At 54.3% G+C, this 140,661-nt stretch overlaps 3 protein-coding genes and 3 long non-coding RNA genes across 6 annotated transcripts; 2 read left to right on the forward strand and 4 right to left on the reverse strand.

Annotated features, from left to right (window-relative positions):
• Nucleotides 1–43,666: 43,666 nt before the first annotated feature.
• Nucleotides 43,667–47,944, reverse strand: LOC135406463 (uncharacterized). Its single transcript, XR_010426267.1, has 3 exons — nt 47,168–47,944; nt 46,801–46,913; nt 43,667–46,434 (listed from the first exon to the last, which is right to left on the reverse strand). It is a non-coding gene; the product is annotated as an uncharacterized LOC135406463 (long non-coding RNA).
• Nucleotides 47,945–48,674: 730 nt separating this feature from the next.
• On the reverse strand, nt 48,675–58,378 carry LOC135404886 (serine/threonine-protein kinase pim-1-like; the record flags this gene model as incomplete). Its single annotated transcript, XM_064639614.1, has 5 exons — nt 58,344–58,378; nt 50,278–50,848; nt 50,059–50,109; nt 49,487–49,853; nt 48,675–48,847 (listed from the first exon to the last, which is right to left on the reverse strand). Coding segments are annotated over exons 1-5 (1,197 nt in total), but the record flags the coding sequence as incomplete, so codon positions are not given.
• A 7,143-nt stretch (nt 58,379–65,521) lies between these two features.
• Nucleotides 65,522–72,095, reverse strand: LOC135406472 (uncharacterized). Its single transcript, XR_010426274.1, has 2 exons — nt 71,369–72,095; nt 65,522–70,864 (listed from the first exon to the last, which is right to left on the reverse strand). It is a non-coding gene; the product is annotated as an uncharacterized LOC135406472 (long non-coding RNA).
• A 53-nt stretch (nt 72,096–72,148) lies between these two features.
• Nucleotides 72,149–113,941, reverse strand: LOC135404888 (uncharacterized). Its single transcript, XM_064639615.1, has 7 exons — nt 113,364–113,941; nt 85,082–85,160; nt 75,325–76,026; nt 75,190–75,240; nt 74,618–74,984; nt 73,380–73,978; nt 72,149–73,186 (listed from the first exon to the last, which is right to left on the reverse strand). The coding sequence occupies exons 1-7, from the start codon at nt 113,939–113,941 to the stop codon at nt 73,031–73,033; spliced, it is 2,532 nt and encodes an 843-aa protein (XP_064495685.1). The 3' UTR covers nt 72,149–73,030.
• An 850-nt stretch (nt 113,942–114,791) lies between these two features.
• LOC135404889 (serine/threonine-protein kinase pim-3-like) lies at nt 114,792–116,158 on the forward strand. Its single transcript, XM_064639616.1, has 3 exons — nt 114,792–115,207; nt 115,799–115,975; nt 116,124–116,158. The coding sequence occupies exons 1-3, from the start codon at nt 114,910–114,912 to the stop codon at nt 116,156–116,158; spliced, it is 510 nt and encodes a 169-aa protein (XP_064495686.1). The 5' UTR covers nt 114,792–114,909.
• A 114-nt stretch (nt 116,159–116,272) lies between these two features.
• LOC135406440 (uncharacterized) lies at nt 116,273–119,881 on the forward strand. The gene is made up of 4 exons (XR_010426250.1): nt 116,273–116,397; nt 116,587–117,478; nt 118,301–118,413; nt 118,925–119,881. It is a non-coding gene; the product is annotated as an uncharacterized LOC135406440 (long non-coding RNA).
• Nucleotides 119,882–140,661: the final 20,780 nt, after the last annotated feature.

Genomic DNA, 140,661 nt, shown 5'->3' on the forward strand with positions numbered 1-140,661 from the left:
AATTGTTCCATGATCAACCTATGAATGTTGTCACAGATTCTCACTATGCAGCAGGGTTGGTCTCACGTCTCGAAGCCTCCTTCCTTCGAGATGTCACTAATCCTCACTTATTTACAGAAATTCGTACCATATGGTTTCTTATCAACCACAGAAAATTTGATTTTTACATAATGCACACTCGGTCACACACAGAACTTCCAGGACCCATAGCAGAGGGCAATCAAAAAGCTGATGCAACTGCTATGGCAACTACAGTTCCCAAAATTCTGGAACAGGCTAAAGTCTCACACCAGTTCTTCCACCAAAATGCACGTTCATTAAAGAGACAATTCCAAATTACAATAAACCAGACCAGAGACATAATTATGTCATGCTCTGACTGCCAGCGAATTACCCCCATGCCAGCTAAGGAAGGGGTTAATCCCAGGGGCATAACAGCCAATGAAATCTGGCAGACAGACCTTACACATATAGCTGAATTCGGTAAACTAAAATATGTCCATGTTACAGTAGACATGTATTCCAGATACATTAATGCAACAGCACACACGGGAGAAAAAGCCAAAGACGTTATCAGACACTGGCTCAGTTGTTTCGCAATCCTAGGAATTCCAAAAACCATAAAAACCGACAATGGCCCTGCTTATTGTTCTGAAAAAATCAAAACATTTCTCACAGATTGGGGAATACTCCATTCCATAGGTATACCGCATTCACCCACAGGACAAGCGATTGTAGAAAGAGCTCACCGTACACTAAAAGAAATGCTTCAAAGACAAAAAAGAGGGGAGTCGGTACATAGCCCCCAGGAACGCTTACGGAAAGCGTCATATGTTCTAAATTTCTTAAACTGTGATGATACAGACCATAGCAAGTATGAACGCCAAGATAAAACTCAAATACTTTCATCTTCCAAACCACCAGTTATGATCAAAGATCTAATATCTGGGCAATGGTCAGGACCAGTAGATCTCATAACATGGGGAAGGGGATATGCCTGTGTATCCAAGGGTACCAAATTACAATGGGTCCCTTCTAGATGTGTCAGGCCTTATATTAGCCCTCCACCACAACAGGAGCAACCACCAGAAGAAATAAGTGAAGGATTTGGATTAGAAGAAACACGACCAACAATAGTAAACACATCACACAGTGGGGAGAAAAAAAAAAAAAAAAAAAAGGGGAAAAGAGATATGGGTCTGTTCCCTATGTGTGTAAATCTACATTAACATTTCCTTAAAACAGGGATAATCACAAAGAAGCAGTAAATGATACAACAGAACCAAAAGAAACATATAAACAGTAACCAAGGCAGAACCAAAAGAAACACATAAACAGTAACCAATACAGAACCAAAACTCCATGAGTCAAACACAATAAAGGGTTTAAGAGTGCATTGTAAGGAGAGAATGAAACGGTGGCCACCGGAGTATGAATGAGAAAGTTGAGTGGAAGCATGTATGTGTGTGTGAAAGCAAGTACACTTTATAGCAAGACATCTTAAACACTACTTCAGACAACACCACCTCAGACACATCTACAACCCAACACATTTCCCTTTTAAATAAAGATGATGCCATTACACAAAGTCACCCTCAGATAAAAGGTTATCCACACCTACAAACCCTGGGTAATTTGAGATTGCTTGAATATTGCACGAACCAATAAAGTTGTCAACAGTTCAATAAAGGCCTTGTGACGATAGGCCCTGTTTTTTATAATTAGTTGAAATAAGATTGGTTCTAATAAGAATGTTAAAAACATAGTGTTTCTCAACTTGTTAATAAAAAGAGGAGGGAGATGTGGCAGGAAGAATGTAGCAATGAACCATGGGAGTTGTGGTCTCCCGGGTTCTCAGACAATATTTGATTGTCATTGGTTAGAGGGTCACGTGACATGTTCAGGCGTGGTATTTAAACCTGGGCAGTTTGAATAAACGGTAATTCTGCTCTGGCACTTGTTCGTGTCAGAGTGGGGTTCGTGCCTTGAACAGCACCTCAGGGAAGCCCCAGCATTACTGCTGTCTCTATGACACAATGGGAGGCCCGACATTCCATCCCTGGAGACGCTCCAAGAGGAGCATCCAGACCTGTGTCCAGTCAACAGAAGCGACCGGCCACCGAGCGTGACGGACCATGGCCCTGTCAGCTCTGTGGCGCCGCTCTGTGAGCTGGAGATCAGCCCTGACCCGGCTCGTGCAGCTCTTCCGCTCCCCCCAAAGCTCCGGCACCAAAGGTGAGGACAGAGCCTGACCCCGAAAGCCCCGCAGTGCACGGTGGGGACATTCACAGCCCTTCCTCCTCTGCACCTCGCCCTCCTCCTCCTCCTCCTCAGTCCTCCAAGCGCCTGACGGCCCCAGCTCGGGATGTGACTTCCAGGCTTTGCTCTTTCTCACAGGCTCAGCCAACCTGCCTCCACCAGCCCCACTGGCAAGCAGCCCTGGCGTTGCTGTAACATCCAACACTGCCCGGGGGGGGCCCCAGGGCAGAGGGAAGCCCCTGGCTGGGGCAGACCAACGTGCCCCCCAGGGTCAACTGCAGCCCTACCACCATCAGGGGAGAGCAGTGGCCCCGGTCCCAGCAGCGCGGCACAGCCAGCGCAGCCCTGCCAGTTCAGCCAACCCCTCCGGGACACCCCTGGGCAGTGGCAGCCCCCCAGACGGGAGCACCCCCATGGATGTGGACGTCACCCCGGCACTTAACATCAGCCTGGCCAGTGACGTCTCCATGGAGGAGGACGCCCCCCGCGGCTGCGACCTCTCACTGGCCACCGACGTCCCCATGGAGGAGGACACCGCCCGCGGCTGCGACCTCTCGCTGGTCAGCGACGTCCCCATGGAGGAGGACGCCCCCCGAGGCTGCGACCTCTCGCTGGCCAGCGATGTCGCCATGGAGGAGGACACCTCCCCGCCCAGGCACACCACCGCCAGCCACTCAGCTGCACCCCAGCTCCAAGCCACCAGGGAGCCTGGGGTGACTCCAACCAGCCGCGCTCTGCTGAGTGGGAAGGTCCTGCCGCAGGGGACTCAGGGGCACTTGGCTTCCTCCCCGGGGGCTGCAGGGACCAGCCAGGATGGTGGCAGCAGCGTCCCCGCGCCCACGAACAGTGGAGACGCCAAGCTGGAAAGGCGGGGGGCGAAGAGGAAGGGGGGCTCTGAGCCAGGGCCTGCCATGAAGATCAAGGCTCCCGCAGCCGGGGCTGGGGCAGGAAGATTGGCTTAGGCCTGTTAAAGGGATAGGTCGTTTGGGGACCTATCCCTGTTTGAGGGATAGGTCGTTTGGGGACCTATCCCAGGTTGAGGCATAGATCGTTTGGGGATCTATGCCAGTTGGAGGGATAGATCGTTTGGGGATCTATCCCAGCGGGAGGGAGGGAGGGTGTTTATGTGGGGAAGATGTAGATAGAGATGTAGGGAAGATGTAGAGATAGATGTAGACGTAGATGTCGGTGGACAGAAATTGTGTGAACAATTTCAGTTGCATTTCTGAGACCTTCCCCTTGGCATGGCTGGGTGCAGAGAGTAAAAAATACTGCGCCACTTCTATGGCTGCAGGCCTTGTGCCAAGGTGAAGGAGGAGTTGTTCTGGCAGGAAAACAAGTCTTATGGACACCTGCTGATATCCAATTAGTACTGTACACCACAGTATGTTTGCCTTATGTATCCAATGTAACCTGGGGAAGAACCACATGTCTGTGTGTCGCAGGCAGCATATGAGCTGTCAGTCCTCTAATAAAGCGGACATTTTTGCCAATCCTGTTGATTTGTGTGCATTTCTGTCTGACCCCCTCCGCCGTTCCGTAGATATAGTTAACAGTTTTCTTCTGGTTACGGAAGAAAAGATTTTATTCCAACACCTGCCTGTGTCTGCCTGGAATGGGGAGGGAGTGCAGGGTGGCCCCAGCAAATGGCAGCAAGCAGATCCAGCAAGGCCCAAAGGGCACCAAGGGCACCCAAAGGGCACCCCGGGCCTGAGTCACTGCCAGAGGTGCAGGCTCTCACGCAGGGTCACTCCCCTGTCCCCTTCGCCTGGGGAAGCAGCCCTTTGGCGTGGCAGCCAGGACACATGGGTCCCGTGCAGGACTCGCGCAGACGGCCCCACGCCCAAAGCAGCCCTGAGCAGAGCCTGGGCACCATCCTGCCGCTCTGGGGCTTTGGAAGGCTGCTCCCAGTGAGCCCACCGTGTCCCCAGTCACCCCAGCGCAGCCTCAGACAGGGCTCCTCCGGGCTGCCCTGGGGCTGCATTGGACAGGGCCCATAAGGGAGAGGGAAGAATGCGCTGGCAACCACATGCGGGGCCTCACAGGAGCCCAGGGAGACGACATCCGTAGATCTCGGGGAGGTGACACTCGGAAGGTCTCGACCTCTGTCTTGGGGGGGATGGCGAGCCACTCAGGAGTTGATGGGTCAGGATCAAAGGGCGGGCAGGCTGGGAATGGGCACACTGCTGTGGGGGTTTGCTCCAGGCCTCCTGAGCAGGAGCAAGATGGGGAGGAGACCTCTACAGGCAGCTTGAAGCAGCCTCCAGGTCACAGTCCCTGCTTCTCGTGGAGACTTCAACTGCCCTGGTGCTTTCCCCGGAGGGTGGTCAGGCACTGGAACGGGCTGCCCAGGGCAGTGGTCACGGCCCCAAGGCTGCCAGAGCTCAAGGAGCGTTTGGACAACGCTCTCAGGCACACGGTGGGATGGCTGTGCTGTCCTGCACAGGGCCAGGAGTTGGACTGGGCGACCCTTGTGGGTCCCTTCCAAGGCAGGATGTTATGTGATTCGAGCTCTTTGGTTAAGCCTTCCTCTGGCCAGGAAGAGCTGGCAAAGCTGTTGGGGGTGGGGCAGAAGAAGGGAAGTGTGGCAGGAAGAATGTAGCAATGAACCATGGGAGTTGTGGTCTCCCGGGTTCTCAGACAATATTTGATTGTCTTTGGTTAGAGGGTCACGTGACATGTTCAGGCGTGGTATTTAAACCTGGGCAGTTTGAATAAATGGTATTTCTGCTCTGGCACTTGTTCGTGTCAGAGTGGGGTTCGTGCCTTGAACAGCACCTCAAATGGAGCCCGAACAGGGTCTTCAGCAGGTTACCGGCAACCAGGAGCAGAAGCTCTGGGGAACCTGTCCGGGGGTGTCCATATCGCCAAAACCAAAAGGAAGAAAAGAAAGAATTCAGCGCGCTGGGTTACCTCTGCAAAAAGGAACAAAAAAGGAAGAAAAAAGGACCAGAAGAAAGGACAACAGAGCTTCCGCACAGAGGTAACCAAAAATTGGCGAATATGGGAGGGTGGTTTACCCGTCAGGAGGGAATTACTCCAAAAATCAAACAAACAGCAGAAGCTGTCTCTCAACTTTTACAAGAACAACCATAGAAGAAAGTAAGTTATGGGACTTGTTATATTGGATTTCGTTGCCTGAACCTGCATTCCCTCTGACTGGACCTTGTCAAGTGTCATCTTGGAGGAAAATAGGGAACAAAATTATTGAAAAAGCCAGTGAGGGAAAAACAGACGCCCTCAAGAATTTGCCTACATGGAAAGACATTATGATAGCCTTGAATAAGCACTACAGAAAGGCAAATGCACCCGGGAGAGTGGACTTCCCCCCCCTTCACTCCTTTCCCCTCAACCCCCCCCCCTTCAACCCCAGCCCCCCCGCCGACCGAGTGGGGCAGGGGGGGAATGCACGTTGGTCGGGGGGGATGGGGGGGAGGGGGAGCCCTTGGGGGGAACAGTGCAGTGGCAGCGTGTGGTGTGAAGGAGCATGGCTTGGGGGCTGGCAGCATGAGCATGGCAGCCGGGGGGGATGCTGGCTTTATGCCAGCGCCCATGGCTGCAGCTGAGACCATGCCATACAGAGCAGCAAGCAGTGCTGCTGGAGCCGAGGACCATTACAGAGCAGCGCCGACCCCTGGACCGTTACGGGGCGACCGCTACACGGTGGTTGCACAGTCAATGTGCAGAAGGAGAGTGGCACCGGAGGCACCGCCATGTTGCCCCTGCCGTGTGCCGGAAGTGAAGCCGCCACCCCCAGGTTCAGGCATTTCGCCGGGAAGGGGGGAGGATGACTGTGACGGACAAATAGACAGCGAGTCTATAGAGGACACAGAAGAGAATCTGCTAGCTCCCTTTAGCCAGGGCGCTCCACTAACACCCTTTGGCTGCGCAGCGGCCATGAGACCGCTGCAGAACAACCACGCAGCAACATGGATGCAGCAAGCTTACTCCGGCCGTGAGGCGGAAGTGAAAGTGCCTCTTCCGTCACCACCAGTTCAACCAACTCACAACAAATGCACAACAGTTAAAGCATCACTGTGGCTCTCCTACCCAGAAACCAACCCACAGCCCTCACCAGCCTCAGAACAGCTTCTATGCCGAAGATGGCCTGATGGAGGAGGAAGAAGAGATATTGACTCCCTAGAAAGCTTAGCTGAGCTGTGGCAAACTGAACTCAGTGAGACAAGAGAACCAGAAAAAGGACAAGCAGTTTTGAATCCTGCAAAAGAGGAAGAACAGCAAACATGGCTACGGCTACTACTTCAGCTCGAGGAAGAAGATGTAGACTGGGAAAGCACACAGAACATCTGCCTACCCAAGCCCAGACCATCAGCAAAGTCAAAGCTACCAACGTTGAAGTGGACAGCACGTGTACTGACGGCGTTGCTGGCAATGACAGTGGTTGGTTTTGTACTGCGAGAATTTCAGCTGGGACAACACCATCCACCTCCTGACAGAACCAACAACCTAGAGGTAGCATTGCAAAACACAGCAGACATACAGCTATCAACTACCATGTTTAATTTTCTAAGTCACAGAAGGGCAACTTTACTAATTGACAGATGATCTGCTATTATAAAAAGTTCTTTTGTGTTACAGAGGGTAAGAATAATAATAAGAGGGGCCCCAAATCAAGTATTTACTTCTCACTATTTTAAAATGCTGTTAGACAAGATGCCATACACAACATGGAAAGCCAAACTTAAACAAGTAGCAAACAAACAACCAGTTACAATTTCAACTGCAGAAACACATAACTCTTTATACACAGTCACTGCAAGAGCCTTGAGAAAGCAAAACAAACAAAACCTTCATACAACACAAGCCCAAAGATGCTCCACAAAGTTGCAACATACAGCAATACACACCTCTAGATCTACTCAAAACACAAACATGCATAAATTGACCTATACCCAAATTGAACAATTAGAATGGGAGGCAAAGACAGGAATATCAAACATCCTGATAGCAGCAAAACACGGGACTGAACTACAATCCACCTTGACTGCCTTAACTGACGCCATCCAAAAAGCAGGTCTGCAGCTTGCCCCAGAAAAAATTCAACGCACCCAACCTTGGACCTACCTCGGATGGATGATCACTCAACAGGAAATCATGCCACAACCAGTGACTTTCAAAGTAACGGACACTATGACCCTGAATGATTTGCAAGGGCTTTTAGGAGCCATTAACTGGCTGAGGCCTGTCTTGGGCATCACAACAGAGGAATTGCACCCCCTCTTCGAGCTACTTAAAGGCGACCCAACTCTCACATCTATTCGATCCCTAACCCCAGAAGCAAAACAAGCTCTGGAAGTATGCTCCCAAGCTGTCGAAAACAGGCAAAGCAGACGACAACCCCCTGACCTGCACATTCGCCTCGCCATCATATCCAGCAAGTTCCAACCTTTTGCTGTCCTTTTCCAATGGGATCAGGCAGAATCTGACCCTTTGAGAATTCTAGAATGGTTATTTCTTCCCCACTCTCCACCTAAGACTGTTTGGACCGTTAATGACATGCTTGCTAAGCTCATTATGAAAGGTAGAGGACATCTGCAGGAGATGGATGGAAGGGATCCTGAGACGATCTACATTCCAGCCACAAAAGACAACTTAGACTGGCTTCTTGCAGAGGACGCTGGGTTTCAGACTGCATTAGCGGACTTCCACGGTAATATTTCCATTCACTTCCCGAAACATAAACTCTGGGCGGAAATAGGAAATCTACCCCTGATGGCCACGCGTCGCTGCAAACTACGACCAGTAAATGGAGTCACAGTCTTCACTGATGCATCTGGACGATCGAAAAAAGCCATCGTGACATGGAAGAACCCTGCCACAGGACAATGGGACAATAAGGTACAAACCTTGGACCAAGGTTCTGTACAGGTTTTAGAACTAGCAGCTATCCGCATGGCATTTGAATTGTTCCATGATCAACCTATGAATGTTGTCACAGATTCTCACTATGCAGCAGGGTTGGTCTCACGTCTCGAAGCCTCCTTCCTTCGAGATGTCACTAATCCTCACTTATTTACAGAAATTCGTACCATATGGTTTCTTATCAACCACAGAAAATTTGATTTTTACATAATGCACACTCGGTCACACACAGAACTTCCAGGACCCATAGCAGAGGGCAATCAAAAAGCTGATGCAACTGCTATGGCAACTACAGTTCCCAAAATTCTGGAACAGGCTAAAGTCTCACACCAGTTCTTCCACCAAAATGCACGTTCATTAAAGAGACAATTCCAAATTACAATAAACCAGACCAGAGACATAATTATGTCATGCTCTGACTGCCAGCGAATTACCCCCATGCCAGCTAAGGAAGGGGTTAATCCCAGGGGCATAACAGCCAATGAAATCTGGCAGACAGACCTTACACATATAGCTGAATTCGGTAAACTAAAATATGTCCATGTTACAGTAGACATGTATTCCAGATACATTAATGCAACAGCACACACGGGAGAAAAAGCCAAAGACGTTATCAGACACTGGCTCAGTTGTTTCGCAATCCTAGGAATTCCAAAAACCATAAAAACCGACAATGGCCCTGCTCATTGTTCTGAAAAAATCAAAACATTTCTCACAGATTGGGGAATACTCCATTCCATAGGTATACCGCATTCACCCACAGGACAAGCGATTGTAGAAAGAGCTCACCGTACACTAAAAGAAATGCTTCAAAGACAAAAAAGAGGGGAGTCGGTACATAGCCCCCAGGAACGCTTACGGAAAGCGTCATATGTTCTAAATTTCTTAAACTGTGATGATACAGACCATAGCAAGTATGAACGCCAAGATAAAACTCAAATACTTTCATCTTCCAAACCACCAGTTATGATCAAAGATCTAATATCTGGGCAATGGTCAGGACCAGTAGATCTCATAACATGGGGAAGGGGATATGCCTGTGTATCCAAGGGTACCAAATTACAATGGGTCCCTTCTAGATGTGTCAGGCCTTATATTAGCCCTCCACCACAACAGGAGCAACCACCAGAAGAAATAAGTGAAGGATTTGGATTAGAAGAAACACGACCAACAATAGTAAACACATCACACAGTGGGGAGAAAAAAAAAAAAAAAAAAAAGGGGAAAAGAGATATGGGTCTGTTCCCTATGTGTGTAAATCTACATTAACATTTCCTTAAAACAGGGATAATCACAAAGAAGCAGTAAATGATACAACAGAACCAAAAGAAACATATAAACAGTAACCAAGGCAGAACCAAAAGAAACACATAAACAGTAACCAATACAGAACCAAAACTCCATGAGTCAAACACAATAAAGGGTTTAAGAGTGCATTGTAAGGAGAGAATGAAACGGTGGCCACCGGAGTATGAATGAGAAAGTTGAGTGGAAGCATGTATGTGTGTGTGAAAGCAAGTACACTTTATAGCAAGACATCTTAAACACTACTTCAGACAACACCACCTCAGACACATCTACAACCCAACACATTTCCCTTTTAAATAAAGATGATGCCATTACACAAAGTCACCCTCAGATAAAAGGTTATCCACACCTACAAACCCTGGGTAATTTGAGATTGCTTGAATATTGCACGAACCAATAAAGTTGTCAACAGTTCAATAAAGGCCTTGTGACGATAGGCCCTGTTTTTTATAATTAGTTGAAATAAGATTGGTTCTAATAAGAATGTTAAAAACATAGTGTTTCTCAACTTGTTAATAAAAAGAGGAGGGAGATGTGGCAGGAAGAATGTAGCAATGAACCATGGGAGTTGTGGTCTCCCGGGTTCTCAGACAATATTTGATTGTCATTGGTTAGAGGGTCACGTGACATGTTCAGGCGTGGTATTTAAACCTGGGCAGTTTGAATAAACGGTAATTCTGCTCTGGCACTTGTTCGTGTCAGAGTGGGGTTCGTGCCTTGAACAGCACCTCAGGGAAGCCCCAGCATTACTGCTGTCTCTATGACACAATGGGAGGCCCGACATTCCATCCCTGGAGACGCTCAAGAGGAGCATCCAGACCTGTGTCCAGTCAACAGAAGCGACCGGCCACCGAGCGTGACGGACCATGGCCCTGTCAGCTCTGTGGCGCCGCTCTGTGAGCTGGAGATCAGCCCTGACCCGGCTCGTGCAGCTCTTCCGCTCCCCCCAAAGCTCCGGCACCAAAGGTGAGGACAGAGCCTGACCCCGAAAGCCCCGCAGTGCACGGTGGGGACATTCACAGCCCTTCCTCCCCTGCACCTTGCCCTCCTCCTCCTCCTCCTCAGTCCTCTCAGCGCCTGATGGCCCCAGCTCGGGATGTGACTTCCAGGCTTTGCTCTTTCTCACAGGCTCAGCCAACCTGCCTCCACCAGCCCCACTGGCAAGCAGCCCTGGCGTTGCTGTTCCATCCAACACTGCCCGGGGGGGGCCCCAGGGCAGTGGGAAGCCCCTGGCTGGGGCAGACCAACGTGCCCCCCAGGGTCAACTGCAGCCCTACCACCATCAGGGGAGAGCAGTGGCCCCGGTCCCAGCAGCGCGGCACAGCCAGCGCAGCCCTGCCAGTTCAGCCAACCCCTCCGGGACACCCCTGGGCAGTGGCAACCCCCCAGACGGGAGCACCCCCATGGATGTGGACGTCACCCCGGCACTTAACATCAGCCTGGCCAGTGACGTCTCCATGGAGGAGGACGCCCCCCGCGGCTGCGACCTCTCACTGGCCACCGACGTCCCCATGGAGGAGGACACCGCCCGCGGCTGTGACCTCTCGCTGGCCAGCGATGTCGCCATGGAGGAGGACACCTCCCCGCCCAGGCACACCACCGCCAGCCACTCAGCCGCACCCCAGCTCCAAGCCACCAGGGAGCCTGGGGTGACTCCAACCAGCCGCGCTCTGCTGAGTGGGAAGGTCCTGCCGCAGGGGACTCAGGGGCACTTGGCTTCCTCCCCGGGGGCTGCAGGGACCAGCCAGGATGGTGGCAGCAGCGTCCCCGCGCCCACGAACAGTGGAGACGCCAAGCTGGAAAGGCGGGGGGCGAAGAGGAAGGGGGGCTCTGAGCCAGGGCCTGCCATGAAGATCAAGGCTCCCGCAGCCGGGGCTGGGGCAGGAAGATTGGCTTAGGCCTGTTAAAGGGATAGGTCGTTTGGGGACCTATCCCTGTTTGAGGGATAGGTCGTTTGGGGACCTATCCCAGGTTGAGGCATAGATCGTTTGGGGATCTATGCCAGTTGGAGGGATAGATCGTTTGGGGATCTATCCCAGCGGGAGGGAGGGAGGGTGTTTATGTGGGGAAGATGTAGATAGAGATGTAGGGAAGATGTAGAGATAGATGTAGACGTAGATGTCGGTGGACAGAAATTGTGTGAACAATTTCAGTTGCATTTCTGAGACCTTCCCCTTGGCATGGCTGGGTGCAGAGAGTAAAAAAATACTGCGCCACTTCTATGGCTGCAGGCCTTGTGCCAAGGTGAAGGAGGAGTTGTTCTGGCAGGAAAACAAGTCTTATGGACACCTGCTGATATCCAATTAGTACTGTACACCACAGTATGTTTGCCTTATGTATCCAATGTAACCTGGGGAAGAACCACATGTCTGTGTGTCGCAGGCAGCATATGAGCTGTCTGTCCTCTAATAAAGCGGACATTTTTGCCAATCCTGTTGATTTGTGTGCATTTCTGTCTGACCCCCTCCGCCGTTCCGTAGATATAGTTAACAGTTTTCTTCTGGTTACGGAAGAAAAGATTTTATTCCAACACCTGCCTGTGTCTGCCTGGAATGGGGAGGGAGTGCAGGGTGGCCCCAGCAAATGGCAGCAAGCAGATCCAGCAAGGCCCAAAGGGCACCAAGGGCACCCAAAGGGCACCCCGGGCCTGAGTCACTGCCAGAGGTGCAGGCTCTCACGCAGGGTCACTCCCCTGTCCCCTTCGCCTGGGGAAGCAGCCCTTTGGCGTGGCAGCCAGGACACATGGGTCCCGTGCAGGACTCGCGCAGACGGCCCCACGCCCAAAGCAGCCCTGAGCAGAGCCTGGGCACCATCCTGCCGCTCTGGGGCTTTGGAAGGCTGCTCCCAGTGAGCCCACCGTGTCCCCAGTCACCCCAGCGCAGCCTCAGACAGGGCTCCTCCGGGCTGCCCTGGGGCTGCATTGGACAGGGCCCATAAGGGAGAGGGAAGAATGCGCTGGCAACCACATGCGGGGCCTCACAGGAGCCCAGGGAGACGACATCCGTAGATCTCGGGGAGGTGACACTCGGAAGGTCTCGACCTCTGTCTTGGGGGGGATGGCGAGCCACTCAGGAGTTGATGGGTCAGGATCAAAGGGCGGGCAGGCTGGGAATGGGCACACTGCTGTGGGGGTTTGCTCCAGGCCTCCTGAGCAGGAGCAAGATGGGGAGGAGACCTCTACAGGCAGCTTGAAGCAGCCTCCAGGTCACAGTCCCTGCTTCTCGTGGAGACTTCAACTGCCCTGGTGCTTTCCCCGGAGGGTGGTCAGGCACTGGAACGGGCTGCCCAGGGCAGTGGTCACGGCCCCAAGGCTGCCAGAGCTCAAGGAGCGTTTGGACAACGCTCTCAGGCACACGGTGGGATGGCTGTGCTGTCCTGCACAGGGCCAGGAGTTGGACTGGGCGACCCTTGTGGGTCCCTTCCAAGGCAGGATGTTATGTGATTCGAGCTCTTTGGTTAAGCCTTCCTCTGGCCAGGAAGAGCTGGCAAAGCTGTTGGGGGTGGGGCAGAAGAAGGGAAGTGTGGCAGGAAGAATGTAGCAATGAACCATGGGAGTTGTGGTCTCCCGGGTTCTCAGACAATATTTGATTGTCTTTGGTTAGAGGGTCACGTGACATGTTCAGGCGTGGTATTTAAACCTGGGCAGTTTGAATAAATGGTATTTCTGCTCTGGCACTTGTTCGTGTCAGAGTGGGGTTCGTGCCTTGAACAGCACCTCAAATGGAGCCCGAACAGGGTCTTCAGCAGGTTACCGGCAACCAGGAGCAGAAGCTCTGGGGAACCTGTCCGGGGGTGTCCATATCGCCAAAACCAAAAGGAAGAAAAGAAAGAATTCAGCGCGCTGGGTTACCTCTGCAAAAAGGAACAAAAAAGGAAGAAAAAAGGACCAGAAGAAAGGACAACAGAGCTTCCGCACAGAGGTAACCAAAAATTGGCGAATATGGGAGGGTGGTTTACCCGTCAGGAGGGAATTACTCCAAAAATCAAACAAACAGCAGAAGCTGTCTCTCAACTTTTACAAGAACAACCATAGAAGAAAGTAAGTTATGGGACTTGTTATATTGGATTTCGTTGCCTGAACCTGCATTCCCTCTGACTGGACCTTGTCAAGTGTCATCTTGGAGGAAAATAGGGAACAAAATTATTGAAAAAGCCAGTGAGGGAAAAACAGACGCCCTCAAGAATTTGCCTACATGGAAAGACATTATGATAGCCTTGAATAAGCACTACAGAAAGGCAAATGCACCCGGGAGAGTGGACTTCCCCCCCCTTCACTCCTTTCCCCTCAACCCCCCCCCCTTCAACCCCAGCCCCCCCACCGACCGAGTGGGGCAGGGGGGGAATGCACGTTGGTCAGGGGGGATGGGGGGGAGGGGGAGCCCTTGGGGGGAACAGTGCAGTGGCAGCGTGTGGTGTGAAGGAGCATGGCTTGGGGGCTGGCAGCATGAGCATGGCAACCGGGGGGGATGCTGGCTTTATGCCAGCGCCCATGGCTGCAGCTGAGACCATGCCATACAGAGCAGCAAGCAGTGCTGCTGGAGCCGAGGACCATTACAGAGCAGCGCCGACCCCTGGACCGTTACGGGGCGACCGTGACACGGTGGTTGCACAGTCAATGTGCAGAAGGAGAGTGGCACCGGAGGCACCGCCATGTTGCCCCTGCCGTGTGCCGGAAGTGAAGCCGCCACCCCCAGGTTCAGGCATTTCGCCGGGAAGGGGGGAGGATGACTGTGACGGACAAATAGACAGCGAGTCTATAGAGGACACAGAAGAGAATCTGCTAGCTCCCTTTAGCCAGGGCGCTCCACTAACACCCTTTGGCTGCGCAGCGGCCATGAGACCGCTGCAGAACAACCACGCAGCAACATGGATGCAGCAAGCTTACTCCGGCCGTGAGGCGGAAGTGAAAGTGCCTCTTCCGTCACCACCAGTTCAACCAACTCACAACAAATGCACAACAGTTAAAGCATCACTGTGGCTCTCCTACCCAGAAACCAACCCACAGCCCTCACCAGCCTCAGAACAGCTTCTATGCCGAAGATGGCCTGATGGAGGAGGAAGAAGAGATATTGACTCCCTAGAAAGCTTAGCTGAGCTGTGGCAAACTGAACTCAGTGAGACAAGAGAACCAGAAAAAGGACAAGCAGTTTTGAATCCTGCAAAAGAGGAAGAACAGCAAACATGGCTACGGCTACTACTTCAGCTCGAGGAAGAAGATGTAGACTGGGAAAGCACACAGAACATCTGCCTACCCAAGCCCAGACCATCAGCAAAGTCAAAGCTACCAACGTTGAAGTGGACAGCACGTGTACTGACGGCGTTGCTGGCAATGACAGTGGTTGGTTTTGTACTGCGAGAATTTCAGCTGGGACAACACCATCCACCTCCTGACAGAACCAACAACCTAGAGGTAGCATTGCAAAACACAGCAGACATACAGCTATCAACTACCATGTTTAATTTTCTAAGTCACAGAAGGGCAACTTTACTAATTGACAGATGATCTGCTATTATAAAAAGTTCTTTTGTGTTACAGAGGGTAAGAATAATAATAAGAGGGGCCCCAAATCAAGTATTTACTTCTCACTATTTTAAAATGCTGTTAGACAAGATGCCATACACAACATGGAAAGCCAAACTTAAACAAGTAGCAAACAAACAACCAGTTACAATTTCAACTGCAGAAACACATAACTCTTTATACACAGTCACTGCAAGAGCCTTGAGAAAGCAAAACAAACAAAACCTTCATACAACACAAGCCCAAAGATGCTCCACAAAGTTGCAACATACAGCAATACACACCTCTAGATCTACTCAAAACACAAACATGCATAAATTGACCTATACCCAAATTGAACAATTAGAATGGGAGGCAAAGACAGGAATATCAAACATCCTGATAGCAGCAAAACACGGGACTGAACTACAATCCACCTTGACTGCCTTAACTGACGCCATCCAAAAAGCAGGTCTGCAGCTTGCCCCAGAAAAAATTCAACGCACCCAACCTTGGACCTACCTCGGATGGAGGATCACTCAACAGGAAATCATGCCACAACCAGTGACTTTCAAAGTAACGGACACTATGACCCTGAATGATTTGCAAGGGCTTTTAGGAGCCATTAACTGGCTGAGGCCTGTCTTGGGCATCACAACAGAGGAATTGCACCCCCTCTTCGAGCTACTTAAAGGCGACCCAACTCTCACATCTATTCGATCCCTAACCCCAGAAGCAAAACAAGCTCTGGAAGTATGCTCCCAAGCTGTCGAAAACAGGCAAAGCAGACGACAACCCCCTGACCTGCACATTCGCCTCGCCATCATATCCAGCAAGTTCCAACCTTTTGCTGTCCTTTTCCAATGGGATCAGGCAGAATCTGACCCTTTGAGAATTCTAGAATGGTTATTTCTTCCCCACTCTCCACCTAAGACTGTTTGGACCGTTAATGACATGCTTGCTAAGCTCATTATGAAAGGTAGAGGACATCTGCAGGAGATGGATGGAAGGGATCCTGAGACGATCTACATTCCAGCCACAAAAGACAACTTAGACTGGCTTCTTGCAGAGGACGCTGGGTTTCAGACTGCATTAGCGGACTTCCACGGTAATATTTCCATTCACTTCCCGAAACATAAACTCTGGGCGGAAATAGGAAATCTACCCCTGATGGCCACGCGTCGCTGCAAACTACGACCAGTAAATGGAGTCACAGTCTTCACTGATGCATCTGGACGATCGAAAAAAGCCATCGTGACATGGAAGAACCCTGCCACAGGACAATGGGACAATAAGGTACAAACCTTGGACCAAGGTTCTGTACAGGTTTTAGAACTAGCAGCTATCCGCATGGCATTTGAATTGTTCCATGATCAACCTATGAATGTTGTCACAGATTCTCACTATGCAGCAGGGTTGGTCTCACGTCTCGAAGCCTCCTTCCTTCGAGATGTCACTAATCCTCACTTATTTACAGAAATTCGTACCATATGGTTTCTTATCAACCACAGAAAATTTGATTTTTACATAATGCACACTCGGTCACACACAGAACTTCCAGGACCCATAGCAGAGGGCAATCAAAAAGCTGATGCAACTGCTATGGCAACTACAGTTCCCAAAATTCTGGAACAGGCTAAAGTCTCACACCAGTTCTTCCACCAAAATGCACGTTCATTAAAGAGACAATTCCAAATTACAATAAACCAGACCAGAGATATAATTATGTCATGCTCTGACTGCCAGCGAATTACCCCCATGCCAGCTAAGGAAGGGGTTAATCCCAGGGGCATAACAGCCAATGAAATCTGGCAGACAGACCTTACACATATAGCTGAATTCGGTAAACTAAAATATGTCCATGTTACAGTAGACATGTATTCCAGATACATTAATGCAACAGCACACACGGGAGAAAAAGCCAAAGACGTTATCAGACACTGGCTCAGTTGTTTCGCAATCCTAGGAATTCCAAAAACCATAAAAACCGACAATGGCCCTGCTCATTGTTCTGAAAAAATCAAAACATTTCTCACAGATTGGGGAATACTCCATTCCATAGGTATACCGCATTCACCCACAGGACAAGCGATTGTAGAAAGAGCTCACCGTACACTAAAAGAAATGCTTCAAAGACAAAAAAGAGGGGAGTCGGTATATAGCCCCCAGGAACGCTTACGGAAAGCGTCATATGTTCTAAATTTCTTAAACTGTGATGATACAGACCATAGCAAGTATGAACGCCAAGATAAAACTCAAATACTTTCATCTTCCAAACCACCAGTTATGATCAAAGATCTAATATCTGGGCAATGGTCAGGACCAGTAGATCTCATAACATGGGGAAGGGGATATGCCTGTGTATCCAAGGGTACCAAATTACAATGGGTCCCTTCTAGATGTGTCAGGCCTTATATTAGCCCTCCACCACAACAGGAGCAACCACCAGAAGAAATAAGTGAAGGATTTGGATTAGAAGAAACACGACCAACAATAGTAAACACATCACACAGTGGGGAGAAAAAAAAAAAAAAAAAAAAAAGGGGAAAAGAGATATGGGTCTGTTCCCTATGTGTGTAAATCTACATTAACATTTCCTTAAAACAGGGATAATCACAAAGAAGCAGTAAATGATACAACAGAACCAAAAGAAACATATAAACAGTAACCAAGGCAGAACCAAAAGAAACACATAAACAGTAACCAATACAGAACCAAAACTCCATGAGTCAAACACAATAAAGGGTTTAAGAGTGCATTGTAAGGAGAGAATGAAACGGTGGCCACCGGAGTATGAATGAGAAAGTTGAGTGGAAGCATGTATATGTGTGTGAAAGCAAGTACACTTTATAGCAAGACATCTTAAACACTACTTCAGACAACACCACCTCAGACACAACATCTACAACCCAACACATTTCCCTTTTAAATAAAGATGATGCCATTACACAAAGTCACCCTCAGATAAAAGGTTATCCACACCTACAAACCCTGGGTAATTTGAGATTGCTTGAATATTGCACGAACCAATAAAGTTGTCAACAGTTCAATAAAGGCCTTGTGACGATAGGCCCTGTTTTTTATAATTAGTTGAAATAAGATTGGTTCTAATAAGAATGTTAAAAACATAGTGTTTCTCAACTTGTTAATAAAAAGAGGAGGGAGATGTGGCAGGAAGAATGTAGCAATGAACCATGGGAGTTGTGGTCTCCCGGGTTCTCAGACAATATTTGATTGTCATTGGTTAGAGGGTCACGTGACATGTTCAGGCGTGGTATTTAAACCTGGGCAGTTTGAATAAACGGTAATTCTGCTCTGGCACTTGTTCGTGTCAGAGTGGGGTTCGTGCCTTGAACAGCACCTCAGGGAAGCCCCAGCATTACTGCTGTCTCTATGACACAATGGGAGGCCCGACATTCCATCCCTGGAGACGCTCCAAGAGGAGCATCCAGACCTGTGTCCAGTCAACAGAAGCGACCGGCCACCGAGCGTGACGGACCATGGCCCTGTCAGCTCTGTGGCGCCGCTCTGTGAGCTGGAGATCAGCCCTGACCCGGCTCGTGCAGCTCTTCCGCTCCCCCCAAAGCTCCGGCACCAAAGGTGAGGACAGAGCCTGACCCCGAAAGCCCCGCAGTGCACGGTGGGGACATTCACAGCCCTTCCTCCTCTGCACCTCGCCCTCCTCCTCCTCCTCCTCAGTCCTCTCAGCGCCTGATGGCCCCAGCTCGGGATGTGACTTCCAGGCTTTGCTCTTTCTCACAGGCTCAGCCAACCTGCCTCCACCAGCCCCACTGGCAAGCAGCCCTGGCGTTGCTGTAACATCCAACACTGCCCGGGGGGGGCCCCAGGGCAGTGGGAAGCCCCTGGCTGGGGCAGACCAACGTGCCCCCCAGGGTCAACTGCAGCCCTACCACCATCAGGGGAGAGCAGTGGCCCCGGTCCCAGCAGCGCGGCACAGCCAGCGCAGCCCTGCCAGTTCAACCAACCCCTCCGGGACACCCCTGGGCAGTGGCAACCCCCCAGACGGGAGCACCCCCATGGATGTGGACGTCACCCCGGCACTTAACATCAGCCTGGCCAGTGACGTCTCCATGGAGGAGGACGCCCCCCGCGGCTGCGACCTCTCACTGGCCACCGACGTCCCCATGGAGGAGGACACCGCCCGCGGCTGTGACCTCTCGCTGGCCAGCGACGTCCCCATGGAGGAGGACGCCCCCCGCAGCTGCGACCTCTCGCTGGCCAGCGATGTCGCCATGGAGGAGGACACCTCCCCGCCCAGGCACACCACCGCCAGCCCCTCAGCCGCACCCCAGCTCCAAGCCACCAGGGAGCCTGGGGTGACTCCAACCAGCCGCGCTCTGCTGAGTGGGAAGGTCCTGCCGCAGGGGACTCAGGGGCACTTGGCTTCCTCCCCGGGGGCTGCAGGGACCAGCCAGGATGGTGGCAGCAGCGTCCCCGCGCCCACGAACAGTGGAGACGCCAAGCTGGAAAGGCGGGGGGCGAAGAGGAAGGGGGGCTCTGAGCCAGGGCCTGCCATCAAGATCAAGGCTCCCGCAGCCGGGGCTGGGGCAGGAAGATTGGCTTAGGCCTGTTAAAGGGATAGGTCGTTTGGGGACCTATCCCTGTTTGAGGGATAGGTCGTTTGGGGACCTATCCCAGGTTGAGGCATAGATCGTTTGGGGATCTATGCCAGTTGGAGGGATAGATCGTTTGGGGATCTATCCCAGCGGGAGGGAGGGAGGGTGTTTATGTGGGGAAGATGTAGATAGAGATGTAGGGAAGATGTAGAGATAGATGTAGACGTAGATGTCGGTGGACAGAAATTGTGTGAACAATTTCAGTTGCATTTCTGAGACCTTCCCCTTGGCATGGCTGGGTGCAGAGAGTAAAAAAATACTGCGCCACTTCTATGGCTGCAGGCCTTGTGCCAAGGTAAAGGAGGAGTTGTTCTGGCAGGAAAACAAGGCTTATGGACACCTGCTGATATCCAATTAGTACTGTACACCACAGTATGTTTGCCTTATGTATCCAATGTAACCTGGGGAAGAACCACATGTCTGTGTGTCGCAGGCAGCATATGAGCTGTCAGTCCTCTAATAAAGCGGACATTTTTGCCAATCCTGTTGATTTGTGTGCATTTCTGTCTGACCCCCTCCGCCGTTCCGTAGATATAGTTAACAGTTTTCTTCTGGTTACGGAAGAAAAGATTTTATTCCAACACCTGCCTGTGTCTGCCTGGAATGGGGAGGGAGTGCAGGGTGGCCCCAGCAAATGGCAGCAAGCAGATCCAGCAAGGCCCAAAGGGCACCAAGGGCACCCAAAGGGCACCCCGGGCCTGAGTCACTGCCAGAGGTGCAGGCTCTCACGCAGGGTCACTCCCCTGTCCCCTTCGCCTGGGGAAGCAGCCCTTTGGCGTGGCAGCCAGGACACATGGGTCCCGTGCAGGACTCGCGCAGACGGCCCCACGCCCAAAGCAGCCCTGAGCAGAGCCTGGGCACCATCCTGCCGCTCTGGGGCTTTGGAAGGCTGCTCCCAGTGAGCCCACCGTGTCCCCAGTCACCCCAGCGCAGCCTCAGACAGGGCTCCTCCGGGCTGCCCTGGGGCTGCATTGGACAGGGCCCATAAGGGAGAGGGAAGAATGCGCTGGCAACCACATGCGGGGCCTCACAGGAGCCCAGGGAGACGACATCCGTAGATCTCGGGGAGGTGACACTCGGAAGGTCTCGACCTCTGTCTTGGGGGGGATGGCGAGCCACTCAGGAGTTGATGGGTCAGGATCAAAGGGCGGGCAGGCTGGGAATGGGCACACTGCTGTGGGGGTTTGCTCCAGGCCTCCTGAGCAGGAGCAAGATGGGGAGGAGACCTCTACAGGCAGCTTGAAGCAGCCTCCAGGTCACAGTCCCTGCTTCTCGTGGAGACTTCAACTGCCCTGGTGTTTTCCCCGGAGGGTGGTCGGGCACTGGAACGAGCTGCCCAGGGCAGTGGTCACGGCCCCAAGGCTGCCAGAGCTCAAGGAGCGTTTGGACAACGCTCTCAGGCACACGGTGGGATGGCTGTGCTGTCCTGCACAGGGCCAGGAGTTGGACTGGGCGACCCTTGTGGGTCCCTTCCAAGGCAGGATGTTATGTGATTCGAGCTCTTTGGTTAAGCCTTCCTCTGGCCAGGAAGAGCTGGCAAAGCTGTTGGGGGTGGGGCAGAAGAAGGGAAGTGTGGCAGGAAGAATGTAGCAATGAACCATGGGAGTTGTGGTCTCCCGGGTTCTCAGACAATATTTGATTGTCTTTGGTTAGAGGGTCACGTGACATGTTCAGGCGTGGTATTTAAACCTGGGCAGTTTGAATAAATGGTATTTCTGCTCTGGCACTTGTTCGTGTCAGAGTGGGGTTCGTGCCTTGAACAGCACCTCAAATGGAGCCCGAACAGGGTCTTCAGCAGGTTACCGGCAACCAGGAGCAGAAGCTCTGGGGAACCTGTCCGGGGGTGTCCATATCGCCAAAACCAAAAGGAAGAAAAGAAAGAATTCAGCGCGCTGGGTTACCTCTGCAAAAAGGAACAAAAAAGGAAGAAAAAAGGACCAGAAGAAAGGACAACAGAGCTTCCGCACAGAGGTAACCAAAAATTGGCGAATATGGGAGGGTGGTTTACCCATCAGGAGGGAATTACTCCAAAAATCAAACAAACAGCAGAAGCTGTCTCTCAACTTTTACAAGAACAACCATAGAAGAAAGTAAGTTATGGGACTTGTTATATTGGATTTCGTTGCCTGAACCTGCATTCCCTCTGACTGGACCTTGTCAAGTGTCATCTTGGAGGAAAATAGGGAACAAAATTATTGAAAAAGCCAGTGAGGGAAAAACAGACGCCCTCAAGAATTTGCCTACATGGAAAGACATTATGATAGCCTTGAATAAGCACTACAGAAAGGCAAATGCACCCGGGAGAGTGGACTTCCCCCCCCTTCACTCCTTTCCCCTCAACCCCCCCCCCTTCAACCCCAGCCCCCCCACCGACCGAGTGGGGCAGGGGGGGAATGCACGTTGGTCAGGGGGGATGGGGGGGAGGGGGAGCCCTTGGGGGGAACAGTGCAGTGGCAGCGTGTGGTGTGAAGGAGCATGGCTTGGGGGCTGGCAGCATGAGCATGGCAGCCGGGGGGGATGCTGGCTTTATGCCAGCGCCCATGGCTGCAGCTGAGACCATGCCATACAGAGCAGCAAGCAGTGCTGCTGGAGCCGAGGACCATTACAGAGCAGCGCCGACCCCTGGACCGTTACGGGGCGACCGCTACACGGTGGTTGCACAGTCAATGTGCAGAAGGAGAGTGGCACCGGAGGCACCGCCATGTTGCCCCTGCCGTGTGCCGGAAGTGAAGCCGCCACCCCCAGGTTCAGGCATTTCGCCGGGAAGGGGGGAGGATGACTGTGACGGACAAATAGACAGCGAGTCTATAGAGGACACAGAAGAGAATCTGCTAGCTCCCTTTAGCCAGGGCGCTCCACTAACACCCTTTGGCTGCGCAGCGGCCATGAGACCGCTGCAGAACAACCACGCAGCAACATGGACGCAGCAAGCTTACTCCGGCCGTGAGGCGGAAGTGAAAGTGCCTCTTCCGTCACCACCAGTTCAACCAACTCACAACAAATGCACAACAGTTAAAGCATCACTGTGGCTCTCCTACCCAGAAACCAACCCACAGCCCTCACCAGCCTCAGAACAGCTTCTATGCCGAAGATGGCCTGATGGAGGAGGAAGAAGAGATATTGACTCCCTAGAAAGCTTAGCTGAGCTGTGGCAAACTGAACTCAGTGAGACAAGAGAACCAGAAAAAGGACAAGCAGTTTTGAATCCTGCAAAAGAGGAAGAACAGCAAACATGGCTACGGCTACTACTTCAGCTCGAGGAAGAAGATGTAGACTGGGAAAGCACACAGAACATCTGCCTACCCAAGCCCAGACCATCAGCAAAGTCAAAGCTACCAACGTTGAAGTGGACAGCACGTGTACTGACGGCGTTGCTGGCAATGACAGTGGTTGGTTTTGTACTGCGAGAATTTCAGCTGGGACAACACCATCCACCTCCTGACAGAACCAACAACCTAGAGGTAGCATTGCAAAACACAGCAGACATACAGCTATCAACTACCATGTTTAATTTTCTAAGTCACAGAAGGGCAACTTTACTAATTGACAGATGATCTGCTATTATAAAAAGTTCTTTTGTGTTACAGAGGGTAAGAATAATAATAAGAGGGGCCCCAAATCAAGTATTTACTTCTCACTATTTTAAAATGCTGTTAGACAAGATGCCATACACAACATGGAAAGCCAAACTTAAACAAGTAGCAAACAAACAACCAGTTACAATTTCAACTGCAGAAACACATAACTCTTTATACACAGTCACTGCAAGAGCCTTGAGAAAGCAAAACAAACAAAACCTTCATACAACACAAGCCCAAAGATGCTCCACAAAGTTGCAACATACAGCAATACACACCTCTAGATCTACTCAAAACACAAACATGCATAAATTGACCTATACCCAAATTGAACAATTAGAATGGGAGGCAAAGACAGGAATATCAAACATCCTGATAGCAGCAAAACACGGGACTGAACTACAATCCACCTTGACTGCCTTAACTGACGCCATCCAAAAAGCAGGTCTGCAGCTTGCCCCAGAAAAAATTCAACGCACCCAACCTTGGACCTACCTCGGATGGAGGATCACTCAACAGGAAATCATGCCACAACCAGTGACTTTCAAAGTAACGGACACTATGACCCTGAATGATTTGCAAGGGCTTTTAGGAGCCATTAACTGGCTGAGGCCTGTCTTGGGCATCACAACAGAGGAATTGCACCCCCTCTTCGAGCTACTTAAAGGCGACCCAACTCTCACATCTATTCGATCCCTAACCCCAGAAGCAAAACAAGCTCTGGAAGTATGCTCCCAAGCTGTCGAAAACAGGCAAAGCAGACGACAACCCCCTGACCTGCACATTCGCCTCGCCATCATATCCAGCAAGTTCCAACCTTTTGCTGTCCTTTTCCAATGGGATCAGGCAGAATCTGACCCTTTGAGAATTCTAGAATGGTTATTTCTTCCCCACTCTCCACCTAAGACTGTTTGGACCGTTAATGACATGCTTGCTAAGCTCATTATGAAAGGTAGAGGACATCTGCAGGAGATGGATGGAAGGGATCCTGAGACGATCTACATTCCAGCCACAAAAGACAACTTAGACTGGCTTCTTGCAGAGGACGCTGGGTTTCAGACTGCATTAGCGGACTTCCACGGTAATATTTCCATTCACTTCCCGAAACATAAACTCTGGGCGGAAATAGGAAATCTACCCCTGATGGCCACGCGTCGCTGCAAACTACGACCAGTAAATGGAGTCACAGTCTTCACTGATGCATCTGGACGATCGAAAAAAGCCATCGTGACATGGAAGAACCCTGCCACAGGACAATGGGACAATAAGGTACAAACCTTGGACCAAGGTTCTGTACAGGTTTTAGAACTAGCAGCTATCCGCATGGCATTTGAATTGTTCCATGATCAACCTATGAATGTTGTCACAGATTCTCACTATGCAGCAGGGTTGGTCTCACGTCTCGAAGCCTCCTTCCTTCGAGATGTCACTAATCCTCACTTATTTACAGAAATTCGTACCATATGGTTTCTTATCAACCACAGAAAATTTGATTTTTACATAATGCACACTCGGTCACACACAGAACTTCCAGGACCCATAGCAGAGGGCAATCAAAAAGCTGATGCAACTGCTATGGCAACTACAGTTCCCAAAATTCTGGAACAGGCTAAAGTCTCACACCAGTTCTTCCACCAAAATGCACGTTCATTAAAGAGACAATTCCAAATTACAATAAACCAGACCAGAGATATAATTATGTCATGCTCTGACTGCCAGCGAATTACCCCCATGCCAGCTAAGGAAGGGGTTAATCCCAGGGGCATAACAGCCAATGAAATCTGGCAGACAGACCTTACACATATAGCTGAATTCGGTAAACTAAAATATGTCCATGTTACAGTAGACATGTATTCCAGATACATTAATGCAACAGCACACACGGGAGAAAAAGCCAAAGACGTTATCAGACACTGGCTCAGTTGTTTCGCAATCCTAGGAATTCCAAAAACCATAAAAACCGACAATGGCCCTGCTCATTGTTCTGAAAAAATCAAAACATTTCTCACAGATTGGGGAATACTCCATTCCATAGGTATACCGCATTCACCCACAGGACAAGCGATTGTAGAAAGAGCTCACCGTACACTAAAAGAAATGCTTCAAAGACAAAAAAGAGGGGAGTCGGTATATAGCCCCCAGGAACGCTTACGGAAAGCGTCATATGTTCTAAATTTCTTAAACTGTGATGATACAGACCATAGCAAGTATGAACGCCAAGATAAAACTCAAATACTTTCATCTTCCAAACCACCAGTTATGATCAAAGATCTAATATCTGGGCAATGGTCAGGACCAGTAGATCTCATAACATGGGGAAGGGGATATGCCTGTGTATCCAAGGGTACCAAATTACAATGGGTCCCTTCTAGATGTGTCAGGCCTTATATTAGCCCTCCACCACAACAGGAGCAACCACCAGAAGAAATAAGTGAAGGATTTGGATTAGAAGAAACACGACCAACAATAGTAAACACATCACACAGTGGGGAGAAAAAAAAAAAAAAAAAAAAAGGGGGAAAAGAGATATGGGTCTGTTCCCTATGTGTGTAAATCTACATTAACATTTCCTTAAAACAGGGATAATCACAAAGAAGCAGTAAATGATACAACAGAACCAAAAGAAACATATAAACAGTAACCAAGGCAGAACCAAAAGAAACACATAAACAGTAACCAATACAGAACCAAAACTCCATGAGTCAAACACAATAAAGGGTTTAAGAGTGCATTGTAAGGAGAGAATGAAACGGTGGCCACCGGAGTATGAATGAGAAAGTTGAGTGGAAGCATGTATATGTGTGTGAAAGCAAGTACACTTTATAGCAAGACATCTTAAACACTACTTCAGACAACACCACCTCAGACACAACATCTACAACCCAACACATTTCCCTTTTAAATAAAGATGATGCCATTACACAAAGTCACCCTCAGATAAAAGGTTATCCACACCTACAAACCCTGGGTAATTTGAGATTGCTTGAATATTGCACGAACCAATAAAGTTGTCAACAGTTCAATAAAGGCCTTGTGACGATAGGCCCTGTTTTTTATAATTAGTTGAAATAAGATTGGTTCTAATAAGAATGTTAAAAACATAGTGTTTCTCAACTTGTTAATAAAAAGAGGAGGGAGATGTGGCAGGAAGAATGTAGCAATGAACCATGGGAGTTGTGGTCTCCCGGGTTCTCAGACAATATTTGATTGTCATTGGTTAGAGGGTCACGTGACATGTTCAGGCGTGGTATTTAAACCTGGGCAGTTTGAATAAACGGTAATTCTGCTCTGGCACTTGTTCGTGTCAGAGTGGGGTTCGTGCCTTGAACAGCACCTCAGGGAAGCCCCAGCATTACTGCTGTCTCTATGACACAATGGGAGGCCCGACATTCCATCCCTGGAGACGCTCCAAGAGGAGCATCCAGACCTGTGTCCAGTCAACAGAAGCGACCGGCCACCGAGCGTGACGGACCATGGCCCTGTCAGCTCTGTGGCGCCGCTCTGTGAGCTGGAGATCAGCCCTGACCCGGCTCGTGCAGCTCTTCCGCTCCCCCCAAAGCTCCGGCACCAAAGGTGAGGACAGAGCCTGACCCCGAAAGCCCCGCAGTGCACGGTGGGGACATTCACAGCCCTTCCTCCTCTGCACCTCGCCCTCCTCCTCCTCCTCCTCAGTCCTCTCAGCGCCTGATGGCCCCAGCTCGGGATGTGACTTCCAGGCTTTGCTCTTTCTCACAGGCTCAGCCAACCTGCCTCCACCAGCCCCACTGGCAAGCAGCCCTGGCGTTGCTGTAACATCCAACACTGCCCGGGGGGGGCCCCAGGGCAGTGGGAAGCCCCTGGCTGGGGCAGACCAACGTGCCCCCCAGGGTCAACTGCAGCCCTACCACCATCAGGGGAGAGCAGTGGCCCCGGTCCCAGCAGCGCGGCACAGCCAGCGCAGCCCTGCCAGTTCAACCAACCCCTCCGGGACACCCCTGGGCAGTGGCAACCCCCCAGACGGGAGCACCCCCATGGATGTGGACGTCACCCCGGCACTTAACATCAGCCTGGCCAGTGACGTCTCCATGGAGGAGGACGCCCCCCGCGGCTGCGACCTCTCACTGGCCACCGACGTCCCCATGGAGGAGGACACCGCCCGCGGCTGTGACCTCTCGCTGGCCAGCGACGTCTCCATGGAGGAGGACGCCCCCCGAGGCTGCGACCTCTCGCTGGCCAGCGATGTCGCCATGGAGGAGGACACCTCCCCGCCCAGGCACACCACCGCCAGCCACTCAGCCGCACCCCAGCTCCAAGCCACCAGGGAGCCTGGGGTGACTCCAACCAGCCGCGCTCTGCTGAGTGGGAAGGTCCTGCCGCAGGGGACTCAGGGGCACTTGGCTTCCTCCCCGGGGGCTGCAGGGACCAGCCAGGATGGTGGCAGCAGCGTCCCCGCGCCCACGAACAGTGGAGACGCCAAGCTGGAAAGGCGGGGGGCGAAGAGGAAGGGGGGCTCTGAGCCAGGGCCTGCCATCAAGATCAAGGCTCCCGCAGCCGGGGCTGGGGCAGGAAGATTGGCTTAGGCCTGTTAAAGGGATAGGTCGTTTGGGGACCTATCCCTGTTTGAGGGATAGGTCGTTTGGGGACCTATCCCAGGTTGAGGCATAGATCGTTTGGGGATCTATGCCAGTTGGAGGGATAGATCGTTTGGGGATCTATCCCAGCGGGAGGGAGGGAGGGTGTTTATGTGGGGAAGATGTAGATAGAGATGTAGGGAAGATGTAGAGATAGATGTAGACGTAGATGTCGGTGGACAGAAATTGTGTGAACAATTTCAGTTGCATTTCTGAGACCTTCCCCTTGGCATGGCTGGGTGCAGAGAGTAAAAAATACTGCGCCACTTCTATGGCGCAGGCCTTGTGCCAAGGTGAAGGAGGAGTTGTTCTGGCAGGAAAACAAGGCTTATGGACACCTGCTGATATCCAATTAGTACTGTACACCACAGTATGTTTGCCTTATGTATCCAATGTAACCTGGGGAAGAACCACATGTCTGTGTGTCGCAGGCAGCATATGAGCTGTCTGTCCTCTAATAAAGCGGACGTTTTTGCCAATCCTGTTGATTTGTGTGCATTTCTGTCTGACCCCCTCCGCCGTTCCGTAGATATAGTTAACAGTTTTCTTCTGGTTACGGAAGAAAAGATTTTATTCCAACACCTGCCTGTGTCTGCCTGCAATGGGGAGGGAGTGCAGGGTGGCCCCAGCAAATGGCAGCAAGCAGATCCAGCAAGGCCCAAAGGGCACCAAGGGCACCCAAAGGGCACCCCGGGCCTGAGTCACTGCCAGAGGTGCAGGCTCTCACGCAGGGTCACTCCCCTGTCCCCTTCGCCTGGGGAAGCAGCCCTTTGGCGTGGCAGCCAGGACACATGGGTCCCGTGCAGGACTCGCGCAGACGGCCCCACGGCCAAAGCAGCCCTGAGCAGAGCCTGGGCACCATCCTGCCGCTCTGGGGCTTTGGAAGGCTGCTCCCAGTGAGCCCACCGTGTCCCCGGTCACCCCAGCGCAGCCCCAGACAGGGCTCCTCCGGGCTGCCCTGGGGCTGCATTGGACAGGGCCCATAAGGGAGAGGGAAGAATGCGCTGGCAACCACATGCGGGGCCTCACAGGAGCCCAGGGAGACGACATCCGTAGATCTCGGGGAGGTGACACTCGGAAGGTCTCGACCTCTGTCTTGGGGGGGATGGCGAGCCACTCAGGAGTTGATGGGTCAGGATCAAAGGGTGGGCAGGCTGGGAATGGGCACACTGCTGTGGGGGTTTGCTCCAGGCCTCCTGAGCAGGAGCAAGATGGGGAGGAGACCTCTACAGGCAGCTTGAAGCAGCCTCCAGGTCACAGTCCCTGCTTCTCGTGGAGACTTCAACTGCCCTGGCGGCAGCTGGAGAAGCCACACAGCCAAGCACCAAGAGTCCAGCAGGTTCCCGGAAAGCGGTGACGACAACTTCCTGGCCCAGGGGGCTGGAGCCTCTGACAAGCCAAAGGAACGCTGTGCTGCTCCACCTCTTCCTAACACACAGCAAAGACCTTGCTGGAGATGGGAAGGTGCGGGACAGCCGGGGCTGTAGAGACCATGGGATTGTGGTCGTCTGAAATTCCAGCCAGTGGGAAACACAGAAATAGCCAGGAGATCGAGGAGCCGACGAAAAAAAATAAACTTTTATTGCAATAAAAGGGAGACTTCACTGGACAAACCGCAGTGAGGTGGCTCAGCTCAGTGCAGGTCGCAGCCCCCTTTTAGCCCCTTTGAGTGGCGGTCTGAAAAATAAAAGCTAGACACAATCCCAGTATGGGGAACTGGAATAGTTTATTGAACACGAGAACACTATTGTAAAGGCATCTGGGGCTGTATGTTAATGAAGGGGACAACCTATGTTAATTGGGGAGTTACACAAATTTTTACTGCAATTTCCAAACAGTTAATTTTTCTTCTAGTAGGATTACATGGGGGACAGAGGGATTACAGGGGTTTAGACATGGTTTGATACAATCATCTGAAACGTCCTTTCTGATTTCTGCTGGAGCCAAGCTTGATCCATGAGGTAGAACTTTAACAGGTCTTCTGAGAAGGGTCCAGCTCCTTCAGATCACGAGGTTTTTGTCAGCCCTTGTTTTCCTTTGCTGAAAGCTGGGTTTGGGTTCCCACACCTTTGCCCCTTTTTTTTTTATTTTTCTAAAAAAATAAATGCCATCCCGGGACACGGCTTTGATGGCCACCTGCAAGCCAAGGGGAAGGGCGGGTTGAGCTCGCCGCCCGTCCCGCCCTCCTCCTCCTCCTCCTTCTCCTCCTCCTGCTGCACTCACCGGGGCTCCGTCCGCCAGGCAGGTCCCCGCGTAGACGCGGCCGAAGCCGCCGCTGCCCAGCAGCGAATGCAGCCGGTAGCGCTCGTGCAGCGGCTCCTTGGCCTTCGGTGCGGGCGAGACGTGGCCGTCAGCGTTGGGGCCGGGGCCCGGCACGGCCCCCGAGCGCCCCTCAAGCGGCCCGGGCCGGGCTTCCCCAGCCGCAGCGGGCAGCGGCGGCTCGCTGCCGGCGGCCGGGCTGGCGAGCGGCGGAGCTCTGGCCGGGGAAGCCGCCGAGGAGGCGGCAGCGGCCGCGGCGCCCGCGGCCCCCGCCGGCCCCGGCAGGCGCCGGGCTCGAGCCAGGCGGAGCCAAGGGGCGGCGAGGCCGAGCCCGTCCCACAGCCAGCCCCACAGGAGCGCCCAGCAGCGCCACAACCGGCGCGCCGGGAGCCGGGCGAGGGCGAGACCGCGCCGGGCCGCCCAGGGCCGGGGACGGGGCGGCCCCGCCCGGCACAGGGGAACGGCCGGGGCCATGGCCCGGGCCGGCAAGGGGAGGGGGGACCGGGAACGGGACAGGGACAGCGGGAGTGGGACACCGGGAACGGGACAGGGACAGCGGGAGTGGGACACTGGCACAGGGACACTGGCAATGGGACACCGGCACAGGGACACCGGCACAGGGACACTGGGACAGCGGGACACCGGGAGAGGGAGAGGAGGACGAAGAGCTCGAGCAAGGAGAGCCCGAACAAGAGTCAGAGCGAGAGCGCGTCGCTACAGTCGCTGCTGCTGCCGAAGCGCAGGGGCCGTTGGTCCGTTGGTCCGTTTGTCCGTTCCCCGTTGGCCCCCGCGAGCCCCGGGGGCAGCCCCGGCCGCTCCGCTCCCAACCAGCCCCGGCCGCAGTCACGGAGCTCCCCTTCCTCCCGCCCCCACGCCAAGACCACGGCCTTTTGGAGCTGCTTCACTTTAGTTCAACTTCTTGGCTGCCAAGTTTGCAACTTCCCGCCGCTGCTCGGACCCCATCCCGCCCGCTCGGCCCGCGCTGCTGTCGCTTCCTCCCAGGCCAGCCGGGCTCGGCACTTGCCCCTCAACTTTGGCAAGGGCTTTGCTCAGTGAGGAGCCCCGGCACGTCCGGCCAGCGCCAGGCAGAGCCAGCCCCGGGGGAGGGCAGAGCAGGAGCATCGGCAGGGGAAATGCAGCCCTTTGGGGTCAGCGCTGCTCCCCGACCACACCAGGGCTCTTCCTGTTTTCCTGCCTGGTTTGAGGGAAAATCGGCGGCTGCAGAGAGGATTAAGCAGAAGAGAATTAGAAGACTCTTCTTGCTGCCCTTTGGATGCCAGTCCCTCCTAAGAAATGCAGGCTTAATTTGGAATGGACACGATGGAGCAGCTTTTTCAGCACCCAATATTTAACAGCTGCCTTTCAGGGGACAATGGGAAAAGGGGGGAGAACGGGAGAAAAGGGGGGCTGGGACCTCCAAAGTGAGCGAGGAGGGGGCTGAGACTGTGAAACTGAGCAGGGCAGGGGGAAGAAACACCCCCAAACCGAGCTGGGGGGGAGCTGGGGACGGTGGGGATGATGGGAAAGGGGTGGGAGAGGGGAGAAAAGGGGTTTTGGACAGTGGGCAGGGGGACAGAGGGCAGGGAGTTCCCACATGGGTCTCCCCTGCCCCCCATCACTTGAGCCCTGGAGCGGTTCCCTGGGGCTCTGGGAGGGGGCAGATCCACCCTGGGAATGTCCACTGCTTCTGTAACCCTTTGTGTGCTTGCTCTGGTGACAATTGTGCACAGGTGCCCAAGCCCCCTGTCCGTCCCTGGGGGGCTGATGGGGGGACTCCCCCACTCAGTAACTGGTGCTGCAGCAGCTGTGGGGCAGAGGGGGGTGGGAAAGGGGGGTCCGGGGTGGCCCCCTGATCTCCCAACCTGCTGTGGGGGCTGAGGGCTGCTGGGGGGGCACCCCCTGCCCTGTGTCCCTGCACACCCAGGGCTGTTCCAGGTCCTGGGAAAAGCCGAGTGAACGGCCCCGACCGGGAGAGGTTCCTGCCCGGGTACATCTCCAACTGGGAGCAGCTCAGGCACTTCAGCAGAGATTTGGGCACCTGGGGGGACACCCCGTGTGGGGAGACCCAGGCCAGGCACTGGAACAGCCAAGGGGAGTTCCTGGAGAACAGACAGGATCAGGGGACATGAACTGCTGGCACAACTACGACAATGTGGCCCTGTTTGCCCGGCCTGGGAACCCCCATTTTTGGGGTAATCTCCCCCACATCCCACCAGAAACTCCAAATCCTCCCAAATATTCCCCTGGATCTCCAAATGACCCCAAATGCCAGTAAAATGGTGGGGCTTTAGATGTCTTTGTTGAATGTCTTTGTTTTAAATTCAACAAATCAGCTCTTCCCACTGAATTTCCCAGGTCAGTTTGTGACCCCATGGATGTTTCTCCCACTGTGTTCACCCAGGTGCCTGTGGGGAACCAGGAGGATGTGGAGACCACCAGCCAGGTGTCTTCCCAATGTGGGAAGACATCACTCCTCCAGTGGGTGATGGAGTTGGAGCAGCAGACAAAGCTCTTCCCACAGTCAAGGCACCTTTAGGGCTTCCCTTACTGGTGGGTCCGTTGGTGTGAGGTCAAGGCAGAGCTCTGGCTGAAGCTCTTCCCACACTCCCCACACTTGTAGGGCCTGTTCCCGCTGTGGATGTGCCAGTGGGTGACGAGGTGGGAGTTCTGGATGAAGCCCTTCCCACAGTGGGTGCAGAGGAAGGGCCTCTCCCCTGTGTGTGTCCGCTCATGCAGGAGGAGATTCCCGCTGGTCTGAAACCTCTTCTTGCATTCCAAGCACTTGTAGGGCCGTTCTCCAGTGTGGGTGCGCTGGTGGCAGATCAGGTTGGAGCTGCAGATGAAGCTCTTCCCACATTCCCCACACATGTAGGGCCGTTCCCCGCTGTGGGTGCGCTGGTGGCAGATCAGGTGGGAGCTCTGGCTGAAGCTCTTCCAACAGTCCAAGCACTTGAAGGGCTTTTTCCTGGTGTGAGGCTGCTCATGGACATCCAGGTCAGGGCTCTGGCTCAAGCTCTCGTTGCCTTCCTGGCACAGGGTGGGTCTTTCCTCCTCAGAGCACCCTGGGCTGCCTTTGGAGACCCTCCTCCTGGGGTACCTTCGTGGCTTTCCCTCCCCGCTGCCTTCCTGCGCCGTGGAGCCCTTCAAAACGGCCTCTCCCACCAGGCTCTGCCGGGGGGATTTGTCCTCCGGGCTCTCCGTCCTCAGCTCGGGGCCTGGGGCAGGAGGGAAGAAGGACAGGGAGGGGATTTGCCTCCGGCCCACAGGGAAGGCCAAGGACATCCCCCCAACTCCGGCCCCGGCAGGACGGTGGCGGCAGCGGGGTTGTCCTGCAGCCGGGGGCGATGCTCAGCTGGGAGATACAGGACAAGACAGGGCAAAGGGGTACTGACTTCCTCCTCACCTGCCTGGGGGTCCTGGGGCATCTTCCTCTTCCTCGCAGCCTCCTCCTCTATTCGGCCAAGCTTTGGGAAGGAGAAATCCTGCTGTGTGGGGAAAAACAAAGGATGAGTGCTTTGGCTGGGGGTTCCTCCTGCCCAAGGCCATCTCTAGATGTTACTGGGCGGCTTCTGGCCAAGAAAACCTCCAAACCACCAAGATTCAGCCCAAAACAACCCTCTCAGCAGTGGAGTTCCCCCTCGCTGGTCCATCCACTTTGGGGTTCTGGGGTCCCTCCTGGGTGGGCTGCTGGAGGTCTCACATGCATTGGGGAACCCCCTCTCCAGGGTTCCCACCCTCTCTGGGCTGCCGGAGATCCCGGGAATCCCAGGGGTCCTTCCTTTATGGGCTCCTCACTTTGCCATTCTGGGGATCCCCCTTCTCTGGGCTGCTGGGGGTCCCGGGGGTCCCGGGGGCTCCCCTCTCCGGGGTCCCTTTTAGGGTGGTCGGGGGGTTTCGGGGTCCCAGGGTCCCTTCTCCCCTGACTCTCGCCTTCGAGGTGCTGGCGATCCCAAGGTGTCCAGCCCTCTCTCCAGGCTGCCGGGGGTCCCGGCTCCCCCCACAGCCCTCGCTGCTCCCCCCTCCTCTCCAGACTGCCGGGAGCTCCCCCTCTCCGGGCCCCAGTTTCAGATTCCAACCCCCGCCTGTCCCAGGGGTCCCCAAAGCCGGTGGGTTTGTCCCGTGTCCCCCCCACTCCCCGCCGGTATCCGGCGATCGCCACGTGGCTCCGGGGACCCAACATCCCCCTGCTCATCGTCGGGGCTGTGCCGGGAACCCACCCCGGGACCCCAAAAAACACCTCCCGGGGATCCCCAATATCCCCCCAAGGGGCATTTGCGGCTCAGCTTTGGGGTCCTGCAAGATCCAAACATCCCCCCGCCCCCCCAAAAAAAAATGCCAGAGTGCCTCAAGATATTTGGGGCGAGCTCCCCCTCCCCGGTCACCTGCGGGATGCGGGGGGCGATGCTCCCGGGACGCGGGGGCTGCGGATACAGCGGGCCGTGCATCCACGTGCGTTCTTTCTCCTCCTCCTCCTTCCCCTCCTCCCCCTCTCCCTCCTCCTCTCCCTCCTTCTCTTTCTCCTCCCCTCCTATTCCCACTCCTCCCATTCCCGTGGGAGCTGGGGCAGGTCGGGATGGGGCAGCGCTGGGCTCTTGGCCGCTCCCGCCCGCACTCGGCCCCCGCCGCAGCCGCCACGGCCGGGACGGCGCGGGGGGGCCCGGCCTGGGCACCCCCCACCTCCCCTTTGCCCAAATTCCCGTCCCGGGGGGCGCTGGGGCCGAGGGGGGACCCTGGGGGGGTCCGGGGGGAGCGCTGGGCGCTGCGGGTCTGGCTGGCAACTGATGAGTCATCAGCGCTGCGCGCTCGGATTGGCTGAGCACTGCTTTGGGGGTGGGGCTGCAGGAAAGGGGGTTCTTTGCAGGGAAGACATTTGGAGCTGGAAGGACTCCAAAGCTGAGCCGCAAATGCCCCTGGGGGGGATCGTGGGGGGTCCGCGGGAGGTGATTTGGTTTTGGGGGTGTCCCGGTGGCGGTTCCCGGCAGAGCCCCGGCGGTGGGCGGGGGGATGCGGGGTCCCCCCCGCGGTGGGGGTTGGTCTTGTTGGAAATGATCCAACTTGCCCAAAATTTTCGTCAGTGGCAGCAGCTGACCGGGTTTCTTTTCACGGGCTCTTGTCGCTTTGATCTTTAAAGCACCCAAACTTGGAGTTTCTCTGCACTGGCTCTGATGAGCTTCCATAAACAAAGCCCGAGGGAGCTGAAGATTGGACATCTGGGATCTTAAATTCCTGGTCCTTCAAGGACCTGTTGGAGGAACCAGAAGGTCCAAAGGGGATTAACAAAGACATTGCAGCCTGAGAGTTGGAGACTCTGTGTCTGAGGAGGAGTGCTAAGAGGACCAAAGAACGTGGACCAAATTAGCCAGTTAAGGATAGACTACTAATTAGAGTCTTAATTAATGAAGAGAATTCATTAGTTCATTAATTGGGGTAAATTAGAAGCAATGAACATGAATTTGTTTGTTTGTTCAAATGTAGAAATGTGTGAAAAGTCTGGAAAGGGACAGGTGGGGCTGGAATGATTGGCTCCCTGTCTCTGGGAGCCAGAACAAAGCAGTGCCTGGCTCACCAACACTTCCCAGGGGCGTTGGAGGGTTTCATTTCTTCCCAACGCTTTTCAGGGACAATTCTTGGTGAGCCAGGTGGGACAATGCTGTCGACCCTCCAGGGATTCCGGGACCCTGAGGACTCCAGCGAGCAGTGAAAATATTCTTCTGGGAGATCTCAGTCCCTGGATCTGGTGAGTTCAAAGCAAGATCCCTGGAATTTTATTAAGGCATTGCTGAGCATAGAAAAGGTATACCTAAGCATCCTAGAAATGGAGCTCTAGAACAGAATAGAATAGAATTGGGTTGTGAAAGTGATGCTAGAACTGTAAAAGGAGGAGTGTGATATTTGGCTTATGAGAAGAAATCCCTACTGACTGAGTGAAAGGGGTGGGTTCCAGGCCCCAGGTGTGGTTCAGGGGGTGGGTTCCAGGCCCCAGGTGTGGTTCAGGGGGTGGGTTCCAGGCCCCAGGTGTGGGTCAGGGGGTGGGTTCCAGGCCCCAGGTGTGGGTCAGGGGGTGGGTTCCAGGCCCCAGGTGTGGGTCAGGGGGTGGGTTCCAGGCCCCAGGTGTGGTTCAGGGGGTGGGTTCCAGGCCCCAGGTGTGGGTCAGGGGGTGGGTTCCAGGCCCCAGGTGTGCTTTGCCCACAGATCAGTCACACACAGAGCTCTTGCCCATAGAGCTGCTTTGGGGAGGGCTTTGCTCAGGGAACTGTGTTTGTCAAAGCCAATGGTCAGTGCTGGAGAAAGTGAAGTGTTTGGGGAGTGTGTGTTACTGGGAGTGTGTGTTATAGTATTAGAATCCTGTCTGACTCGGGGATGCCCATAATAGATATAAAAAAGAAAAAATTCACTTGTTGTAGAGTGTTAAATGCAGTAGTTTGTTCTTGGGTGCATTTTAAAGCATTTGGTGCACATTAAATATTTGAAGGAAGGTAAATTGCCACAGCAGCTGTTAAGCTGGGATTGTGTGTTCAGAGCATTCTTTAGTGTCAGCTTTAGTGTTTGCAGGGGTTGGATTTGTGTTAATTGTGCCGATATCCAATTAGTGATTAGTGAATTAGAGATTCAGTTTGTGGATTATAATACGTTTTTTCAGTTGCTGTTGTTTTGTCAGAGAAAAGAGAAGTGAACTGAAATCTCTAGATTTGTTCTTTGAACTGAGCAATAGTCAGGGTTTGGGAAGGTGTGGTTTGATGCCAGGGAGCAGCAGCAGCTGGGGAGGTTCCTCCAACTGCAGGGGAAGGAGGCAGAAATGGTCCCAGTGAGAGAGGAGCAGAGGAAAGGATTTGGGTTTGGAAAGCTTTGGAGGGTTTAGTGTGAGAGCAGGGATTTGGAATGTGCGTGGGGAAGGGACAAACAGGAGCTGCCACAGCCTGGACTCCCCCCAGGGCTCCCGGCCAGGCAGGAAGGCTCCTGCCCTTGGAAGGTGTGTGGGGGCCCAGAGGTGTCATCCCCAGCTGAACCTCTGCTCCATGGACACTGGGGAGGGAGAACATGGATTTCTTGGGAGATCCTGGAGTGGCATGTTGGGTTTGAAAGAGGAGGAAAGGACAATTTAGTCAGAAACGATTCCTGTTGTTGGTGGCACAGGGCAAAAGGAAAATGGGCCTTTCTTTCAACCATTAAAATTTGGAATTGGTAAATGGGTGTTGGCCCTTCAAATTCTTTCTGTGCCTGACTGTGCTGTACCATTCCTAGGCAAGGGATGGATTTAGTGAGTTAAATGACATTTGAAAAAGGGAAAATCCAAGTTAGTGGGTGCAGCTGCTCTGTCATTCCTGGGTTTTGGTGTCACTGTGTCACTCAGGGATCCTGAGGAGGGTGAAGCCCTTCTGTGCAGGACATGGAGATGGTCCCTGGCTTGTCCAAATGCATTAAATGCTGCTGCTGAAGGAGCCCCCCCAGTGATTTTATCTGCATTGACCCCCTGGAGCCCACGGGCACCTGCTCCTGCCTGGACAGAAACCAGGAGTTTCCTTGGACTGGTGTCCCCCAGGAAGGACGTTTTCCCCCCTGTTTCTGAGGCTTTTAATAGTCTTTGATCAATAAATATTTCTCCATGTGATTTCTCCTTGTGGTGTCTTCTTGAAGCCTGAAGCAAGCAGAGGAGGGGATGCCAAAGATCCGCCCTCCCCTCTCTATTGTCACTCTGCACCCCCCAGGCCCTTCCTCTGCAGTGTCCTGTCTCCCTGGACATCCCCCCTGGAACTTGTGCCCTTCCCTGCTGGCACGGGTGGGCACACCCCCCATCCAGTCATGTTCCCAAGCACTGCCAGGGCCACCTGGGTGACCAGCAGGACATGAGTGGGGGTGGCTTGTGAGGGAGTCCCCAAACTCTCCCTGTCCCCAGAGAGCAGAGCCACGGGGACCAGGGCAGGTCCCCCAGCAGGTCCCACTGCAAATGGCCTGGTTTGTGCTCCAGGGAGGAACAGGCAAGGACCCAGCTTGGGAGAAGATGCTCCAGGAAAGGACCAACAGGGTCCAAGACACAGGATTTGGGGCAGGAACACACCTTAGTGCCCCCTCACATACATGTGGTGTGAGTGCAGAAACACCCACCTGCCCGGGGGCCCCAGCAGTGGGTCAGCACCAGGCTGCAAACAGGGCAGGGCAAAACTTGGCCCTGCAGACCCCACAACTGAGGCCAAAGAGAGACCAGCCAGGCCACCACCCCCAGCCCAGCCTATTGCACCTCCGGCCACAAGAGTGGGGACCAAAGCTGTGCTTCTCCTTCCTCCTCTGCACCCAGGAGCCACAGCCCGGGGCACGATCCTGCCCCCAGCAGCACAGACTGCCAGGTCCCTGAGCCCCTGGGGCAGGAGCTCCTCGGGGTGCAGCCCCTGGGCCCTGCAGCACCACAACCTCCTGTAGGGCTGCCCCTGCCTGGGCTCCAACTGCCCAGCACGAGGGAAACCAGGAGCCAGAGAGCAGAGCTGGGGGCCTGCAGAACATCAGCATTCCCTGCCCTGCACAGCCAGGACAGTTTTCCAGAGCTCACTTAAAACAGCCCCTCCAGAACTTTCAGGGTGTTCCACAGGGCCCAGTCAGTCCCAGGATGATCCCAGTCAGTCCCAGGATGACCCCAGTCAGCCCTGGTCTCTCCCAGTATATCCCAGTTGCCCCCAGCTGCCCCCCCACCCTGAGCTGCCGTCGGACGCCGCCCCCCAAGATGCTGACGGGGGTCGGGGGCTCCGTGCTGGGGTTCCTCTGCCTGGGCCTGCATGGAATGAAGGGGCCAAGGTGACACTGCAGGGCCTCCTGGAACCAAAGAACCCTGAGACATTTGGGAACCTCCTGCAATCAAGGGACAATTGGGAGCCTGCAGGGCCTCCTGGAAAAAAGGGACCCTGAGACACTGTGGAAACTCCTGGAATCCAGGGGCCTTTGTGACATGGGGGCCTCATGGAACCAAAGGAACCTGGAAACATTTGGGAAGTTGTGGAATCAAGGGACCATTGTGACACTGCAGGGCCTGATGGAATTACAGGCACACTGGGACACTGTGGCAGGACATTCCCCCCTGGAATGGGACCAAGACAATGCCCTATTTGCAAATGTATCAGTGCTGAGCTGAGAGGGGCCCAGGCCAGGCCAGGAGATGTTGGAACCAGTCTGGGTTCAACCCTGAATTAACATCCTGATGGTGAGGCAACCCCTGGAGTCCAAGGGCTGTCAGTCCATCACTTTATACTATAAAGTTCCAGTCCCCTTTCCCAGGGGCAGGTTCTTCCAACATAACCCCTCTTGGGGTGTATGGTTGGAGATTCCCCCCTTGGCTGGGGAACCCCCCTCAAGGTCAGTCCTCGAGGGTGAGCAAAAGAGATCTCCCCAGGAGCCTTGGTCTGGGGGAGTTACATCACATGTCTACTTAATAATCATTTATTTTTTGCCAGTTTTAGTATAATTCCTTCAATTATATTGTACTTATCCTGTACTACTGGTAGTTTTAGTGTTTATATTGTGTAGTAAATAATTCTGATTAAAATTTTTTGTCTGTTCATCTGTGATAATGATGAGTTCATTTTATATCAATATATCTGATTTTCCATCATTAAAACCTGCAGGACAAAAGTGGTTCAATCACAGCTCTGTAATTCCTTAAATTCCAACCCTTGGCATAATCCAGGACTGAGATTGGATCCAGCCGCCCCCAGGCTCCTCTCTGAGCAGGAGTTTAGAAAGCCAGGGAGTCCTTTCTGCACCTCGGGACTCAAGGGCAGGACTTCTTTAATGAACTTTGTCTAAGCCTTCCACTCCCCCCGGCAACAGGGGATGACAGGGAAAAGGGAGGGGAAAGGGGAGAAAAGGTGGGAAAAGGGGGTGGGACCCCTTCAGCTGAGCGGTTGAGGGGGTGGGACCCCCAGAGCAGAGCACGGGGAAGCTGTGGTTTGATGGGATGATCAGAAAGGGGTGGGAGAGAAGGGAAAAGGGGTGGGATCCCCAAAACTGAGTGTGAGGGGGGTTGCGACCCCCAGCCTAAGTGGGAGGGGTTGGGAGCCCCTGGCTGAGCACGGAGGGGGTCTGGAAACTGGGGGGACGTTGGGAAAGAGGAGGGAGAGTGGGGAAGAGGGAGGTGGGACAGAAGGTCGAGGGGTCCCTTTGTGTCTCCCATCACATGAGGCTTGGAGGGATTCCCTGGAGCTCAGGGGGGTTGGATCCACACTGGGGGTGTCCCTGTCCATCCCTGGGGGTCTGATGGGACACGTCACAAGACCCTGCCCTTAAAATGTGGGGCTTTTCTCGTATAAAGTGCTGGACTGTCAGTCAGGTGTGTCCAGGCTGTGCCAACCCAGCAGCCTTGGAGAAGTTCTCAGGGGTGAATTAGGAATGTTGTCCCATGGAATTAGGGGACCGTTGTGACACTGCAGGGCCCCAGGGAACTCTTTTGCCTGCGACGAGGGTCAGCACAAGAGACACCGACACCAACTTTGGAGAACAAGTGTGTAATTTTCCTGCAGTGCAGAGCAGCAAAGAATGACAAAAGGCTGAGCTCAGTAACGCACCTCATCGTTCCTACCAAGAGTGCCTGGAGTGAGTAGAAAAGCTCCCTGCCCAGTTGCCCTCATCTGTTCCCCTCAGCCAGGCCCGCCCGGCAGCGGGGGAGCCCCGGTCGCAGCCAAGGGTTGGAGAACCCCTCCCGGGCCCGGGAAATCCCACCCAGGCCGTCCACTCATAGGGGAGGGCTCCACCTCTGCTGGGAGGGGGTCCAGCTTTTCTGGCCTTGCAGAAACAAGCTCACAGAGCTACGAGTGTGCAAAACCATCTGGCTCCCTTCTCCTCCTGGGTTCCACCCACAGCCTGGCCAGGGCTTAAGGGGAAAACCCAGGCAGTCAACCTGCCCCATCTGCTGCCAAACAAGGCCACACATCCACTGCCAGGGCCTTGACCACTCTCTAAACACAGGAAGATAAAGATCACATTTTGCTCACAATCAGACATAAGATTTGATTAAGGAACACATACAAATATCATTCACTAATGAGCTGAGACTCACAGATCTCACTAATAAGCACATTTATTTTGTTCAGGGGCAGGTACATGGGGAGTCTTTCCACACTACATCTTTGACCAACAAACATACACAGTTTTAGCTAAGGAGCAAATACAGGGATAAACAGACTGTTAGGTTGGAAGGTTCATCTAGAGCTCAGCTTTGGCTCAGGGCCTGTTGTTCAGCCTCAGCACTTCAGTGACAGCCACACAGGGCTTTACATGACACACACAGTTTCCAGATTCATTAGATATTCTCCCTTACTTAAGACATAGATGTTACTTTGCTTTACACAATCACCCCCCCTATTGCAAGTCCTTAGTTGGTCCTTTGGGGTCTCCTTCAGGGCTCTCTGGTGGGTTTTTTGGCATCTGGTGCCCCCCAAAGTTGAGGTGTCCACTTCTTGACCTCGGTTCTGAGCAGACACAGTGTCATTACCTTTCACCACAAAGACTGGAACGTTTGGGTTTGATCTTCTCTGGGCCCACAGAGCTCAGCTTCCATCCTGTTTGCTTAGTTACATCCCTGATCCAATTCTCCAGGACCTCTCCAAGATTACAGTTCTCCTTCCTTGGCCATAGAGAAATGTTGGGAGCAGTCTTCTATATCCCACATCAAATCCCCCTTTTTTCAGACTAAGCTCCTGAAGGGATGGAGTGTCTTAGGAGCTTTATTTCATTTTACAGCTCAAGGCATTAGAACAGCTACAGCACTGAATCCTGATGCAAGCTGAAATACAAATGCCCTTCCAGCTTTGGGGCAACCCTTCACAGGTGTTATTTCCACACACCAATCCCACCCCGTTCCTTTGGGGACCGGCCAAGGATCAGTCATTTCCCCAGCAGGAAGGGTTTGAGGACATTGGGGTGATTTCCCACAAACGGGCCACTCTCATTAACACAATCCACTTGTCCTGTTCCTTTAGTGGGGGTTACAGCTTTGGACACAGGCAGGATTGTCAGAGGTGGTGGGGGGTACTTGCACACTGACTGCTGGTCTACTTTTTGGGGAACACAAGTGCTCACCCAGTGACCAGGAATCATTTCTGCCAGAACAGGGAAGGCAGAAATGGTGAATGGCTTCCTTGTCTTTTCAGGTAAAGGAGTGCACACCCAGCAATCCCTTGGAGGCAACACTTGGGTCACGTTTGAGACTGAAAGGAGATGTAAATTTTGCTCCCAAGTCAAGACCCAATTAACTATTGTCAGGAGAGCCAAAGCAGACTTAAGCATTTGGTTTCTTCTCAGACAACCTCTCAATTACCCAAGGGGCTCTGGCCTTTGGAATTCTGCAATAATGCATCCCTGATTTGACTTGCTGTACCACTTCTACAATCAAGTGAGCTCCTCTGTCTGATGACATTCCCAAATGTACCTCGAATCCAGGGATTCTTGGATTCAACAGTATTCCACTCACTTCCCCAGCCCAGTTGGTGTGACAAGGAACAGCCTCTGGCCACCCAGAGAAGGTATCCCCCAAGACCAGGAGATCTTTACACCCCCATTTTCTGGGCAATTCAGTCACATCCATCTGCCAACATTCACCTGCAGCATTTCTACATTTTCCATCACCTGTTCCCACTCCAGTGGCAGGGTTTGGATTATTTCTCTTCCACACACCACACTGCTGACTCACTGCTTGTACAGCTGGGGTCAGTTTTGGACCAAGAACCCACTTGGACAAATGTTACAGTGCAGAAACAAATACAAACACAAAACAAGGATCAGTGGAGAAAACAAAGCCAGAGACCAAATGGGGGAACACCAAATAACCCACCCAAAGAGCTGGAAGATCCACATGTCTTAGAGGGACAGGATTCCCCTAAAGAATGCCTTATTATCCAATGGGATCTTCCCCCATCCCAGACCAGTCCAGGGATCTGTGGTCTTCTCCAGGAAAGTCCTGGGGCCGGCGTGAAGATCCAGAGATCCCTCGGATCCACGGGAGATCAGGCAGAGGGTCCCATCTGGGGCCAGAAATGGTGCCCAAAAGCAGCAGAAAGCAAGTCCTTAACCCCAGCTGGGAGGTGTTAAGAAGCAGGCATTCTTTAGGGCAGCGTGCTGGACGCCTGCAGGAGAGTTCTTCTAATCCAGCCTGCTCAGGGACACAGGCAGGGCTTGGGATTACACCCACTGATTCCAGAGGCATTGGATATTCCCCCTTACTGAACACATGTCCATTACTGTGCTTTACACAGTCACACCCCTATTGCAAGTCCCTACTTGGTCATTTGGGGTCTTCTCTGGGGGTCTCTGGTGGGTTTTTTGGCATCTGGTGCCCCCCAAAGCTCAGGTGTCTGCTTCTTGACCTCGGTTCTCAGCATCACTGCTTTTCCCCACAGAGACCGTCATGTTTGGTTTGATCTTCTCTGGGTCCCCAGAGCTCAGCTCACATCCTGTTTGCTTGAGTTCCAGCCCTGATCCAATTCTCCAGGACTTCTCTAAGATTCTGTTGTTCCTTATTTGGCCAGAGCAGAATCTTGGGAGCAATGTTCTACTTCTCCCAAACCAAGGCTCCCCCTGCACCAGCCACTGCCAAACAAGGCCAGACATCGACTGCCATGGCCTCCACCACTCTCCAGATACAGAAAGATCAGATTTTGCTCACAATCAGACATCTTTTGTTAAGGAACAGATACAAACAGGATTCACTGATGAGCCCAGACTAACAGATCTTCCTAAGAAGCACACCTGTTTGGTTCAGGAGCAGATACACAGGTGGAGTCCCATCCCACCACATTTGTACCAACAAATAGACCCAGTTTTAGCTCAGGAGCAGATACGTGGAGACACAGCCCATTAGGTTGGAAGGTTCATCTAGAGCTCAGCTTTGGCTCAGGGGCTGTTGTTCAGCCTCAGCACTTCAGTGACAGCCACACAGGGCTTTACATTACACACACAGTTTCCAGATTCCTTACAGAGTCTTGCTTACTTAATACAGACACTTGTGGGCAACACTTGGATCACCTTTGGCACTAAAAAGACATGTAAATTTTCCTCCCACGTCAACAGTGTTTGAACTGTTGTCAGAAGAGCAAAACAAGAGTGAAGCATTTTGTTTCTGCAGTCAAGTGGGAACCTCTGTCTGATGACATTCCCAAAGGCATCCCAAATACAGGGAGGATTGCACTGAACAGGATTGCAGTCTCTTTCCCAACCTGCTTAGTGCAACAAGGAACAGCCTCTGGCCACCCAGAGAAGGTATCCCCCAAGACCAGGAGATCTTTACACCCCCCTTGTCTGGGCAATTCAGTCACATCCATCTGCCAACATTCACCTGCAGCATTTCTGCATTTTCCATCACCTGTTCCCACTCCAGTGGCAGGGTTTGGATTATTTCTCTTCCACACACCACACTGCTGACTCACTGCTTGTACAACTGGGGTCAGTTTTGGACCAAGAACCCACTTGTGCAAATGTTTCAATAATTTGCTTCACTCCAAGGAATCCCCTCATGTTCCCCATCCACCAGGTCACAGGAGATTGGCTCAGGGACTATTATTTGCCCACTTGGGGGAACTGCCCAGCCTCCTGGAGCAAAGTTTGCTCTAAGGTTTCAAGGAGTTGACAATCCTTAGCACTAGACTCATTTTCTTCTACTGGGAGAAGGATCTCTGTCAGGATCTCTGACCTGGTGGTGGGGAGTTCTGTGCATCCAGAGAATTGTTTTCCATGCCGGACAAAGCTGCCCCCACTGGGAAACAATTCCCAACCAGGACTTTCCAAGGGGTTGTCTCCTAAGTCAGCTCTGCCCCAATACACTTCTCCTCTAGTCTGGAAGCAATCCCGCTCTGGGCTTCCTTTGCTGGGGCTGGGGCAGTTGACAGGTTGCTTCTTTCCTTCCTGGCCCAGCCTCCCTTGTCCTTGGAGAATTCCAAAGCCCACGGAGGCTCCTGGGCTCTGGACTACTTGCACTTTGTGTTTGGGATACCCCATATCCACTCAGCCCAAGGAAATTCCACAGGGCCACAGTCTGACCCCAACGTTGCTGCTCAGCATCAGTGGCATCAAAAGATCATCCCCACACTGCAATAAGGCTCCAAGAGGGTGGGTTTGGACTTCTCCATTCCTCCAGTCCCTTTGCCAATTGAGTTCCAAATATTGGGGCCTATTTTTAAACCCCTGCAAGAGGACCACCAAAGTCAGATGGGTTTTCCTCCCCGGCTTTGCATTTTCCCATTGGAAAGCAAAAAGCTCTTGACTTTCCCAACTCAAAGGGAGACACAAAAAGGCAGTTTTCAAACCTAATGCTGTGAAACATATTAAACCCTCATTTAGGGGAGTTAGCAAAGTGTAAGGATTCACTATGACTGCTTGTATATCTTCTACTCTGTTCTTTACAGCTCTAAGGTCTTGGACTAACTGGCATAGCCTTCCATTTGCCTGCTTGACTGGCAAAACTGGAGCATTCCATTTAGATTCACCTTCTTTTCACAAGCAAAATTTCATCAATTGTTCTACAAAGGGTGAGAATCCCTTACAACTTTCTATTTGCAAAGGACATTGCTTTGGCCTCACCAACCCCACTCCAGGTTTCTCTGGAATTCTCACGGGTTCTGCTCTCTTGGATCATGGAGGCACCTCTCCAGCCCATCCTGTTGGAACCACTGCATCCCCAAGTGATGGTGGCAGATGGATTACTTCTGCTTTGAGAGACTCTCATGCAAAACTAGAAACTTCCACAGAATTAGGCTCTGCAATAATAACCTATATTGGACCATTTTTCAATTGGATTGTGGCATTTCATTTTGCCAAGAGATCTCTCCCAAGCAGAGGCTTTGGGGAATTGGGGAAATACAAAAACTGGGGAGCCAACCACTGTTTTCCCAATTTCAAAGCCACAGCATTAAAAATGGCCCAGTTTCCCAATTCCCTGGCACACCAGACAATTGTTCTAGAATTGTCCCTTGAGTTTCATTTCCCTGGATTTAACACAGAGGAACAAGTTCCCACAGCCACAAACAATTGTGCTTAGCTTGGCTGGAACCAGATGTTCTGATGGGGAAGAATCCTCTGGTGCCCCCTCAGTCGTCTTCAGTGATGCCACGAGAGGGTTCGGAGGGTTCTGAAGTTTCAGTTGCGGACAATCCCATTTCCAGTGTCCATCTTTCTTACAGGATGCACAGGGACTGATCCCAAGTCTCCTGGGGGGATGTTTGAAGCAGGCTGCCCACGCTCTTATCCTCTTCCTCTCCCTGGGGCACCATTTCCTCAGGGATTTCTTCCAGAACTGCAACTCCAACCTCCAACAATGTCCCCAAATTAGACTGATCTTGTCCCTCAGCTGGATTTTCCTTTCCGGGCTCACACCAAGGGCTCTGAGGGCGCTGCATTCACACCACAATCTTTCTGCCCTTTCACACGTTCTGCAAAGGGAAAAACACAGCACCAGACATAACCTCCTTCCACTTCTGTTCCCCTTCTCAAACAGCATCAACTGCAACAATGGATTCTAATTCAGTGTTCCAGAACAGCCACCCATTGATTCCAACACTCCATTAAATTCTCCCTGGGAGAATTTACAAGTACAGAACAATAGTGATTGATAAAACAAAGCCAAAGACCAAATTCCAGAATTCCAAAGAACCCACCCAAAGGGCTGGAAGATCCACAGGTCTCAGATGAGCAGGATTCCCAAAATACCAAAGAACCCCCAGTGCACTGAAAGATCCATACGTTTGACATGGGCAGGATTCCCCAAAAGAATGCCTTGTTATCCACTGGGATCTTACCTGTGTCCCAGACTGGGCTGGGGATCTGTGCTCTTCTGCAGCAAAGTCCTGGTGCTGGCGTGAAGATCCAGAGATCCCTCGGATCCGCGGGAGATCAGGCAGAGGTGTCCTGTCTGGGGGCCAAAAATGATACCCAAAAGCTGCTGAGATACAGCTCGAGCAAGCTGAAAACTAAACTGTCATTTGGGGTCATCCCAGATCGATTGGATTTCAGCAATTACTCAACACAGGTGCCACCTCCTCCAGCCAAGCCCAGGAGATCAACCTCCTCAGCAGCTGCAAGAGCGGGATGTTCATGTGCCTGCTGCCATCTCCCCAAAGCCATTATCCCACTCCTGCTGACAAGATGGGCAAGAGGAGCATCTACCTCACAAGATCTGCTGCCGCAAGAAGAGCGTGTCCCAAAGGATGTCCTCAGCCTTCTCAGAGGGGACGTCAGATCCTCTCCAGGGATGGTCCCAGCCCTTCCCAACCCGGACTGGGCACCAGCTCCAACTCTTCCCTGGAAAACAAACAACAAATTCATGAACAGAGATTACAAACCAAAAGTGGAAACAAGAAAAAAAGGTAAAATGTTAACCTTCTGTCAGGGTTCTGAGGAAGGCCCAAGCCCTGCAGGCCAAAGGAAAACCCCCCCTCCTCCAGCTGAGGAAAACCCAGGCCTTCTCCCTGCCCTGCTGCACTGGCCCAAAGAAAGGCTCCTAAGCCAAGGCAGCCCAAGCCTTTCCTGGCCTGCAGCCCAAAGCAGCTGGTGTTCTGCAGCCCCGCCTTTGCTCCCCCCACGGGGGTTTGTTTTTGGCAGGCTGGCTGCCCCTGCCCCAGCCCCGCCCAGCAAAGGGGCAGTGGCAGAGGCTGGGGGCAGAGCCGGGCTCCCCTTTCACAGCCAGCCCAGAGCACCCGCCCGCCCTCCTGCCAAGAAGCAGCTTGGCAGCCGGCTGAAGAATTCCTCAGGTTCCCCATCAGCAAAGGGGGAACCTTCGGTGCCCAGCCAGGCTGAGCAATGCCCGTGTCCGGGAGCACCCCCTGGGTGTGGACTCATCTGCAAACGGCGTGTGGAGCACGGCTTGGAGGAAGGGGCCAGAATCAAAGTCCATCCTCTTCAGCTCGCCGGCGTCCAGGTCAGCTGAGAGCTTGTCATCCCTGACATCGTCCTTGATGTCTCCAGCAGCAGGCCCACCCGGCACAGCTTCTGCAGAGGCCCCTTCTCCTTCCCTGGGGGCCAGACCAGGCTGTCAGCGTTCTGCCGAGGGCCCAGCTGTCTGTGAAGCGGGACGAGCAAAACCAGGTTGGATGGTGGCCACCAGCACTTGGGAGACCGGGTCTGCAGCCCAGCTCCAGCACAAAGAGGGGCGTGTTCCCGTGGGATGACCCCCCCCCAGTGCTACAGGCTGACAAAAAAGTCTGGTTTCCTTTGGTTCTTATTGCCAAGAGATGTGTGGAGGTGTTACCTGCCAGGCCCCTGGATCAAAGGGAGCACGTGGATCTCTCCCGTCTTCTAGGGCCGGGGAATGTCCTGCACCCAAGGATGGCACAACAGGTCTTCCAGTGCTGGCCTGTCCGAGGGGCGGATGGACAAACACCACCTGATAAGGTGCTGGCAGCCTGGGGGGAAAATGGCCAGTCAGTTGGAGAAGGATCCTGTCCCCTCTGTCCCACTGTCCACGTGCCCAGGCTGTGCTGGCTGTGCTCAGAGCTGTGCCCAAACTTCTCCATCGATTCTCCCTTTTGGAGGAGAGCAGGATGGCAGGACACAGGCCACCTCCTCCAGCCACCCATGGGACACAAACAGCTTCAAGAGCGGCGTCCTCGTGAGCCCGCTGCCCTCTCCCAACACCGTTATTCCCCCCGTGCCACAAAGATTGGTATCTACCTGGAGAGACCCGTGCTGGGAACGGGAGCTGGGCCCAGATGGTGTTGGGGCCTTTGCGGAAAGGGTGCTTCCCGCAGACCATCTGGTAGAGCAGGATGCCCAGGGACCAGATGGTCGCCTCCTCGCCGTGGTAGCGCTTGAGGTAGATCCACTCTGGCGGGCTGTATGACAGTGTTCCTACGGAATACAGACGCAGTTCAGCAGGTGGATGCTGCCTGCTCCCAGAGCCTCACCCCAGCAGCCCTGGCAATGTGGGGCCTGCCCCAGTGGCACACGCTGTGACCCACTGCCTTCTCGCCGGCCCCTGACTCTTGGTTACAAACTCTGGGTTGGAGAAGAAGCCGCTGGTGTCCAAGAGGGCAGCGGAAGCCCTGGCAAGGCCCAACCATTTCATGCAAGGGAAAAACCCACCCAGTGGTGGGGAAAAGCCGTGCCTTCTCCCCGCCCCACTGCACTGCCCCCAACAATTCATCATAAGCCAAGGCAAACAAGGCGAGCAGAGCAGCCCAAGCCCTTCCTCGCCTGCACACCAAGCCAGCTGGTGCACAGTTCTGACCCCTTTCTCTGCTACCCTCACGGGGGTTTTGGTCAGGCTGGCTCCCCCCTGCCCCAGACCCAGCCCGGGACAGGGTGGGTGGCACAGGCTGTCGCCAAGGCCGGGGCCTGTCTCACAGTAACCCCCAGCCCCATCCAAAAGCAACTTGGCTGAAGAACTAATCCTGTTCCCCCTCGGCCAAAGGGGCAATCTCCACTGCCACACCCGGGCATGGCCATGCGATGCCCGGCACCAGGAGCATCCCCCGGCTGTGGGCTCACCTGCAAACTGGGTGTAGACCGTGTCCTTAAGGAAGGTGCCACATCCAAAGTCCAGGAGCTTGGCCTCGCCGCTGGCCAGGTGGAGGAGGATGTTCTGGGGCTTGATGTCCCGGTGCAGGACGCCGCAGCTGGTGCAGTGCCGCACGGCCTGCAGCACCTGGCGGAACAGCCCCCACGCCATCTCCTCCGGCAGGAACCCCCACGCCCTCAGTAAGCGAGAGAGGTCCTGAGACGGCTCCGGATGCTCCATCACCAACAGGAACCCGTTGGGGAGCTCGAACCACTCCAGGAGCTGGATGACCCCAGGGAAGCCATTGGACACCTTGTCCAGCAGCACGATCTCCAGGGGGGCCCGGGTGCCGTCAGGCTGCGGGGGGACCACGGGGTCGTCAGTGGGGCTGATGCCGTGCCTGCCTGCCTGCTCCCCCTCGGCCAGCCCTGGATGCTCCCCGTCCCCCACCGAGCCCACGCCCACTCTCCCTCCAGGTGTCCCGGCGGCTTCCACCCTGCCGGGCCTCGGCTCGTCCCCGCCCGTCCCGCCCCGCTTTCTGCCGCTGGCCCCGCTCGCTCACCAGCTCGCCCCAGCGCCGGATGCCATCCCGGGACACGGCTTTGATGGCCACCTGCAAGCCGAGGGGAAGGGCGGGTTGAGCTCGCCGCCCGTCCCGCCCTCCTCCTCCTCCTCCTCCTCCTCCTCCTCCTCCTCCTCCTCCTCCTCCTCCTCCTCCTCCTCCTCCTCCTCCTCCTCCTCCTCCTTCTCCTCCTCCTCCTCCTCCTCCTGCTGCACTCACCGGGGCTCCGTCCGCCAGGCAGGTCCCCGCGTAGACGCGGCCGAAGCCGCCGCTGCCCAGCAGCGAATGCAGCCGGTAGCGCTCGTGCAGCGGCTCCTTGGCCTTCGGTGCGGGCGAGACGTGGCCGTCAGCGCTGGGGCCGGGGCCCGGCACGGCCCCCGAGCGCCCCTCAAGCGGCCCGGGCCGGGCTTCCCCAGCCGCAGCGGGCAGCGGCGGCTCGCTGCCGGCGGCCGGGCTGGCGAGCGGCGGAGCTCTGGCCGGGGAAGCCGCCGAGGAGGCGGCAGCGGCCGCGGCGCCCGCGGCCCCCGCCGGCCCCGGCAGGCGCCGGGCTCGAGCCAGGCGGAGCCAAGGGGCGGCGAGGCCGAGCCCGTCCCACAGCCAGCCCCACAGGAGCGCCCAGCAGCGCCACAACCGGCGCGCCGGGAGCCGGGCGAGGGCGAGACCGCGCCGGGCCGCCCAGGGCCGGGGACGGGGCGGCCCCGCCCGGCACAGGGGAACGGCCGGGGCCATGGCCCGGGCCGGCAAGGGGAGGGGACACCGGGAACGGGACAGGGACAGCGGGAGTGGGACACTGGCACAGGGACACCGGCAATGGGACACCGGCACAGGGACACTGGGACAGCGGGACACCGGGAGAGGGAGAGGAGGACGAAGAGCTCGAGCAAGGAGAGCCCGAACAAGAGTCAGAGCGAGAGCGCGTCGCTACAGTCGCTGCTGCTGCCGCTGCTGCTGCCGAAGCGCAGGGGCCGTTGGTCCGTTGGTCCGTTTGTCCGTTCCCCGTTGGCCCCCGCGAGCCCCGGGGGCAGCCCCGGCCGCTCCGCTCCCAACCAGCCCCGGCCGCAGTCACGGAGCTCCCCTTCCTCCCGCCCCCACGCCAAGACCACGGCCTTTTGGAGCTGCTTCACTTTAGTTCAACTTCTTGGCTGCCAAGTTTGCAACTTCCCGCCGCTGCTCGGACCCCATCCCGCCCGCTCGGCCCGCGCTGCTGTCGCTTCCTCCCAGGCCAGCCGGGCTCGGCACTTGCCCCTCAACTTTGGCAAGGGCTTTGCTCAGTGAGGAGCCCCGGCACGTCCGGCCAGCGCCAGGCAGAGCCAGCCCCGGGGGAGGGCAGAGCAGGAGCATCGGCAGGGGAAATGCAGCCCTTTGGGGTCAGCGCTGCTCCCCGACCACACCAGGGCTCTTCCTGTTTTCCTGCCTGGTTTGAGGGAAAATCGGCGGCTGCAGAGAGGATTAAGCAGAAGAGAATTAGAAGACTCTTCTTGCTGCCCTTTGGATGCCAGTCCCTCCTAAGAAATGCAGGCTTAATTTGGAATGGACACGATGGAGCAGCTTTTTCAGCACCCAATATTTAACAGCTGCCTTTCAGGGGACAATGGGAAAAGGGGGGAGAACGGGAGAAAAGGGGGGCTGGGACCTCCAAAGTGAGCGAGGAGGGGGCTGAGACTGTGAAACCGAGCAGGGCATAGGGGAAGAAACACCCCCAAACCGAGTTGGGGGGGAGCTGGGGACGGTGGGGATGATGGGAAAGGGGTGGGAGAGGGGAGAAAAGGGGTGTTGGACAGTGGGCAGGGGGACAGAGGGCAGGGGGTTCCCACATGGGTCTCCCCTGCCCCCCATCACTTGAGCCCTGGAGCGGTTCCCTGGGGCTCTGGGAGGGGGTAGATCCGCCCTGGGAATGTCCACTGCTTCTGTAAAACTTTGTGTGCTTGCTCTGGTGACGATTGCCCACAGGTGCCCAACCCCCCTGTCCGTCCCTGGGGGGCTGATGGGGGGACTCCCCCACCCAGGAACTGGTGCTGCAGCAGCTGTGGGGCAGAGGGGGGTGGGAAAGGGGGGTCCGGGGTGGCCCCCTGAGCTCCCAACCTGCTGGGGGGGCACCCCCTGACCTGTGTCCCTGCACACCCAGGGCTGTTCCAGGTCCTGGGAAAAGCTGAGTGAACGGCCCCGACCGGGAGAGGTTCCTGCCCGGGTACATCTCCAACTGGGAGCAGCTCAGGCACTTCAGCAGAGATTTGGGCACCTGGGGGGGACACCCCGTGTGGGGAGACCCAGGCCAGGCACTGGAACAGCCAAGGGGAGTTCCTGGAGAACAGACAGGATCAGGGGACATGAACTGCTGGCACAACTACGACAATGTGGCCCTGTTTGCCCGGCCTGGGAACCCCCATTTTTGGGGTAATCTCCCCAAATCCTCCCAAATATTCCCCTGAATCCCCAAATGCCTTCAAGTCCCAGTAAAATGGTGGGGCTTTAGATGTCTTTGTTGAATGTCTTTGTTTTAAATTCAACAAATCAGCTCTTCCCACTGAATTTCCCAGGTCAGTTTGTGACCCCATGGATGTTTCTCCCACTGTGTTCACCCAGGTGCCTGTGGGGAACCAGGAGGATGTGGAGACCACCAGCCAGGTGTCTTCCCAATGTGGGAAGACATCACTTCTCCAGTGGGTGATGGAGTTGGAGCAGCAGACAAAGCTCTTCCCACAGTGGAGGCACCTTTAGGGCTTCCCTTACTGGTGGGTCTGTTGGTGTGAGGTCAAGGCAGAGCTCTGGCTGAAGCTCTTCCCAAACTCCCCACACTTGTAGGGCCTCTCCCCGCTGTGGATGTGCCGGTGGCTGACGAGGTGGGAGTTCTGGTTGAAGCCCTTCCCACAGTGGGTGCAGAGGAAGAGCCTCTCCCCTGTGTGTGTCCTTTCATGCAGGAGGAGATTCCCGCTGGTCTGAAACCTCTTCTTGCATTCCAAGCTCTTGTAGGGCCGTTCTCCAGTGTGGGTGCGCTGGTGGCAGATCAGGTTGGAGCTGCAGATGAAGCTCTTCCCACATTCCCCACACATGTAGGGCCATTCCCCGGTGTGGGTGCGCTGGTGGCAGATCAGGTGGGAGCTCTGGCTGAAGCTCTTCCAACAGTCCAAGCACTTGAAGGGCTTTTTCCTGGTGTGAGGCTGCTCATGGACATCCAGGTCAGGGCTCTGGCTCAAGCTCTCGTTGCCTTCCTGGCGCAGGGTGGGTCTTTCCTCCTCAGAGCACCCTGGGCTGGCTTTGGAGACCCTCCTCCTGGGGTACCTTCGTGGCTTTCCCTCCCCGCTGCCTTCCTGCGCCGTGGAGCCCTTCAAAACGGCCTCTCCCACCAGGCTCTGCCGGGGGGATTTGTCCTCCGGGCTCTCCGTCCTCAGCTCGGGGCCTGGGGCAGGAGGGAAGAAGGACAGGGAGGGGATTTGCCTCCGGCCCACAGGGAAGGCCAAGGACATCCCCCCAACTCCGGCCCCGGCAGGACGGCGGCAGCAGCGGGGTTGTCCTGCAGCCGGGGGCGATGCTCAGCTGGGAGATACAGGACAAGACAGGGGCAAAGGGGCACTGACTTCCTCCTCACCTGCCTGGGGGTCCTGGGGCATCTTCCTCTTCCTCGCAGCCTCCTCCTCTATTCGGCCAAGGTTTGGGAAGGAGAAATCCTGCTGTGTGGGGAAAAACAAAGGATGAGTGCTTTGGCTGGGGGTTCCTCCTGCCCAAGGCCATCTCTAGATGTTACTGGGCGGCTTCTGGCCAAGAAAACCTCCAAACCACCAAGATTCAGCCCTAAACAACCCTCTCAGCAGTGGAGTTCCCCCTCGCTGGTCCATCCACTTTGGGGTTCTGGGGTCCCTCCTGGGTGGGCTGCTGGAGGTCTCACATGTATTGGGGAACCCCCTCTCCAGGGTTCCCGCCCTCTCTGGGCTGCCGGAGATCCCGGGAATCCCAGGGGTCCTTCCTTTATGGGCTCCTCACTTTGCCATTCTGGGGATCCCCCTTCTCTGGGCTGCTGGGGGTCCCGGGGGTCCCGGGGGCTCCCCTCTCCGGGGTCCCTTTTAGGGTGGTCGGGGGGTTTCGGGGTCCCAGGGTCCCTTCTCCCCTGACTCTCGCCTTCGGGGTGCTGGCGATCCCAAGGTGTCCAGCCCTCTCTCCAGGCTGCCGGGGGTCCCGGCTCCCCCCACAGCCCTCGCTGCTCCCCCCTCCTCTCCAGACTGCCGGGAGTTCCCCCTCTCCGGGCCCCCGTTTCAGATTCCAACCCCCGCCTGTCCCAGGGGTCCCCAAAGCCGGTGGGTTTGTCCCGTGTCCCCCCCACTCCCCGCCGGTATCCGGCGACCGCCACGTGGCTCCGGGGACCCAACATCCCCCTGCTCATCGTCGGGGCTGTGCCGGGAACCCACCCCGGGACCCCCAAAAAACACCTCCCGGGGATCCCCAATATCCCCCCAAGGGGCATTTGCGGCTCAGCTTTGGGGTCCTGCAAGACCCAAACATCCCCCTCAAGATATTTGGGGCGAGCTCCCCCTCCCCGGTCACCTGCGGGATGCGGGGGGCGATGCTCCCGGGACGCGGGGGCTGCGGATACAGCGGGCCGTGCATCCACGTGCGTTCTTTCTCCTCCTCCTCCTTCCCCTCCTTCCCGTCCCCCTCCTCCTCTCCCTCCTTCTCTTTCTCCTCCCCTCCTATTCCCACTCCTCCCATTCCCGTGGGAGCTGGGGCAGGTCGGGATGGGGCAGCGCTGGGCTCTTGGCCGCTCCCGCCCGCACTCGGCCCCCGCCGCAGCCGCCACGGCCGGGACGGCGCGGGGGGGCCCGGCCTGGGCACCCCCCACCTCCCCTTTGCCCAAATTCCCGTCCCGGGGGCGCTGGGGCCGAGGGGGGACCCTGGGGGGGTCCGGGGGGAGCGCTGGGCGCTGCGGGTCTGGCTGGCAACTGATGAGTCATCAGCGCTGCGCGCTCGGATTGGCTGAGCTCTGCTTTGGGGGTGGGGCTGCAGGAAAGGGGGTTCTTTGCAGGGAAGACATTTGGAGCTGGAAGGACTCCAAAGCTGAGCCGCAAATGCCCCTGGGGGGGATGGTGGGGGGTCCGCGGGAGGTGATTTGGTTTTGGGGGTGTCCCGGTGGCGGTTCCCGGCAGAGCCCCGGCGGTGGGCGGGGGGATGCGGGGTCCCCCCCGCGGTGGGGGTTGGTCTTGTTGGAAATGATCCAACTTGCCCAAAATTTTCGTCAGTGGCAGCAGCTGACCGGGTTTCTTTTCACGGGCTCTTGTCGCTTTGATCTTTAAAGCACCCAAACTTGGAGTTTCTCTGCACTGGCTCTGATGAGCTTCCATAAACAAAGCCCGAGGGAGCTGAAGATTGGACATCTGGGATCTTAAATTCATGGTCCTTCAAGGACCTGTTGGAGGAACCAGAAGGTCCAGAGGGGATTAACAAAGACATTTCAGCCTAAGAGTTGGAGACTCTGTGTCTGACGAGGAGTGCTAAGAGGACCAAAGAAGGTGGACCAAATTAGCCAGTTAAGGATAGACTACTAATTAGAGTCTTAATTAATGAAGAGAATTCATTAGTTCATTAATTGGGGTAAATTAGAAGCAATGAACATGAATTTGTTTGTTTGTTCAAATGTAGAAATGTGTGAAAAGTCTGGAAAGGGACAGGTGGGGCTGGAATGATTGGCTCCCTGTCTCTGGGAGCCAGAACAAAGCAGTGCCTGGCTCACCAACACTTCCCAGGGGCGTTGGAGGGTTTCATTTCTTCCCAACGATTTTCAGGGACAATTCTTGGTGAGCCAGGTGGGACAATGCTGTCGACCCTCCAGGGATTCCGGGACCCTGAGGACTCCAGCGAGCAGTGAAAATATTCTTCTGGGAGATCTCAGTCCCTGGATCTGGTGAGTTCAAAGCAAGATCCCTGGAATTTTATTAAGGCATTGCTGAGCATAGAAAAGGTATACCTAAGCATCCTAGAAATGGAGCTCTAGAACAGAATAGAATAGAATTGGGTTGGGAAAGTGATGCTAGAACTGTAAAAGGAGGAGTGTGATATTTGGCTTATGAGAAGAAATCCCTACTGACTGAGTGAAAGGGGTGGGTTCCAGGCCCCAGGTGTGGTTCAGGGGGTGGGTTCCAGGCCCCAGGTGTGGGTCAGGGGGTGGGTTCCAGGCCCCAGGTGTGGGTCAGGGGGTGGGTTCCAGGCCCCAGGTGTGGGTCAGGGGGTGGGTTCCAGGCCCCAGGTGTGGTTCAGGGGGTGGGTTCCAGGCCCCAGGTGTGGGTCAGGGGGTGGGTTCCAGGCCCCAGGTGTGGTTCAGGGAGTGGGTTCCAGGCCCCCGTGTGCTTTGCCCACAGATCAGTCACACACAGAGCTCTTGCCCATAGAGCTGCTTTGGGGAGGGCTTTGCTCAGGGAACTGTGTTTGTCAAACCCAATGGTCAGTGCTGGAGAAAGTGAAGTGTTTGGGGAGTGTGTGTTACTGGGAGTGTGTGTTATAGTATTAGAATCCTGTCTGACTCGGGGATGCCCATAATAGATATAAAAAAGAAAAAATTCACTTGCTGTAAGTGTTAAATGCAGTAGTTTGTTCTTGGGTGCATTTTAAAGCATTTGGTGCACATTAAATATTTGAAGGAAGGTAAATTGCCACAGCAGCTGTTAAGCTGGGATTGTGTGTTCAGAGCATTCTTTAGTGTCAGCTTTAGTGTTTGCAGGGGTTGGATTTGTGTTAATTGTGCAGATCTTCAATTAGTGATTAGTGAATTAGAGATTCAGTTTGTGGATTATAATACGGTTTTTCAGTTGCTGTTGTTTTGTCAGAGAAAAGAGAAGTGAACTGAAATCTCTAGATTTGTTCTTTGAACTGAGCAATAGTCAGGGTTTGGGAAGGTGTGGTTTGATGCCAGGGAGCAGCAGCAGCTGGTGAGGTTCCTCCAGCTGCAGGGGAAGGAGGCAGAAATGGTCCCAGTGAGAGAGGAGCAGAGGAAAGGATTTGGGTTTGGAAAGCTTTGGAGGGTTTAGTGTGAGAGCAGGGATTTGGAATGTGCGTGGGGAAGGGACAAACAGGAGCTGCCACAGCCTGGACTCCCCCCAGGGCTCCCGGCCAGGCAGGAAGGCTCCTGCCCTTGGAAGGTGTGTGGGGGCCCGGAGGTGTCATCCCCAGCTGAACCTCTGCTCCATGGACACTGGGGAGGGAGAACATGGATTTCTTGGGAGATCCTGGAGTGGCGTGTTGGGTTTGAAAGAGGAGGAAAGGACAATTTAGTCAGAAACGATTCCTGTTGTTGGTGGCATAGGGCAAAAGGAAAATGGGCCTTTCTTTCAACCATTAAAATTTGGAATTGGTAAATGGGTGTTGGCCCTTCAGTTTCTTTATGTGCCTGACTGTGCTGTACCATTCCTAGGCAAGAGATGGATTTAGTGAGTTAAATGACATTTGAAAAAGGGAAAATCCAAGTTAGTGGGTGCAGCTGCTCTGTCATTCCTGGGTTTTGGTGTCATTGTGTCACTCAGGGGTCCTGAGGAGGGTGAAGCCCTTCTGTGCAGGACATGGAGATGGTCCCTGGCTTGTCCAAATGCATTAAATGCTGCTGCTGAAGGAGCCCCCCCAGTGATTTTATCTGCATTAAACCCCTGGAGCCCACAGGCACCTACTCCTGCCTGGACAGTAACCAGGAGCTTCCTTGGACTGGTGTCCCCCAGGAAGGACGTTTTCCCCCCTGTTTCTGAGGCTTTGAATAGTCTTTGATCAATAAATATTTCTCCATGTGATTTCTCCTTGTGGTGTCTTCTTGAAGCCTGAAGCAAGCAGAGGAGGGGATGCCAAAGATCCGCCCTCCCCTCTCTATTGTCACTCTGCACCCCCCAGGCCCTTCCTCTGCAGTGTCCTGTCTCCCTGGACATCCCCCCTGGAACTTGTGCCCTTCCCTGCTGCCACGGGTGGGCACACCCCCCATCCCAGTCATGTTCCCAAGCACTGCCAGGGCCACCTGGGTGACCAGCAGGACATGAGTGGGGGTGGCTTGTGAGGGAGTCCCCAAAGGCTCCCTGTCCCCAGAGAGCAGAGCCACGGGGACCAGGGCAGGTCCCCCAGCAGGTCCCACTGCAAATGGCCCAGTTTGTGCTCCAGGGAGGAGGTTTTATCACAAGCAGGGGTTTCCAGGGCTGCCTCGTGCGCAGACACCTGGGGGCCATTTTGTTTGGAAAGCTGAGGAGCCATTTTGTGGTCAGGGACTGGTGGGCTGCTTGTGGTTCTGCTTAAAGTTCCTGATTGCTGCTGCTTACAGTCCTGCCTACCTGCTGCTCCACACAGCTCTGTTGGGGTTGCCCATTGCTGCTCATTGTTGCCTACTGCTCCTGACAGTTCTGCTTCCTCACTGCTGCAGTGCCAAGGTGAGCCAGGAAGAACGTGAGGTGGTGGGAGCAGCCTGGGCTCACTGCCAAGGGACCGTGCGGCCGGGGCAGGGAAACAACCTGACAGGGGGATGGGGACAACCAAGGGACTGCAGCAGAAAGCAAAGATGGCCTGTGAAGGAAGAAAAGAGCGAGGCCTGGCATGGGAGGAGCGAGGGAGTGGTTCTGCAAATCGAAGGGTCTTAAAAGGGCTCGTCCCTCCCATCCTGGGGGTGCTGGAACCTGGTCACGAGTTGGGTGCACCCAACGCTGTTAATAAAGTTCTTTGTTTCACTTATTTGGCCATCTCCGAAATTTTAATGAGAGCTATTTCTCCCAGGGCAGGAGAACACACCTTAGTGCCCCCTCACATACATGTGGTGTGAGTGAGAACAGCCCAGGGCAGAAACACCCACCTGCCCGGGGGCCCCAGCAGTGGGTCAGCACCAGGCTGCAAACAGGGCAGGGCAAAACTTGGCCCTGCAGACCCCACAACCGAGGCCAAAGAGAGACCAGCCAGGCCACCACCCCCAGCCCAGCCTATTGCACCTCCGGCCACAAGAGTGGGGACCAAAGCTGTGCTTCTCCTTCCTCCTCTGCACCCAGGAGCCACAGCCCGGGGCACGATCCTGCCCCCAGCAGCACAGACTGCCAGGTCCCTGAGCCCCTGGGGCAGGAGCTCCTCGGGGTGCAGCCCCTGGGCCCTGCAGCACCACAACCTCCTGTAGGGCTGCCCCTGCCTGGGCTCCAACTGCCCAGCACGAGGGAAACCAGGAGCCAGAGAGCAGAGCTGGGGGCCTGCAGAACATCAGCATTCCCTGCCCTGCACAGCCAGGACAGTTTTCCAGAGCTCACTTAAAACAGCCCCTCCAGAACTTTCAGGGTGTTCCACAGGGCCCAGTCAGTCCCAGGATGATCCCAGTCAGTCCCAGGATGATCCCAGTCACTCCTGGTCTCTCCCAGTATATCCCAGTTGCCCCCAGCTGCCCCCCCACCCCGAGCTGCCGTCGGACGCCGCCCCCCAAGATGCTGACGGGGGTCGGGGGCTCCGTGCTGGGGTTCCTCTGCCTGGGCCTGCATGGAATGAAGGGGCCAAGGTGACACTGCAGGGCCTCCTGGAACCAAAGAACCCTGAGACATTTGGGAACCTCCTGCAATCAAGGGACAATTGGGAGCCTGCAGGGCCTCCTGGAAAAAAGGGACCCTGAGACACTGTGGAAACTCCTGGAATCCAGGGGCCTTTGTGACATGGGGGCCTCATGGAACCAAAGGAACCTGGAAACATTTGGGAAGTTGTGGAATCAAGGGACCATTGTGACACTGCAGGGCCTGATGGAATTACAGGCACACTGGGACACTGTGGCAGGACATTCCCCCCTGGAATGGGACCAAGACAATGCCCTATTTGCAAATGTATCAGTGCTGAGCTGAGAGGGGCCCAGGCCAGGCCAGGAGATGTTGGAACCAGTCTGGGTTCAACCCTGAATTAACATCCTGATGGTGAGGCAACCCCTGGAGTCCAAGGGCTGTCAGTCCATCACTTTATACTATAAAGTTCCAGTCCCCTTTCCCAGGGGCAGGTTCTTCCAACATAACCCCTCTTGGGGTGTATGGTTGGAGATTCCCCCCTTGGCTGGGGAACCCCCCCAAGGTCAGTCCTCGAGGGTGAGCAAAAGAGATCTCCCCAGGAGCCTTGGCCTGCGGGAATTATCAAATGTCTACTTAATAGTTATTAATTTTTTGCCAGTTTTAGTATAATTCCTTCAATTATATTGTACTTATCCTGTACTACTGGTAGTTTTAGTGTTTATATTGTGTAGTAAATAATTCTGATTAAAATTTTTTGTCTGTTCATCTGTGATAATGATGAGTTCATTTTATATCAATATATCTGATTTTCCATCATTAAAACCTGCAGGACAAAAGTGGTTCAATCACAGCTCTGTAATTCCTTAAATTCCAACCCTTGGCATAATCCAGGACTGAGATTGGATCCAGCCGCCCCCAGGCTCCTCTCTGAGCAGGAGTTTAGAAAGCCAGGGAGTCCTTTCTGCACCTCGGGACTCAAGGGCAGGACTTCTTTAATGAACTTTGTCTAAGCCTTCCACTCCCCCCGGCAACAGGGGATGACAGGGAAAAGGGAGGGGAAAGGGGAGAAAAGGTGGGAAAAGGGGGTGAGACCCCTTCAGCTGAGCGGTTGAGGGGGTGGGACCCCCAGAGCAGAGCACGGGGAAGCTGTGGTTTGATGGGATGATCAGAAAGGGGTGGGAGAGAAGGGAAAAGGGGTGGGATCCCCAAAACTGAGTGTGAGGGGGGTTGCGACCCCCAGCCTAAGTGGGAGGGGTTGGGAGCCCCTGGCTGAGCACGGAGGGTCTGGAAATTGGGGGGACGTTGGGAAAGAGGAGGGAGAGGGGGGAAGAGGGAGGTGGGACAGAAGGTCGAGGGGTCCCTTTGTGTCCCCCATCACATGAGGCTTGGAGGGATTCCCTGGAGCTCAGGGGGGTTGGATCCACACTGGGGGAGTCCCTGTCCATCCCTGGGGGTCTGATGGGACACGTCACAAGACCCTGCCCTTAAAAGCTGGGGCTTTTCTCGTATAAAGTGCTGGACTGTCAGTCAGGTGTGTCCAGGCTGTGCCAGCCCAGCAGCCTTGGAGAAGTTCTCAGGGGTGTCACCTGTTTGTTCCTTTGCCCGGGGATTTTCCCAGCTCTGCCACATCTTCCCCTCTCTCTCAGGATGTTTCCCTTTGGAATTGAGGAGTCAGGCTGGTTTCAGCATTATTCAACCCAAAAGCAGCGTGACTCCCCTTCTTCATTTCCTGCCGGGGGTTTTGCAAACAGGGCCTTGTTGGAGTTGTTTTACCCCATTCCAGGCAGAGCATCCTGCTACAGGACCCCCATGGGACCCCCTACGCCCTGTCTCACCCTTTCCCTCACTGTCCCACCTGTTTCTCACCCTCCCTGCAATCCCCTGCTCCCCCCACAGCTCGGTTTGGGGGTGGCCCCCTCCCCCACCCTGCTCAGTTCAAGGTCTCAGCCCCTTCTCACTCACTTTGACGATGCAAAGCGTCCCTTTTCCCCCCTCTCCCACCCCTTTCCCGTCAGACCCCCAAACTCCAGCTGCCCCAGTTGCTCCCACTAAATCTGGGAGTCCTACCTCCCCCTTTCTCTCAGTTTTGTGGGTCCCACCCCCCTCCTTCTCCATTTGGGGACCCCAGCTGTTCCGATCCGCTTCGATGCAGAGGGGAACCAGGTTCTAAAACACTCCCATAAGCCAGGTTAAGGCACAAACGAGGCCAGATGCTGGATCCCAAAACGAGAATTCAACTTTGTTTTGGAACACAAAAGAGCAGAGAGAAAGAAGGGAGATAGGGCAGTGGGACAAGCTAAGGGGAACTGTTAAAAGCACAGGACAGGAGTTAGCAGCACCAGGAAGTGCCGCTGCCTTGCAAGCTGGTAGATCTCTGCTGGGCTTCTGCCCTGGTCGCCTTGTAGCCTCCGAGGAACGAACCCAACCCGCAGGGGAAGGGGGTGGCAGCAGCTCCCGCAGCAGTCCTGCAACAGCTCCCCACAGTCCCCGGGCACGGCCTTAAATCCCCTCGCCGTGGGACCCCTGGATGCCCCCTGGCCCGTTCACCAGGATCCAAGCAAAGGTCTCCTGGCACCGAGATGGGCCCCGAGTGTCCCTTGGCTGGTTCCCCGGTCTCCAAGCGAGATCCGCCGGGCACACCTTCTCCCATTTTTTGATTGTCACAAGTTTTTCTCTTGTTTGCTCCTCTGCCTGCCTCTGCTGGCCTGCTGGGTGCCTCCTGGGGCTTTTGCAAGGAGCTCGGCTCCTGCAGCAGCCCGGCTGTGGCACCAAGGCTTTGGAACTCTGCTAAGGGAAAAGGTGAAGTTGCTGTTGGGCCAATGTTCCACTGCTACTGCTAAGGGAAAATGTGAAGCTGCGGTGGATGGGGAGGATGTGGAGTTGCCCTGGAACTGGTCCAGTTGAATTAAAGTGCAGGTTGAAGGGTCGGTGCTGTTGCTAAGAGAGCAGCCCTGTTGCCAGGGAGCAGCCAATGGGGAGCTGCCCAGAGGCAGCCAATGGGGAAGCTGCGTGGTGGCGCAAAGGGCCAGCCAATGGGAGAGTGCGATGGAGCCAAGTGTAGCCAATAGCCAGCCAATGGGACCCCGAGCGGACGGGCAGCCAATGAGGAGCTGTGGCCGGGAAGGTGCTGAGGGACTGCGCATGCTCTGGGCCAGTCCCCATGGGGGGCTTTTCCCAATTGTCCCCTGTTCAACTCACTTCAGCCTCCAACCCTGATAATTCCTGGCATCCCCCTGTCACTGCAGAGATCCACGTGGGTTCTGCACTTGACCGCCCTGGGGCAGGGGGTGAGCAGGGCATAACCAAGCTCAGGTGTGGACACCTGACATTTCTGGGGGTACCTAGAAGAGAAGCTTTGGGCAAGGTGACTGTGGTTAAACCTGTCTGGCCATCCAGGGACAGCCAAGTTGCTCTCTCACTTTCCCTCCTCAGTCAGACAAGAGGAGAAAAGCAGGTGAAGAAATCCTTGGTCAACAGAAAGGGAGATTAACTGGAGAGAGGAAAGCAAAAAGCAAAGGCCACGTGCAGAAACCAAGAAAACCCCTGGGAGGCAAGAATTCAGTCCATGGAGAGGTTTCCTTGGAAGACAAATGTATTAATGAAGGACATCCACGTCTGCCCCCTGCCCACCTTCCTTTCTGCCTTCCTTTCTCTCAGTGTATTGCTGATCATGCCATCCCATGGAATGGAATATCCCTTGGGTCAGTCCAGCCCAGCCGTCCCAGCCATGTCCCCTGTGAAACACTTGCCCAGCAGAGCCCATTGGGTGGGGGTGGTTGCAGAGACGCTTCCTGCGGGGCCAGCACTGCCCAGGGACAGCCAAAGCCTTGGGCTGGGACCAACAGCGCTGCAGCCACGAGCACCAACCCAGCAGGACAGGGGCTGCTCTGGGCAAAGGGAACTGCAGCCCAGCCACAGCCAGGGCAGGGCTGCTCAGGGGGCTCTGCCAGCCTCTGGTATTCTGGGACTCAATGAAGTTTTTCCTTGGAGAGCTCTTTGAAGGCCCAAGTGAGAGAGAGGCAGAAGTGCAGCTGTCAAATGCAGCAGGATAAACACAGCAGTTCCTGTGAGGAACATTTCTGCCCTCAATCTGGGGAAGGGCCTGTGAGGTCCCTTCTCTCTGCAGGAGCTGATGGCTCAGCCCGTGACTCAGGGCTGGGCCAGGGGCTCTCCAGCTGCCCCTGCCCTGGCCTGTGACAGCCCAGCACAAGGCCCCTGGCTGGCACAGGCCCTGGGAGATCCCCTGTGCCTGAGGGCCTGGGCTCCCTCCAGCAACGGGGCTTCTCTTTGGGCTGCCCCGTCCCTCGTGCTGAGCGCAGGATGGGACAGCAGCAGGCACAGCTGGGCCCTGTCTGTGCCCGCAGCTGAAAGGAGCAGCCTGGGCACAGCACGGGGAGGCTGCTGCTGGCAGGGCACAGCAAAGGGCCCGGGCAGGCTGGGCACTGGCACCCCCTTGTCCTTCCCTCAGCGTCACCCCCCCAAGGCAGTGCCCCCGGCAGAGCCCTGAGCCAGGCGGGAGGGACAGGATCTGCCTTCCCCGGGCTGGGGGTCAGGGCTGGGCCTTTCTGCTGCCTCCAACCAAGCCAGGCTGTGCTCAACATCTCAGCTGCCTGCACAGAGCCTTTGCCTCCCTGCACTCACGGCCCCCAAGGATCTGCTGGAGAGTCCCTGGGGAGGCTTTGTCAGGAATGGCCCTTGGGGGGCTCCTGAAGGCTTCAAGGGACTGCAGGGTTTTCCAAGGCCTTTGGCTTTTGCTTTGGAATCTCGCAGAAGTTTGTGCAACCCTGACCTCCAGTTCTCTGCTCTAATGAGTCCCTGAAGAGGCTTGGTCAGGAAGGGCCCTCAATGGGGCTCGTTAATGCTTGAAGGGACTAAAGGTTTATTCAGGTCCTTTGCCTTTCCTTTTGACTCTGAGTCTAGGAGAGGTTTGATCAATCATGGTCTCCAATTCTCTGCTTTAATTAGTCCCTGGAGAGGCTTTGTCAGTAGGTCCTCCAGGGTTTTTAAGGAGCTTTGGGATTTCCTTTGGAAACTGAGCCTTTGAGAGCTTTGTGCAATCATGGCCTCCAATCCTCTCCTCCAACCAGTCCATGAGGAGCCTGTCTTGGGAATGGCCCTCAGTGGGATCCATTAATGCTCTGAGATACTTTGGGTTCTCCTTCTGACTTTCACTTCTGGACAGGTTTGTGCAATCTCCCCTCAGTACCTGAGGTTCAAGGACTCAGCACCAAAAGCCCCCCGGGGCTTATTCAGATAAAGCAAGTCCTAACAAACCACGGCTCTTCCTGGGATTTTCCTCCAGTCTAGACAGTGAATTAGGAATGTTGTCCCATGGAATCAGGGGACCATTGTGACACTGCAGGGCCCCAGGGAACTCTTTTGCCCGCGACGAGGGTCAGCACAAGAGACACCGACACCAACTGTGGAGAACAAGTGTGTAATTTTCCTGCAGTGCAAAGCAGCAAAGAATGACAAAAGGCTGAGCTCAGTAACGCACCTCATCGTTCCTACCAAGAGTGCCTGGAGTGAGTAGAAAAGCTCCCTGCCCAGTTGCCCTCATCTGTTCCCCTCAGCCAGGCCCGCCCGGCAGCGGGGGAGCCCCGGTCGCAACCAAGGGTTGGAGAACCCCTCCCGGGCACGGGGAATCCCACCCAGGGCGTCCACTCGTAGGGGAGGGCTCCATCTGTGCTGGGAGGGGGTCCAGCTTTTCTGGCCTTGCAGAAACAAGCTCACAGAGCTACGAGTGTGCAAAACCATCTGGCTCCCTTCTCCTCCTGGGTTCCACCCACAGCCTGGCCAGGGCTTAAGGGGAAAACCCAGGCAGTCAACCTGCCCCATCTGCTGCCAAACAAGGCCACACATCCACTGCCAGGGCCTTGACCACTCTCTAAACACAGGAAGATAAAGATCACATTTTGCTCACAATCAGACATAAGATTTGATTAAGGAACACATTCAAATATCATTCACTAATGAGCTGAGACTCACAGATCTCACTAATAAGCACATTTATTTTGTTCAGGGGCAGGTACACGGGGAGTCTTTCCACACTACATCTTTGACCAACAAACATACACAGTTTTAGCTAAGGAGCAAATACAGGGATAAACAGACTGTTAGGTTGGAAGGTTCATCTAGAGCTCAGCTTTGGCTCAGGGCCTGTTGTTCAGCCTCAGCACTTCAGTGACAGCCACACAGGGCTTTACACGACACACACAGTTTCCAGATTCATTAGATATTCTCCCTTACTTAAGACATAGATGTTACTTTGCTTTACACAGTCAGCCCCCCTATTGCAAGTCCTTAGTTGGTCCTTTGGGGTCTCCTTCAGGGCTCTCTGGTGGGTTTTTTGGTATCTGGTGCCCCCCAAAGTTGAGGTGTCCACTTCTTGCCCTCGTTTCTGAGCAGACACAGTGTCATTACCTTTCACCACAAAGACTGGAACGTTTGGGTTTGATCTTCTCTGGGCCCACAGAGCTCAGCTTCCATCCTGTTTGCTTAGTTACATCCCTGATCCAGTTCTCCAGGACCTCTCCAAGATTGGCCATAGAGAAATGTTGGGAGCAGTCTTCTATATCCCACATCAAATCCCCCTTTTTTCAGACTAAGCTCCTGAAGGGATAGAGTGTCTTAGGAGCTTTATTTCATTTTACAGCTCAAGGCATTAGAACAGCTACAGCACTGAATCCTGATGCAAGCTGAAATACAAATGCCCTTCCAGCTTTGGGGCAACCCTTCCCAGGTGTTATTTCCACACACCAATCCCACCCCGTTCCTTTGGGGACCGGCCAAGGATCAGTCATTTCCCCAGCAGGAAGGGTTTGAGGACATTGGGGGTGATTTCCCACAAACGGGCCCCTCTCATTAACACAATCCACTTGTCCTGTTCCTTTAGTGGGGGTCACAGCTTTGGACACAGGCAGGATTGTCAGAGGTGGTGGGGGGTACTTGCACACTGACTGCTGGGTCTACTTTTTGGGGAACACAAGTGCTCACCCAGTGACCAGGAATCATTTCTGCCAGAACAGGGAAGGCAGAAATGGTGAATGGCTTCCTTGTCTTTTCAGGTAAAGGAGTGCACACCCAGCAATCCCTTGGAGGCAACACTTGGGTCACGTTTGAGACTAAAAGGAGATGTAAATTTTGCTCCCAAGTCAAGACCCAATTAACTATTGTCAGGAGAGCCAAAGCAGACTTAAGCATTTGGTTTCTTCTCAGACAACCTCTCAATTACCCAAGGGGCTCTGGCCTTTGGAATTCTGCAATAATGCATCCCTGATTTGACTTGTTGTACCACTTCTACAATCAAGTGGGCACCTCTGTCTGATGACATTCCCAAATGTACCTCGAATCCAGGGATTCTTGGATTCAACAGTATTCCACTCACTTCCCCAGCCCGGTTGGTGTGACAAGGAACAGCCTCTGGCCACCCAGAGAAGGTATCCCCCAAGACCAGGAGATCTTTACACCCTCCTTTTCTGGGCAATTCAGTCACATCCATCTGCCAACATTCACCTGCAGCATTTCTACATTTTCCATCACCTGTTCCCACTCCAGTGGCAGGGTTTGGATTATTTCTCTACCACACACCACACTGCTGACTCACTGCTTGTACAGCTGGAGTCAGTTTTGGACCAAGAACCCACTTGTGCAAATGTTACAGTGCAGAAACAAATACAAACACAAAACAAGGATCAGTGGAGAAAACAAAGCCAGAGACCAAATGGGGGAACACCAAATAACCCACCCAAAGAGCTGGAAGATCCACACGTCTTAGAGGGACAGGATTCCCCAAAAGAATGCCTTATTAGCCAGTGGGATCTTCCCCCATCCCAGACCAGTCCGGGGATCTGTGGTCTTCTCCAGGAAAGTCCTGGGGCCGGCGTGAAGATCCAGAGATCCCTCGGATCCACGGGAGATCAGGCAGAGGGTCCCATCTGGGGCCAGAAATGGTGCCCCAAAGCAGCAGAAAGCAAGTCCTTAACCCCAGCTGGGAGGTGTTAAGAAGCAGGCATTCTTTAGGGCAGCGTGCTGGACGCCTGCAGGAGAGTTCTTCTAATCCAGCCTGCTCAGGGACACAGGCAGGGCTTGGGATTACACCCACTGATTCCAGAGGCATTGGATATTCCCCCTTACTGAACACATGTCCATTACTGTGCTTTACACAGTCACACCCCTATTGCAAGTCCCTACTTGGTCATTTGGGGTCTTCTCTGGGGGTCTCTGGTGGGTTTTTTGGCATCTGGTGCCCCCCAAAGCTCAGGTGTCTGCTTCTTGACCTCGGTTCTCAGCATCACTGCTTTTCCCCACAGAGACCGTCATGTTTGGTTTGATCTTCTCTGGGTCCCCAGAGCTCAGCTCACATCCTGTTTGCTTGAGTTCCAGCCCTGATCCAATTCTCCAGGACTTCTCTAAGATTCTGTTGTTCCTTATTTGGCCAGAGCAGAATCTTGGGAGCAATGTTCTACTTCTCCCAAACCAAGGCTCCCCCTGCACCAGCCACTGCCAAACAAGGCCAGACATCGACTGCCATGGCCTCCACCACTCTCCAGATACAGAAAGATCAGATTTTGCTCACAATCAGACATCTTTTGTTAAGGAACAGATACAAACAGGATTCACTGATGAGCCCAGACTAACAGATCTTCCTAAGAAGCACACCTGTTTGGTTCAGGAGCAGATACACAGGTGGAGTCCCATCCCACCACATTTGTACCAACAAATAGACCCAGTTTTAGCTCAGGAGCAGATACATGGAGACACAGCCCATTAGGTTGGAAGGTTCATCTAGAGCTCAGCTTTGGCTCAGGGGCTGTTGTTCAGCCTCAGCACTTCAGTGACAGCCACACAGGGCTTTACATTACACACACAGTTTCCAGATTCCTTACAGAGTCTTGCTTACTTAATACAGACACTTGTGGGCAACACTTGGATCACCTTTGGCACTAAAAAGACATGTAAATTTTCCTCCCACGTCAACAGTGTTTGAACTGTTGTCAGAAGAGCAAAACAAGAGTGAAGCATTTTGTTTCTGCAGTCAAGTGGGAACCTCTGTCTGATGACATTCCCAAAGGCATCCCAAATACAGGGAGGATTGCACTGAACAGGATTGCAGTCTCTTTCCCAACCTGCTTAGTGCAACAAGGAACAGCCTCTGGCCACCCAGAGAAGGTATCCCCCAAGACCAGGAGATCTTTACACCCCCCTTTTCTGGGCAATTCAGTCACATCCATCTGCCAACATTCACCTGCAGCATTTCTGCATTTTCCATCACCTGTTCCCACTCCAGTGGCAGGGTTTGGATTATTTCTCTTCCACACACCACACTGCTGACTCACTGCTTGTACAACTGGGGTCAGTTTTGGACCAAGAACCCACTTGTGCAAATGTTTCAATAATTTGCTTCACTCCAAGGAATCCCCTCATGTTCCCCATCCACCAGGTCACAGGAGATTGGCTCAGGGACTATTATTTGCCCACTTGGGGGAACTGCCCAGCCTCCTGGAGCAAAGTTTGCTCTACGGTTTCAAGGAGTTGACAATCCTTAGCACTAGACTCATTTTCTTCTACTGGGAGAAGGATCTCTGTCAGGATCTCTGCCCTGGTGGTGGGGAGTTCTGTGCATCCAGAGAATTGTTTTCCATGCCGGACAAAGCTGCCCCCACTGGGAAACAATTCCCAACCAGGACTTTCCAAGGGGCTGTCTCCTAAGTCAGCTCTGCCAATACACTTCTCCTCTAGTCTGGAAGCAATCCCGCTCTGGGCTTCCTTTGCTGGGGCTGGGGCAGTTGACAGGTTGCTTCTTTCCTTCCTGGCCCAGCCTCCCTTGTCCTTGGAGAATTCCAAAGCCCACGGAGGCTCCTGGGCTCTGGACTACTTGCACTTTGTGTTTGGGATACCCCATATCCACTCAGCCCAAGGAAATTCCACAGGGCCACAGTCTGACCCCAACGTTGCTGCTCAGCATCAGTGGCATCAAAAGATCATCCCCACACTGCAATAAGGCTCCAAGAGGGTGGGTTTGGACTTCTCCATTCCTCCAGTCCCTTTGCCAATTGAGTTCCAGATATTGGGGGGCTATTTTTAAACCCCTGCAAGAGGACCACCAAAGTCAGATGGGTTTTCCTCCCCGGCTTTGCATTTTCCCATTGGAAAGCAAAAAGCTCTTGACTTTCCCAACTCAAAGGGAGACACAAAAAGGCAGCTTTCCAATCTAATCCTGTGAAACATATTAAACTTTCATTTAGGGGAGTTAGCAAAGTGTAAGGATTCACTATGACTGCTTGTATATCTTCTACTCTGTTCTTTACAGCTCTAAGGTCTTGGACTAACTGGCATAGCCTTCCATTTGCCTGCTTGACTGGCAAAACTGGAGCATTCCATTTAGATTCACATTCTTTTCACAAGCAAAATTTCATCAATTGTTCTACAAAGGGTGAGAATCCCTTACAACTTTCTATTTGCAAAGGACATTGCTTTGGCCTCACCAACCCCACTCCAGGTTTCTCTGGAATTCTCACGGGTTCTGCTCTCTTGGATCATGGAGGCACCTCTCCAGCCCATCCTGTTGGAACCACTGCATCCCCAAGTGATGGTGGCAGATGGATTACTTCTGCTTTGGGAGACTCTCATGCAAAACTAGAAACTTCCACAGAATTAGGCTCTGCAATAATAACCTATATTGGACCATTTTTCAATTGGATTGTGGCATTTCATTTTGCCAAGAGATCTCTCCCAAGCAGAGGCTTTGGGGAATTGGGGAAATACAAAAACTGGGGAGCCAACCACTGTTTTCCCAATTTCAAAGCCACAGCATTAAAAATGGCCCAGTTTCCCAATTCCCTGGCACACCAGACAATTGTTCTAGAATTGTCCCTTGAGTTTCATTTCCCTGGATTTAACACAGAGGAACAAGTTCCCACAGCCACAAACAATTGTGCTTAGCTTGGCTGGAACCAGATGTTCTGATGGGGAAGAATCCTCTGGTGCCCCCTCAGTCGTCTTCAGTGATGCCACGAGAGGGTTCGGAGGGTTCTGAAGTTTCAGTTGCGGACAATCCCATTTCCAGTGTCCATCTTTCTTACAGGATGCACAGGGACTGATCCCAAGTCTCCTGGGGGGATGTTTGAAGCAGGCTGCCCATGCTCTTATCCTCTTCCTCTCCCCGGGGGCACCATTTCCTCAGGGATTTCTTCCAGAACTGCAACTCCAACCTCCAACAATGTCCCCAAATTAGACTGATCTTGTCCCTCAGCTTGATTTTCCTTTCCGGGCTCACACCAAGGGCTCTGAGGGCGCTGCATTCACACCACAATCTTTCTGCCCTTTCACAGGTTCTGCAAAGGGAAAAACACAGCACCAGACATAACCTCCTTCCACTTCTGTTCCCCTTCTCAAACAGCATCAACTGGAACAATGGATTCTAATTCAGTGTTCCAGAACAGCCACCCATTGATTCCAACACTCCATTAAATTCTCCCTGGGAGCTGTTCCTCCGGGGGGGCCGCCAATCTTCATCCAATATTGCAAAATGCAACCAAGGGGGGACTTCTTCCAAATTCCCCCTTCAGATTGCCCACTTCCCAGCTCTAAACAGTAGACCCAAAATGGTACAATACAGAAACAAATACAAGTACAGAACAATAGTGATGGATAAAACAAAGCCAGAGACCAAATTCTAGAATAACAAAGGACCCACCCAAAGTGCTGGAAGATCCACAGGTCTCAGATGAGCAGGATTCCCAAAATACCAAAGAACCCCCCAGTGCACTGAAAGATCCATACGTTTGACATGGGCAGGATTCCCCAAAAGAATGCCTTGTTATCCACTGGGATCTTACCTGTGTCCCAGACTGGGCTGGGGATCTGTGCTCTTCTGCAGCAAAGTCCTGGTGCTGGCGTGAAGATCCAGAGATCCCTCGGATCCGCGGGAGATCAGGCAGAGGTGTCCTGTCTGGGGGCCAAAAATGACACTGAAAAGCAGCAGAAACAAACTTCTTCACCCCAATTTGGAGATGTTAAAAAGAGCATTCTTCTTTATTCAGCATGCTGGGCGTTCAGAGGAGAGCTCCTCTAATGCACCGTGCCAAAGGACAGACAGGGCTGTTTATTACACACACTGTTTACATGTGCATTCAATAGTCTGGCTTACTTAATACAGATTCAGTACTTTGCTTTACACAGCCACACCCCTATTGGAAGTCCTTTTCTGGGCCTTCCGGGCCTTCTCTGTCATCCTGACCTCAGTTCTTGAGCAGCACAGCACCATTGTGTTTCACCACCAAAAATAAAGTTTGTTCTTTCATTATCTGGGTACCCAGAGCTTAGTTTGCATCCTGCTGGTTTGGGACATCCCTTATCTAATTCTCTAGGACTTCTCCAGGATTACATTGTTCCTCATTTGGGCACTCCGGGGGACTGTGAGTTTCTATTTCTTCTCTCAGTGGTTTGATGGAGACCATGAGGAGCTGGGAACTCATTGCAGGGACAGGAGGGAGCAGTTGGGAAGTACTAGGCAGGTGGGGGAGAGAAGTGTTCAGAGAACAGCTGAGATACAGCTCGAGCAAGCTGAAAACTAAACTGTCATTTGGGGTCATCCCAGATCGACTGAATTTCAGCAATTACTCAACACAGGTGCCACCTCCTCCAGCCAAGCCCAGGAGATCAACCTCCTCAGCAGCTGCAAGAGCGGGATGTTCATGTGCCTGCTGCCATCTCCCCAAAGCCATTATCCCACTGCTGCTGACAAGATGGGCAAGATGAGCATCTACCTCCCAAGATCTGCTGCCGCAAGAAGAGCGTGTCCCAAAGGATGTCCTCAGCCTTCTCAGAGGGGACGTCAGATCCTCTCCAGGGATGGTCCCAGCCCTTCCCAACCCGGACTGGGCACCAGCTCCAACTCTTCCCTGGAAAACAAACAACAAATTCATGAACAGAGATTACAAACCAAAAGTGGAAACAAGAAAAAAAGGTAAAATGTTAACCTTCTGTCAGGGTTCTGAGGAAGGCCCAAGCCCTGCAGGCCAAAGGAAAACCCCCCCTCCTCCAGCTGAGGAAAACCCAGGCCTTCTCCCTGCCCTGCAGCACTGGCCCAAAGAAAGGCTCCTAAGCCAAGGCAGCCCAAGCCTTTCCTGGCCTGCAGCCCAAAGCAGCTGGTGTTCTGCAGCCCTGCCTTTGCTCCCCCCACGGGGGTTTGTTTTTGGCAGGCTGGCTGCCCCTGCCCCAGCCCCGCCCAGCAAAGGGGCAGTGGCAGAGGCTGGGGGCAGAGCCGGGCTCCCCTTTCACAGCCAGCCCAGAGCACCCGCCCGCCCTCCTGCCAAGAAGCAGCTTGGCAGCCGGCTGAAGAATTCCTCAGGTTCCCCATCAGCAAAGGGGGAACCTTCGGTGCCCAGCCAGGCTGAGCAATGCCCGTGTCCGGGAGCACCCCCTGGGTGTGGACTCATCTGCAAACGGCGTGTGGAGCACGGCTTGGAGGAAGGGGCCAGAATCAAAGTCCATCCTCTTCAGCTCGCCGGCGTCCAGGTCAACTGAGAGCTTGTCATCCCTGACGTCGTCCTCGATGTCTCCAGCAGCAGGCCCACCCGGCACAGCTTCTGCAGAGGCCCCTTCTCCTTCCCTGGGGGCCAGACCAGGCTGTCAGCGTTCTGCCGAGGGCCCAGCTGTCTGTGAAGCGGGACGAGCAAAACCAGGTTGGATGGTGGCCACCAGCACTTGGGAGACCGGGTCTGCAGCCCAGCTCCAGCACAAAGAGGGGCGTGTTCCCGTGGGATGACCCCCCCCCAGTGCTACAGGCTGACAAAAAAGTCTGGTTTCCTTTGGTTCTTATTGCCAAGAGATGTGTGGAGGTGTTACCTGCCAGGCCCCTGGATCAAAGGGAGCACGTGGATCTCTCCCGTCTTCTAGGGCAGGGGAATGCCCTGCACCCAAGGATGGCACAACAGGTCTTCCAGTGCTGGCCTGTCCGAGGGGCGGATGGACAAACACCACCTGATAAGGTGCTGGCAGCCTGGGGGGAAAATGGCCGGTCAGTTGGAGAAGGATCCTGTCCCCTCTGTCCCACTGTCCACGTGCCCAGGCTGTGCTGGCTGTGCTCAGAGCTGTGCCCAAACTTCTCCATCGATTCTCCCTTTTGGAGGAGAGCAGGATGGCAGGACACAGGCCACCTCCTCCAGCCACCCATGGGACACAAACAGCTTCAAGAGCGGCGTCCTCGTGAGCCCGCTGCCCTCTCCCAACACCGTTATTCCCCCCGTGCCACAAAGATTGGTATCCACCTGGAGAGACCCGTGCTGGGAACGGGAGCTGGGCCCAGATGGTGTTGGGGCCTTTGCGGAAAGGGTGCTTCCCGCAGACCATCTGGTAGAGCAGGATGCCCAGGGACCAGATGGTCGCCTCCTCGCCGTGGTAGCGCTTGAGGTAGATCCACTCTGGCGGGCTGTATGACAGTGTTCCTATGGAATACAGACGCAGTTCATCAGGTGGATGCTGCCTGCTCCCAGAGCCTCACCCCAGCAGCCCTGGCAATGTGGGGCCTGCCCCAGTGGCACACGCTGTGACCCACTGCCTTCTCGCCGGCCCCTGACTCTTGGTTACAAACTCTGGGTTGGAGAAGAAGCCACTGGTGTCCAAGAGGGCAGCGGAAGCCCTGGCAAGGCCCAACCATTTCATGCAAGGGAAAAACCCACCCAGTGGTGGGGAAAAGCCGTGCCTTCTCCCCGCCCCACTGCACTGCCTCAACAATTCATCATAAGCCAAGGCAAACAAGGCGAGCGGAGCAGCCCAAGCCCTTCCTCGCCTGCACACCAAGCCAGCTGGTGCACAGTTCTGACCCCCTTCTCTGCTACCCTCATGGGGGTTTTGGTCAGGCTGGCTCCCCCCTGCCCCAGACCCAGCCCGGGACAGGGTGGGTGGCACAGGCTGTCGCCAAGGCCGGGGCCTGTCTCACTGTAACCCCCCAGCCCCATCCAAAAGCAACTTGGCTGAAGAACTAATCCTGTTCCCCCTCGGCCAAAGGGGCAATCTCCACTGCCACACCTGGGCATGGCCATGCGATGCCCGGCACCAGGAGCATCCCCCGGCTGTGGGCTCACCTGCAAACTGGGTGTAGACCGTGTCCTTAAGGAAGGTGCCACATCCAAAGTCCAGGAGCTTGGCCTCGCCGCTGGCCAGGTGGAGGAGGATGTTCTGGGGCTTGATGTCCCGGTGCAGGACGCCGCAGCTGGTGCAGTGCCGCACGGCCTGCAGCACCTGGCGGAACAGCCCCCACGCCATCTCCTCCGGCAGGAACCCCCACGCCCTCAGTAAGCGAGAGAGGTCCTGAGACGGCTCCGGATGCTCCATCACCAACAGGAACCCGTTGGGGAGCTCGAACCACTCCAGGAGCTGGATGACCCCAGGGAAGCCATTGGACACCTTGTCCAGCAGCACGATCTCCAGGGGGGCCCGGGTGCCGTCAGGCTGCGGGGGGACCACGGGGTCGTCAGTGGGGCTGATGCCGTGCCTGTCTGCCTGCTCCCCCTCGGCCAGCCCTGGATGCTCCCCGTCCCCCACCGAGCCCACGCCCACTCTCCCTCCAGGTGTCCCGGCGGCTTCCACCCTGCCGGGCCTCGGCTCGTCCCCGCCCGTCCCGCCCCGCTTTCTGCCGCTGGCCCCGCTCGCTCACCAGCTCGCCCCAGCGCCGGATGCCATCCCGGGACACGGCTTTGATGGCCACCTGCAAGCCGAGGGGAAGGGCGGGTTGAGCTCTCCCGTCCCGCCCTCCTCCTCCTCCTCCTCCTCCTCCTCCTGCTGCACTCACCGGGGCTCCGTCCGCCAGGCAGGTCCCCGCGTAGACGCGGCCGAAGCCGCCGCTGCCCAGCAGCGAATGCAGCCGGTAGCGCTCGTGCAGCGGCTCCTTGGCCTTCGGTGCGGGCGAGACGTGGCCGTCAGCGTTGGGGCCGGGGCCCGGCACGGCCCCCGAGCGCCCCTCAAGCGGCCCGGGCCGGGCTTCCCCAGCCGCAGCGGGCAGCGGCGGCTCGCTGCCGGCGGCCGGGCTGGCGAGCGGCGGAGCTCTGGCCGGGGAAGCCGCCGAGGAGGCGGCAGCGGCCGCGGCGCCCGCGGCCCCCGCCGGCCCCGGCAGGCGCCGGGCTCGAGCCAGGCGGAGCCAAGGGGCGGCGAGGCCGAGCCCGTCCCACAGCCAGCCCCACAGGAGCGCCCAGCAGCGCCACAACCGGCGCGCCGGGAGCCGGGCGAGGGCGAGACCGCGCCGGGCCGCCCAGGGCCGGGGACGGGGCGGCCCCGCCCGGCACAGGGGAACGGCCGGGGCCATGGCCCGGGCCGGCAAGGGGAGGGGGGACCGGGAACGGGACAGGGACAGCGGGAGTGGGACACTGGCACAGGGACACCGGCAATGGGACACCGGCACAGGGACACTGGGACAGCGGGACACCGGGAGAGGGAGAGGAGGACGAAGAGCTCGAGCAAGGAGAGCCCGAACAAGAGTCAGAGCGAGAGCGCGTCGCTACAGTCGCTGCTGCTGCCGCTGCTGCTGCCGAAGCGCAGGGGCCGTTGGTCCGTTGGTCCGTTTGTCCGTTCCCCGTTGGCCCCCGCGAGCCCCGGGGGCAGCCCCGGCCGCTCCGCTCCCAACCAGCCCCGGCCGCAGTCACGGAGCTCCCCTTCCTCCCGCCCCACGCCAAGACCACGGCCTTTTGGAGCTGCTTCACTTTAGTTCAACTTCTTGGCTGCCAAGTTTGCAACTTCCCGCCGCTGCTCGGACCCCATCCCGCCCGCTCGGCCCGCGCTGCTGTCGCTTCCTCCCAGGCCAGCCGGGCTCGGCACTTGCCCCTCAACTTTGGCAAGGGCTTTGCTCAGTGAGGAGCCCCGGCACGTCCGGCCAGCGCCAGGCAGAGCCAGCCCCGGGGGAGGGCAGAGCAGGACGATCGGCAGGGGAAATGCAGCCCTTTGGGGTCAGCGCTGCTCCCCGACCACACCAGGGCTGGTCCTGTTTTCCCGCCTGGTTTGAGGGAAAATCGGCGGCTGCAGAGAGGATCAAGCAGAAGAGAATTAGAAGACTCTTCTTGCTGCCCTTTGGATGCCAGTCCCTCCTAAGAAATGCAGGCTTAATTTGGAATGGACACGATGGAGCAGCTTTTTCAGCACCCAATATTTAACAGCTGCCTTTCAGGGGACAATGGGAAAAGGGGGGAGAACGGGAGAAAAGGGGGGCTGGGACCTCCAAAGTGAGCGAGGAGGGGGCTGAGACTGTGAAACCGAGCAGGGCACGGGGAAGAAACACCCCCAAACCGAGCTGGGGGGGAGCTGGGGACGGTGGGGATGATGGGAAAGGGGTGGGAGAGGGGAGAAAAGGGGTGTTGGACAGTGGGCAGGGGGACAGAGGGCAGGGGGTTCCCACATGGGTCTCCCCTGTCCCCCATCACTTGAGCCCTGGAGCGGTTCCCTGGGGCTCTGGGAGGGGGCAGATCCGCCCTGGGAATGTCCACTGCTTCTGTAACCCTTTGTGTGCTTGCTCTGGTGACGATTGTGCACAGGTGCCCAAGCCCCCTGTCCGTCCCTGGGGGGCTGATGGGGGGACTCCCCCACCCAGTAACTGGTGCTGCAGCAGCTGTGGGGCAGAGGGGGGTGGGAAAGGGGGGTCCGGGGTGGCCCCCTGATCTCCCAACCTGCTGTGGGGGCTGAGGGCTGCTGGGGGGGCACCCCCTGCCCTGTGTCCCTGCACACCCAGGGCTGTTCCAGGTCCTGGGAAAAGCCGAGTGAACGGCCCCGACCGGGAGAGGTTCCTGCCCGGGTACATCTCCAACTGGGAGCAGCTCAGGCACTTCAGCAGAGATTTGGGCACCTGGGGGGGACACCCCGTGTGGGGAGATCCAGGCCAGGCACTGGAACAGCCAAGGGGAGTTCCTGGAGAACAGACAGGATCAGGGGACATGAACTGCTGGCACAACTACGACAATGTGGCCCCGTTTGCCCGGCCTGGGAACCCCCCATTTTGGGGTAATCTCCCCCACATCCCACCAGAAACAACAAATCCTCCCAAATATTCCCCTGGATCTCCAAATGACCCCAAATCCCAGTAAAATGGTGGGGCTTTAGATGTCTTTGTTGAATGTCTTTGTTTTAAATTCAACAAATCAGCTCTTCCCACTGAATTTCCCAGGTCAGTTTGTGACCCCATGGATGTTTCTCCCACTGTGTTCACCCAGGTGCCTGTGGGGAACCAGGAGGATGTGGAGACCACCAGCCAGGTGTCTTCCCAATGTGGGAAGACATCACTCCTCCAGTGGGTGATGGAGTTGGAGCAGCAGACAAAGCTCTTCCCACAGTCGAGGCACCTTTAGTGCTTCCCTTACTGGTGGGTCCGTTGGTGTGAGGTCAAGGCAGAGCTCTGGCTGAAGCTCTTCCCACACTCCCCACACTTGTAGGGCCTCTCCCCGCTGTGGATGTGCCGGTGGCTGACGAGGTGGGAGTTCTGGATGAAGCCCTTCCCACAGTGGGTGCAGAGGAAGGGCCTCTCCCCTGTGTGTGTCCTTTCATGCAGGAGGAGATTCCCGCTGGTCTGAAACCTCTTCTTGCATTCCAAGCACCTGTAGGGCCGTTCTCCAGTGTGGATGCGCTGGTGGCAGATCAGGTGGGAGCTCTGGCTGAAGCTCTTCCAACAGTCCAAGCACTTGAAGGGCTTTTTCCTAGTGTGAAGCTGCTCATGGACGTCCAGGTCAGGGCTCTGGCTCAAGCTCTCGTCGCCTTCCCGGCACAGGGTGGGTCTTTCCTCCTCAGAGCATCCTGGGCTGGCTTTGGAGACCCTCCTCCTGGGGCACCTTCGTGGCTTTCCCTCCCCGCTGCCTTCCTGTGCCGTGGAGCCCTTCAAAACGGCCTCTCCCACCAGGCTCTGCCGGGGGGATTTGTCCTCCGGGCTCTCCGTCCTCAGCTCGGGGCCTGGGGCAGGAGGGAAGAAGGACAGGGAGGGGATTTGCCTCCGGCCCAGAGGGAAGGCCAAGGACATCCCCCCAACTCCGGCCCCGGCAGGACGGCGGCGGCAGCGGGGTTGTCCTGCAGCCGGGGGCGATGCTCAGCTGGGAGATACAGGACAAGACAGGGCAAAGGGGCACTGACTTCCTCCTCACCTGCCTGGGGGTCCTGGGGCATCTTCCTCTTCCTCGCAGCCTCCTCCTCCATCTGGCCAAGCTTTGGGAAGGAATTATTCTATGTAAACTCATTCCCTTCTGCCCAGAGTAACTCAAACTAATACACATATATCAGACTTACAGGCTCATGCCATAGAGTTTAGAGACAGACTTCCCAAAGGGATGAATTTTTCCTGGTTTAGGAGGGAAAACAAGGTGTGGGTGCATTGGGTTGGCGGTCCCTCTGTTACAACCCACCCCAGGAAAAGAGGGGGGGTAACCCAGGTTTTATCAATAATTCCTTTGGGGTGGATTAAAGCGAAACGACACTAAATAATCGGTGTCTGAAAACATATATTGACAAGATTTATTTTCACAATTTTGTATCAATAGGGATGTTAACATTTTGGGTGCTGTCATAACCTTTCGGGGGAGGAGGAAAACAAATGCCTAGGGCAGAGAAAGACAGGGTAAGAGTAAGGGAGAGCAAGAGAAAAAAAAGGAAAGGTGAGAGTGGTATAATCACCACCCACTGGATCCAGCGACGTCTTGATCCGCAGGCGGTGGGGGGAGAAGAAGAAGAAAAACCCCGCCAAAACCCCCAAAGTCACCAGTCAGTATCTATATCCTTTGCAGCTCCCCCAAGGCGGGGAGTTGTTTCCATAGGGTGCTGTCTCCCTTTTTGGCGCGGAGTTCGTGGTCTCTTCCCACCTTTTCTTTTCGGGGCTTGACATCTTCTGCACTGGAGGAGGGGGGATGGGCCCAGTTGCCCATCAGAAAGTCAAAAGCCTGCAGAAGTCTCTTAGAATGCAGAAATCATTAACTGTTCCAGTCTCTGACACCCTCCTGCCCAGCTCCATCTCTAGAAGTCACCTGGAATCACCAGGAATCACCTCCAAACCACCAAGATTCAGCCCAAAACAACCCTCTCAGCAGTGGAGTTCCCCCTCGCTGGTCCATCCACTTTGGGGTTCTGGGGTCCCTCCTGGGTGGGCTGCTGGAGGTCTCACATGTATTGGGGAACCCCCTCTCCAGGGTTCCCGCCCTCTCTGGGCTGCCGGAGATCCCGGGAATCCCAGGGGTCCTTCCTTTATGGGCTCCTCACTTTGCCATTCTGGGGATCCCCCTTCTCTGGGCTGCTGGGGGTCCCGGGGGTCCCGGGGGCTCCCCTCTCCGGGGTCCCTTTTAGGGTGGTCGGGGGGTTTCGGGGTCCCAGGGTCCCTTCTCCCCTGACTCTCACCTTCGGGGTGCTGGCGATCCCAAGGTGTCCAGCCCTCTCTCCAGGCTGCCGGGGGTCCCGGCTCCCCCCACAGCCCTCGCTGCTCCCCCCTCCTCTCCAGACTGCCGGGAGTTCCCCCTCTCCGGGCCCCCGTTTCAGATTCCAACCCCCGCCTGTCCCAGGGGTCCCCAAAGCCGGTGGGTTTGTCCCGTGTCCCCCCCACTCCCCGCCGGTATCCGGCGATCGCCACGTGGCTCCGGGGACCCAACATCCCCCTGCTCATCGTCGGGGCTGTGCCGGGAACCCACCCCGGGACCCCAAAAAACACCTCCCGGGGATCCCCAATATCCCCCCAAGGGGCATTTGCGGCTCAGCTTTGGGGTCCTGCAAGATCCAAACATCCCCCTCAAGATATTTGGGGCGAGCTCCCCCTCCCCGGTCACCTGCGGGATGCGGGGGGCGATGCTCCCGGGACGCGGGGGCTGCGGATACAGCGGGCGGTGCATCCACGTGCGTTCTTTCTCCTCCTCCTCCTTCCCCTCCTCCCCCTCTCCCTCCTCCTCTCCCTCCTTCTCTTTCTCCTCCCCTCCTATTCCCACTCCTCCCATTCCCGTGGGAGCTGGGGCAGGTCGGGATGGGGCAGCGCTGGGCTCTTGGCCGCTCCCGCCCGCACTCGGCCCCCGCCGCAGCCGCCACGGCCGGGACGGCGCGGGGGGGCCCGGCCTGGGCACCCCCCACCTCCCCTTTGCCCAAATTCCCGTCCCGGGGGGCGCTGGGGCCGAGGGGGGACCCTGGGGGGGTCCGGGGAGCGCTGGGCGCTGCGGGTCTGGCTGGCAACTGATGAGTCATCAGCGCTGCGCGCTCGGATTGGCTGAGCACTGCTTTGGGGGTGGGGCTGCAGGAAAGGGGGTTCTTTGCAGGGAAGACATTTGGAGCTGGAAGGACTCCAAAGCTGAGCCGCAAATGCCCCTGGGGGGGATCGTGGGGGGTCCGCGGGAGGGGATTTGGTTTTGGGGGTGTCCCGGTGGCGGTTCCCGGCAGAGCCCCGGCGGTGGGCGGGGGGATGCGGGGTCCCCCCCGCGGTGGGGGTTGGTCTTGTTGGAAATGATCCAACTTGCCTCAAATTTTAGTCAGTGGCAGCAGCTGACCGGGTTTCTTTTCACGGGCTCTTGTCGGTTTGATCTTTAAAGCACCCAAACTTGGAGTTTCTCTGCACTGGCTCTGATGAGCTTCCATAAACAAAGCCCGAGGGAGCTGAAGATTGGACATCTGGGATCTTAAATTCCTGGTCCTTCAAGGACCTGTTGGAGGAACCAGAAGGTCCAGAGGGGATTAACAAAGACATTGCAGCCTGAGAGTTGGAGACTCTGTGTCTGAGGAGGAGGGCTAAGAGGACCAAAGAACGTGGACCAAATTAGCCAGTTAAGGATAGACTACTAATTAGAGTCTTAATTAATGAAGAGAATTCATTAGTTCATTAATTGGGGTAAATTAGAAGCAATGAACATGAATTTGTTTGTTTGTTCAAATGTAGAAATGTGTGAAAAGTCTGGAAAGGGACAGGTGTGGCTGGAATGATTGGCTCCCTGTCTCTGGGAGCCAGAACAAAGCAGTGCCTGGCTCACCAACACTTCCCAGGGGCGTTGGAGGGTTTCATTTCTTCCCAATGCTTTTCAGGGACAATTCTTGGTGAGCCAGGTGGGACAATGCTGTCGACCCTCCAGGGATTCCGGGACCCTGAGGACTCCAGCGAGCAGTGAAAATATTCTTCTGGGAGATCTCAGTCCCTGGATCTGGTGAGTTCAAAGCAAGATCCCTGGAATTTTATTAAGGCATTCCTGAGCGTATAAAAGGTATACCTAAGCATCCTAGAAATGGAGCTCTAGAACAGAATAGAATAGAATTGGGTTGTGAAAGTGATGATAAAACTGTAAAAGGAGGAGTGTGATATTTGGCTTATGAGAAGAAATCCCTACTGACTGAGTGAAAGGGGTGGGTTCCAGGCCCCAGGTGTGGGTCAGGGGGTGGGTTCCAGGCCCCAGGTGTGGTTCAGGGGGTGGGTTCCAGGCCCCAGGTGTGGGTCAGGGGGTGGGTTCCAGGCCCCAGGTGTGGGTCAGGGGGTGGGTTCCAGGCCCCAGGTGTGGGTCAGGGGGTGGGTTCCAGGCCCCCCGTGTGCTTTGCCCACAGATCAGTCACACACAGAGCTCTTGCCCATAGAGCTGCTTTGGGGAGGGCTTTGCTCAGGGAACTGTGTTTGTCAAACCCAATGGTCAGTGCTGGAGAAAGTGAAGTGTTTGGGGAGTGTGTGTTACTGGGAGTGTGTGTTATAGTATTAGAATCCTGTCTGACTCGGGGATGCCCATAATAGATATAAAAAAGGAAAATTCACTTGCTGTAGAGTGTTAAATGCAATAGTTTGTTCCTGTGTGCATTTTAAAGCATTTGGTGCACATTAAATATTTGAAGGAAGGTAAATTGCCACAGCAGCTGTTAAGCTGGGATTGTGTGTTCAGAGCATTCTTTAGTGTCAGCTTTGGTGTTTGTAAGGGTTGGATTTGTGTTAATTGTGCCGATATTCAATTAGTGATTAGTGAATTAGAGATTCAGTTTGTGGATTATAATACGTTTTTTCAGTTGCTGTTGTTTTGTCAGAGAAAAGAGAAGTGAACTGAAATCTCTAGATTTGTTCTTTGAACTGAGCAATAGTCAGGGTTTGGGAAGGTGTGGTTTGATGCCAGGGAGCAGCAGCAGCTGGGGAGGTTCCTCCAGCTGCAGGGGAAGGAGGCAGAAATGGTCCCAGTGAGAGAGGAGCAGAGGAAAGGATTTGGGTTTGGAAAGCTTTGGAGGGTTTAGTGTGAGAGCAGGGATTTGGAATGTGCGTGGGGAAGGGACAAACAGGAGCTGCCACAGCCTGGACTCCCCCCAGGGCTCCCGGCCAGGCAGGAAGGCTCCTGCCCTTGGAAGGTGTGTGGGGGCCCAGAGGTGTCATCCCCAGCTGAACCTCTGCTCCATGGACACTGGGGAGGGAGAACATGGATTTCTTGGGAGATCCTGGAGTGGCGTGTTGGGTTTGAAAGAGGAGGAAAGGACAATTTAGTCAGAAATGATTCCTGTTGTTGGTGGCACAGGGCAAAAGGAAAATGGGCCTTTCTTTCAACCATTAAAATTTGGAATTGGTAAATGGGTGTTGGCCCTTCAAATTCTTTCTGTGCCTGACTGTGCTGTACCATTCCTAGGCAAGAGATGTATTTAGTGAGTTAAATGACATTTGAAAAAGGAAAAATCCAAGTTTTTCGGTGCAGCTGCTCTGTCATTCCTGGGTTTTGGTGTCATTGTGTCACTCAGGGATCCTGAGGAGGGTGAAGCCCTTCTGTGCAGGACATGGAGATGGTCCCTGGCCTGTCCAAATGCATTAAATGCTGCTGCTGAAGGAGCCCCCCCAGTGATTTTATCTGCATTGACCCCCTGGAGCCCACGGGCACCTGCTCCTGCCTGGACAGAAACCAGGAGTTTCCTTGGACTGGTGTCCCCCAGGAAGGACGTTTTCCCCCCTGTTTCTGAGGCTTTTAATAGTCTTTGATCAATAAATATTTCTCCATGTGATTTCTCCTTGTGGTGTCTTCTTGAAGCCTGAAGCAAGCAGAGGAGGGGATGCCAAAGATCCGCCCTCCCCTCTCTATTGTCACTCTGCACCCCCCAGGCCCTTCCTCTGCAGTGTCCTGTCTCCCTGGACATCCCCCCTGGAACTTGTGCCCTTCCCTGCTGGCACGGGTGGGCACACCCCCCATCCCAGTCATGTTCCCAAGCACTGCCAGGGCCACCTGGGTGACCAGCGGGACATGAGTGGGGGTGGCTTGTGAGAGAGTCCCCAAAGGCTCCCTGTCCCCAGAGAGCAGAGCCACAGGGACCAGGGCAGGTCCCCCAGCAGGTCCCACTGCAAATGGCCCAGTTTGTGCTCCAGGGAGGAGGTTTTATCACAAGCAGGGGTTTCCAGGGCTGCCTCGTGCGCAGACACCTGGGGGCCATTTTGTTTGGAAAGCTGAGGAGCCATTTTGTGGTCAGGGACTGGTGGGCTGCTTGTGGTTCTGCTTAAAGTTCCTGATTGCTGCTGCTTACAGTCCTGCCTACCTGCTGCTCCACACAGCTCTGTTGGGGTTGCCCATTGCTGCTCATTGTTGCCTACTGCTCCTGACAGTTCTGCTTCCTCACTGCTGCAGTGCCAAGGTGAGCCAGGAAGAACGTGAGGTGGTGGGAGCAGCCTGGGCTCACTGCCAAGGGACCGTGCGGCCGGGGCAGGGAAACAACCTGACAGGGGGATGGGGACAACCAAGGGACTGCAGCAGAAAGCAAAGATGGCCTGTGAAGGAAGAAAAGAGCGAGGCCTGGCATGGGAGGAGCGAGGGAGTGGTTCTGCAAATCGAAGGGTCTTAAAAGGGCTCGTCCCTCCCATCCTGGGGGTGCTGGAACCTGGTCACGAGTTGGGTGCACCCAACGCTGTTAATAAAGTTCTTTGTTTCACTTATTTGGCCATCTCCGAAATTTTAATGAGAGCTATTTCTCCCAGGGCAGGAGAACACACCTTAGTGCCCCCTCACATACATGTGGTGTGAGTGAGAACAGCCCAGGGCAGAAACACCCACCTGCCCGGGGGCCCCAGCAGTGGGTCAGCACCAGGCTGCAAACAGGGCAGGGCAAAACTTGGCCCTGCAGACCCCACAACCGAGGCCAAAGAGAGACCAGCCAGGCCACCACCCCCAGCCCAGCCTATTGCACCTCCGGCCACAAGAGTGGGGACCAAAGCTGTGCTTCTCCTTCCTCCTCTGCACCCAGGAGCCACAGCCCGGGGCACGATCCTGCCCCCAGCAGCACAGACTGCCAGGTCCCTGAGCCCCTGGGGCAGGAGCTCCTCGGGGTGCAGCCCCTGGGCCCTGCAGCACCACAACCTCCTGTAGGGCTGCCCCTGCCTGGGCTCCAACTGCCCAGCACGAGGGAAACCAGGAGCCAGAGAGCAGAGCTGGGGGCCTGCAGAACATCAGCATTTCCTGCCCTGCACAGCCAGGACAGTTTTCCAGAGCTCACTTAAAACAGCCCCTCCAGAACTTTCAGGGTGTTCCACAGGGCCCAGTCAGTCCCAGGATGATCCCAGTCAGTCCCAGGATGACCCCAGTCACTCCTGGTCTCTCCCAGTATATCCCAGTTGCCCCCAGCTGCCCCCCCACCCCGAGCTGCCGTCGGACGCCGCCCCCCAAGATGCTGACGGGGGTCGGGGGCTCCGTGCTGGGGTTCCTCTGCCTGGGCCTGCATGGAATGAAGGGGCCAAGGTGACACTGCAGGGCCTCCTGGAACCAAAGAACCCTGAGACATTTGGGAACCTCCTGCAATCAAGGGACAATTGGGAGCCTGCAGGGCCTCCTGGAAAAAAGGGACCCTGAGACACTGTGGAAACTCCTGGAATCCAGGGGCCTTTGTGACATGGGGGCCTCATGGAACCAAAGGAACCTGGAAACATTTGGGAAGTTGTGGAATCAAGGGACCATTGTGACACTGCAGGGCAGGATGGAATTACAGGCACACTGGGACACTGTGGCAGGACATTCCCCCCTGGAATGGGACCAAGACAATGCCCTATTTGCAAATGTATCAGTGCTGGGCTGAGAGGGGCCCAGGCCAGGCCAGGAGATGTTGGAACCAGTCTGGGTTCAACCCTGAATTAACATCCTGATGGTGAGGCAACCCCTGGAGTCCAAGGGCTGTCAGTCCATCACTTTATACTGTAAAGTTCCAGTCCCCTTTCCCAGGGGCAGGTTCTTCCAACATAACCCTTCTTGGGGTGTATGGTTGGAGATTCCCCCCTTGGCTGGGGAACCCCCCCCAAGGTCAGTCCTCGAGGGTGAGCAAAAGAGATCTCCCCAGGAGCCTTGGTCTGGGGGAGTTACATCAAATGTCAACTTAATAGTTATTCATTTTTTGCCAGCTTTAGTATAATTCCTTCAATTATATTGTACTTATCCTGTACTACCGGTAGTTTTAGTGTTTAGATTGTGTAGTAAATAATTCTGATTAAAATTTTTTGTCTGTTCATCTGTGATAATGATGAGTTCATTTTATATCAATATATCTGATTTTCCATCATTAAAACCTGCAGGACAAAAGTGGTTCAATCACAGCTCTGTAATTCCTTAAATTCCAACCCTTGGCATAATCCGGGGCTGAGATTGGATCCAGCTGCCCCCAGGCTCCTCTCTGAGCAGGAGTTTAGAAAGCCAGGGAGTCCTTTCTGCACCTCGGGACTCAAGGGCAGGACTTCTTTAACGAACTTTGTCTAAGCCTTCCACTGCCACCGGCAACAGGGGGTGACAGGGAAAAGGGAGGGGAAAGGGGAGAAAAGGTGGGAAAAGGGGGTGAGACCCCTTCAGCTGAGCGGTTGAGGGGGTGGGACCCCCAGAGCAGAGCACGGGGAAGCTGTGGTTTGACGGGATGATCAGAAAGGGGTGGGAGAGAAGGGAAAAGGGGTGGGATCCTCAAAACTGAGTGTGAGGGGGGTTGCGACCCCCAGCCTAAGTGGGAGGGGTTGGGAGCCCCCGGTTGAGCACGGAGGGTCTGGAGATTGGGGGGACGTTGGGAAAGAGGAAGGAGAGGGTGGAAGAGGGAGGTGGGACAGAAGGTCGAGGGGTCCCTTTGTGTCCCCCATCACATGAGGCTTGGAGGGATTCCCTGGAGCTCAGGGGGGTCGGATCCACACTGGGGGAGTCCCTGTCCATCCCTGGGGGTCTGATGGGACACGTCACAAGACCCTGTCCTTAAAATGTGGGGCTTTTCTCGTATAAAGTGCTGGACTGTCAGTCAGGTGTGTCCAGGCTGTGCCAGCCCAGCAGCCTTGGAGAAGTTCTCAGGGGTGTCACCTTTGTTCCTTTGCCCGGGGATTTTCCCAGCTCTGCCACATCTTCCCCTCTCTCTCAGGATGTTTCCCTTTGGGATTGAGGAGTCAGGCTGGTTTCAGCATTATTCAACCCAAAAGCAGCGTGACTCCCCTTCTTCATTTCCTGCCGGGGGTTTTGCAAACAGGGCCTTGTTGGAGTTGTTTTACCCCGTTCCAGGCAGAGCATCCTGCTACAGGACCCCCATGGGACCCCCTATGCCCTTTCTCACCCTTTCCCTCACTGTCCCACCTGTTTCCCACCCTCCCTGCAATCCTCTACTCCCCCCACAGCTCGGTTTGGGGGTGGCCCCCTCCCCCCCCCTGCTCAGTTCAAGGTCTCAGCCCCTTCTCACTCACTTTGACGATGCAAAGCTCGTCCCTTTTCCCCCCTCTCCCACCCCTTTCCCATCAGACCCCCAAACTCCAGCTGCCCCAGTTGCTCCCACTAAATCTGGGAGTCCTACCTCCCCCTTTCTCTCAGTTTTGTGGGTCCCACCCCCCTCCTTCTCCATTTGGGGACCCCAGCTGTTCCGATCCGCTTCGATGCAGAGGGGAACCAGGTTCTAAAACACTCCCATAAGCCAGGTTAAGGCACAAACGAGGCCAGATGCTGGATCCCAAAACGAGAATTCCACTTTGTTTTGGAACACAAAAGAGCAGAGAGAAAGAAGGGAGATAGGGCAGTGGGACAAGCTAAGGGGAACTGTTAAAAGCACAGGACAGGAGTTAGCAGCACCAGGAAGTGCCGCTGCCTTGCAAGCTGGTAGATCTCTGCTGGGCTTCTGCCCTGGTCGCCTTGTAGCCTCCGAGGAACAAACCCAACCCGCAGGGGAAGGGGGTGGCAGCAGCTCCCGCAGCAGTCCTGCAACAGCTCCCCACAGTCCCCGGGCACGGCCTTAAATCCCCTCGCCGTGGGACCCCTGGATGCCCCCTGGCCCCTTCACCAGGATCCAAGCAAAGGTCTCCTGGCACCGAGATGGGCCCCGAGTGTCCTTTGGCTGGTTCCCCGGTCTCCAAGCGAGATCCGCCTGGTACACCTTCTCCCATTTTTTGATTGTAACAAGTTTTTCTCTTGTTTGCTCCTCTGCCTGCCTCTGCTGGCTTGCTGGGTGCCTCCTGGGGCTTTTGCAAGGAGCTCGGCTCCTGCAGCAGCCCGGCTGTGGCACCAAGGCTTTGGAACTCTGCTAAGGGAAAAGGTGAAGTTGCTGTTGGGCCAATGTTCCACTGCTATTGCTAAGGGAAAATGTGAAGCTGCGGTGGATGGGGAGGATGTGGAGTTGCCCTGGAACTGGCCCAGTTGAATTAAAGTGCAGGTTGAAGGGTCGGTGCTGTTGCTAAGAGAGCAGCCCTGTTGCCGGGGAGCAGCCAATGGGGAGCTGCCCAGAGGCAGCCAATGGGGAAGCTGCGTGGTGGCGCGAAGGGCCAGCCAATGGGAGAGTGCGATGAAGCCAAGTGTCGCCAATAGCCAGCCAATGGGACCCCGAGCGGACGGGCAGCCAATGAGGAGCTGTGGCCGGGAAGGTGCTGAGGGACTGCGCATGCTCTGGGCCAGTCCCCGTGGGGGGCTTTTCCCAATTGTCCCCTGTTCAACTCCCTTCAGCCTCCAACCCTGATAATTCCTGGCATCCCCCTGTCACTGCAGAGATCCACGTGGGTTCTGCACTTGACCGCCCTGGGGCAGGGGGTGAGCAGGGCATAACCAAGCTCAGGTGTGGACACCTGACATTTCTGGGGGTACCTAGAAGAGAAGCTTTGGGCAAGGTGACTGTGGTTAAACCTGTCTGGCCATCCAGGGACAGCCAAGTTGCTCTCTCACTTTCCCTCCTCAGTCAGACAACAGGAGAAAAGCAGGTGAAGAAATCCTTGGTCAACAGAAAGGGAGATTAACTGGAGAGAGGAAAGCAAAAAGCAAAGGCCACATGCAGAAACCAAGAAAACCCCTGGGAGGCAAGAATTCAGTCCATGGAGAGGTTTCTTTGGAAGACAAATGTATTAATGAAGGACATCCACGTCTGCCCCCTGCCCACCTTCCTTTCTGCCTTCCTTTCTCTCAGTTTATTGCTGATCATGCCATCCCATGGAATGGAATATCCCTTGGGTCAGTCCAGCCCAGCTGTCCCAGCCATGTCCCCTGTGAAACACTTGCCCAGCAGAGCCCATTGGGTGGGGGTGGTTGCAGAGACGCTCCCTGTGGGGCCAGCACTGCCCAGGGACAGCCAAAACCTTGGGCTGGGACCAACAGCGCTGCAGCCACGAGCACCAACCCAGCAGGACAGGGGCTGCTCTGGGCAAAGGGAACTGCAGCCCAGCCACAGCCAGGGCAGGGCTGCTCAGGGGGCTCTGCCAGCCTCTGGTATTCTGGGACTCAATGAAGCTTTTCCTTGGAGAGCTCTTTGAAGGCCCAAGTGAGAGAGAGGCAGAAGTGCAGCTGTCAAATGCAGCAGGATAAACACAGCAGTTCCTGTGAGGAACATTTCTGCCCTCAAGCTGGGCAAGGGCCTGTGAGGTCCCTTCTCTCTGCAGGAGCTGATGGCTCAGCCCGTGACTCAGGGCTGGGCCAGGGGCTCTCCAGCTGCCCCTGCCCTGGCCTGTGACAGCCCAGCACAAGGCCCCTGGCTGGCACAGGCCCTGGGAGATCCCCTGTGCCTGAGGGCCTGGGCTCCCTCCAGCAACGGGGCTTCTCTTTGGGCTGCCCCGTCCCTCGTGCTGAGCACAGGATGGGACAGCAGCAGGCACAGCTGGGCCCTGTCTGTGCCCGCAGCTGAAAGGAGCAGCCTGGGCACAGCACGGGGAGGCTGCTGCTGGCAGGGCACAGCAAAGGGCCCGGGCAGGCTGGGCACTGGCACCCCCTTGAAGGAGAGTGGCACCGGAGGCACCGCCATGTTGCCCCTGCCGTGTGCCGGAAGTGAAGCCGCCACCCCCAGGTTCAGGCATTTCGCCGGGAAGGGGGGAGGATGACTGTGACGGACAAATAGACAGCGAGTCTATAGAGGACACAGAAGAGAATCTGCTAGCTCCCTTTAGCCAGGGCGCTCCACTAACACCCTTTGGCTGCGCAGCGGCCATGAGACCGCTGCAGAACAACCACGCAGCAACATGGACGCAGCAAGCTTACTCCGGCCGTGAGGCGGAAGTGAAAGTGCCTCTTCCGTCACCACCAGTTCAACCAACTCACAACAAATGCACAACAGTTAAAGCATCACTGTGGCTCTCCTACCCAGAAACCAACCCACAGCCCTCACCAGCCTCAGAACAGCTTCTATGCCGAAGATGGCCTGATGGAGGAGGAAGAAGAGATATTGACTCCCTAGAAAGCTTAGCTGAGCTGTGGCAAACTGAACTCAGTGAGACAAGAGAACCAGAAAAAGGACAAGCAGTTTTGAATCCTGCAAAAGAGGAAGAACAGCAAACATGGCTACGGCTACTACTTCAGCTCGAGGAAGAAGATGTAGACTGGGAAAGCACACAGAACATCTGCCTACCCAAGCCCAGACCATCAGCAAAGTCAAAGCTACCAACGTTGAAGTGGACAGCACGTGTACTGACGGCGTTGCTGGCAATGACAGTGGTTGGTTTTGTACTGCGAGAATTTCAGCTGGGACAACACCATCCACCTCCTGACAGAACCAACAACCTAGAGGTAGCATTGCAAAACCCAGCAGACATACAGCTATCAACTACCATGTTTAATTTTCTAAGTCACAGAAGGGCAACTTTACTAATTGACAGATGATCTGCTATTATAAAAAGTTCTTTTGTGTTACAGAGGGTAAGAATAATAATAAGAGGGGCCCCAAATCAAGTATTTACTTCTCACTATTTTAAAATGCTGTTAGACAATATGCCATACACAACATGGAAAGCCAAACTTAAACAAGTAGCAAACAAACAACCAGTTACAATTTCAACTGCAGAAACACATAACTCTTTATACACAGTCACTGCAAGAGCCTTGAGAAAGCAAAACAAACAAAACCTTCATACAACACAAGCCCAAAGATCAGGTAGACATTTAAATAGGAGAAATAGGCCTGGAGCCAGGGTTTTTTCCAAGCTTCAGGGAGCGGGTCAAGAACAATGGAAAAGAAGAAGGGTCAAGCTGAGGAAGATGAGTTGAAGCCCCCTGCCCCATGGAGGAAGATGGGAACTACCCTCCGAAATGGGGAGCCAAGAGAAGCACCTCCCCAAGCTCCGCCTATACTCCACCTATTTTTAATATGTATTGATAGATGTTGTAATCACTTGAATATGCATTTAATCACATCTGAAGATTGTATAAAAATGCTGATTTTGTGTGAAGCCTTTGAGCAAGTTTGTCCAGCGCGAGCTGGCTTGCTCCCAACGTTGAATAAACAAATACCTTGCTGCTTAAAGATAAAAATTCTCTGAGCAGTTTCTTGGACCGATTTTTCGGATTCATTTGGCGACCGCGGCAGGACACCTTCTCCACCCGGCTGCGGAATCCCCTGGAGGACGGGACCCCCTTGGGCGCCCTCGGGTAAGTCTTTTTACCCGAAGGGGCTCCCTTCTTCGGTGGCTTCTTGCGGGGGCTGGACAAGAACACTGCCTATTGATAAAAGGTATTTGTATCTGGTTTCTGGATACCTGTAAGTCGAGGCAGGACGCTCTCCCAGGGGAATATCCCCTCTGGTCTGGTCTGGTCTTCTGGTCTGGTTTTGTTTGTATTTGGCCAAGTATTGTTATTGTGTACCTGATATATCTTGCTTACCTTGAAACATCCAGGAGCACATAGTTAAAGGTATTATCATGCTAAGAGTTGCTATATGAGAGGTAGTGCTGAAGAATTAACTATAAGCACATCACTTTGGATAAGACCTAGAATTAAGATTTGTCAATTTTGCAACTGTTAGTTATATGTATGAGCCTTGTGTAACAGATGTAAGGTTTGCCTCCCCGACAGACAAGGTTGGGTAGAACCAGTATGCATATTGCAGAAAAGAGGGACACTGGAAGCAAGAATGCCCTGAATTAACAGGTGGAAATACAGGCACAGGAGAGGCTGTTGTTGCTTACAGAGTATTGAGTGAAGGGGGGGGCCAGCAGGCCAGTGCTAGGGGACCTGCTTGTAAAAATCAAGCTAGGGGAAGAAAAAGAAGAATTAGATTTTCTAATTGATACCGGGGCTACATTTTCTGTTTTGAATTAATACCTAAAAGTGATAAATATGTTTAAGTTGTGGGTGCCACTGGCCAATCAGAAAAGCTTTCTTCCGAAACCCCTAAAGTTCAAAATTGGAAAACAAATGGGTGTGCATCAGGTTTTGTATTTACCAAATTTATCCAAACTCGTATTGGGCAGAGACTTACTAGAAAATCTGGGAGCTGTAATAGAATTCAAACAAGGTAAAATTGAACTTAAGGTAAAGGAAGAACAATTAATAGCAGCTCTGAGTTTAGCAATGAGCTATGTGGAGCCAAGCCAGGGTAATTCAAATGTCAATCAAATTTTAGATCAGGTATAGCCCGGAGTTTGAGCTATTGAAACACCAGGAAAGCCAAAAAGGGCAGCTCCCATTGAAATAGAATTATGGCCAGGAGCAAACCCAGTAGTTAGGAAGCAATATGCACTGAGGCTGGAAGATAGAAGAGGAATTGAGCCAATAATAGACAACTTTTTGAAATTAAGGTTTTGTAGAGTGTGAATCAGATTGCAACACCCCAATTTTACCAGTCAAAAAGACAAATGGAACACATAGGTTGGCTCAGGATTTAAGAGCAGTAAATAAAATAGCTAAAACATACATGCAGCTGTTGCAAACCTATATACCTTATTAACAATATTAAAAGAAAGTGTAATTTGGTTCACAGTATTAGACTTAAGAGATGCCTTTTTCTGCCTTCCCTAAACACAGCAAAGTCAAAGGATATTTGCCTTCAAGTGGGAAAATCCCACCACAGGAAGGAAAACTCAGCTCATTTGGACAGTGTTACCTTAAGGGTTCAAAAATATTCCCACAATTTTGGGAATTAATTAGCAAAAGAATTAGAACAATGGCAGTCACCACCGGGAAAGGGTGTACTTTTATAATATGTGAATGATCTATTGATTGTTACTGAAAAACAAGAAGAATGTGCCCAATGGACAGTAAACCTCTTAAACTTTATGGACTTAAATGAGTATCGAGTCTCTCAACAGAAAGCACTTCCAGTGCAGAAACAAGTGGTGTACCTGGATTACAAAGTATCTGAAGGACAATGATCACTGGGGACAACAAGAAAGGAAACTGCCAGACACTGAAACCACAGATGGTGAGAAACCTTCAAGCCTTTCTAGGAATGACAGGTTGGTGTTGTTTATAGATATATCAGTATGGGCTAATTGCAAAGCCTTTATATGACCTGCTGAAAATGACTAAGGGCAACCTCATCTGGACCCCCATGTTGCAATGCAGTTTAAATTAGTAGTAGAATGGCTAAGGCTTAGTAGAAGAGTAGGCCTAGAAAGCAACACTCCAAAGTAGCAACCCTGTTTGTGTGTGAAATAGAAACCATAATCAAAGGATCTAGTCAAGCCTGTAAATAACGATTTGTTACCTAGGATGTGGTTAAGGTCTGATAAACAGTTTCTAGGGATTATTAATTGTTATCAGTATGAAGTATGAGCTTGTTTGTAACTGCACCTGGTTTGCTGTGCTGCACCTGGTTTGCTGTGCTGCACCTAGTTTGCTGTGGAAACTGTAACCGTTTTGCCGTGGAAACTGCACATAAACTTGTTTGTGTATAAAAGCTGGATGAAGAGGGAGGGTCTTCGGAATCCTGACTTGGGGCGTTAGCCCGCAGGTTCCCGGGGCCCCGAATAAAGCACCGCATAAACCGGCACTCTGTTGGTTTGTGTTTCTTTTGGATTACGGGCAACAGTTTTCTGGCGACACCAGATTGGGACTCCGGGGGTAGCTGGGCGGCTCACGAGCTGATCCACTCCATGCCGGCAACCAGGTGATTTCTGGGGAGACATCGACCCGTGCCCGACCCTGCACCCGCCGGACCACCCTCTAGGTAAGCCCGGAGGTGCTTTATTCTTTTAGGTTTGTTGGTTGGGAGCCTGCCTATAAGACAGGATAGTGAGTGTCCCGCTGGGTTGGGCTAAAGGTACCTCGGTTGGGAAGCCTAGGCGCTGGTCGTAAGACGTAGCGAAAGCCGCGCTGTACCAGCACTCGCCACTCAGAGGGAGAATTGGCGAGTTGGTTTTGGTTTTGGTATAAGTAATTGGTTTATATTGTTGTGTTATTGTGAATTTGATTTTGAATCCGGATTGTGGTGTGTGTGTGTGTGAGTCAGTATGATGCCGTTTAAAACCTTTAAGGCACTATTTTGTGCAGAAAATGATATCCCTAGCGATTCTCCGCTTGGTTGCTTGTTAAAACATTAGAAGGAAGGAAATTTCGGACAAGAGTTAAGCAAGAAACAATTGATTGATTATTGTAATAATGTATGGCCTCAATATGAGACTGGAGGAATGCAGTGGCCTAGAAATGGTTCATTGACTTTGGAAATTATAACCCCTTTGATGCGATTTTTACGAGAGAATGAAAAGTGGGATGAAATACCATATCTGGATTTGTTTTATTATTTAGAACATAACACTGAGTGGCAAAAGGAATGTGGTATCTTAGTGTTGAAAGAACTGAAACTGGAGGATGATAAATGTAAAAATGTCAAGAGCGGAGTATAATGATATTGAAAGGATTGGATGATAAACATGAGCGGAAAATACGGTTTTCAGAACCAGAGGAGGATGTGTCTTTGTTAGTCTCCCCCAGCATAACTCCAAGTGCGCCCCCGGGAGATAGTCTCCCTTCACGTGAGAGGGCACGGTCACCCTCCATGTCCCCGTTAGAATCGTCCTCGGATGAGGAGGAAAAGAGAAGGGGAGAATGTGATTTTGATAGAACTCCTTTAGCTGAACGAACGCGGAGAGCGCGAAGAGAACGAGGAAGGAGTAGAGAAAGACGGCGGGGGGGGGGAGAGTTGAGGGAAGTTTCGCTTTCACCCCCGAGATTAATGGCCCCTTCGAGGGAAGCAGTTGGAGCAGACGGAGGAAAAGTCATGATGAAAGTTTTTTTTTACCTAATGAGATGTTAATTTGGAAACGGTCAGCTGGGTCTTATAGAGAAAATCCAGAGCAGGTGACTTGTATTATAAAAAATGGTTAGAAAAACTCAAAATCCGGACCGGAATGGTTTACAGGTATTGTTAGATACAATTCTGGATTGACTCTCTAGATGTATTTTATATTGAGAAACAGAAGGTATATTAACGCAGTGCAAAAGAATTCCAGATGTTTCCCTGACTTTCTGCTGTTTAAAAGAATTATTCATCTTTACTGTCATACCTCTCTTATCTTTTTCATATCTTCTATTGTAGTCTTATCTACACGCTGAATGTGTTGGTCCTGCAATAGTTAGTACCTAAATTACTGATTGTTATATTTATAAGAGTAAAATGTTCTGAGTCTTAAATGCCAGGTTACTGTGACATGTGAACTTGTCTGGGGTTTTATTACTGACTGCTTCTGACTTGGAGGATTCTTGTTTGTGCTACAGAAGTACTACATCACCACTGCTAAGTAAGGACATCTCCATCTGTAAGCAATTGATGTCTTATCTCGTGCATGCTTGGTGATGGCATGGGTTTTGTGTGCCCTCTTGGAGAAGATTTCTAGACAGAGATTCACTTTTTGGAATCTGCCAGGTTTGATGCTGTACTTGTGTAGTTTAGGTTTGGGGTTTGGATTTGTTTTGGTTTGGGTTTTTTTTTGAGCTTCACCTTTTGGTATATATCTAGGATTAACTTCATTGTCTACTGGGTGTCTGTTCACTTGTATGGCAGCTCTGAGTCCTTCCTCTTAGTAATTTGGTTTTTAGAGGCTTAAACTGAAAAGTGCAGTTCTTGCTGTGTGGCTAATCCCTAGTCTGATTTCACATGGGGCAGTATGTGAAAGGAAAAAGGAAACAGCTAGTGATCTGAAAATGGCAGCATGAAGCTTGTGCTTTGTCAGGTGAACTATTCGAAAATAAAAAAAAAAAAAAATGTGATTGCTACGGGCAAGTGAGAAATGTGATTGCCTCCTGCATGTTTGTAAAGCATGGTAAGCCTGCAAAAAGAAATTTTGAAGATACTGGTAATTTGAAAATTCAGTATAAATATTTATCAGCTAGATGACATTGAGCACTGAATTGCATGGTTTGTTATGTGTCATAGGCCTCTTTCAAAAGGCCTCATGTTACTGATACAACCATGATGTTGAATTGTATATTTTTATGGAACAACTGATGTTTAAAGTATTGAGACCAAAATCATTAGTTAGATCAATTGTGGATATGTTTTAATTTAATTGTAAATTAGTAGAGGTTTGTTTTAGAGCCATATATAAATATATATATAATATAGAAAGGTATGGATACAAGATAGAAATGTGCATTTTACAACCTGTATCCCTTGTGTTACTGAACAAAGAGGTGTGTTTTGTTACTCTAATGAAATACTTACTCTAGTGCAGCTAGAGCTGTTAAATGCAGTCCCTACACACTTGGCATACTTGGGTGTGCAAACAGATTAAGAAGAGATATCATTTCTGGAAGTAACTTCTGCATCTGTTGCTGCTGTGAGGGATCTTTGGTTTTATCAACAGAAAAATAAAAGTTAAATCTCAAAAAAAAAAAAAAAAAAAAAAAAGGAACCTCAGAGAGAGATTACAAATAGCCCTCTGAGAAGAAGATTAGTAAAAGGTGATTTTGAAGCCAGGACGCTGAAGATTCCCCTTGAGAGTCCCTTGGGGAACCTCTTAGAAAACTGGGGTTGTTATTCCGGCACTTATAGAAGATCAAAGGAGAAAATGATTAAGTATTGTATTGAAGTGTGGGGAGGTAGAAAAATAGGAAATAATACCTACTGACCCATATATGGTACTTTTAAGAATTGGGTCTGTGAACTTTTAAATTGGTATGTCAGCGATAAAAAAAAAAAAACCCTTTTGCCCAGAGGAGAGTTTTTTTTTTATGCCGCTATATGGTTAGAAGCCAGTGAAGATATTTACTTGTTTTCTTTAAGAGAAAGAAAGAGCCAAATGAACTCTGTTAAAGATTCGGAGTCATGGAGGTTTCCTCCAGCATATCCATTAAGTGAAGAAAAGAACCAGAGATACAAGGTATTTAATAAGATGCAAAAGAAAGATGAGAGTCCTACTAAATGGCTAGAAAGATTAAAGAAAGCTCTCCAGCTGTATTTAGATGTCAACCTTGATGAACCAGTAGGACAAGAATTCCTTAAGACACAATTTGTGGCAAAATCATGGGAAGACATTAGAAAGAAAATTCAGAAATTAACAAATTGGCAAGATAAGGGACTGGATGAGTTGCTGAGAGAAGCCCAGACAGTGTATAGAAGGAGAGAGGAAGAGAGTCAGAAGCAAGAAGAGTGAATGGGGATTTTACTGCTGCTATATTTAATGCTGCTACATTTAATGCTGTTATATAGTATACTGACAAAGATGACTCTTATACCCAAAATGTTGGTATGTTGCTCATTAAATAAATACACTGTGAGTGCATGTTTTTAACAGGGCTGTGAAAATGTAGAAACACCAATTCGAGCTGCAAAAACGTGGATGGACACATGTCAGTTGCATTGAAAAAGACTAGTGAATCCCTCACGCTGGCAAGTAGTCGACACTCTTGGAAGACACCAAGGTAGTCTTAAGAAGAAAAGTTATAATAAAGACATTAAACAATTTTTTTTACTACTTTACTTTTAAGAATTAAATGTCTAATAGCATTTATTGTGGCATTCATTCTATCTTTGTTTGTGTATTATGGAATATTTGGGGCATGAAAATGTGTTAAAATATTACCAATTGGGGCACAAAAATCTGTTAAAATACGTTGAGATAGGTTTTAACATAATATATCGAGAACACGCAGACCCAGAAGAAATTGATACACGAGATATAAGAGTGTGGTGTAATACACCAGGTTGTAAATATTATCCATTTGTTTGTTTTAAATGTAAAAGGTGCCAAGAGAAATGGTGGACGCACTGTAGAGACGGATATCCTCCTAGAGGAGTCTGTGATCAGTGCTATCAATCAGAACCAGAATTCACTGATTGGGCATTAAAACAGTTAAAAAGGAAGGGAGTTCCGTGGGATTCCCCCGAATATTGGAATTGTGACACTTATGGAGTAAACCCTCAAAATTTCTGTTATTTATATTATGTAGGAGATCCTTTCGTAGTAGAAATAGTAAAAGTCCAGTGCCGACGGGATGTTAGTGCCGTGTCGTGTAACGGACCTATGGTAAAAGCTGCCTCGTGGCCCGCATATACAACACGTCTCACTAAAAAGAGGCATATTCCTACTTGGGAGTCCTGCTGCCGAGAAGATGAAACACCCTGTGACTCGGAGCAACCGAGCCGACAGGCGAGGCAGAGGAGGAAATGCCAAAAAATGGAAGAGCCTAAGTTGTGGGACACGAAAGCCGCGATGGCTGAACTCCCCCAGGACTGGTGAAGATAAAAGGACTGGTAATATCCAAATTAATAAAAGAATCAGAATTATTTAAAAAAAAAAACAAAAAAACCCAAAAAAAACCAACGAAACAAAACAAAAAAAAAACAAAACAAAAACAAAACAAAAAAACCCCAACAAACAAAACAGGTTTTTCTCTAGGCACTGTTTACATGATTGCTATCCCTATTGTACTATTGGCAGCACCAATACATGCAAGAAACCCGCATGAACCATTCAAATAGAGTTTAATTAGAGAAGAAAATCAAAAAGTGCTTGTTACTTTTACAGGGACGAGAAACCCCACCTTTTACATATATTTGTGTGATTTAGTTGTTGTAGAGCCATGTAGAAACCCTTACTCATACTATATGTGCCCTGCTCTAAACCAAGGGAGAGAATAGGAGTAAGTCCATACGAGATATTGTATGGCAAACCCTATCATGCAGCTACCTACCAAGGGGATCCTCATATAGTGGGTGATCAAGCAGTGTTTAATTATGTGTTATCTTTAAATAAGACTCTCACAGCCCTCAGAGGAGCGTTGCAGTGGAATCGACCTTTGCCCCTGGAGAATCCAGTGCATGACATTTCTCCGGGAGATCATGTCTACGTGAGAAACTGGTCGGTAGAGCCACTGAAGGAAACATGGGACGGTCCTCGCCAGGTGATAATGACGACCTACACGGCAGTAAAAGTCAAAGGAATCGACAGCTGGATCCATTATACTCGGGTTAAGAAGGTTCCAGTCTCGTGGTCGGTAGAACCTCTCTCACCCACAAGGATGGTATTTCGAGCCAGCAATTGAGAATCGTGGTGTTCCTGGGGTTGATAAGTTTAGCAAGGACCACCGTGAGAATTGAGACCCCGGATCCTTATTTATTTGTACCAGAGCATACTGATGTGAATTTAACCTGTTTGTTTTCTGATGACCAGGGAGCTGAATTAAGAGATGTCCACGTCAAGTGGAGACGGAGAGATCAAGATCAAACCATAACAGAAGGAGTGACAACAGTTTGAGATGCTACACAACAAAAGGGTTACACCATTCTGCAGGTACCCGAAGTGTCCAAAGCTATGGAAAGGACATATATGTGTGTAGTTTGGATTTGGGAAAGTTTTGATTATGGACATATAGAAATACAGACAATAAACACGACTCGGAAGACGGTGACTAAAGTGCGAGTTTTACCCCCTAGGAAACAATCAGACATGTGAGATGGTCCTCCCTTAAAAATCAATTGTACCTTCCAATTTGATGATTGTCAAAAATCAGTTAAAGTAAAGTGGTGGAAATTGAATATGGCAAATCAATCTTGGGAATCACAAAGTCAAGGAGTTAACTGGTGGTCAAATAGTAAAGGAGGTAAAAGGTGGCTGAATATTTCTAATCCCAGAATAGGAAAGACAGAAGGTATATTTCTTTGTGTAGTCTCATGTGGGGAAGAAAAAGATCACGGGATAAGGACAGTAGCAGCTATACCACATCAAGGAGTAAGAGTTAAGCCAGAACATAGTGTTTATCCGGCCCAGGAAGAAAGAGATCTGATTCTAAGCTGCAAAATTCCAGAAGGACAGTATTTTGAATATGGGTGGCGGTTTAAGGGACAAAACTTGAAAGTTGGAAAGAGACATCAGATTGAAAAGAGAGCAGATACAATAGTTCTGAAAATCAAGGAAATACAGAGAGAAGAAGATGAAGGCCAATATACTTGCTGGATAAGTAGAGATGACTGGTGGGATACTAGAATTACTGCCGTCCACGTGAGGACTGAAAGAATAACCCGACAAGTAAGTAATCTACAAATTCCAGATAGAGAAGTAGAACAAGAAAACCTAGTTGTAGGCCTAATTCGTGATTTTGGGAAAGTACAAAATGTCACAAAAATTACTGCATGTCTCCCTATGCCTCATGCTGCAGGAGACCCAATCCCATGGGGAATAATTCCAGTGCCAGAAATTCCTAAAGTGTTTAAGAATACTACATGGAACTGCAGATTTGTAACTAAAACATGGAATGAAATGATAGATGTATGTTTATTAAGAGACAAAATGACCAGAAAAAGAATGTGAACAGATGTCTAGATATTTCCGATGGGTAGTAGTTGGAACATGGGTAACAAAAGAAAACATTGACAAAATAGAAGGAGATTGTTTAGTTTCAGATTCAGCACTCTACCCATGCTCTAAAGTTCCGGCTCAAATAAAACGGGAAAAGCAAGAACAAGTATGTCAAAATATTACTAGCTCTACAACCATGGAAGAGTGGCAAACAATTTGGGGACCCAGCCTACTAGAGACTTATAGTTATATTGGAAAAGTACAGTGGTGCATTCACTGGAAGGGGAAAAAGAATCAAACTTATTCTACAGGAAATAGAGGAAATTATAATTGGAGGACAGAAACACGTGCAAAAGAGAATTGGAATTGTACTCGAGTATATACATGTGATACCCCAGACGATGAAATAGGCTTAATGCCAGTCAAAACACTCTTGCAGTTAGGATGTGAATGTCGGGGATATAATCATACGATTAAAAGATCTGTGAAAAACATTGATTGCCGTACCACCACAGTTAGGAGTCCAGGAAATTTGGTGTAAGTAATGGGACATGGTCAGTAGACCACCCACATGCCCATAGATGGTCCGGTTGTATCTGTCGCACTAGGCATACCTACTCTCTGTCCATTCTAGAAGCAGGATAAGTTAACATCAGTAGAAATACAACCACGAAGGAAAAGAGAAATTAGTAGAGATATTGATGACCTGGGGTTGGGAGATTGGCATGAACCATCAGCAAGAGTTAAATTTGGATGGGCATTAGAGTCTCTGTTTGCACCAATCTCAACATATCGGAACAGAGAAATGTTGTTTAAATTGATGGGACAAACTGAAAGGTTAGCAGCAGTCACTAAGAAGGGATTTAAAGATCTAAATTTACAATTACAAGCCACCTCTAGAATGACCATACAAAACCGCATGGCATTAGACCTAATATTACTTAAAGAACATGGAGTTTGCGGCTACCTGCATGCAAAGGACGAGCATTGTTGTGTACACATCCCAAATGTCACTCAGGAAGTAGAGAAAGATATTAGTCAATTAGAACAAATTGACGAGAATGTTCATGAACTGCAAAAAGAAGCAGAACACAATTAGATAAGACAATTATTCAGCTCCCTAGGTCTTCATGTGTCAGGATGGATATCTTCTGTTATCCAGTATGGAATATTGATTGTAATAATTATCGTCATAGCCATAACTGTTTACAAGTGTCTTTTAGGAATAATTGTAAAAGAAGGTCAACATACGAGACGCATCATGAAAGCTATAACAAGAAAAGAAGTAATCTCACCGCAAAATGGATCACCTCCCACCTATCAAGAAACTGCAGCCTGAAGATTGCTGTATTTGAGCATCCTTGCAAGCAAAGCCTGAAGAATGCTCAAAAGGGGGGACTGTTGCAAAGCAGTTTAAATTAGTAGTAGAATGGCTAAGGCTTAGTAGAAGAGTAGGCCTAGAAAGCAACACTCCAAAGTAGCAACCCTGTTTGTGTGTGAAATAGAAACCATAATCAAAGGATCTAGTCAAGCCTGTAAATAACGATTTGTTACCTAGGATGTGGTTAAGGTCTGATAAACAGTTTCTAGGGATTATTAATTGTTATCAGTATGAAGTATGAGCTTGTTTGTAACTGCACCTGGTTTGCTGTGCTGCACCTAGTTTGCTGTGGAAACTGTAACCGTTTTGCCGTGGAAACTGCACATAAACTTGTTTGTGTATAAAAGCTGGATGAAGAGGGAGGGTCTTCGGAATCCTGACTTGGGGCGTTAGCCCGCAGGTTCCCGGGGCCCCGAATAAAGCACCGCATAAACCGGCACTCTGTTGGTTTGTGTTTCTTTTGGATTACGGGCAACACCCAAAGCAAGTGGAGCCTTCAAACAACTGAGATGAGAACTCATAAGGACTCCGGCGCTGGGTTTGCCTGACGTAACGAAGCCCTTTTGTTTGTTCTCGCATGAACGACAAGGAATGGCTCTGGGGGTCCTGGCTCAGCAACAAGGGCCATACAAAAGAACAGCAGCCTACTTCTCCAAGCAATTGGCTGAAGTAAGCAAATGATGGCCCACCTGCCTAAGGGCAGTAGCAACAATGATCATAAATATAGAAGAAGCCAGGAAATGTACAATGGGACAGAAAATGACTGTGTTAGTGTCCCACACAGCATCTACAGTACTGGAACAGAAAGGAAATCATTGGCTGTCACCCTCCCAATTTCTGAAATATCGGGTAATCCTGGCTGATGACATAACCGTTCGGGTGACTAACATTGTTAACCCAGCTTCATTCCTAGAAGGAAGAATCTCGGCTGCACCTGTCATGCAGGACTGCCTGGAAACCATTGAAGCAGTGCACTCCAGCTGCCTGGACCTTAAAGAAGAACCACCCCTGGATGCAGAAGACTGGTTTACCGATGGCAGCAGTTTCCTAAGACAAGGTGTGAAGATGGCTGGGTATGCTGCGACCACCACTACTGAGGTAATCAAATCAAATCCTTTGCCTGCAGGAACCTCAGTCCAGAAAGCAGAACTGATAGCTCTCATTCGAGCTTTAGGATTGGCAGAAGGAAAACAAATTAACACCTGGACTGACTCCAAATATGCCTTTGGCATAGTTCACACTCATGGAGCAATTTGGAAAGAAAGAAGACTTTTAACTCTTCAAGGAAAAGTTGTGAAGTATGCTGAAGAAACTCTATGATTATTAGAAGCTGTACAACTCCCCTCTCAGGTGGCAATTATGCACTGCCAAGGACACCTGAAAGGTAACACTGTCCTGGAAATAAGAAACAGAAAAGCTGCTGCAGAAGCTGAATTAGCTGCTGCAAGAAGTAAAGAACTATCAGTAGCAGCTTTAGTGCTAGAAGAACTAGACACAGATCAACAGGTAGAATATCAAGAAACAGATTATAAGTGGATACATGAAAATGAAGGTAAGGTGTTAGACAATAGATGAGGTTAACTAAAAACAGGTCAGTTAATACTGTTAGAAAAATTAGTGTGGCAATTTGTAAAAGTAAAACATGATAAAACTATTGGGGCTTAGACTCACTCTATTAGCATTTAAGGACTAGAGTAGCAGGACCAAATTTATTTACCACAATAGAGCAAGTCACAACCCAATGGGAACTTCGTCTGAAATACTGGAACAAAAATACACCAAAGGGCAATAAGTAAAGGGCAATAAGTAAAGGGCATTTCCCAGGTGAAATCTGGCAAATTAATTTCTCTGAGCTCCCAAGAAAAGGGGGGGTCCTGTTATCTCTTAGTTTTGACTGACATTTTCTGGATGGCCTGAAGCTTTCCCATGTAGAAAAAAAATGAATCAAAAGGAGTGGTTAAAGTCTTGTTGAATGAGATTATACCATGGTTTGGAATGCCTAAGAGCATCTCTTCAGATAGAGGTTCACACTTTTGTGCATGAATTGTACAAGCAATAAGTAAAGCACTAAAAATCAACTGGCAACTGCATATGCCCTACAGACTCCAAGCAAATGGGCAAGTAGAAAAGATGAATCTAAAATATGTCAAGAAACAAATTTTCATTGGTATCAAGCTTTACCTATTGCTTTAATCAAGCTAAGGGTCAAGCCAAGATCCAAAGGGAAACTGAGTCCATTTGAAATTCTCTTGGGCAGACCCTACATGATGCAAACTGTGAATAGTGAAGCTGTAGATCAAACCAGTAATCAATATGTGTACGATCATGTTATGGTTGTAGGAAAACAATTGCAGAAAAATGCTACAGTGGTGTTAGAACACCAACCCAAGCAGCCTGATTGTAAGCTACATCCATCCAACCCTGGTGATCAGGTATATGTTAAGAATCTTTCAGGAGATCCACTACGGGAGAAGTGGGATGGACCCCAGCAGGTGCTGATGACCACCTCCACACGATCCGGGTGAAAGAGAAACCCACGTGGATCCACTACTCTCGAGCCAAGAGAGTTCCAGAGGAAGCATGGACCTCGGGAGAGGAATCATCTACTATCAAGCCTCCTCAATGCTGATCCTTGGACTGATAAGTACATTAGTGTTAAATCAAACTCTTGCCCCAAAATTATTATGGTCTCAGGCCTATAATGGGAATTCTAGTCTATGATTTGCTATAAATACAGATATTCTGAATTCATCTGAACTGAACCAATACAATCCATCTGTTATAGTCCTCCAAGGAACAAGGGTACTGAATAATTGGTAAAATCCTGGTACCCCATACAATGCAAGTGTTTTAATAGGCACGGATTAGATGGTCACCCAGAACTGACGTTACTGTGAAATGTAATTAGTGGCTGATCAATGTTGGCACACCTTCACTCTAGATAAATCAGTTTCTGTGATGTGCCAGTGGACATTCAGGGAAGGAAATATAACCAGGAGATTTCCAACCAGCAAATCTCCTACCACCCCATTGACTAAGACCACCACCAGTTTTACAACTCCTTCTTTAGCCTGTGAGAGTGTCCACAATTTAACTTATGCTGGACCATATGTAATTAAGCACTCAAATGAGCAGAAGCTGTTGTTAGATCCCATATATTCACTGAAAAGGGTTCCAATACACCTTTAAGTAAACATATCAAACATACAAAAAGATTGTCAGCCCTGTATTCAACAAAGCCTTAAAGACTGGCATGTATAGATGATGGCCAGATCCCCTTGTACCAGAATTCAAAGAGATGTAACGGGATGGTTTGGCACAGGATTAAGTGTATTAAACACCATAGATCAAGAAGTATTAGTGAATAAACTAAGTGCTGTCACATCTGATCTAGGAAAATTCAAAGTCCCTTTAAGATCATCTTTGCTCACTTTGGCAGAAACACAATCATTGGCAGTTAAATTGTTAACATTAGTAGCTAACCACTGCAAAAGATTTCACCAAGATTATTGACTATGCTGGTGTCATCCATAAAAGATTTGCACTTGCAATACAATGTCTCCAAACTCAACAGTGGGTGCAGTCTGTAGCTGCAGGAATATTAAGAGAAGGAACTTCAGGAATATTACCACAGGAAGTAAGAGAAATAATAGCTAGAAACAGTTCTACTACACACTTTGAGAAAAATTCCCAAGCGTGGTGGCAGTTAGGAAACTTCACTTACAATCCTCAACATGAACAAATTGAAGCTTATGTGCTCACTATCAGTGCAGCTAAAGAAAAGACCATCTTTCCTAGCCTGACATTAGGAGCCATACACCAAAATGTAATTGTCAGACCCATAGACCATAATGTTTGGGCAAGTTAGGATCACACCAAGAAAAAGTGGCAGCCAGTCAGTCCTGAGGCATGTATTCCTAAAGGACAATTAGGATATATCTGTGAAAATGCTGTAGTAGAAAATGAAGATTTATGCTTAGATGCTGACAATAGTGTGTGTACCTTTGAAATGCTTCCCCATACTAAAACCCAATCACAAGTCTATTATGTAGGAAATGCTTGTGCATGTGTTAGAATCTTTTGTGTTAATTTTACCATAGATATTTGTCATGAAGTAGTGAGTGGTACTAATTTTTTTTTTACTAAAATAATAGGCTGTGACTTTGATTATACTGTTCCAGTGACTACTAGACAACTGATTGAAGCTGATTATATAATGTACCATGATGTGCCAAAGTTACAGATAGCAATGAACATTAATCTTTCTAAAGCAATGCTTAAACATCCTGATATAGAAAAACTGGTCCAGGAAGTAAACAGAACGACTAAACAAATGCTCTGGCAAGTAGAACATGACAATGAAAGCATAAAAACCGTTTTAACCAAAGTGGAAAAAGTGGGAGAGCACCACTGGTGGGACATCTTTACAGGATACTCCCCTACAGCATCACAAGTGTTCCACTATTTGATACATCCAATATTGGTATTAGGAGCTGGCATGATTCTACTACTGGTCCTAATTGTTTGGCTATGGTGCAAATCAAGCATCATGGTTAGAAGGATGCAGATAATGAGGGCTGTGATGAATACCTATCAAAATCCATTGGAACTTGATGAAAGAATTTGTAAATTCTAAACAAAAAGGGGGGAATGAAACAGGAGGCCAGGCCCAAAAGAGTTAACTAAGAAATTTGGGCCTGCTAACAAGCTACCAACATCCAAAACGATCTGTGCTTGTTCTGTTCTACTTACTGGACAAAAGCTTAAGAGAATAGTACAGGAACATGTAATAGGCCTAGAAGCAATAAATTAGAAATGCAGTAGGATCAGGTAGACATTTGAATAGGAGAAATAGGCCTGGAGCCAGGGCTTTCTCCAAGCTTCAGTGAGCGGGTCAAGAACAATGGAAAAGAAGGAAGGCCAAGCTGAGGAAGATGAGTTGAAGCCCCCAGACCCACCAAAATTGAGGGCCAAGAGAAGCACCGCCCCAAGCCCCGCCTGAGCTCCACCTATACTCCACCTATTATTAATATGCAGAGATAGATGTTGTAATCATTGAATATGTATTTAATCACAGCTGAAGATTGTATAAAAATGCTGATTTTGTGTGAAGCCTTTGAGCAAGTTTGTCCAGCGCGAGCTGGCTTGCTCCCAACGTTGAATAAACAAATACCTTGCTGCTTAAAGATAAAAAGTCTCTGAGCAGTTTCTCGGACCGATTTTTCGGATTCAGAACCTCCCCAGCTGCTGCTGCTCCCTGGCATCAAACCACACCTTCCCAAACCCTGACTATTGCTCAGTTCAAAGAACAAATCTAGAGATTTCAGTTCACTTCTCTTTTCTCTGACAAAACAACAGCAACTGAAAAACCGTATTATAATCCACAAACTGAATCTCTAATTCACTAATCACTAATTGAAGATCGGCACAATTAACACAAATCCAACCCCTGCAAACACTAAAGCTGACACTAAAGAATGCTCTGAACACACAATCCCAGCTTAACAGCTGCTGGGGCAATTTACCTTCCTTCAAATATTTAATGTGCACCAAATGCTTTAAAATGCACACAAGAACAAACTTTTGCATTTAAGACTCTACAACAAGTGAATTTTTTCTTTTTTATATCTATTATGGGCATCCCCGAGTCAGACAGGATTCTAATACTATAACACACACTCCCAGTAACACACACTCCCCAAACACTTCACTTTCTCCAGCACTGACCATTGGCTTTGACAAACACAGTTCCCTGAGCAAAGCCCTCCCCAAAGCAGCTCTATGGGCAAGAGCTCTGTGTGTGACTGATCTGTGGGCAAAGCACACGGGGGGCCTGGAACCCACCCCCTGACCCACACCTGGGGCCTGGAACCCACCCCCTGACCCACACCTGGGGCCTGGAACCCACCCCCTGACACACACCTGGGGCCTGGAACCCACCCCCTGAACCACACCTAGGGCCTGGAACCCACCCCCTGAACCACACCTGGGGCCTGGAACCCACCCCCTGAACCACACCTGGGGCCTGGAACCCACCCCTTTCACTCAGTCAGTAGGGATTTCTTCTCATAAGCCAAATATCACACTCCTTCTTTTACAGTTCTAGCATCACTTTCCCAACCCAATTCTATTCTATTCTGTTCTAGAGCTCCATTTCTAGGATGCTTAGGTATACCTTTTCTATGCTCAGGAATGCCTTAATAAAATTCCAGGGATCTTGCTTTGAACTCACCAGATCCAGGGACTGAGATCTCCCAGAAGAATATTTTCACTGCTCGCTGGAGTCCTCAGGGTCCCGGAATCCCTGGAGGGTCGACAGCATTGTCCCACCTGGCTCACCAGGAATTGTCCCTGAAAATCGTTGGGAAGAAATGAAACCCTCCAACGCCCCTGGGAAGTGTTGGTGAGCCAGGCACTGCTTTGTTCTGGCTCCCAGAGACAGGGAGCCAATCATTCCAGCCCCACCTGTCCCTTTCCAGACTTTTCACACATTTCTACATTTGAACAAACAAACAAATTCATGTTCATTGCTTCTAATTTACCCCAATTAATGAACTAATGAATTCTCTTCATTAATTAAGACTCTAATTAGTATTCTATCCTTAACTGGCTAATTTGGTCCACGTTCTTTGGTCCTCTTAGCACTCCTCCTCAGACACAGAGTCTCCAACTCTCAGGCTGCAATGTCTTTGTTAATCCCCTCTGGACCTTCTGGTTCCTCCAACAGGTCCTTGAAGGACCAGGAATTTAAGATCCCAGATGTCCAATCTTCAGCTCCCTCGGGCTTTGTTTATGGAAGCTCATCAGAGCCAGTGCAGAGAAACTCCAAGTTTGGGTGCTTTAAAGATCAAACCGACAAGAGCCCGTGAAAAGAAACCCGGTCAGCTGCTGCCACTGACGAAAATTTGAGGCAAGTTGGATCATTTCCAACAAGACCAACCCCCACCGCGGGGGGGACCCCGCATCCCCCCGCCCACCGCCAGGGTTCTGCCGGGAACCGCCACCGGGACACCCCAAAAACCAAATCCCCTCCCGCGGACCCCCCCCGATCCCCCCCAGGGGCATTTGCGGCTCAGCTTTGGAGTCCTTCCAGCTCCAAATGTCTTCCCCTGCAAAGAACCCCCTTTCCTGCAGCCCCGCCCCCAAAGCAGTGCTCAGCCAATCCGAGCGCGCAGCGCTGATGACTCATCAGTTGCCAGCCAGACCCGCAGCGCCCAGCGCTCCCCGGACCCCCCCAGGGTCCCCCCTCGGCCCCAGCGCCCCCCGGGACGGGAATTTGGGCAAAGGGGAGGTGGGGGGTGCCCAGGCCGGGCCCCCCCGCGCCGTCCCGGCCGTGGCGGCTGCGGCGGGGGCCGAGTGCGGGCGGGAGCGGCCAAGAGCCCAGCGCTGCCCCATCCCGACCTGCCCCAGCTCCCACGGGAATGGGAGGAGTGGGAATAGGAGGGGAGGAGAAAGAGAAGGAGGGGGAGGAGGAGGCAGAGGGGGAGGAGGGGAAGGAGGAGAAAGAACGCACGTGGATGCACCGCCCGCTGTATCCGCAGCCCCCGCGTCCCGGGAGCATCGCCCCCCGCATCCCGCAGGTGACCGGGGAGGGGGAGCTCGCTCCAAATATCTTGAGGCACTCGGGGATGTTTTTTGGGGGGGCGGGGGGATGTTTGGATCTTGCAGGACCCCAAAGCTGAGCCGCAAATGCCCCTTGGGGGATATTGGGGATCCCCGGGAGGTGTTTTTTGGAGGTCCCGGGGTGGGTTCCCGGCACAGCCCCGACGATGAGCAGGGGGATGTTGGGTCCCCGGAGCCACGTGGCGATCGCCGGATACCGGCGGGGAGTGGGGGGGACACGGGACAAACACACCGGCTTTGGGGACCCCTGGGACAGGCGGGGGTTGGAATCTGAAACGGGGGCCCGGAGAGGGGGAACTCCCGGCAGTCTGGAGAGGAGGGGGGAGCAGCGAGGGCTGTGGGGGGAGCCGGGACCCCCGGCAGCCTGGAGAGAGGGCTGGACACCTTGGGATCGCCAGCACCCTGAAGGCGAGAGTCAGGGGAGAAGGGACCCTGGGACCCCGAAACCCCCCGACCACCCTAAAAGGGACCCCGGAGAGGGGAGCCCCCGGGACCCCCGGGACCCCCAGCAGCCCAGAGAAGGGGGATCCCCAGAATGGCAAAGTGAGGAGCCCATAAAGGAAGGACCCCTGGGATTCCCGGGATCTCCGGCAGCCCAGAGAGGGCGGGAACCCTGGAGAGGGGGTTCCCCAATACATGTGAGACCTCCAGCAGCCCACCCAGGAGGGACCCCAGAACCCCAAAGTGGATGGACCAGCGAGGGGGAACTCCACTGCTGAGAGGGTTGGTTTGGGCTGAATCTTGGTGGTTTGGAGGTGATTCCTGGTGATTCCAGGTGACTTCTAGAGATGGAGCTGGGCAGGAGGGTGTCAGAGACTGGAACAGTTAAGGATTTCTGCATTCTAAGAGACTTCTGCAGGCTTTTGACTTTCTGATGGGCAACTGAGCCCATCCCCCCTCCTCCAGTGCAGAAGATGTCAAGCCCCAAAAAGAAAAGGCGGGAAGAGACCACGAACTCCGCGCCAAAAAGGGAGACAGCACCCTATGGAAACAACTCCCCGCCTTGGGGGAGCTGCAAAGGATATAGATACTGACTGGTGACTTTGGGGGTTTGGCGGGGTTTTTCTTCTTCTTCTCCCCCACCGCCTGCGGATCAAGACGTCGCTGGATCCAGTGGGTGGTGATTATACCACTCTCATCTTTCCTTTTTTTTCTCTTGCTCTCCCTTACTCTTACCCTGTCTTTCTCTCCCCTATGCATTTGTTTTCCTCCCCCCCCGAAAGGTTATGACAGCACCCAAAATGTTAACATCCCTATTGATACAAAATTGTTAAAATAAATCTTGTCAATATATGTTTTCAGACACCGATTATTTAGTGTCGTTTTGCTTTAATCCACCCCAAAGGAATTATTGATAAAACCTGGGTTACCCCCCCTCTTTTCCTGGGGTGGGTTGTAACAGAGGGACCGCCAACCCAATGCACCCACACCTTGTTTTCCCTCCTAAACCAGGAAAAATTCATCCCTTTGGGAAGTCTGTCTCTAAACTCTATGGCATGAGCCTGTAAGTCTGATATATGTGTATTAGTTTGAGTTACTCTGGGCAGAAGGGAATGAGTTTCCATAGAATAATTCCTTCCCAAAGCTTGGCCAGATGGAGGAGGAGGCTGCGAGGAAGAGGAAGATGCCCCAGGACCCCCAGGCAGGTGAGGAGGAAGTCAGTGCCCCTTTGCCCTGTCTTGTCCTGTATCTCCCAGCTGAGCATCGCCCCCGGCTGCAGGACAACCCCGCTGCCGCCGCCGTCCTGCCGGGGCCGGAGTTGGGGGGATGTCCTTGGCCTTCCCTCTGGGCCGGAGGCAAATCCCCTCCCTGTCCTTCTTCCCTCCTGCCCCAGGCCCCGAGCTGAGGACGGAGAGCCCGGAGGACAAATCCCCCCGGCAGAGCCTGGTGGGAGAGGCCGTTTTGAAGGGCTCCACGGCGCAGGAAGGCAGCGGGGAGGGAAAGCCACGAAGGTACCCCAGGAGGAGGGGCTCCAAAGCCAGCCCAGGGTGCTCTGAGGAGGAAAGACCCACCCTGTGCCAGGAAGGCAACGAGAGCTTGAGCCAGAGCCCTGACCTGGATGTCCATGAGCAGCCTCACACCAGGAAAAAGCCCTTCAAGTGCTTGGACTGTTGGAAGAGCTTCAGCCAGAGCTCCCACCTGATCTGCCACCAGCGCACCCACACCGGGGAACGGCCCTACATGTGTGGGGAATGTGGGAAGAGCTTCATCTGCAGCTCCAACCTGATCTGCCACCAGCGCACCCACACTGGAGAACGGCCCTACAAGTGCTTGGAATGCAAGAAGAGGTTTCAGACCAGCGGGAATCTCCTCCTGCATGAGCGGACACACACGGGGGAGAGGCCCTTCCTCTGCACCCACTGTGGGAAGGGCTTCATCCAGAACTCCCACCTCGTCAGCCACCGGCACATCCACAGCGGGGAGAGGCCCTACAAGTGTGGGGAGTGTGGGAAGAGCTTCAGCCAGAGCTCTGCCTTGACCTCACACCAACGGACCCACCAGTAAGGGAAGCCCTAAAGGTGCCTCAACTGTGGGAAGAGCTTTGTCTGCTGCTCCAACTCCATCACCCACTGGAGGAGTGATGTCTTCCCACATTGGGAAGACACCTGGCTGGTGGTCTCCACATCCTCCTGGTTCCCCACAGGCACCTGGGTGAACACAGTGGGAGAAACATCCATGGGGTCACAAACTGACCTGGGAAATTCAGTGGGAAGAGCTGATTCGTTGAATTTAAAACAAAGACATTCAACAAAGACATCTAAAGCCCCACTATTTTACTGGCATTTGGGGTCATTTGGGGATTCAGGGGAATATTTGGGAGGATTTGGAGTTTCTGGTGGGATGTGGGAGAGATTACCCCAAAAATGGGGGTTCCCAGGCCGGGCAAACAGGGCCACATTCTCGTAGTTGTGCCAGCAGTTCATGTCCCCTGATCCTGTCTGTTCTCCAGGAACTCCCCTTGGCTGTTCCAGTGCCTGGCCTGGGTCTCCCCACACGGGGTGTCCCCCCCAGGTGCCCAAATCTTTGCTGAAGTGCCTGAGCTGCTCCCAGTTGGAGATGTACCCGGGCAGGAACCTCTCCCGGTCGGGGCCGTTCACTCAGCTTTTCCCAGGACCTGGAACAGCCCTGGGTGTGCAGGGACACAGGTCAGGGGGTGCCCCCCCAGCAGCCCTCAGACCCCCCAGCAGGTTGGGAGCTCAGGGGGCCACCCCGGTCCCCCCTTTCCCACCCCCCTCTGCCCCACAGCTGCTGCAGCACCAGTTACTGGGTGGGGGAGTCCCCCCATCAGCCCCCCAGGGATGGACAGGGGGGTTGGGCACCTGTGCACAATCGTCACCAGAGCAAGCACACAAAGGGTTACAGAAGCAGTGGACATTCCCAGGGCGGATCTGCCCCCTCCCAGAGCCCCAGGGAACCGCTCCAGGGCTCAAGTGATGGGGGACAGGAGAGACCCATGTGGGAACCCCCTGCCCTCTGTCCCCCTGCCCACTGTCCAACACCCCTTTTCTCCCCTCTCCCACCCCTTTCCCATCATCCCCACCATCCCCAGCTCCCCCCAGCTCGGTTTGGGGGTGTTTCTTCCCCCTGCCCTGCTCAGTTTCACAGTCTCAGCCCCCTCCTCGCTCACTTTGGAGGTCCCAGCCCCCCTTTTCTCCCGTTCTCCCCCCTTTTTCCCATTGTCCCCTGAAAGGCAGCTGTTAAATATTGGGTGCTGAAAAAGCTGCTCCATCGTGTCCATTCCAAATTAAGCATTTATTAGGATGGACTGGCATCCAAACGACAGCAAGAAGAGTCTTCTAATTCTCTTCTGCTTAATCCTCTCTGCAGCTGCCGATTTTCCCTCAAACCAGGCGGGAAAACAGGAAGAGCCCTGGGGTGGTCGGGGAGCAGCGCTGACCCCAAAGGGCTGCATTTCCCCTGCCGATCGTCCTGCTCTGCCCTCCCCCGGGGCTGGCTCTGCCTGGCGCTGGCCGGACGTGCCGGGGCTCCTCACTGAGCAAAGCCCTTGCCAAAGTTGAGGGGCAAGTGCCGAGCCCGGCTGGCCTGGGAGGAAGCGACAGCAGCGCGGGCCGAGCGGGCGGGATGGGGTCCGAGCAGCGGCGGGAAGTTGCAAACTTGGCAGCCAAGAAGTTGAACTAAAGTGAAGCAGCTCCAAAAGGCCGTGGTCTTGGCGTGGGGGCGGGAGGAAGGGGAGCTCCGTGACTGCGGCCGGGGCTGGTTGGGAGCGGAGCGGCCGGGGCTGCCCCCGGGGCTCGCGGGGGCCAACGGGGAACGGACAAACGGACCAACGGACCAACGGCCCCTGCGCTTCGGCAGCAGCAGCGGCAGCAGCAGCGACTGTAGCGACGCGCTCTCGCTCTGACTCTTGTTCGGGCTCTCCTTGCTCGAGCTCTTCGTCCTCCTCTCCCTCTCCCGGTGTCCCGCTGTCCCAGGGTCCCTGTGCCGGTGTCCCTGTGCCGGTGTCCCTGTGCCGGTGTCCCACTCCCGCGGTCCCTGTCCCGTTCCCGGTGTCCCACTCCCGCTGTCCCTGTCCCGTTCCCGGTCCCCCCTCCCCTTGCCGGCCCGGGCCATGGCCCCGGCCGTTCCCCTGTGCCGGGCGGGGCCGCCCCGTCCCCGGCCCTGGGCGGCCCGGCGCGGTCTCGCCCTCGCCCGGCTCCCGGCGCGCCGGCTGTGGCGCTGCTGGGCGCTCCTGTGGGGCTGGCTGTGGGACGGGCTCGGCCTCGCCGCCCCTTGGCTCCGCCTGGCTCGAGCCCGGCGCCTGCCGGGGCCGGCGGGGGCCGCGGGCGCCGCGGCCGCTGCCGCCTCCTCGGCGGCTTCCCCGGCCAGAGCTCCGCCGCTCGCCAGCCCGGCCGCCGGCAGCGAGCCGCCGCTGCCCGCTGCGGCTGGGGAAGCCCGGCCCGGGCCGCTTGAGGGGCGCTCGGGGGCCGTGCCGGGCCCCGGCCCCAACGCTGACGGCCACGTCTCGCCCGCACCGAAGGCCAAGGAGCCGCTGCACGAGCGCTACCGGCTGCATTCGCTGCTGGGCAGCGGCGGCTTCGGCCGCGTCTACGCGGGGACCTGCCTGGCGGACGGAGCCCCGGTGAGTGCAGCAGGAGGAGGAGAAGGAGGAGGAGGAGGAGGGCGGGACGGGCGGCGAGCTCAACCCGCCCTTCCCCTCGGCTTGCAGGTGGCCATCAAAGCCGTGTCCCGGGATGGCATCCGGCGCTGGGGCGAGCTGGTGAGCGAGCGGGGCCAGCGGCAGAAAGCGGGGCGGGACGGGCGGGGACGAGCCGAGGCCCGGCAGGGTGGAAGCCGCCGGGACACCTGGAGGGAGAGTGGCCGTGGGCTCGGTGGGGGACGGGGAGCATCCAGGGCTGGCCGAGGGGGAGCAGGCAGACAGGCACGGCATCAGCCCCACTGACGACCCCGTGGTCCCCCCGCAGCCTGACGGCACCCGGGCCCCCCTGGAGATCGTGCTGCTGGACAAGGTGTCCAATGGCTTCCCTGGGGTCATCCAGCTCCTGGAGTGGTTCGAGCTCCCCAACGGGTTCCTGTTGGTGATGGAGCATCCGGAGCCGTCTCAGGACCTCTCTCGCTTACTGAGGGCGTGGGGGTTCCTGCCGGAGGAGATGGCGTGGGGGCTGTTCCGCCAGGTGCTGCAGGCCGTGCGGCACTGCACCAGCTGCGGTGTCCTGCACCGGGACATCAAGCCCCAGAACATCCTCCTCCACCTGGCCACCGGCGAGGCCAAGCTCCTTGACTTTGGATGTGGCACCTTCCTTAAGGACACGGTCTACACCCAGTTTGCAGGTGAGCCCACAGCCGGGGGATGCTCCTGGTGCCGGGCACTGCATGGCCGTGCCCGGGTGTGGCAGTGGAGATTGCCCCTTTGGCCGAGGGGGAACAGGATTAGTTCTTCAGCCAAGTTGCTTTTGGATGGGGCTGGGGGTTACTGTGAGACAGGCCCCGGCCTTGGCGACAGCCTGTGCCACCCACCCTGTCCCAGGCTGGGTCTGGGGCAGGGGGGAGCCAGCCTGACCAAAACCCCCGTGAGGGTAGCAGAGAAGGGGGTCAGAACTGTGCACCAGCTGGCTTGGTGTGCAGGCGAGGAAGGGCTTGGGCTGCTCCGCTCGCCTTGTTTGCCTTGGCTTATGATGAATTGTTGGGGGCAGTGCAGTGGGGCGGGGAGAAGGCACGGCTTTTCCCCACCACTGGGTGGGTTTTTCCCTTGCATGTAATGGTTGGGCCTTGCCAGGGCTTCCGCTGCCCTCTTGGACACCAGCGGCTTCTTCTCCAACCCAGAGTTTGTAACCAAGAGTCAGGGGCCGGCGAGAAGGCAGTGGGTCCCAGCGTGTGCCACTGGGGCAGGCCCCACATTGCCAGGGCTGCTGGGGTGAGGCTCTGGGAGCAGGCAGCATCCACCTGCTGAACTGCGTCTGTATTCCGTAGGAACACTGTCATACAGCCCGCCAGAGTGGATCTACCTCAAGCGCTACCACGGCGAGGAGGCGACCATCTGGTCCCTGGGCATCCTGCTCTACCAGATGGTCTGCGGGAAGCACCCTTTCCGCAAAGGCCCCAACACCATCTGGGACCAGCTCCCGTTCCCAGCACGGGTCTCTCCAGGTGGATACCAATCTTTGTGGCACGGGGGGAATAACGGTGTTGGGAGAGGGCAGCGGGCTCACGAGGACGCCGCTCTTGAAGCTGTTTGTGTCCCATGGGTGGCTGGAGGAGGTGGCCTGTGTCCTGCCATCCTGCTCTCCTCCAAAAGGGAGAATCGATGGAGAAGTTTGGGCACAGCTCTGAGCACAGCCAGCACAGCCTGGGCACGTGGACAGTGGGACAGAGGGGACAGGATCCTTCTCCAACTGACTGGCCATTTTCCCCCCAGGCTGCCAGCATCTTATCAGGTGGTGTTTGTCCATCCGCCCCTCGGACAGGCCAGCACTGGAAGACCTTCTGTGCCATCCTTGGGTGCAGGGCATTCCCCTGCCCTAGAAGACGGGAGAGATCCACGTGCTCCCTTTGATCCAGGGGCCTGGCAGGTAACACCTCCACACATCTCTTGGCAATAAGAAGCAAAGGAAACCAGACTTTTTTGTCAGCCTGTAGCACTGAGGGGGGGTCATCCCACGGGAACACGCCCCTCTTTGTGCTGGAGCTGGGCTGCAGACCCGGTCTCCCAAGTGCTGGTGGCCACCATCCAACCTGGTTTTGCTCGTCCCGCTTCACAGACAGCTGGGCCCTCGGCAGAACGCTGACAGCCTGGTCTGGCCCCCAGGGAAGGAGAAGGGGCCTCTGCAGAAGCTGTGCCGGGTGGGCCTGCTGCTGGAGACATCGAGGACGACGTCAGGGATGACAAGCTCTCAGTTGACCTGGACGCCGGCGAGCTGAAGAGGATGGACTTTGATTCTGGCCCCTTCCTCCAAGCCGTGCTCCACACGCCGTTTGCAGATGAGTCCACACCCAGGGGGTGCTCCCGGACACGGGCATTGCTCAGCCTGGCTGGGCACCGAAGGTTCCCCCTTTGCTGATGGGGAACCTGAGGAATTCTTCAGCCGGCTGCCAAGCTGCTTCTTGGCAGGAGGGCGGGCGGGTGCTCTGGGCTGGGTGTGAAATGGGAGCCCGGCTCTGCCCCCAGCCTCTGCCACTGCCCCTTTGCTGGGCGGGGCTGGGGCAGGGGCAGCCAGCCTGCCAAAAACAAACCCCCGTGGGGGGAGCAAAGGCGGGGCTGCAGAACACCAGCTGCTTTGGGCTGCAGGCCAGGAAAGGCTTGGGCTGCCTTGGCTTAGGAGCCTTTCTTTGGGCCAGTGCAGCAGGGCAGGGAGGAGGCCTGGGTTTTCCTGAGCTGGAGGAGGTGGGGTTTCTCTTTGGCCTGGAGGGGTTGGGCCTTCCTCAGAACCCTGACAGAAGGTTAACATTTTACCTTTTTTTCTTGTTTCCGCTTTTGGTTTGTAATCTCTCTTCATGAATTTGTTGTTTGTTTTCCAGGGAAGAGTTGGAGCTGGTGCCCAGTCCGGGTTGGGAAGGGCTGGGACCATCCCTGGAGAGGATCTGACGTCCCCTCTGAGAAGGCTGAGGACATCCTTTGGGACATGCTCTTCTTGCAGCAGCAGATCTTGGGAGGTAGATGCTCATCTTGCCCATCTTGTCAGCAGCAGTGGGATAATGGCTTTGGGGAGATGGCAGCAGGCACATGAACATCCCGCTCTTGCAGCTGCTGAGGAGGTTGATCTCCTGGGCTTGGCTGGAGGAGGTGGCACCTGTGTTGAGTAATTGCTGAAATCCAATCGATCTGGGATGACCCCAAATGACAGTTTAGTTTTCAGCTTGCTCGAGCTGTATCTCAGCTGTTCTCTGAACAGTTCTCTCCCCCACCTGCCTAGTACTTCCCAACTGCTCCCTCCTGTCCCTGCAATGAGTTCCCAGCTCCTCATGGTCTCCATCAAACCACTGAGAGAAGAAATAGAAACTCTTCTCACAGTCCCCCGGAGTGCCCAAATGAGGAACAATGTAATCCTGGAGAAGTCCTAGAGAATTAGAGAAAGGATGTCCCAAACAAGCAGGATGGAAACTAAGCTCTGGGTACCCAGATAATGAAAGAACAAACTTTATATTTGGTGGTGAAACACAATGGTGCTGTGCTGCTCAAGAACTGAGGTCAGGATGACAGAGAAGGCCCGGAAGGACCAGAAAAGGACTTCCAATAGGGGTGTGGCTGTGTAAAGCAAAGTACTGAATCTGTATTAAGTAAGCCAGACTATTGAATGCACATGTAAACAGTGTGTGTAATAAACAGCCCTGTCTGTCCTTTGGCACGGTGGATTAGAGGAGCTCTCCTCTGAACGCCCAGCATGCTGAATAAAGAAGAATGCTCTTTTTAACATCTCCAAATTGGGGTGAAGAAGTTTGTTTCTGCTGCTTTTCAGTGTCATTTTTGGCCCCCAGACAGGACACCTCTGCCTGATCTCCCGCGGATCCGAGGGATCTCTGGATCTTCACGCCAGCACCAGGACTTTGCTGCAGAAGAGCACAGATCCCCAGCCCAGTCTGGGACACAGGTAAGATCCCACTGGATAACAAGGCATTCTTTTTGGGAATCCTGCCCATGTCAAACGTATGGATCTTTCAGCACACTGGGGGTTCTTTGGTATTTTGGGAATCCTGCTCATCTGAGACCTGTGGATCTTCCAGCCCTTTGGGTGGGTTCTTTGGTATTCTGGAATTCTGGAATTTGGTCTCTGGCTTTGTTTTATCGATCACTATTGTTCTGTACTTGTATTTGTTTCTGTATTGTAACATTTTGGGTCTACTGTTTAGAGCTGGGAAGTGGGCAATCTGAAGGGGGAATTTGGAAGAAGTCCCCCCTTGGTTGCATTTTGCAATATTGGATGAAGATTGGCGGCCCCCCCGGAGGAACAGCTCCCAGGGAGAATTTAATGGAGTGTTGGAATCAATGGATGGCTGTTCTGGAACACTGAATTAGAATCCATTGTTGCAGTTGATGCTGTTTGAGAAGGGGAACAGAAGTGGAAGGAGGTTATGTCTGGTGCTGTGTTTTTCACTTTGCAGAACGTGTGAAAGGGCAGAAAGATTGTGGTGTGAATGCAGCGCCCTCAGAGCCCTTGGTGTGAGCCGGGAAAGGAAAATCAAGCTGAGGGACAAGATCAGTCTAATTTGGGGACATTGTTGGAGGTTGGAGTTGCAGTTCTGGAAGAAATCCCTGAGGAAATGGTGCCCCCGGGGAGAGGAAGAGGACGAGAGCATGGGCAGCCTGCTTCAAACATCCCCCCCAGGAGACCTGGGATCAGTCCCTGTGCATCCTGTAAGAAAGATGGACACTGGAAATGGGATTGTCCGCAACTGAAACTTCAGAACCCTCCGAACCCTCTCGTGGCATCACTGAAGACGACTGAGGGGGCACCAGAGGATTCTTCCCCATCAGAACATCTGGTTCCAGCCAAGCTAAGCACAATTGTTTGTGGCTGTGGGAACTTGTTCCTCTGTGTTAAATGCAGGGAAATGAAACTCAAGGGACAATTCTAGAACAATTGTCTGGTGTGCCAGGGAATTGGGAAACTGGGCCATTTTTAATGCTGTGGCTTTGAAATTGGGAAAACAGTGGTTGGCTCCCCAGTTTTTGTATTTCCCCAATTCCCCAAAGCCTCTGCTTGGGAGAGATCTCTTGGCAAAATGAAATGCCACAATCCAATTGAAAAATGGTCCAATATAGGTTATTGCAGAGCCTAATTCTGTGCAAGTTTCTAGTTTTGCATGAGAGTCTCCCAAAGCAGAAGTAATCCATCTGCCACCATCACTTGGGGATGCAGTGGTTCCAACAGGATGGGCTGGAGAGGTGCCTCCATGATCCAAGAGAGCAGAACCCGTGAGAATTCCAGAGAAACCTGGAGTGGGGTTGGTGAGGCCAAAGCAATGTCCTTTGCAAATAGAAAGTTGTAAGGGATTCTCACCCTTTGTAGAACAATTGATGAAATTTTGCTTGTGAAAAGAATGTGAATCTAAATGGAATGCTCCAGTTTTGCCAGTCAAGCAGGCAAATGGAAGGCTATGCCAGTTAGTCCAAGACCTTAGAGCTGTAAAGAACAGAGTAGAAGATATACAAGCAGTCGTAGCGAATCCTTACACTTTGCTCACTCCCCTAAATGAGAGTTTAATATGTTTCAAAGGATTAGGTTTGAAAGCTGCCTTTTTGTGTCTCCCTTTGAGTTGGGAAAGTCAAGAGCTTTTTGCTTTCCAATGGGAAAATGCAAAGCCGGGGAGGAAAACTCATCTGACTTTGGTGGTCCTCTTGCAGGGGTTTAAAAATAGCCCCCCAATATTTGGAACTCAATTGACAAAGGGACTGGAGGAATGGAGAAGTCCAAACCCACCCTCTTGGAGCCTTATTGCAGGGTGTGGATGATCTTTTGATAGCCACTGATGCTGAGCAGCAACGTTGGGGTCAGACTGTGGCCCTGTGGAATTTCCTTGGGCTGAGTGGATATGGGGTATCCCAAACACAAAGTGCAAGTAGTCCAGAGCCCAGGAGCCTCCGTGGGCTTTGGAATTCTCCAAGGACAAGGGAGGCTAGGCCAGGAAGGAAAAAAGCAACCTGTCAACTGCCCCAGCCCCAGCAAAGGAAGCCCAGAGCGGGATTGCTTCCAGACTAGAGGAGAAGTGTATTGGGGCAGAGCTGACTTAGGAGACAGCCCCTTGGAAAGTCCTGGTTGGGAATTGTTTCCCAGGGGGGGCAGCTTTGTCCGGCATGGAAAACAATTCTCTGGATGCACAGAACTCCCCACCACCAGGGCAGAGATCCTGACAGAGATCCTTCTCCCAGTAGAAGAAAATGAGTCTAGTGCTAAGGATTGTCAACTCCTTGAAACCTTAGAGCAAAATTTGCTCCAGGAGGCTGGGCAGTTCCCCCACGTGGGCAAATAATAGTCCCTGAGCCAATCTCCTGTGACCTGGTGGATGGGGAACATGAGGGTATTCCTTGGAGTGAAGCAAATTATTGAAACATTTGCCCAAGTGGGTTCTTGGTCCAAAACTGACCCCAGTTGTACAAGCAGTGAGTCAGCAGTGTGGTGTGTGGAAGAGAAATAATCCAAACCCTGCCACTGGAGTGGGAACAGGTGATGGAAAATGCAGAAATGCTGCAGGTGAATGTTGGCAGATGGATGTGACTGAATTGCCCAGAAAAGGGGGGTGTAAAGATCTCCTAGTCTTGGGGGATACCTTCTCTGGGTGGCCAGAGGCTGTTCCTTGTCACACCAACCGGGCTGGGGAAGTGAGTGGAATACTGTTGAATCCAAGAATCCCTGGATTCGAGGTACATTTGGGAATGTCATCAGACAGAGGTGCCCACTTGATTGTAGAAGTGGTACAAAAGTCAAGTCAGGGATGCATTATTGCAGAATTCCAAAGGCCAGAGCCCCTTGGGTAATTGAGAGGTTGTCTGAGAAGAAACCAAATGCTTAAGTCTGCTTTGGCTCTCCTGCCAATAGTTAATTGGGTCTTGACTTGGGAGCAAAATTTACATCTCCTTTTAGTCTCAAACGTGACCCAAGTGTTGCCTCCAAGGGATTGCTGGGTGTGCACTCCTTTACCTGAAAAGACAAGGAAGCCATTCACCATTTCTGCCTTCCCTGTTCTGGCAGAAATGATTCCTGGTCACTGGGTGAGCACTTGTGTTCCCCAAAAAGTAGACCCAGCAGTCAGTGTGCAAGTACCCCCCACCACCTCTGACAATCCTGCCTGTGTCCAAAGCTGTGACCCCCACTAAAGGAACAGGACAAGTGGATTGTGTTAATGAGAGTGGCCCGTTTGTGGGAAATCACCCCAATGTCCTCAAACCCTTCCTGCTGGGGAAATGACTGATCCTTGGCCGGTCCCCAAAGGAACGGGGTGGGATTGGTGTGTGGAAATAACACCTGGGAAGGGTTGCCCCAAAGCTGGAAGGGCATTTGTATTTCAGCTTGCATCAGGATTCAGTGCTGTAGCTGTTCTAATGCCTTGAGCTGTAAAATGAAATAAAGCTCCTAAGACACTCTATCCCTTCAGGAGCTTAGTCTGAAAAAAGGGGGATTTGATGTGGGATATAGAAGACTGCTCCCAACATTTCTCTATGGCCAAGGAAGGAGAACTGTAATCTTGGAGAGGTCCTGGAGAACTGGATCAGGGATGTAACTAAGCAAACAGGATGGAAGCTGAGCTCTGTGGGCCCAGAGAAGATCAAACCCAAACGTTCCAGTCTTTGTGGTGAAAGGTAATGACACTGTGTCTGCTCAGAACCGAGGGCAAGAAGTGGACACCTCAACTTTGGGGGGCACCAGATACCAAAAAACCCACCAGAGAGCCCTGAAGGAGACCCCAAAGGACCAACTAAGGACTTGCAATAGGGGGGGGGACTGTGTAAAGCAAAGTAACATCTATGTCTTAAGTAAGGGAGAATATCTAATGAATCTGGAAACTGTGTGTGTCATGTAAAGCCCTGTGTGGCTGTCACTGAAGTGCTGAGGCTGAACAACAGGCCCTGAGCCAAAGCTGACCTCCAGATGAACCTTCCAACCTAACAGTCTGTTTATCCCTGTATTTGCTCCTGAGCTAAAACTGTGTATGTTTGTTGGTCAAAGATGTAGTGTGGAAAGACTCCCCGTGTATCTGCCCCTGAACAAAATAAATGTGCTTATTAGTGAGATCTGTGAGTCTCAGCTCATTAGTGAATGATATTTGTATGTGTTGATTAATCAAATCTTATGTCTGATTGTGAGCAAAGTGTGATCTTTATCTTCCTGTCTTTAGAGAGTGGTCAAGGCCCTGGCAGTGGATGTGTGGCCTTGTTTGGCAGCAGATGGGGCAGGTTGACTGCCTGGGTTTTCCCCTTAAGCCCTGGCCAGGCTGTGGGTGGAACCCAGGAGGAGAAGGGAGCCAGATGGTTTTGCACACTCGTAGCTCTGTGAGCTTGTTTCTGCAAGGCCAGAAAAGCTGGACCCCCTCCCAGCAGAGGTGGAGCCCTCCCCTAGGAGTGGACGCCCTGGGTGGGATTTCCCGGGCCCGGGAGGGGTTCTCCAACCCTTGGCTGCGACCGGGGCTCCCCCGCTGCCGGGCGGGCCTGGCTGAGGGGAACAGATGAGGGCAACTGGGCAGGGAGCTTTTCTACTCACTCCAGGCACTCTTGGTAGGAACGATGAGGTGCGTTACTGAGCTCAGCCTTTTGTCATTCTTTGCTGCTTTGCACTGCAGGAAAATTACACACTTGTTCTCCAAAGTTGGTGTCGGTGTCTCTTGTGCTGACCCTCGTCGCAGGCAAAAGAGTTCCCTGGGGCCCTGCAGTGTCACAATGGTCCCCTGATTCCTGGGACAACATTCCTAATTCACTGTCTAGACTGGAGGAAAATCCCAGGAAGGGCCGTGGTTTGTTAGGACTTGCTTTGTCTGAATGAGCCCCGGGGGGCTTTTGGTGCTGAGTCCTTGAACCTCAGGTACTGAGGGGAGATTGCACAAACCTGTCCAGAAGTGAAAGTCAGAAGGAAAACCCAAAGTATCTCAAAGCATTAATGGGTCCCACTGAGGGCCATTCCCAAGACAGGCTCCTCATGGACTGGTTGGAGGAGAGGATTGGAGGCCATGATTGCACAAAGCTCTCAAAGGCTCAGTTTCCAAAGGAAATCCCAAAGCTCCTTAAAAACCCTGGAGGACCTACTGACAAAGCCTCTCCAGGGACTAATTAAAGCAGAGAATTGGAGACCATGATTGATCAAACCTCTCCTAGACTCAGAGTCAAAAGGAAAGGCAAAGGACCTGAATAAACCTTTAGTCCCTTCAAGCATTAACGAGCCCCATTGAGGGCCCTTCCTGACCAAGCCTCTTCAGGGACTCATTAGAGCAGAGAGCTGGAGGTCAGGGTTGCACAAACTTCTGCGAGATTCCAAAGCAAAACCCAAAGGCCTTGGAAAACCCTGCAGTCCCTTGGAGCCTTCAGGAGCCCCCCAAGGGCCATTCCTGACAAAGCCTCCCCAGGGACTCTCCAGCAGATCCTTGGGGGCCGTGAGTGCAGGGAGGCAAAGGCTCTGTGCAGGCAGCTGTGATGTTGAGCACAGCCTGGCTTGGTTGGAGGCAGCAGAAAGGCCCAGCCCTGACCCCCAGCCCGGGGAAGGCAGATCCTGTCCCTCCCGCCTGGCTCAGGGCTCTGCCGGGGGCACTGCCTTGGGGGGGTGACGCTGAGGGAAGGACAAGGGGGTGCCAGTGCCCAGCCTGCCCGGGCCCTTTGCTGTGCCCTGCCAGCAGCAGCCTCCCCGTGCTGTGCCCAGGCTGCTCCTTTCAGCTGCGGGCACAGACAGGGCCCAGCTGTGCCTGCTGCTGTCCCATCCTGCGCTCAGCACGAGGGACGGGGCAGCCCAAAGAGAAGCCCCGTTGCTGGAGTGAGCCCAGGCCCTGAGGCACAGGGGATCTCCCAGGGCCTGTGCCAGCCAGGGGCCTTGTGCTGGGCTGTCACAGGCCAGGGCAGGGGCAGCTGGAGAGCCCCTGGCCCAGCCCTGAGTCACAGGCTGAGCCATCAGCTCCTGCAGAGAGAAGGGACCTCACAGGCCCTTCCCCAGCTTGAGGGCAGAAATGTTCCTCACAGGAACTGCTGTGTTTATCCTGCTGCATTTGACAGCTGCACTTCTGCCTCTCTCTCACTTGGGCCTTCAAAGAGCTCTCCAAGGAAAAGCTTCATTGAGTCCCAGAATACCAGAGGCTGGCAGAGCCCCCTGAGCAGCCCTGCCCTGGCTGTGGCTGGGCTGCAGTTCCCTTTGCCCAGAGCAGCCCCTGTCCTGCTGGGTTGGTGCTCGTGGCTGCAGCGCTGTTGGTCCCAGCCCAAGGCTTTGGCTGTCCCTGGGCAGTGCTGGCCCCGCAGGAAGCGTCTCTGCAACCACCCCCACCCAATGGGCTCTGCTGGGCAAGTGTTTCACAGGGGACATGGCTGGGACAGCTGGGCTGGACTGACCCAAGGGATATTCCATTCCATGGGATGGCATGATCAGCAATACACTGAGAGAAAGGAAGGCAGAAAGGAAGGTGGGCCGGGGGCAGACGTGGATGTCCTTCATTAATACATTTGTCTTCCAAGGAAACCTCTCCATGGACTGAATTCTTGCCTCCCAGGGGCTTTCTTGGTTTCTGCACATGGCCTTTGCTTTTTGCTTTCCTCTCTCCAGTTAATCTCCCTTTCTGTTGACCAAGGATTTCTTCACCTGCTTTTCTCTTCTTGTCTGACTGAGGAGGGGAAGGGAGAGAGCAACTTGGCTGTCCCTGGATGGCCAGACAGGTTTAACCACAGTCACCTTGCCCAAAGCTTCTCTTCTAGGTACCCCCAGAAATGTCAGGTGTCCACACCTGAGCTTGGTTATGCCCTGCTCACCCCCTCCCCCAGGGCGGTCAAGTGCAGAACTCATGTGGATCTCTGCAGTGACAGGGGGATGCCAGGAATTATCAGGGTTGGAGGCTGAAGGGAGTTGAACAGGGGACAATTGGGAAAAGCCCCCCACGGGGACTGGCCCAGAGCATGCGCAGTCCCTCAGCACCTTCCCGGCCACAGCTCCTCATTGGCTGCCCGTCCGCTCGGGGTCCCATTGGCTGGCTATTGGCTACACTTGGCTCCATCGCACTCTCCCATTGGCTGGCCCTTCGCGCCACCACGCAGCTTCCCCATTGGCTGCCTCTGGGCAGCTCCCCATTGGCTGCTCCCCGGCAACAGGGCTGCTCTCTTAGCAACAGCACCGACCCTTCAACCTGCACTTTAATTCAACTGGGCCAGTTCCAGGGCAACTCCATATCCTCCCCATCCACCGCAGCTTCACATTTTCCCTTAGCGATAGCAGTGGAACATTGGCCCAACAGCAACTTCACCTTTTCCCTTAGCAGAGTTCCAAAGCCTTGGTGCCACAGCCGGGCTGCTGCAGGAGCCGAGCTCCTTGCAAAAGCTCCAGGAGGCACCCAGCAAGCCAGCAGAGGCAGGCAGAGGAGCAAACAAGAGAAAAACTTGTGACAATCCAAAAATGGGAGAAGGTGTGCCAGGCGGATCTCGCTTGGAGACCGGGGAACCAGCCAAGGGACACTCGGGGCCCATCTCGGTGCCAGGAGACCTTTGCTTGGATCCTGGTGAACGGGCCAGGGGGCATCCAGGGGTCCCACGGCGAGGGGATTTAAGGCCGTGCCCGGGGACTGTGGGGAGCTGTTGCAGGACTGCTGCGGGAGCTGCTGCCACCCCCTTCCCCTGCGGGTTGGGATCGTTCCTCGGAGGCTACAAGGCGACCAGGGCAGAAGCCCAGCAGAGATCTACCAGCTTGCAAGGCAGCGGCACTTCCTGGTGCTGCTAACTCCTGTCCTGTGCTTTTAACAGTTCCCCTTAGCTTGTCCCACTGTCCTATCTCCCTTCTTTCTCTCTGCTCTTTTGTGTTCCAAAACAAAGCTGAATTCTCGTTTTGGGATCCAGCATCTGGCCTCGTTTGTGCCTTAACCTGGCTTATGGGAGTGTTTTAGAACCTGGTTCCCCTCTGCATCGAAGCGGATCGGAACAGCTGGGGTCCCCAAATGGAGAAGGAGGGGGGTGGGACCCACAAAACTGAGAGAAAGGGGGAGGTAGGACTCCCAGATTTAGTGGGAGCAACTGGGGCAGCTGGAGTTTGGGGGTCTGATGGGAAAGGGGTGGGAGAGGGGGGAAAAGGGACGAGCTTTGCATCGTCAAAGTGAGTGAGAAGGGGCTGAGACCTTGAACTGAGCAGGGGGGGGGGAGGGGGCCACCCCCAAACCGAGCTGTGGGGGGAGCAGGGGATGGCAGGGAGGATGGGAAACGGGTGGGACAGTGAGGAAAAGGGTGAGAAAGGGCATAGGGGGTCCCATGGGGGTCCTGTAGCAGGATGCTTTGCCTGGAATGGGGTAAAACAACTCCAACAAGGCCCTGTTTGCAAAACCCCCGGCAGGAAATGAAGAAGGGGAGTCACGCTGCTTTTGGGTTGAATAATGCTGAAACCAGCCTGACTCCTCAATCCCAAAGGGAAACATCCTGAGAGGGAGGGGAAGATGTGGCAGAGCTGGGAAAATCCCCGGGCAAAGGAACAAACAGGTGACACCCCTGAGAACTTCTCCAAGGCTGCTGGGCTGGCACAGCCTGGACACACCTGACTGACAGTCCAGCACTTTATACGAGAAAAGCCCCAAAGTTTAAGGGCAGGGTCTTGTGACGTGTCCCATCAGACCCCCAGGGATGGACAGGGACTCCCCCAGTGTGGATCCAACCCCCCCGAGCTCCAGGGAATCCCTCCAAGCCTCATGTGATGGGGGACACAAAGGGACCCCTCGACCTTCTGTCCCACCTCCCTCTTCCCCCCTCTCCCTCCTCTTTCCCAACGTCCCCCCAAATTCCAGACCCTTTGTGCTCAGCCAGGGGCTCCCAACCCCTCCCACTTAGGCTGGGGGTCGCAACCCCCCTCACACTCAGTTTTGGGGATCCCACCCCTTTTCCCTTCTCTCCCACCCCTTTCCGATCGTCCCGTCAAACCACAGCTTCCCCGTGCTCTGCTCTGGGGGTCCCACCCCCTCAACCGCTCAGTTGAAGGGGTCCCACCCCCTTTTTCCACCTTTTCTCCCCTTTCCCCTCCCTTTTCCCTGTCACCCCCTGTTGCCGGGGGGAGTGGAAGGCTCAGACAAAGTTCATTAAAGAAGTCCTGCCCTTGAGTCCCGAGGTGCAGAAAGGACTCCCTGGCTTTCTAAACTCCTGCTCAGAGAGGAGCCTGGGGGCGGCTGGATCCAATCTCAGCCCCGGATTATGCCAAGGGTTGGAATTTAAGGAATTACAGAGCTGTGATTGAACCACTTTTGTCCTGCAGGTTTTAATGATGGAAAATCAGATATATTGATATGAAATGAACTCATCATTATCACAGAAGAACAGACAAAAGATTTTAATCAGAATTATTTACTACACAATAAAACACTAAAACTACCAGTAGTACAGGATAAGTACAATTTAATTGAAGGAATTATACTAAAGCTGGTAAAAAATTAAAAATTATTAAGTAGACATTTGATAACTCCCCCAGACCAAGGCTCCTGGGGAGATCTCTTTTGCTCACCCTCGAGGACTGATCTTGGGGGGGGTCCCAGCCAAGGGAGGAATCTCCAAACATACACCCCAAGAGGGGTTATGTTGGAAGAACCTGCCCCTGGGAAAGGGGACTGGAACTTTACAGTATAAAGTGATGGACTGACAGCCCTTGGACTCCAGGGGTTGCCTCACCATCAGGATGTTAATTCAGGGCTGAACCCAGACTGGTTCCAACATCTCCTGGCCTGGCCTGGGCCCCTCTCAGCTCAGCACTGATACATTTGCAAATAGGGCATTGTCTTGGTCCCATTCCAGGGGGGAATGTCCTGCCACAGTGTCCCAGTGTGCCTGTAATTCCATCAGGCCCTGCAGTGTCACAATGGTCCCTTGATTCCACAACTTCCCAAATGTTTCCAGGTTCCTTTGGTTCCATGAGGCCCCCATGTCACAAAGGCCCCTGGATTCCAGGAGTTTCCACAGTGTCTCAGGGTCCCTTTTTTCCAGGAGGCCCTGCAGGCTCCCAATTGTCCCTTGATTGCAGGAGGTTCCCAAATGTCTCAGGGTTCTTTGGTTCCAGGAGGCCCTGCAGGTACCTGGCCCTCATCCTGAGGCCAGGAAGAGAGACCAGCCACGGAGCCCCCGACCCCCGTCAGCCTATTGCACCTCCGGCCACAAGAGTGGGGGACCAAAGCTGTGCTTCTCCTTCCTCCTCTGCACCCAGGAGCCACAGCCCGGGGCACGATCCTGGCCCCCAGCAGGCACAGACTGCCAGGTCCCTGAGGCCCCTGAGGGCAGGAGCTCCTCGGGTGCAGCCCCTGGGCCCTGCAGGCAGCCACAACCTCCTGTAGGGCTGCCCCTGCCTGGGCTCCGACTGCCCAGCACGAGGGAAACCCGGAGCCAGAGAGTGCTCTCTGGCTCCGGGTTTCCCTCGTGCTGGGCAGTCGGAGCCCAGGCAGGGGCAGCCCTACAGGAGGTTGTGGTGCTGCAGGGCCCAGGGGCTGCACCCCGAGGAGCTCCTGCCCCAGGGGCTCAGGGACCTGGCAGTCTGTGCTGCTGGGGGCAGGATCGTGCCCCGGGCTGTGGCTCCTGGGTGCAGAGGAGGAAGGAGAAGCACAGCTTTGGTCCCCACTCTTGTGGCCGGAGGTGCAATAGGCTGGGCTGGGGGTGGTGGCCTGGCTGGTCTCTCTTTGGCCTCGGTTGTGGGGTCTGCAGGGCCAAGTTTTGCCCTGCCCTGTTTGCAGCCTGGTGCTGACCCACTGCTGGGGCCCCCGGGCAGGTGGGTGTTTCTGCCCTGGGCTGTTCTCACTCACACCACATGTATGTGAGGGGGCACTGAGGTGTGTTCCTGCCCCAAATCCTGTGTCTTGGACCCTCTTGGTCCTTTCCTGGAGCATCTTCTCCCAAGCTGGGTCCTTGCCTGTTCTCCCTGGAGCACAAACCGGGCCATTTGCAGTGGGACCTGCTGGGGGACCTGCCCTGGTCCCCGTGGCTCTGCTCTCTGGGACAGGGAGCCTTTGGGACCCTTTGCTCTTCCAGGATCCCAGTCCTTGTGTCAACACTCCCAGTGCCAAAGGGGACCTTTAGTGCCCAACCAGCTCCCAAGGTTTTTCTCAGTCCAGTGGTCCCAGTGCAGGAGCCTCCATTAAAGCCGGTTTCAATTCCCAAAGGCTTTCCTGCCTCCAGGAGTCCAGGGCAGGACTGGGGTCTCACCTTGAACTGCCCTTTCAGAAAGGGGCTCAGGAGTGTGACAGAGCCTCTTTTCTTTCCTGGCCCAGCCGTGCTGACCCCCTCAAAATAAAGCTTTTGTGCTGCCCAAGGGGCTCCCGTGGTGTTTTTGGGGGGTTAATTACTTGGGGGGGTGTTAATTACTCGTTAGTAATTAACAAGGGGTTAATTAATCAGGAGGGGGAGGCAGGTGAGAGCTCAGGGTCTGATGGGGGGGGGGAGGGGGGGAAGGGAGGTCTTGGAGTGACCCCCATTGTCCCCTATTTCCCCATTGTCCCCTATTTTCCCTCATTCGCCCATTGTCCCCTATTTTCCCTCATTTCCCCATTGTCCCCTATTTCCCCATTGTCCCCTATTTCCCCATTGTCCCCTATTTCCCCATTGTCCCCTATTTTCCCTCATTTGCCCATTGTCCCCTATTTTCCCTCATTTCCCCATTGTCCCCTATTTCTCCATTGTCCCCTATTTCCCCATTGTCCCCTATTTCCCCATTGTCCCCTATTTTCCCTCATTTCCCCATTGTCCCCTATTTCCCCATTGTCCCCTATTTCCCCATTATCCCCTAATTTCCCTCATTTGCCCATTGTCCCCTATTTTCCCTCATTTCCCCATTTTCCCTATTTTTCCCCATTATCCCCCATTTCTCCATTATCCCCTATTCCCCCCCCCTTTCCCTCCCAATATCCCCCATTTCTCTCCAATTTCCCTCCCATTATCTCCATTTCCCCCCATTTCTCTCCAATTATCCCCCATTTTACCACATTTCCCCCATTATCCCCCACTTCCCCTCATTTCCCTACCTTTATCCCCCATTTTATCCCATTTCCCTCCCATTTCCCCCATTTTACCCCATTTCCCTCCCATTATTTCCAATTTTACCCCATTTCCCTCCCATTATTCCAATTTTCCCCATTTTCCCCTCACGCTCCCTCAGCCCCTCCCCCCTGCAGCTCCCCCCGTCCCGCGCGCTCCTTTTCCCGCCTTTTCCCCCCTCAGCCAATCAGCGCCGGTCTCACCGGCCCCTCAGCCAATCAGCGCCGGTCTCACCGGCCCCTCAGCCAATCAGCGCTGGTCTCACCGGCCCCTCAGCCAATCAGCGCCGAGCGCGGGAAACTCGAACCCCGACGGCGCGGGGGGGGGGGAATGGGGGGATTTGAGGGGGAATGGGGGGAAATCTGAGGGGAAATGGGGGATTTGAGGGGGAATTGAACAGTAATGAGGGGAATCTGAGGGGAAATGGGGGAATAGGGGGGTTTGAGGGGGAATGGGGGGAATCCGAGGGGAAATGGGGGATTTCAGGGGGAATTGAGGGAAATGGGGGGGAATCTGAGGGGAAATGGGGGAATTGAGGGGGAATCTGAGGGGAAAATGGGGTGATTTGGTGGGGAAATGGGAGGGGTGAGAGGGAATTGAGGAGAAATGGGAAGAATCTGAGGGAAATGGGGGATTTGAGGGGGAATTGAGGGGAAATGGGGGATTTGAGGGGGAATTGAACAGTAATGGGGGGAATCTGAGGGGAAATGGGGGATTTGAGGGTTTTGAGGGAAAATGGGGGAAATCTGAGGGGAAATGGGGGGGGTTGAGGGGGAATTGAGGAGAAATGGGGGAATCCGAGGGGGAAATGGGGGGGAATTGAGGGGGAATTGAGGGGGAATGGGGGGAATCCGAGGGGGAATGGGGGGGAATTGAGGGGGAATTGAGGGGGAATGGGGGGAATCCGAGGGGGAATGGGGGGAATTGAGGGGTGACAGGAGGGATCTGTGGGGGGAATCGGGGGGAACTGAGGTTCCTCGGGGCACCGGGAGGGTCTCGCGGGGGCCACGTAAAAGCAGCTGAACGGAGGCAGTCGAGGTTCGGTGAAATCATTCCCCGTTCCCCGGCGCTGTCAGTGACCGTCCATCCCCTCCAGCACTCACGGGGAGGGTTTGGGGTCGTTCCCGCCGGTCAGGACACCAACGGGGCTCAGGGACACCAACGGGGGCTCAGGGACATGAACGGGGGCTCAGGGACATAAACGGGGGCTCAGGGACATAAACGGGGCTCAGGGACATAAACGGGGGCTCAGGGACACGAACGGGGCTCAGGGACACAAAGGGGCTCAGGGACACGAACGGGGGCTCAGGGACATAAACGGGGGCTCAGGGACACGAACGGGGCTCAGGGACACGGATGGGGCTCAGGGACACCAACGGGGCTCAGGGACACGGATGGGGCTCAGGGACACCAACGGGGGCTCAGGGACACCAACGGGGGCTCAGGGACACCAACGGGGCTCAGGGACACAAAGGGGGGCTCAGGGACACCAACGGGGGCTCAGGGACACCAACGGGGGCTCAGGGACATAAACGGGGGCTCAGGGACACAAAGGGGGGCTCAGGGACACCAACGGGGCTCAGGGACATAAACGGGGGCTCAGGGACATAAAGGGGGGCTCAGGGACACGAACGGGGCTCAGGGACACGAACGGGGGCTCAGGGACATAAACGGGGCTCAGGGACATAAACGGGGGCTCAGGGACACGAACGGGGCTCAGGGACACCAACGGGGGCTCAGGGACATAAACGGGGCTCAGGACATAAACGGGGGCTCAGGGACACGAACGGGGCTCAGGGACACGAACGGGGCTCAGGGACACAAAGGGGGGCTCAGGGACACGAACGGGGGCTCAGGGACACAAAGGGGGCTCAGGGACACGAACGGGGCTCAGGGACACGAACGGGGCTCAGGGACATAAACGGGGGCTCAGGGACATAAACGGGGGCTCAAGGACACAAAGGGGGGCTCAAGGACATAAACGGGGGCTCAGGGACACGAACGGGGGCTCAGGGACACGAACGGGGGCTCAGGGACACGAACGGGGGCTCAGGATCCAGGGACACGAACGGGGGCTCAGGATCCGGGCCCGGGGACACAAACGAGAGCTCAGCTCAGGGCCCGCCCTCTCCGGCCCGACATCTCCCTGTCGCGACACGCGAGTGCCATCTCCCGGCAGCTGCCGGCCCAGGGCGGCTGCAGGATGGGCCCGGCCTCCTGCCTGCACTGCCTGTACTGCCCCCTCTGCCTGCGCTGCCTGCACTGCCTGTACTGCCCCCTCTGCCTGCGCTGCCCCCCCTGCCCTCCCTGCCTGCACTGCCCCCTCTGCCTGCGCTGCCTGCACTGCCCTCCCTGCCTGCACTGCCCCCCCTGCCTGCACTGCCCCCCTGCCTGCACTGCCCTCCCTGCCTGCACTGCCCCCCCTGCCTGTACTGCCCCCTCTGCCTGCGCTGCCTGCACTGCCCCCCCTGCCTGCGCTGCTGCACTGCCCGCACTGCCCTAGGACCATCCCTATGGGGCAAGGGGTCCTTATAAGGCCCAGGACTGTCCCTATGGGGCAAGGGGTCCTTATAAGGCCCAGGACTGTCCCTATGGGGCAAGGGGTCCTTATAAGGCCCAGGACTGTCCTATGGGGCTGAGGGGTCCCAATAGGGCCCAGGGCTGTCCCTATAGGGCAAGGAATCCCTATAGGGCCCAGGACTGTCTCTATGGGGCTGAGGGGTTCCTATAGAACCCAGGACCATCCCTAGAGGTCTGAGGGGTCCCTGTAGGGCCCAGGAGCATCCCTATGGGGCTGAGGGGTCCCTATAGTGCCCAGGACTGTCCCTATAGGGCCCAGGACCATCCCTATGGGGCCGAGGAGTCCCTATGGGGCCTGGGAGTGTCCCTGTGGGATTGAGGGGTCCCTATAGGGCCCAGGACCATCCCTGTAGGGCCAAGGCTCCCTATGGCACTCGAGAGTGTCCCTATAGGGCACAGGACTGTCCCTGCAAGGCCAGTGGATCCCTTTAGGGCCCAGGAGCCCTGTAGGTCCCTATGGGGCCAAGGGGTCCCTATAGAGCCCAGGACCATCCCTATGGGGCCGAGGAGTCCCTATAGGGCCCAGGACCATCCCTATGGGGCCAAGGGGTCCCTATAGGGCCCAGAATAGTCCCTATGGGGCTGAGAGGTCCCTATAGGGCCCAGGACCATCCCTATGGGGCCCAGAGGTCCCTATAGGGCCCAGGATTGTCCCTACAGAGCCAAGGGGTCTCTATGGGGCCCCGGACCATCCCTGTGGGGCTGAGGGATCTCCACGGGGTGAAAGACACCCCCTCCCCCCCCATTTTTGGGGGTCCCTCCCCCTATTTTGGGGTCTCCCACCCAATTTTTGGGGTCTTCCCACCCCATTTTGGGGTCTCAGGCCCCAATTTTGGGGTGTTCCACCTCATTTTGTGTGTGTGTCCCCCCCCATTTTAGGAACCCTCCCTCATTTTGGGGGTCTCTCTCCATTTTTGGGGTCTCCCCCCCCATTTTGGGGATCCCTCCCCCCATTTTTGGGGTCTCACCCTCCATTTTTGGGTTCCCCCACCCATACTGGGGTGTCCCCCCCCATTTTGGGGGCTTTCCTCTCCATTTTGGGGTCCCCCTCCTCATTTTGGGGATTTCCTCCCCATTTGGGGTCCCCCCACTTAGGGTTTCCTCCCCATTTGGGGGGCTTTAAATCCCATTTTGGGGTCCCCCCTCCTCATTTTGGGGGATTTCCCCCCGTTTGGGGTCCCCCCCCCATCTTGGGGTCCCCCCATTTAGGGTTTCCTCCCCATTTTGGGGGCTTTCCTCTCCATTTTGGGGTCCCCCCTCCTCATTTTGGGGGATTTCCCCCCCATTTGGGGTCCCCCCCATTTTGGGACCCCCCTCATTTTGGGGTCTCAGGCCCCATTTTTGGGGTCTCACCCCCCATATTGGGGTCCCCCCCATGGGGTCCCTCCCCCCATTTTTGGGGTGTCCCCCCCTCATTTTTGGCTCCTCCCCCCATTTTGGGGTCTTTCCTCTCCATTTTGGGGTCCCCCCTCCTCATTTTGGGGATTTCCCCCCATTTTGCCCCCCCCCCCCCCATTTTGGGGTTCCCCCCGTATTGAGGTCCCCCCCTCTGGGTCCCTCCCCCCATTTTGGATTCCCCCTCCTCATTTTGGGGTCGTCCCCCCCCCATTTTAGGGCCCCCCCCTCATTTTGGAGTGTCCCCCCCATTTTAGGGCCCCCCCCTCCATTTTGGGGTCTCCCCCCCCCATTTTGGATTCCCCCTCCTCATTTTGGGGTGTGTCCCCCCCATTTTGGGCCCCCCCCCTCCATTTTGGGGTCTCCCCCCCATTTTGGGCCCCCCTCCCCTTCACTTTATTCCCCCCCCCATTTCTTCCCCCCCCTATTTTCGGGTCCCCCCCCCCATATTTTGGGGGTCCCCCCTCCCATTTTGGGCCCCCCTCCCCCCCCATTTCGTGTCCCAGCCCCCCAATTTCGGGGGGGTCCGGGGGGGTCCCACCGTCCATTTGCCCCCCCCCTCCCCCATTTCGGTTTCCAGACCCCAATTTGGGGTCCCTCCATTTCAGGGGGGTCCCGGGGGGGTCTCACAGACCATTTTGGGAGGGGGGGGGGTCTCACACACCATTTTGGGAGGGGGGGGTCTGGGGGGGTCTCACACACCATTTTGGGGGGTCTCACACACCATTTTGGGGGGGGGGTCCCGGGGGGTCTCACACACCATTTTGGGAGGGGGGGGGTCTCACACACCATTTCGGGGGGGTCTCAGACACCATTTCGGGGGGGGACACACCCCAAATTTACTGCACGGACACCACGGCACAGAACCAACCACGACACGGGGGGGGGGGGCGAGGGGGGGACCCCAAAATCCCCCAACCCCCCCACACCCCCCCGACCCCCCCTTTACAACACGAACCCACCACAGCCCGGGGGGGGAGGGGCGACCACCCCCCCAAAACCCCCCCAAAACCCCCCTCCCACCCCTGGGGGTGCGGGGTGGGGGGAGGACACGGGGGGGGCCCCCCCTTTTCCCATCATGCAACACTTCGCCCCCCCTTTGCACCCCAAAATCCCCCCTTCCCCTCCCCCCTCCCCCCTCCCCCTCCCCCCCAGAGCTCTGTTATGGCTTTTGGTCGGATTTGGGGGGGGTCGGGGGGTTTTGGTGCGGGGGGGGGTTCGGGGGGGGGCGGGGGGTGTTTTGGGGGCCCCCCGGCCCCCCCTAAGTGAGGGTGATGAAGGCCGAGGCCTTTTCCTTCAGCTGCCGCAGGCAGAGGTGGCAGCTCCAGCTGCCTGGGGGGGACGGGGGGGTCAGGAGGGACCCCCCAAAATCACCGACACCCCCCGGACCAACCCGGGACCCCCCCAAAATCACCGACACCCCCCGGAACCCCCCGGGACCCCCCCAAACCCCTGATCCCCCCCCCGGACCAACCCGGGACCCCCCCAAAATCACCGACACCCCCGGAACCCCCCGGGACCCCCCCAAACCCCTGATCCCCCCCCGGACCAACCCGGGACCCCCCCAAAATCACCGACACCCCCCAGAACCCCCCGGACCCCCCCAAACCCCTGATCCCCCCCGGACCAACCCGGGACCCCCCCAAAATCACCGACACCCCCCAGAACCCCCCGGGACCCCCCCCCAAAATCACCGACACCCCCAGACCAACCCGGGACCCCCCCAAAATCACCGACACCCCCCGGGACCAACCCGGGACCCCCCAAAATCACCGACACCCCCCAGAACCCCCGGGACCCCCCAAAATCACCGACACCCCCCAGAACCCCCCGAGACCCCCCCCAAAATCACCGACACCCCCCGGACCAACCCGGGACCCCCCCAAAATCACCGACACCCCCAGAACCCCCGGGACCCCCCCAAAATCACCGACACCCCCCGGACCAACCGGGACCCCCCCAAAATCACCGACACCCCCCGGACCAACCCGGGACCCCCCCAAAATCACCGACACCCCCCAGAACCCCCCGGGACCCCCCCCAAAATCACCGACACCCCCCAGAACCCCCCGGGACCCCCCCAAAATCACCGACACCCCCCGGGACCAACCCGGACCCCCCCAAAATCACCGACACCCCCCAGAACCCCCCGGGACCCCCCCAAAATCACCGACACCCCCCGGGACCAACCCGGACCCCCCCAAAATCACCGACACCCCCCAGAACCCCCCGGGACCCCCCCAAAATCACCGACACCCCCCAGAACCCCCCGGGACCCCCCCAAAATCACCGACACCCCACAGAACCCCCCCGGACCCCCCCAAAATCACCGACACCCCCCAGAACCCCCCCGGACCCCCCAAAACCCCAAAACTCGGGGGAGCCGACCCCCCCAAATCTCTGACCCCCCCCCCAAATCCTCAATCCCCCCCTTCTGGACCCCCCCAACCCCAAAATTCGGGGGACCACCCCCCCCGAGCCCCTGAGACCCCCAAGCCCCTGATCCCCTCCCCCTGAGATCTGCCCCGGGACCCCAAAACTTGGGGACCCTCCCCCAAACCCCCGATCCCCCCCCAGACCCCCCAAATCCTTGAGACCTCCAAATTCCCGAATTTCCCTCCCAAAAAATCCCTGAGACCCCCCCCCGACACCTCCCCAAATCCCCGAGGCTCCAAATCTCCCCAAATCCCCCCCGGGGCCCCCAAATCCCCCCAGGGACCCCCAAATCCCCCCAGGGACCCCCAAATCCCTCTCGGGACCCCCAAATTCCCCAAATCCCCCCCCCCGACCCCCAAATTCCCCCTCCCAGCCCCCAAATCCCCCCCAGTCCCCCCCCCAGGATCCTCAAATCCCCCCAAATCTTCCCCGGGACCCCAAATTTCCCCTTCAATTCCCCCCGGCATCCCCAAATCTCCCAAATTCCCTCCCAGCCCCCAAATCCCCCCGAATTTCCCCGGGACCCCCAAATTTCCCCCCCCCAGCCCTCCAAATCCCCCCCAGGACCCCCAAATCGCCCCTCAGGACCCCCAAATCCCCCTGAATTTCCCCCCAGGACCCCGAAATCCCCCTCCCAGCCCCCCAAATACCCCCGAATTTCCCTAAATCCCCCTCTCATGACCCCAAATTCCCTCCCCCAGCCCCCAAATCCCCCCGAATTTCCCTAAATCCCCCTCTCATGACCCCAAATCCCCCCCCGGACCCTCAAATCCCCCCGGGGACCCCCAAATTCCCTCCCCCAGCCCCCAAATCGCCCCCAGGACCCCCAAATCGCCCCTCCTGACCCCCAAATCCCCCCAAATTTCTCCCGGGGACCCCCAAATTCCCCCCCCCAGCCCCCCAAATCCCCCCTAAATTCCCCAAATTGCCCCCGACGACCCCCAAATCCCCCTGAATTTCCCCCCGAGACCCCCAAATTCCCCCTCCCAGCCCCCCAAATCCCCCCCTCAGCCCCCCAAATCCCCCCCAGGGACCCCGAAATTCCCCCCCTGGGCCCCCAAATCCCCCGGATTTCCCTCGGGACCCTCAGATTCCCCCTCCCAGCCCCCAAATCCCCCCAAATCCCCCCGGGACCCCCAAATTCCCCCCCCCAGCCCCCAAATCCCCCCAGTCCCCGGGGGCACCTTCGGGGGCTCCTGCATGGGGGGGCTGAGGCAGTACATGTGGTACCCCCGGTCACAGTCGTCACAGAACAGCAGCTGCTCCTGGGGGGGCACGGGGGGGTTGGGGGCTTTTAGGGGGGCCCGGAGGGGGTTTGGGGGTCCCTGAGGGGGTTTGGGGGATCCTCAGGGGGTTTGGGGGGTCCCTGGGGGGTCCCTGGGTGGGATTTGGGGGGTTCCTTTGGCGTTTTGGGGGGATCCTCAGGGAGTTTGGGGGGTCCCTGGGGGATCTGGGGGGTCCATGGGTGGGATTTGGGGGGATCCTCAGGGGGTTTGGGGGGTCCCTGGGGATTTGGGGGGGCCCTGGGGATCCGGGGGGTTCATGGGTGGGATTTGGGGGGTTCCTTTGGGGTTTGGGGGATCCTCAGGGGGCTTGGGGGGGCCCTGGGGGGTCCCTGGGTGGGATTTGGGGGGATCCTCAGGGGGTTTGGGGGGATCTGGGGGATCTGGGGGGTCCATGGGTGGGATTTGGGGGGTTCCTTTGGCGTTTTGGGGGTTCCCAGGGGGTGTCAGGGGGTCCCCGGAGGGATTTCGGGGCTTTTACGGGGTCCCTGGGGAGGTTTTGGGGGATCCTCGGGGGCTTTGGGGGGTCCCGGGGAGATTTTGGGGGATCCTCAGGGGTTTTGGGGGGTCCCTGGGGGGTTTGGGAGATCCCCGGGGGGATCTGGGAGGTCGCTGGAGGGATTTGGGGGCTTTTAGGGGATCCCTGAGGGGTTTGGGGGGCATTCTCGAGGGTTTGGGGGGGTCCCTTTGGCATTTTGGGGGGATTCTCGGGGGGTTTGGGGGTCCCCGGGGGGATTTGGGGGGTTCATGGGGATTTGGGGGGTCACTGGGGGGGTTTTGGGGAGTCCCCGGGAGAGGGTTGGAGGGTCCCAATGGGGTTTTGGGGTCCCAGGGGAGGTTTGGGGGGTCCCTGGAGGATTTCGGGGGTCACTGAGGGGTTTTAGGGGGTTCTCAGAGGAGTTTGGGGGTCCTGGGGGGTCCCTGGAGGATTTAGGGGGTCACTGAGGGGTTTTGGGGGTTCTCAGAGGAGTTTGGGGGTCCTGGGGGGTCCCGAGGGGGTTTGGGGGTCCCTTTGGGATTTGGGGCTTTCCCAGGGGGGTTCTGGGGGGTCCTTTGGGTTTTGGGGGGTTCCTTGTGGCTTGGGGGGGTTCATGGGGATTTGGGGGGGTCCTGGGGGCAGATGGGGGGTTAAGGGGTCGGGGGGCCGGGTTTGGGGGTCGGGGGCTTTGGGGGGTGGGTTTGGGGGTTCGGGGGGATTTGGGGGGTGGGTTTGGGGGTCTGAGGTTCCAGGGGGTGGGTTTGGGGGTCAGAGGGATCTGGGGGGGGTCGGGGTGGTTTCGGGGCAGGTTTGGGGTCGGGGGGATTTGGAGGGTGGTTCTGGGGTCAGTGAGGTTTGGGGGGTGGGTTGGGGGGTCGGGGCCGTTCCGCAGGGGGGGTCGGGGGGGTTCGGGGGGTGGGTTTGGGGGGTCAGTGGGGTTTAGGGGGTGGGTTTGGGGGTCGGGGGGTTCGGGGGGTGGGTTTGGGGGGTCAGTGGGGTTTAGGGGGTGGGTTTGGGGGGTCGGGGCCATTCTGTGGGGAGGGTCGAGGGGGTCGTGGTGGTTTCAGGGGGTGGGTTTGGGGGGTCAGTAGGGTTTCAGGGCTGTGTTGGGGGTTCGGGGGGGTTCGGTGGGTCTGGGGGGTCAGTGGGGTTTAGGAGCTGTGTTGGGGGGTCAGTGGGGTTTCGGGGCTGTGTTGGGGGGTCCCGGGGGTTTCGGGGCTGTGTTGGGGGGTCTGGGGGGGTCCCGGGGGTTTCGGGGCTGTGTTGGGGGGTTCGGGGGTCTGGGGGTCCCGGGGGTTTTGGGGCTGTGTCGGTGGGTCTGGGGGGTGGGTTTGGGGGGTCCCGGGGGTTTCGGGGCTGTGTTGGGGGGTTCGGGGGTCTGGGGGGTCACTGGGGTTTCGGGGCTGTGTCAGGGGGGTTCGGTGGGTCTGGGGGGTCCCGGGGGTTTCTGGGCTGTGTCGGGGGGTCAGTGGGGTTTCGGGGCTGTGTTGGGGGGTTCCGGGGTTTGGGGGGTCAGCGGGGTTTAGGGGCTGTGTCGGGGGGTTTGGGGGGTGGGTTTGGGGGGTCAGCGGGGTTTCGGGGCTGTGTCGGTGGGTCTGGGGGGGTCCCGGGGGTTTCGGGGCTGTGTCGGTGGGTCTGGGGGGTCCCGGGGGTTTCGGGGCTGTGTTGGGGGGTCCCGGGGGTTTCGGGGCTGTGTCGGTGGGTCTGGGGGGTCCTGGGGGTTTCGGGGCTGTGTCGGGGGGGTTTGGGGGTGGGTTTGGGGGGTCCCGGGGGTTTCGGGGCTGTGTTGGGGGGTCCCAGGGGTTTCGGGGCTGTGTCGGTGGGTTCGGGGGGTCCCGGGGGTTTCGGGGCTGTGTCAGTGGGTCTGGGGGGTCCCGGGGGTTTCGGGGCTGTGTTGGGGGGTCCCGGGGGTTTCGGGGCTGTGTCGGTGGGTCTGGGGGGGTCCCGGGGGGGTCTCACGTCGTTCTCGGCGGTGCCGCAGAGGCTGCAGGACTTGCACTCGATGCACTGA

Source organism: Pseudopipra pipra, chromosome W (genome assembly GCF_036250125.1).
Source record: "Pseudopipra pipra isolate bDixPip1 chromosome W, bDixPip1.hap1, whole genome shotgun sequence".
Taxonomy (NCBI): Eukaryota; Metazoa; Chordata; class Aves; order Passeriformes; family Pipridae; genus Pseudopipra; species Pseudopipra pipra.

Coding starts and splice junctions, on each gene's coding strand:
- LOC135404888 (XM_064639615.1), bottom strand. CDS start 113,941: ATGGCCCGGGCCGGCAAGGGGAGGGGGGACCGGGAACGGGACAGGGAC. Junction 85,161..113,363: donor TTTGGCAAGGGCTTTGCTCA/GTGAGGAGCCCC, acceptor CATTCCATGCAG/GCCCAGGCAGAGGAACCCCA. Junction 75,241..75,324: donor GCCTGGCGGACGGAGCCCCG/GTGAGTGCAGCA, acceptor CTCGGCTTGCAG/GTGGCCATCAAAGCCGTGTC.
- LOC135404889 (XM_064639616.1), top strand. CDS start 114,910: ATGGAGCATCCGGAGCCGTCTCAGGACCTCTCTCGCTTACTGAGGGCG. Junction 115,208..115,798: donor GTGCCGGGCACTGCATGGCC/GTGCCCGGGTGT, acceptor TGTATTCCGTAG/GAACACTGTCATACAGCCCG. Junction 115,976..116,123: donor CCCAGCACGGGTCTCTCCAG/GTGGATACCAAT, acceptor CTCCTCCAAAAG/GGAGAATCGATGGAGAAGTT.